Raw genomic sequence first — 121,896 nt, 5'->3', positions numbered from 1 at the left:
AATAAACAAGCACATCCTTCTCATTAGTATAAAAGTTTGCTTTTGTCTTTAATAAATGGTAAAATTATATGTATACTGAAGAATTGTTTTAAAATAAACTTATTATCTAATATGTTAACTATTATGTTACATAGTTACATGTTAGTTATGTTATTTATAATTTATATAATATAGTTATATTAGTTATATAATATAGTTACATATTAGTTAACATATAACTTATGTTAATATCTAACTAATAATAACTAAATATGACTTATCGGAAATGTTTGATTTCTATACCTCTCTGATATAGCCTGGATCTTGTAAAAATTTCTTGGGTTTAAAGAGACGGAGTAGAAAAAGTCTAAGAAGCCCTACTCTAGACCACAGTTAGTGCTCCAAAGAGACTTGTAGAGTGAATGAATGAAAAAGCTGATTCTGGTCTAGAGAAATCCAGGTCTTTATTATCCCCTCCCCTCCCCCCCTTGTCACCTAACACCTTTGCAAGGATCCTAGGAGGTGGTAGTCTAATTGGATGGTTATCCCCCGAAGCTAGACTGTGTTCAGTCAAATGGTCTCTTTCCGCTTGGCTTTGAAGTACAGGGGAACCTTGCAAGGGAAAGGCATAATTCTTTCTCAGCCTGAGAAATATCCTCAGGTTCCCCTCGCTGCCTTCCACTGAGCAATGGGAAATCTTGTGAAAGGACTTCCTCCTCGGCTTCTGATCTGCCCATCCCCCTCCCTCTCCTCTCCCCCGCCCCATCCCCCAACACAGGAAAATACCCTTTAGACACCGGGGCAATGCTGGAGTTGCTCAAATGGGCCACGTGTGTCTTAATCATTAACTTCAAGGTTGCATTAAATCCTTCCACCAGCCTGGTGCAGGGAGTGTGATAAGTAGGAGTCTTCGATTTATGTGTTTAAAATAAACAGGGCCCCTCAGCTTCTAAGGCCTTTTCAGAGGAGGCTTTTCTTCTTTCTTTCCTTTCAATTTCTAACTAGAGTCCTGTGTCTCATGCCCAGAATATCTCCCTACTGATACCTGGCCGCCTGCTCTCTGTGAAGGACTCACTCTTCTCCCACCAGCCTTTTTTTTTTTTTTTTTTTTTTTTTTTAAATGCTGCTTGTTTCCTCCCAGAAAAGAGAGACAGGCAATTGGGAGAGGGGGAGGGGAAGGCAGAAAGGGAAGGGAAGGGATAGACTAAAAAAGGAGAAAATCAGTCAGCTCACTAGCACACACACAGCAACGAGTCAGGTTGCTGAGCATTGAGTACCTGTATTTTTTTTTCTATTTAAATACCTGTATTTCCAAATATTGCCAGAGCCTTCCTGTACCTCTTTAATAATTAGCATATTTACTGAAGCAGGGGCTCTTAAGTTGGAGTCCATGAACTTTTTTTTTTTGACAACTATATTTCAACATACATTCCATTTGTGATCCTCTGTTTAAAAATGTGATTTCACCACAACTTTCACCAGACTGACAAAGGGTCCCTGGCACCAAAAAATGCTAAGATTTTTCGACTTCAAGCATCTTTAACTGAGATACTAGAGGACCTATGGTTCTAGTTCCTATACTTACCCATTTGATCTCTGCAGGTCTGTTTCTCTGAAAAAAAAATGAACAGAATATGAATGTATGCGTATAAGTGTGTGTGTGAATATACACACACACATACATATATAGATATGTGTGTGTGTGTACATGTATATATATAGGATAACAATTTATGCTCCTCTTCAGTAGAGTTGAAATGTTTTCATGATGAAGGCTTAATGAAGGCTTAGTTCCAGATAGGTCCTATTTCCCAGGAATCACAGTATCATAGATTCAGAGCCAGAAGAAGGGACTTTTTGGTCATCTAAAACAACCCTTTCATTTTACAGACAGGCAGAAAACTGGCTAACTTGCCTTAAAAGCAAGTCCATGGAGGAACTCTGCTTAAACCCAGATCTCCCAATTCTATTCTGTACTTTTTCAGATCATCTCATTTTCATGTAATGGTTTTTTGTTGTTGTTGTTGTTTTGGAGTGAGGCAATTGGGGTTAAGTGACTTGCCTGGAGTCATACAGCTAGGTAGTGTTAAGTGTCTGAGGTCACATTTGAACTCAGGTCTTTCTGACTTCAGGGCTGGTGCTCTGTCCACTGTGGCACCTAGCTGGCCCATTTTCATGTAATAGAAAGATGCTTAAATCACTTAATATTGTCTACTTGTTGTTTGGTTATTTTTCAGACATTCCTGACTTTTTATGACTCCATTTGGTGTTTTCTTGCCAAAGATATTGGCATGGTTTGCCATTTCTTAACCAGTCCATTTTACAGATAAGGAAACAGAGTTAAATAAGGTTAAGTGATTTGCCCAGGGTCACACAGCTAGAAGCTTTTGAGGTCAGATTTGAACTTTGATAGATGAGTCTTTCTGACTCCAGGCCCAGCTATGCTGGGCATATCCACTATGCTACCTAGCTCCAAAGTGTCCTTCCTTATACATGATTCCCTTCCCCGCATCCTACAGTTCAGCCAGACTGGCCTTTTTATTATTCCTCGCCCAATGTTTCATCTCTGCACATCCAATGGTATGGGCTCTCCTTAAATCTCTCTCTCACCATCTTTGGTTTCCTTCAAAACTCAGCTCAAATGCATGGTACAAGAATGCATTTGACCTGATTTAAAAAAAAAAAAAAGTCCACATTAGTCATGTTGTGAAAGAAGAAACAGAACAAAATGAAAAAAAAAAAAAAAACAAAAATACAAAAACAAAAACACAACAAATCCCCAAAGAAATTGAAAACAGTTTGCTTGACCTGCATTCCTACTCCATCAGTTCTTTCTCTGGATGTGGATAACATTTTCCATTATGAGTCTTTGGGAATTGTGTTGGATCATTGTACTGCTAAATCTCTCATAGTTGATCAGTGCCCAATGTTGCTATTGCTGTGGACGATGCTCTCCTGAAATTATCTTATTTTGTACACATTTTTGAGTGTATGTGCATATACATGGGTGAAGTGGATAGAGCTTGGAGTAAGGAAGCCTTCATCTTCCCCATCTTCAAATCCAGTGTCAGAGACTCACTGGCTGTGTGATCCTGGGCAAGTCACGTAACCCTGTTTGTTTCAGCTTCTTCATCTGTAAAAGGAGCTGGAGAAGGAAATAGCAAATCACTTCAGTATTTCTGCCAAGAAAATCCTGTGGACAGTAATGGCATACTGTGGTCCACCGGGTCATTAAGAGTCCTACAACGCTGAACACAGAAGCGTTTATTAAGCACCTACTAAGCTCCAGGGAGCATGTTTGAGGACAGATTTACAATAACAGTACCTGCCCTCAGGGACTTTAGATTCTATTGGGAGGAAACAAAACACATTCTCCTCCTTATGGACTCTGAGCTTCCTGAAGACAAGTACCAAGTCTTATCTAAGTATTATATCTCTTCCTAGCATACTGAATTTTTTTGATTTTTCAACCCCAACGAACCTTGCTTTAAAAAAAAATTAAGCTAATATATAAAAATCCAGGCCTTAAAAATCAGGGAAATTGTTACTTGAATTACAAGAGACTTCTTTTGAATAGTGAAATCCACTAGCATGCTGGAAATATGATTCCGTTTCTAAAAATTCCAGTGATATGCGACTTCTTATAAACATGATTACATAAGATGAGTTTCCCTATAAAAGGGCCGGGACTGATACCTGCAGGGCCCAAGTCCAGTCTTGCTCTCCACAGAGGCTTTGATTAATCTTGGGGACCGGGCTAGAAATTCTAGCCCGTTCATTCATTTCCAAGGGTCAGCTTTTGCCCCTTCTGCATCCCCTCAAGCCTCTCCCTCCCTCCCCCAGAGCAGCTGGCTGAGTTGTCTGATAATGTGGAAGAGATCCGGGGGGGAAGCAGTCTTCTCAAAAGCGGGAGGTGTGGCTAGCTAAAAATATCAAAGCATGAGGCTGGAAACTGTCACTCAGCAGGCAGGCTGGGGGATTCGGGGAGGAATCTTCTTTCTCTCGGATTTAATTCTCTCCTCCGATTAGTCCCCCCTCAGAGAATTCTGGGTCAGTTTGTTCATTCCAGACACGTTTTCCTTCTCATCACCAGGCAGCCGTCCTCCAGTTGGGGATGGGGAGAAAATATCCTTAGGATAAGGAGATCTGAGGAAAAAAGCACGAGACTGGGGCTCCCGAGGCTTAGGCTTTTGTCAGCTTGTACCTGCGGTGAGACCCAAGGAAGATCAGGGACCCCCTCTATGCTTGGATTTCCTGCAAGAGATGAACTAAAAATCCCTGCCCCATTCACTTTCCTAAAGAGCTGCTCCCCCACCATGACAAAGTGCTCTGCATGCTGCAGAGCTTCAACTACGGGCACTGACTTTCATGTCGGAAACCTGGGTTCAAATCCTGCCCAAGAGACTTGCTATACATGATCTTTGACCTTCAATTTCTTCATCTGTAAAATGAGCAGAATGGGGCAGGGTGCTGTTCTAGGTGATCTCTGAGGTCTCTGGAGTTTAGCTCTATTATCAGTGATAGATTGTAGTCAGAGTCCAGGGAGTGAACCAGTTAAGTTTGGAGAGGCTCACCATCAGAAATGACTACTTCTAAATCACTACTAGTGAATTTTTTCACGCCCTACAATTCAAAAAAGCGAGGAAAGCAGGATGAATTTGGAAGCTGAAGTCCTGGGTTCAAATGTAATTTTGACAAGCCAAATGATTTTTCTGTGCTTCCAGCTCCTCATCTATAAAGTGAGGATATTGAACTAGATGATTCCTAAATTCTCCTTCATATTTATGATCCAATAAAAAGACAGAATATTCTAAAGAAGTGATACAAGAATGTATGTACCTCTCCTTTGAAGAGGTGAGGGTATTATTCTTATTGTTTAGTTGTTTTTCAGTTGTGTCCAATTCTCTATGACCTCATTTGGGGTCTTCTTGGCAAAGATACTGAAGTAGTTTATAATTTTCTTCTCCTGTATATTTTACAGATGAGTAAACTGAGGCAAACAAGGCTAAATGACTTTCCCAGGATCACACAGCTAATGTCTGAGCTCAGATTTGAACTCAGGAAGATGAGTTTTTCTCCAGAACAAATGATCTGTCCACTGTGCTAAAGAGCTTCTACATAACACATGTAGAAATGGTTCAGTATATCCAAGTATGGAAAATTGCTTATGAATAACTGGTTAGTTTTGTGTAACTGATTTTTTCCCCTTTCTTTTTCTTTTTTTAGTTTTTGCAATAAGGGATGGACTAGAGGCAATAACTGAGAAATGAACTTCATATTTTAAAAAAAAGACAATTTTAAAAAATCAGACTAAAAGAAGAACTAGAGAACATTATGAAATACAAAGTGGATACTTTTGGTTATATTAAATTTAAAAGGGGTTGTACAAACAAAAACAGTATAGCCAAGATCAAAAGGGAAGCAGAAAACTGGGGGGGGGGATTTACATCCAATGTTTCTGATAAAAGTCTTATTTCTAAAATATATAGAGAATTGACTCAAATTTCTAAGAATACAAATCATTTCTCAATTGATAAATGGTCAAAGGACACCGATAGATAATTTTTAGATCAAGAAATTAAAGCCATTTCTAATTAGATTTTTTAAAATGTTCTAAATCTCTACTGATCAGAGAAATGCAAATTAAGACAACTTTGAGGTACCACCATATACCTCTCAGATTGGCTAAGAAGACATGAAAAGATAATAATAAATGTTGGAGGGGATGTGGGAAAACTGGGACACTGATACATTGTTGGTGGAGTTGTGAAGGCTCCAACCATTCTGGAACTTTGCCCAAAAGACTATCAAACTGTGCATACCCTTTGACTCAAAGAGGCCATAAAAAAGGGAAAGAGACCCACAAACTTTTTTTTTTTTTTTTTTTTTTTTGTGGCAGCCCATTTTGTAATGGCAAAGAATTGGAAACTGAGTGGATGTCCATCAATGGGAATGGCTCAATAATGGTATATGAATATAATTGTTCTAGAAGAAATGATGAGCAAACTGATTTCAGAAAAAGGCTGGAAAACTTATATGAACTGATGCTAAATGAAGTGAGCAGAACCAAGAAAACATTGTACACAGCAACAAGATTATGTGATGATCGATTCTGATGGATTTGGTTCTTTTCAACAATGAGGTGATTCAAGGCAATTCCAATAGACTTGTGATGGAAAAAGACATCTGAATGTAGATCACAACATAGTATTTTCACCTTTGTTGTTGTTGTTGCTTGTTTACTTGTTTTTTTTTTCTTTTTAATTTTTCCCCTTTTGATATGATTGTTCTTACACAGCATAATATATGTGAAATATTTTTAGAAAAATTGCACATGTGCAACCTATATTGGATTACTTGACTAGGGGAGGGTGGAAGTGCAGAGGGAGGGAGAAAAATTTGGAACACATGGTTTTGCAAGGATGGATGTTGAAAACTATTTTTGCACATATTTCAAAAAATAAAGATCTATTATTATTTTTTAAAAAGGAAACAGAATACAAATTAAATAAATAAATCAAGCTATCAATAAATGATAAAAAAAAGAACTATAAAACTATACATATTCTTTGACTTAATACTACTGATACTAGGTATGTATTCCAAATGAGATTGGAAAAAAAATACATTTATATTATATAATTGTATAATTTATATTGTACAAAAACATTTATAGCAGCTCTTTTCTCAGAGCAAATAATTGGAAATTGAGAGGATTCCCATTACTTGGGAAATTGCTGAATAAATTGTGGTAGAGAATAAAGATGAAATACTATTAATCTATAAGAAATGATGAGCAGGATGCTCTCAGAAAAACCTGGAAAGTCTTTCATGAGCTCATGCACAGTGAAATGTACTATGTACAAAGTAATAGCAATATTGTGGGGTGATCAGCTATGAATGACTTTATAATTCTCAACAATACAGTGATCCAAGACTGCTCTGAAGGACTTATGATGAAAAATGCTATCCATACCCAGAGAAAGAACTTATTATATCTGAATACAGATTGAAGCATTTTTTTTCTTGAGTGTTTTTTTTTGGGGGGGGGAAGGAAGGAGGCACATCTCTGTTTTCTTTCACAATATGATTTTTATAGAAATGTATTGCATAACTTCATATGTATCTTCTCAATATGGGACATAAGGAAGAAGGGAAGTTTTAAAAACAAATGTAAACATATTGTTTTACATTTAACTGAGAAAAATAAAATATTTTAAAAATCAGGTTAAGGTAAAGGAAAGGTTTGCAATTCATGTTATTAAGGAAGCAGCTCTACTTAAGTATCCCTGAAATATTGAAATCAGTCTTTATGTTACACTTTAATTAAGAAAATTATAACAATTCACATTCTATAGTGATCTAAGGTTTGCAAAACACTTTCCTCAGTTTGTTAGTACAAGTATTAGTTTCTTCTTTATAAAGAAAGGTAACATTAACATGTTCAAGTTTATTCAGCTAGTAAACTGGAGCTGATTAGTTACATAAATATGTATAGATACATATTTATACACATACATGTATTATATACATATATGTAACACATACATATGTATCATAGGAATAACATCTATTCCACTCACACGAGGCTATTTTTTCCTTAAATAGTATTTAAACTCCTGGTCCACAGGTGTAAAGTTCTAACAATAATAATAATTACCTTTCAGGTATCCCAGGCACAGCCTGAGAGAAGTTAAGAGCTTTTCTTTTAGACTTGCCTCACAGTGCTGACCCAATAGCATTGGTAAACACAAAGAATGGAAAGCTGTCCCCAGCTGAATCAATGCTGTATTCTTATTGGATAATCTTTCTAAGCTGTGATTAAGTAAAACATTTTTTTAAACTGTCAGATGGTCTTTGAGTATCTCTTTTAATTTCAGTCCCAATCCTAAACCACCAGACTAGCCCACAAAAGACAACATCCTCTAGTTCAAGGCTTCTTAACCAAGTGCTCATAACCACCGAAGGGGTCCCGGGATAGATTCCAAGGGGTCTATGAATTTGGATGGGAAAAATACAATTACATTTTTATTTTCACTAGACTCTAACCAAAATATGTTATTTCCTTTAATTATTATAAGAAAGAGTCCACAGTCTTTACCAGATTGCCTAAAGGATCCATGACAAAAAAGAGTCAAGAATCCTGGTTCTAGACAAACAAGGTTTCATTATAAGTATAGAAGTATTTGGCCCAGGACCAATAACTCCAAGATGGCAAAAGCTCTGAGTGAAAGAGAGGTTTTGAAGGGAAGAAAGAATAAGGAAGAGATTAATAAAATAGAAAAAAAGCAGGGGGAGAAGGAGAGCATAGTCCGGGAATTGGAGATATTGGAATAGTCTGTGATTGGAGATGTTAGTTAATCTATTTGGATTAAAACTACTGAGAGTTGTCTCCTTCAAAGGGATTGTGGGGAAAAGAATAAGAAATAAGCTGGAGTTGAATCTTTCCCCAAAGCCCAAGTAGATTGGGATACCTCAAATGGTAACTTTGAAAATGTATTTCCTGAATGTGAACTATTTGCATTTTTGATTTTCTTCCCGAGTTATTTTTACCTTCTGAATCCAATTCTCACTGTGCAGCGGGAGAACTGTTCGGTTCTGCAAATATGTATTGTATCTAGGATATACTGCAACATATTTAACATATATAGGACTGCTTGCCATCTTGGGGGGGGGGAGGGAGGGAGGGGAAAAAAAAGAAACATAAGCGAGTGCAAGGGATAATGTTGTAAAAAAATTATCCTGGCATGGATTCTGTCAATACAAAGTTATTATTAAATAAAATTAAATTAAAAAAAAAAAGAAAGAAACTTCCAAAAAAAAAAAAAAAAAAAGAAAGAAAATGCATTTCCATAAAATGTTACCTGAGTTTTATAATTTCAAAGAATTCTGTGACTGGTACAAAAATTGCAGCAGCCCATTCAGGAAAAGTGGGACAAAGCCCCTTTTAGTTTTTAGATCATAATTCTATGATTCAGTTTCTGCCACTGACTAGTTCAGCAAGTAGCCACCTCCCCTCCTAAAACAACCCTAATGCTGGGTTCTCTCTTCTTGACTCTGGCTTGGGCAATGTATTGATGGTTAGAATTACCTTAGGGTTATTTCAAGCTCTGCTCCGTTCCAACTTCTCACTGCCTCCTTGAAGTTAATATTTTACCCATAAAATGAATAAAATTTTAAAATACTTACTAATTCATTGAAAAAGAAAAATGAATTTGTTACATGTTAACATAAATAACATTTTTATAAAACATAACTATATTTTCCAAAGTAAAAATGTTTTGAGAGAATGGCATTGTTTTACATCTTTTTGCAAATCTCTCCAATGTCTGACTTGATGGAAGACACCTGGATTCTCATATCTGCTCTGCCTTCAATCTGTTGTTTGGTTTGAAGCAGATGAAGAAAATCCAGGTTTACAAAGATAAGTAATTGGAAAAGGGAGTAGTTTAATAGGCAAATAACATCTTGCTTTTATCATGAAAATAGTTTTGACCTCACAGATTCAATGAAAGGATTCAGGGATTCCCTGGGGTCTTTGGACTTTGAAAACTATTGAGGTCTAAGAGCCATCTCCCTCCTGATATGGACCCCAAGGGATATAAAAGTTAAAATGGGTCTTAAAAATGAACTCATAGGCCACTGTACCAGTAGAATTATCCCATGAAAAGAGAAAGGGAAGGAGGAAAGAGGGAAAGAAGGAAAGAAGAGAGGGAGGGAAGGAGGGAGGAAGGAAGGAAGGAAAAGAGGGAGAGAGGGAGGAAGAAAGAAAGGGAGGAAGGGAGGGAGGAAGAAAAGAAGAAAAGGAGAAAGGAAGGAAGGAAGGAAGGAAGGAAGGAAGGAAGGAAGGAAGGAAGGAAGGAAGGAAGGAAGGAAGAAGGAAGGAAGGAAGGAAGGAAGGAAGGAAGGAAGGAAGAAAAGAAGGAAGAAGGGAGGAAGGGAAAAAGGGAAGGAGGAAGAAAAGGAAGGAAGGGAGGGAGGAAGGAAGGGAAAATAAGCATTTAAGTACCTATTTCGCACCAGGCACTAAGTACTTTATAAATATTATCTCATTTGATTCTCACAGCAACCTGGAACATAAGTGTTATTATCTTTTTTTTTTTTTTTAAATAAACACATGATGCAGCTAAAGCAGTCAGAGGTTAATATAATTGGGTTATATAACTGGTAATTTCTGAGGCTGGATTTGAACTGACTCCAAATCCAGCACTCTATCCCTTATACCTTCTAGCTGCCAGATAAAGAAACTAAGGGCCAGAAATAGGAAGTAATTTGCCCAGGGTCATACAGATTGTAAAGTAGTAGAACTAGTATTCAAACCTAGATTTCCTGTCTCTTACCAAGCTTTTTTTAAACTGGCCTTAAGCGCCACTGTTTCTCTGTTTTACAAGACAATTTAGCTTACAACCTTCCATCATTCTATCACATAAGGCTTTACAAATGAGTTTATTTTAAATCAGTGTTAATCCTGGCTGCCATTCCTCTTTGACTGACATGTAAGTCAAGTATTTGCTGATTAAAGTTTTTCTAAGGTCTCTGTTATAGCAATTGATTCACATATAAATTAAGTCCATATTCACATTTGAACTTCTGTACAAAATTATTGTAATTGGTGCCTCTGTCATTTTATCTATCCCATTTCCATCATCAATGTAAGTAAAATTGATATTATTTGAATTTTAATTTTTGTTTTAACAAGTCAATGATCTGTCAGTGCACAAGCATCTGAGTGATTACAAAAGGACTCCCACATCAGTAGTAAGTTGTTTTTTGTTCAAATATAATCAATTTCATTTTTTGTGATGTTATTCAGTGATTCTCAAGTCCACTGTTTTCTGATTTTTTTTTCACAAAGAAAGTATTCATTACTTCATGCACCATGAAGTTTCTATGTAATCTACAAGTTTCTGGTCTTTCTCTTGCTTTATTCCTGATGGATATTTTCTGACAATTTTCATGAATGATAATGAACCCCAGATAATAAGATCATAGATTTAGACTTAAAAGGAATCACAGAACCATCTAGTCCAATCATCTCATTTTGAAGATGTGAAAACTGAGGCCCTCAGCCCCTGGACTTGCTCAGGATCACCCAAGAATTGGCTTATTTAAGATCAACTAATGAGCAGTATAGCTAAGCCAGAATTTTTTTATTCCAAATCCAATATTCTATTCCCTGCCTCATGAAACCTTTTTTTGTTCATCCTAATACCTAAAATCAGTACTGGTGATCCAGAAACTTCATGAAATGAGATGAATACCACCATCATGGGAATCTGAGGATAATGCTTTGAAAATGAATTACTAAGGATAAATCAGTTAAATGTGATTATTTGAAATCTGCTTTACTGTAGATAAAAATTATACCTTTTTATATTCCGTCAGATTTTATTGCTTTTGACTAAAGGCCTTTAGAAGATTTATTCAGTATAGAACTAGCATCATATTATGAGCTGCAGAGTAAGTGATGGTTTTAGAGTTTGTAAGAGTGAATAGGAACATTATTAGAATTTGAGGGAAAAATTTTTAAATGGGGTCATCAAACCAATATATCACTATAGAATTCCAAATAACTAGAACTCTGATTTTTCAAATAGCCAGTGTAATAAAAGGGAGTAAGACAAAATTTTACATAAATGTATGCATCAGAAATTTGCCAGCATTAATGGTAAAGGAATACTAATTAGAATTACCCCCTCAAAGAAGATGGCATTTCTAGACCTCAAATTACACTGTCAACCAATAATCAGAAAAACTCTTGATACTGATTAAAAACATAGAAAAATAGATCAATAGGCCAGATTAGATAAAGAAGAATCCAAAACAACTGAACAAAATAACCCAATGTTCTACAAAGCTGAGAACATAATCTACTTGGGTAAGAACATTCTATTTGACAAGAATTTCTGGGAAAACTGGAAAACTATCTGGCAGAAATTCAATTTGGACATCACACAGCACAATAAGCTTAAAATGCTTTCACACTGTGAATGTTAAAGGTCACAGCATAAAATTTTTAAAAAAAGAAAAGAAAAGAGGACCAAATAAATACTTTTCATAGTTATAGCAGTGGGGAGAGTTCTTAACCAAAGAACAGAGATGATCATAAAAGACAAAATGTATTTTGATTACATGAAATTTAAAAGTATTTACATTAACAAAATCAATATAACTAGCATAAGAAGGGAAACTATGGATTATGGGGGTGAGGGGGAGAATCGATATCAAATGTCTCTGATAAGGAAATGTTATCCAAGATGTTTTAGAGGAAAACTAACAAAAATATAAGAACCATTCACCAATGCAGAAATGATTGTCCCAAATGACTAATGGTAGAGGAAAAGCAAATCAAAAGGACTCTGAAATTTCATCTTACAATTAGAAAATTGGCAAAGGTAACAAAAGATGGCAATAGTTATAACTTTAGGATTTATGGAAAGACAGGCCAACTACCTAATACAGTATTACTATTAGAACTCCTAAGTATGTACTCCAAACAAGTTAAGAACAGAAAAAGACATAGGAAATCAAAACTTTGTAGCATAAAAAAAAGATGAATGTAATGAACATGGCACATGAAGAATATGTTGGAATAATATGTTGACATAAGTATTAGTAGCTATAAAGAACACAGAAAAGTAGGGAAAGATTTAACATGAAATGACAAAATGAAATAAATAGAACCAGGAAAATAATATATAAGTGACTATAGCAATATAGTTAAAGAATAAACAAAACCTGAATTGTGCACAATCATTATAATAAGTTTGGCCTTAGAAGGAGACATGAAAAGATGCATTTCTTCGTTTTTTTGTTTTTTTTTTTTTCCTTTTTTGCAGAGGAGAGGGACTATGGGTATGGAACACTTAATATATTGTGAGACTTGTTTAATGTGTTATCTAGTTAAAAAATTTTTTTTATAATACAAGATAGGTTTGGGGATAAGGCAGGAGGAAATTGGAAATAAAAATGATGTTAAAAAAAAAACCCAAAAGACAGCAATATTTTTTTTTTGAAGAATTACTCCCAAGAAATCTCTATTGGAGGGAGAGGGAGATTTATAGTCATTGAGCAGAAAAAAAGTAAGAAAAAAAAAAAGGAAAATTTTAGAGCACATGGATTCAGATAAAGCTTTGCAGAGCTAGAAGAGTCCAGCAGTATCTGCCTTTGATCATTTCATAAGCACAGTGGGGAAGAGGACAGCCATAAAGGTATCTCTCAGTTTGGGAAAATCAACCAGATAGTGATCAACTACAATAATGTTTAATTATCCTATGCCATCTGTAGAAATGTGAGCCTAAAATAGGCTATCTTTCTTATTAGTGTTCTGTCCGAGGAGAAATTAACATTTATGAATTCACCACAGTACTTTCTGCCAGTTCTTTTGATTTGTCAAGACCTGCCTTATCGCTCCTAGTTGACCTCAATTCTCTATCAGGCCCTTTCCCACTCCCAAGCCCTCCCACCTTATATATTTGGTCTCCCAAATAACTATTTTAAGCCTGTGTTGGATCCCCTAGGGTTAGCCCTCTAGACTTTAATAAGTGACCTGCCAAAATGACTCAGTCCTGGGATGGGGGTAAGGGGCTGGGATTGAAATGAATGGAGATCTCTAAACATAAACAAAAAGCTGGCGTTGCTCTCTGCAGGATCATTTTCCAGCTCATCATTTTCTATTTTAACTGGGTCACTGACTGGTCTCTTTGAACTCTTTATTCATTGTTCTCAACTACCCAACAATCAGCATCTATGGAAATTTGTTGTCCTTAATGGGGCTCCTTATAATGTTACTGATGTAGGATGGAAGGAATAGGATGCTCTTGTTGGCTGATAAAAACCCTTTCTCAGATTATACCGAAAGAGAAAGCCTTCCCTATAGTAAGAGTCTCCAAAAATAACTAAACTATATTCTCTCAGGCTAGAGACTCAGAAGTACTTTGGCTCAAAACCTGTCTTTGTCACACAGTAACTGAGGGACCTTGAGCACATTATAATCTCTCTCAAGAGCCCTCATAACTCTCCAAGAGTTCCTGACTCAGTGTTTTAGTTACCCAGTTGCAGCTACCACAATCATCAGTGGGATTGAGTTGAATTTTTGCCCAGGTTTGGGCCAGATTTTACCACTGTGATTTGGCCCATAGAGTTTTACCCATTTTCATACCATCTCCAACTTACACCCTTCCCCACAAAAAAACTGATGTCATTAAATGTGCTATGTATAATTTCTATGTCATGTGCAATTTCTTTTTTTTTTAATCGTGCCTTTGATTTTATAGGCATAATAAACTCATTGGTGAGGAAACACTCTCTACCAATGTAGATTGGCACCTGTTCTACAATTTATAGTTTTAATGAGTTACCTAGAGCACTGAGAGTTTGTATAACTTGCTTAAGGTCCAACAGCCACTGTGTCAGGAATGAGACTTAAACTGACTCTAATGCTATTCCTCACCATAATGCCTCTAGTAATATGTAAAATAAAATTAAAATGAGGAATGCAAACTTTTTGTTCCAATTCCAGCTCTTTACCTAACTTGTTCAGTGGCTTTGGACCTTAGTTAGCTATGTTCATTCATTTGTACAACAAACACGTATTGCTCATGATTCATCTCCAAAGTGATTCACCTCTAAGGGTGACGATGATTGAGAATAATGAGTCTTAAAATTTGCTTCATACAGGAGATGCTTTTAAACCTCTTTTCTTATTCCAGATTTTTTTTTCCACAGCATCTCAGTGTAGATTGGTGAACAGTTAGCATGAAATCTGTTAGCTTGATTCTTTTCCATGTCTATAGATTTCCCTCCCTAAAATTAAAGCAGCCATTTTGTCAATGGGGACTGGTAAATACAAGAAAACCCCGATGAAAGCATGTAAATAGTGTGGGACAGCCCTTTTCCCAACTCAAGGGAAAAACATCTCAGAATACTTGTCCTACTTTTTTTCTTTTTTTTTTAACTAGGAGCCTGAGGAAATGACAATTATAGTCCAAATGTTTCTAAGTATAGCTTTTAGTGGACTAAACATTCAATGTTTAGTTTCAATAGTATGACATGGAAAAAAAATAAACAAAATGCCTTATTCAAAGGCTGGTGCTATCCTTCCTACCTTCCCCCGACTAAAAATTTGGATTCTGCCCCTGAATTTTGATTTTGGGTGCCATTACTATGTTGTTTGGGTGGCAGTAAGGTGGCAGAATGATCAGAGTGCCAGGCTTGGAGTAAGGAAGACTCATCTTCCTAAGTTCAAATTTGGTCTCAGACACTTACTAGCTGTGGGAGATTGGGCAGGTCCCTTAACCCTCTTTGCCTCAGTTTCCTTATCTGTAAAATAAGCTAAAGAAAGAAATGGCAAATCACACCAATATCTGGGCAAAGAAAACCTCATTAAGAGTCTTGATTCAATGTCTTTGGTTTGGAACTAGTAAATCTTCTGGCTGGTTTATAAAGTAAATACTCTGGTGTAGCCTTTTGGTTTTTGAGTAAATGCTGAACTGGAATGCCTTGAACCTAGAATGTTTTTTCTATGTTCACATATGAAGGGTACCCTAAAAATTATGCTAATTAATCTATCAGTTTATTTTCTTATAGAATATTCAGCCCTGGGAACCTCTACCAAATTCACCCTTTGTTCCTCATCTCAACAAGGATCCTTTTTCCAGAAATGTTGAAGCTTTTTCACAAGCTGGTGAGAACTGCCCTGACCATTTTTATGTTAATTTTTAGAGACTGTATTCTAAACATTCATATTAACCAAGATTTTGACTCACCCTCCAACCAAGAACCTAATGAACACAATTTAGTGTTACTTTCTATACTCATTCCTCAATTGCATTAATACATGATATATCATTCACATTTTCAGCATGAACTCATACTCTTTGCACTTTCCCTGGGCAGCTAGCCACCCTCTTTACAACTCTACCAAAATCACTCAGGGAATCAGCTCACCAAAACCTCCTCACAATTCAGAGATGTGGTGCAGCTAACTCAAATAGCTTCTCAGCATTTCCGCCAGAAAATCAGGGTAGAAGATTTATTGTTTTGTTGGTTGCCTAGGTTTGAGGAAGTGATAGATAAAATGTTAATAAAACAGATTAAAAGCATGTAGTTCATACAATGCCCTCAAGCCCTACTCCCCAGGACTTGTAGTTAAATGTTTACCAGCACACAGCTGCAATAAATCTACCTTACTGCTTTATAACTCGAGGGAAATTAAAGATAGCAAACATCCGGTCTTCAGGGGCCTTTTGTATTTCCCTCATTTTAATATACCTGTAGGATTCCCTTAATAAGGTATAAACTCCTTCAAGATAGGGATTATTTCATTAATCTACCAAGTGGCTTGCTTAAATAAAGTAGTAGGACAGTGTCGCTCTCTCCCCTTCACTCAATCTTGAGTTTCTCCCAATCACCTCCTTGTGCTTCATTTCATGTGACTTTGGACATTTTTATTAGCTGTCCACCACGCCTGGAAGTCTCTTTTAATCTTCATCTCCTACAAGGTTTACACCTTCCTTCAAGGCTCAGCTAAAGTCTTTCCTGCCAAAGAAAGCCCTTTCAGACTTGCCTTAATTCCACTGCCTTCTCTCTGAAATGCTCCTCAACTTGACCTGGATATCTTGTTTGTAGAGTTGTTGTCTGCCATGGGATGGGAGCTCCTTGAGATCTGGGGCTTTATGTGTGGTTTTCCTTTTCTTTTCCCTTCCTTGATGTCCCCTGCACTTGGTTGGTTGGTTTTTGTCCTTTGTTTTCGAAGAATACCAAAATGACAACACTATATTAGAGTCCAATGGTGACCGATTAGACCAATATGAGCTAGGAACACAATAGGCACTTAATAAATGCTTTTTTTTTTTTTTAACCTAACTGCCTCCTCTAAGAAAAGGGATACAAAGACAGCTGAACAAGCCATACTCTTAAGGAGCTTACATTATGCGAACAGAGACTGACTCTCTCTCTTTCCTCTATCTCACTGTCTCTATGTACATTTGAGCCAAGATTCCATGAGAAAAGTGTGGGGAGCTTTCTAGGCCTGGAGAGGGACATCCATTACAAAGAGAGAGGTATGAGAGATACAGCAAGAAGGCTGGTGTAGCTGGATTATAGTGATCACAAAAAATGAGTAAGATATAAAAAGAATGGCAAACAAAAGAGAGGCTTTCAATGCCAAACACAAGAGTTTATGCTTGATCCCATAGGTAATGGGGGCCACTGGATTTTACAGAGGGGTTTTTATTTACTTGGTGATGCAGTCAGATATATTCATTTAAGAAAATCATTCTGGTAGCTGTGTGGAGTTTGCATCGGAGTGGGGAGGGAGACTCAAAGTCGGGAGGCTAAACATTACAAGGTCCAGGAGAGTTTCCACCAGGTGACTGTACTAGTGGGGAAAGGGAGACTGATGCAAGAGACATCAGGAAGAATAAATCCATCAGATTTAGCAATTAATTAAATATGTGGCAGGATGATATCTAGGATGATACCGAGGTTGTAAACCTGGGTGACTAGAAAGACAATCATATATTCAACAGCAATTGTTGTTTAGTCATTTCAGTCAAGTCTGACTCTTTGTGAACCCATTTGGGGTTTTCTTGGCAAAGTATCGGTAGTGTTTGTCATTTCCTTCTCCAGGTCATTCTACAGATGAGGAAATTCAGGCAAATGAGATTAAGTGATTGGCCCAGTAATCTATTAAATATCTTAAGGCTATTTGAATTAAGATGAGTCTTAATTCTGAAGGATTTATGATGAAAAATGCTATCTACCCCCAGAGAAAGAACTGATAAAGTCTGAATACAGATCAAAGCATGCTTGCCCCCCCCTTATTTATGTGTTTTCTTTCACAACATGACTAATATAATATTTTGCATGACTCACATGTAAAACCTATATCAAATTGCCTGCTTTCTCAGTGTGGGGAGCAGGGAAAGAGGAAGAGAATTTGGAACTCAAGTTTTTTTAATGGGTATTAATTGTTGTTATATATAATTGGGAAAAAAACCCAAAATATTAATTAAAAAAAAGTTAAGTCTTCTTGACTCGAAGCCTGGTGCTCTATCCACTGTATCACATAGCTTTTAGTCTTCTAGTTCAATGGTAATGAAAACATTCAAAAGAGAGGTGGGGAATAATAGTTCTGATTTGGACTTGTGCTGAGTTCGAAATACCCACAGGACATTTAGTTCGAAATGTCCAGTAGGCAGTTGGTGATGCATGATTAAAGCTCAGGAAAAATACCAGGACTGGGTATGGGACCAGAGAAGAATCAGCAACACAGAACTATAATTGAACCCATAGGAGCTGATGAGATTCCCACAAAGGGAATTTTACTGAGAAAAGAGGGCACAGGACAGAGTCATGGCATGTGCCCAGTTATAGAAGATGATCCAGCAAAGGAAACTGAGAAAGTGACAGGTAGGAGAAAAGCCAAGAGAGATCAGTGCCATAAAAACTCTGGAGAAGAAGGTATATAAAGGAGAAAAAAGTGGTCATCCGCATCATATGTGTCAGTGAATTCAGGAAAAATGAGGATTTAAGAGGAGTTATTAAGCTTGGAAATTAAGAGATCATTGTCCTGCCTGCCTATGAGATTTCTGAGAGGAAAAAACAAGGAAATAAATATGAAAACTCTTTCGTCCACCAGGCAAAGAATTGGAAGCTAAAAGAAAGCCCGTTAACTAGGAAATGACTGAACAAGTTGTGGTATATTAATGCAATACAATTATTACTGTGCCATAAGAAATGACAAAAAGGATCATTCCAGAGAAACTTGGGAAGACTTATGATGCAGAGTGAAATGAGCAAATAATTTATACAACAACAAAAGCATTGTAAAGACAATCAATTTTAAAAGACATCTCTCTTCTCAATACAGTGACCAGTCCTAATTCTAGAGGGACTGATGATGGACCATGCTCCACTACATGACAGAGAGGTGATGGATTCAAGATGTAGAATGACCCATACATGCTTGGACGTGGACAATGTAGGGACTTGTTTTTATTTGATTATGCATGTTATGAGTTGTTTTTCTTTTTTCTAGGTGTGTGTGTGTTTGTGTGTAATAAGTGAGAGGGGCCCTAAGAGTAGGGTTGGAAAAAAAAAAAAGATAAGAGGATCATACACATATTTTTTGAAATGCACAAAAGGCAGGCCAAAAAAAATCACAGCCAAGATATATTTGAAAGTAACATGTTGGATTTATTATATACGTAAAACTAAAAGCAAGCTGTACATAATAAAGATTTACAATTTCATTTGAAAGCCTCCTCTTTCTGTCCTACTCTGTGCACAGAAGTGTTCATTTTAGCTGGTTACATTCAGAATAAAAAAATGGAAGGGGGAACCCACAAATGTCACAGGTCACACTCTATTAAACAGCAAATTCTGTGGTTTTGGAATTTTTGGTGATCCAAAAATACACTCACCACAAGATTTGACCCAAGTCCAAATGCAAAGGCTCTCTCTCACCTCTTCTGGCTTCCTGCTACTGATTGTGACCCTATCAGATGTTCTCAGTCTTGGCACACGCAAGGAACAGGGTGTGTTGTGCAGAAGAGCAACAAAAGATGGGCTCCCTTCCCTAGAATTCTGAATTGGAACACTTGCTCTGGTGCGAACACACCTGATCACTTTAGGCAAATCACTGAACTTGCTTTGGTTTCTGTATAGTTCCTTGGAATGATTCTGATTAATGATGTAGGAAGTCACTGGTAGATAGGCTGGCTTAGCAGAAGTCCTTCTGAGGACACGGTCATTTATAAGGACAGTGCCAAAGGGCAAGGGGAAAGAGAAAGACTACAGGAGGAGCTGAGAATCCAGCCATTTTGCTGGTTTCACTCCAGCGGACCCAAGGAAATCAGGGCTTCACATGTGGCCAAGAAGAAATGAGCCGTGTCCCGGAGGCGTGGAACGCAAGCAGCAGCAGGAGAGAGCTGGACGAGGGTCGGAGCTTTGGAAAGCTAAGTGTACATCAGAACCATGGATTCTAGCAGACATGGAACTGGGCCAAGATCCAGGTGACTCATTAGCCAGAAGCATCCTCTTAAACTGCATTATGGGATTGGGCTCACTATCAATAGGAATACAGCAAGCAAGAGCTTATGCCCAAGGATGAGGGAAATGGATCTCTCTTTGGGGCACTGTTGGTGGGGTTAGAAGAAAAGGATGATGGGGCTTATCCATTGGTGCAACAATCATTTATCCAATGCTTTGAGTTTTGTAAAGCATCGATCTTCACAGAAGCCCTATGGGATAGATCCTGTAGATAGTATTATATCAGTTTTGCAGATGAAAAAACTAAAGTCCAGAAAGGTTTAGTGATTTGTTCATGACTATACAGTTAGGTTATTTAGATCTGGATCTTCCTGACTCCCAGATCAGTGATTTTTCCATTTTACTAAGAATAAGGAGGGGACACACAAAATGGGTCAGGAAAGGTCAGTTCAAGGAAGACAGCACACTAAGAATCTAGGACTGATCTTCCTGGCGAGGTAGATGGGTCAATCTGTTCCCTCATTTCCCTCCAAGCTTCAGTGTTTCCCTTGTTTCTCAGACTCACCCAGGGTGCACTTCAGGGAAGAGCAAAAAGCCTTTCGCGAAGTGCTCTCAAGGGACCCGTTCCAGGCCTGAGTCAGAGCAAACAGTCCTGCCTCCTGCCTCCTCAGCTTCCCTTTGCCACATCCCAGCAGCCACAGTGTCAGCAGAATGGCTGGACTGAGATGCTGTGGTGAGTAAGCCGTGGAGAGACCTGACTCACCCTGCCCTCAGTCACTGACATCACTGCTGGAGCTGACTGAAGGAATGATGAGTCACTGGGAGCTGGGGATTCTATTCCTAGCTCTGCCAAGGGCACGGGTGTTCTGGCAGACCCCTTGGCACCCTCCCCAGTCCTCCTTTCCCAGTCTGGCTGCCAGGATACAAGTGCTCACATGTACAGGGTGCCTTGAGTGAGCCTTCCAGCTCCTGCCGCCCTGTCTGCTTCTCTCCGTGATGCTTAGCAATCACTGATCAGATGCTGGAATTAAAATCATCTTTCCTTCACCCTGCAGATGGGCCAGTAATAATAACAGCTAACACTCACATTCACTCCAGTATCTTTGCCAAGAAAATCTGAAATGGGGTCACAACCGAAGGATAACAAAACCAAACATTGATGTAGCATGTGCTCTGTGCCAGGGACATCATGGTCTCCTTAGATCCTCCCTACAACCCCATGCTGCTATTATGTAACAGGTAGGTGCCATCATTATTCCCATTCTATAGATGAGGAAACTATGGCCAACAGATGAACGCAGAGCTGCCAAGGGTCTGGGGCCAAATTTCAAGTCGGGCCTTCCCGACCTCGGGCCAGCACTCACTGTCCATTGTTGGGCCCTGCTGCGGTGGAGAGCTATTCCAGGAAAAGGAAGGGTTTGTGGAATTACCCAAATGACTCACCTGATGATTTACTTTAGCCCCAAAGACCCAAGTAGTATCTGAGTTTGAATTCTGGACCCCACAAGCAAGACTCCGATAAATACCTACAGGCCCACATAATTACACAGGACAGAATTTATGACCCACTTACTTAACTCCCACACATGTTGTGACAACTTGATTGCTCTCAGGGTCTAAAACACCCGTCACATAAAACATGCAAACACCCCTAGACATAGCGGTAGCCGACAGAAATCTTAAGAGGAAAGCAGTTGTGGCTTCTCCCAAGCGGCAGGCGTCAGGCCATCAGGAAATAGCCACGGGGTCGGTCCAGAATGCCCCATAGTCCCTCTGACTCTATGTGCTTTGTATGCGTACAGGGAGGTGGAGGTTTATCACTGGGTAAATGACAGCAAACTTTGCGGCTATTGGGTATCAAAACAGGAAGGTGAGCTAGGGAGCCGGAGGACCCTGACCGCGCCTCCTTGGGTTACCTTTTGTTCGGGCTCAAACGAATCGTAACCGTAGAGGCTCGTGGGTGCCCGTAAAAGTGGTTAACCCTAAGTTATCTATGACAGAGTTTTTCGTCTCCAGTCCAGACTTAGGACTAACAGAGAATACCTGATCGTAGCTTGTGGCCCCTCTGACTTTTGCTGGCTGGGGATGGAGGCTATGACACAAGAGCCTGCCCTCATAAAGGCACCATAGAGGCCCTCAGCTCACTGCAGAGAGCTGGCCTGCCGGGGAGATCCCTTAATCTGGCAAGGAGAGGTCCTAGTTAAGAGCGGTGTGATCACCACCAGACTGGGTTTGAGTCGCCCCTCCCCTCCCGTATGACCTCCCCCCTGACGACGGGCACATCTGTTGGAGAGTGAGCCCAGCACGCTTGTCGGGAAGAGCGTGTCATGCTAACGTTCTAGTGTACACCTTCCTCAAACGCCTCTCCTCTTGAACTAACCGTGTCCTCTGGCTGATTGGAGAACAAACAGACATCTTGGGGAAAGCATGTAAGTTATTTGGGTGATAGGTTGCAGACCCGCAGACTACTTGCACCCAGGTCCTGGGATTGCGCGGGATTTGGCGCTGGTAACACATATGGGCTTGTTATTCCATTAGAATATTAGCTTCTTGAGGCAGATAGTAAGTATTTAATAAACATTTGTCGATGGCTACCCTGTGGAAATTTTACGTTTTTTGGAAACAAGGCTGGTATAAAATGAAGCAGGGACAGACGCAACTGAGATAATATGATTGTATATCAAGAAAAGAGGAGCTAGAGCTTGGAATCAGAAGACTCTTCATGAGTTCAAATCTGACCTCAGACACTTAATCTGAGTTTAGATAAGTCACTTCTTCCTGTTTGCCTCAGTTCCCTCATCTGTAAAATGAGCTGGAGAAGAAAATGGCAAACTCCAATATCTTTGCCAAAAAACCTTATTGGCAAATGGGGTCACAGAATGTCAGACACAACTGTATAATAACATCTAATAAGTTTTATAGACTCAATAAGAAATTTGAGCTTTCTTAATAACTGAGTTTTCTCTAATTTAGCAAGGCATTTGGAGTAGAAAACAAAACTATAAAAATAATTTTTAAAATGTAATACTAAAAACTAAGAAAAATACTGTCTATAATACTAACAAAATGGATCAAAAACTTGGCCATTTAGCAACTAATGCTCACCAAAGACAACTTTTAAAAAATTTAAAAAGAAACAGAAGAACTGGATAATAAGTACAGTACCCAAGAATATATAAATTGAACTCATATGATAAAAATGTCAAAAATTTCAAATTGATTTATAGACTCAATGTAATACCAATACCAATAGGTTACTTTTTAGAATTGAACACATTATCAAAATGTATATGGAAAAACAAAGGGGCAATATATCTAAACCAGATTTCAAAATACAACAAGACTATAGAAATAAGAAAAAAAAATTATAAAAGTAAGTGTCGACAAGGGCTTCAAAAACTAGTCCAAGGCTTTATTTTACAGATGAGGAAACTGAGACCCAAAGAAATTTAGTGATCTGCCCAAGATTATACGGATAATCATGAAAAGCAGATCTCTACTCAAATCCAGGTCTTGTCTCCAAATCCAGTGTTCTTTCCACTATGCTACTATGTCTCAATAACTCACACTATATACAGATTCCAATTGAACAAGTGACTTAAATATTAAACTAGAAAAAAAATTTCTTATGATTTTTATCTCAACTGTGGATTAAAACTCTCAAATTATTAGATACAAATTAAACAAATTAGGTTTCATAAAAGGATTTTGAACAAAAATTATTTTTAAAGTTTTGAAATTTAAAACAATATAAGCAAAATAGGAAACAAAGGAAAATGTGGCAAAAATAGATCTGGAAAAAGTGCAAAATTCAGAATTGATACAAATTTATAAGGGCAATATCCATTCTCCAGTGGATATGGTCAAAAGACATAATGAGGCATTTTGAAAAAGCAGCACAAACTATTACTCATCACTTGAAAAAATGCTCAAATTAATTATCAGAGAAAAGTAAATTAAAACAATTTTAGGGTACCACCTTACACCCTGAAAATTGGCAAAGTTTTTAAAATGACAGAAACATTGGTAATATTCATGGGATAACTGGCAATTTATTACATTTTTGATAAAATTATAATTCACGTAGTCTTTTTGATTTGCAATCTGGCAATATATAATTAATTCATTATAATTATCCATATAAATGTAAATGCCCAGCAAATCTATTATTATTCTGAGATTGTTATTAGTAGAGGAAAAAAAGATATTTGTAACCACTTTTTGCTACAACAATAAAAAAAAAAATCTCTAAAAACTCCCTAAGTGTTCAGTGATTGGGAAATAAATGATTTGTATAGAAGACCAATTATTGTGCTGTTAAAAAAATGACAAATACAAAAATTGAAATATAGATTGGATTTTAAAGATTTATTGACGATTTTCCCCCATTCATTTTATTTAAATGTTCATATTTGTGGAGAAAATATGCAAGCTTGTAATAAGAGATTATTTAAAATACAGATAAATGAAAGATACATTTACAGGTTGCAAATCAGTGACAAGAAGCTGATCTAGTCTCTAAAGAATTGTAGAAAAGAATCAGTGTCTCAGACTTGTCTTTGGAAGAAATCTAGATGGAGGCCATGAAGCAACCCTTAAAGAGAGAAGACCCTGCTATGACAGAAGCCAAAGATGTAAAAAAAAATTCAAAATTAAGTATAGCAGGGAAGGAGAACTGTATTCACTGGATTCTGCAAAGAAGTAGTCACTGGTGACTTTAGGACAGTTCACAGTGGAGTTAAGAGAATAGACAACATGCTGTTTTCAAAGGTTTGAGGAGCCATAATATAGAAGAGAATTAGGTACCCTCTGTGACCCCAGGGAGAATGAAAACTACTAAGTAGACATTATAAGCAGCCAATTTTGGCCCAGCATAATGAAAAACTAACAAGTTGAACTATCACACAACATACTTATTTGATGTTAATGTCCCACACAGTAAACTCCCCACTCACTGGCTGTATTCATCAAAAAACGATGGATTGTTGAAGAAATTCCTAAGTTGGGTGAAAGCCTGGGTTAATGATTTCTAAGGCTCCTTCTAACCCTCAATTCTATGATTTTGAGCCAGACTCCCAGGATCAAAGAGGGAGTAGTTGATGAGGAAATGGAGGTAAGTAGGTACAGGCTGCCCATATGAAAGCCATTTGTCCTTGAAAAGTAAAGGATAAATGAAATGTTAGTATTGGATTCTGGGAGCAAATGAAGGCTTTTTGAGGAACTGAAGAAATGTTGCTTAAAGGTTAAAATGATAGAATATCAATCAATTTATTAAACACTAAGCAGAAGAGAGAGGTTTTCCCCTTTCCCCTCTTTAGAGACTAGGGGAAAGGATAAGATAATACAAAAACAGCAGTTTTGAGGGAGAAGGGAAGATAGCTAAGGGAGCTGGCCCCAGATGATCTCAGTGAAGTAGGCTGGAAGACATCAATTGTAATTAAGGGTAGAGAGAAAAAGAGGGAAAGAGTAAGAGCAAATAGACAAAAGAAGGTTTCTATAAAGCCAAAATGAACAGGGTAATAATAAAAACAATGTGGCACCACTTCTGCCAAAAAAAATTAATGTATGACAAGGTCTTTGAAACTTTGTCTCCCTCTGCTGAGCAAGAGGGCAAAATACAGTGACTAGCCTCCAGAGCTGTGTGCTGATTAGAAGTTAAATTTTAAAATTTTTGTATACACTCCAATTTTCAGGGATTTATTTAGGATTGAAGTATCTTAATATACATTATATGTATTGTTTCAGACACTTGATTCCTTGATAGATATATCAGAAATAGCATTGTTCTGAGTAATGAAACAAGGTATAAAACAGGGAAATATTCCAGAAAGGTGCTAGCCAGGTCATGAAGGGTATCCTACAAGGCATACAATGCCAGTTTACAGTTAGTATGTTGAGTGTCCCAATCTCCAGACTACTAAAGTACATTTTTAATGAGATCCAAGACTCCTCCAAAGAGATCAGCAAGAGCTATTCCCTAATAAATGAATACTCAAAGAAAAAACACAAAATTTTCAAGAATTTCAAACTATAAATAACTACATGAAAATATGCTCCAAATCACTAGTGTTAAAGGGAGTAAATGTAAATAAAAACAACTCAGGTTTCACATCATACTATGCAAACATATGTTGGAGTAAGAATGGTCCTGTGGAAAGACTCACTAATGTAAAGTTAATGGATCTGGGAAGTGGCCTAATCCTTCTGCTTTGTTTGGAATTATGCAAGAAAAGTGACTAAACCAAACTCTCAATCTGGTATGTTCTCCAAGGAAGACAGACAAAAGCCAGGATTCAACATATACTAACCTATTTTTACAGCAGCCATCATCTTGTGATACTTAAGAACTAACAAGTTGAACTATCACACAACATACTTATTTGATGTTAATGTCCCACACAGTAAACTCCCCACTCACTGGCTGTATTCATCAAAAAACGATGGATTGTTGAAGAAATTCCTAAGTTGGGTGAAAGCCTGGGTTAATGATTTCTAAGGCTCCTTCTAACCCTCAATTCTATGATTTTGAGCCAGACTCCCAGGATCAAAGAGGGAGTAGTTGATGAGGAAATGGAGGTAAGTAGGTACAGGCTGCCCATATGAAAGCCATTTGTCCTTGAAAAGTAAAGGATAAATGAAATGTTAGTATTGGATTCTGGGAGCAAATGAAGGCTTTTTGAGGAACTGAAGAAATGTTGCTTAAAGGTTAAAATGATAGAATATCAATCAATTTATTAAACACTAAGCAGAAGAGAGAGGTTTTCCCCTTTCCCCTCTTTAGAGACTAGGGGAAAGGATAAGATAATACAAAAACAGCAGTTTTGAGGGAGAAGGGAAGATAGCTAAGGGAGCTGGCCCCAGATGATCTCAGTGAAGTAGGCTGGAAGACATCAATTGTAATTAAGGGTAGAGAGAAAAAGAGGGAAAGAGTAAGAGCAAATAGACAAAAGAAGGTTTCTATAAAGCCAAAATGAACAGGGTAATAATAAAAACAATGTGGCACCACTTCTGCCAAAAAAAATTAATGTATGACAAGGTCTTTGAAACTTTGTCTCCCTCTGCTGAGCAAGAGGGCAAAATACAGTGACTAGCCTCCAGAGCTGTGTGCTGATTAGAAGTTAAATTTTAAAATTTTTGTATACACTCCAATTTTCAGGGATTTATTTAGGATTGAAGTATCTTAATATACATTATATGTATTGTTTCAGACACTTGATTCCTTGATAGATATATCAGAAATAGCATTGTTCTGAGTAATGAAACAAGGTATAAAACAGGGAAATATTCCAGAAAGGTGCTAGCCAGGTCATGAAGGGTATCCTACAAGGCATACAATGCCAGTTTACAGTTAGTATGTTGAGTGTCCCAATCTCCAGACTACTAAAGTACATTTTTAATGAGATCCAAGACTCCTCCAAAGAGATCAGCAAGAGCTATTCCCTAATAAATGAATACTCAAAGAAAAAACACAAAATTTTCAAGAATTTCAAACTATAAATAACTACATGAAAATATGCTCCAAATCACTAGTGTTAAAGGGAGTAAATGTAAATAAAAACAACTCAGGTTTCACATCATACTATGCAAACATATGTTGGAGTAAGAATGGTCCTGTGGAAAGACTCACTAATGTAAAGTTAATGGATCTGGGAAGTGGCCTAATCCTTCTGCTTTGTTTGGAATTATGCAAGAAAAGTGACTAAACCAAACTCTCAATCTGGTATGTTCTCCAAGGAAGACAGACAAAAGCCAGGATTCAACATATACTAACCTATTTTTACAGCAGCCATCATCTTGTGATACTTAAGAACTAGAAACAAAGTGAATGCCCATTGATTGATAAATGGCCACTTCCCCTCTCCCTACAAGAAAAATCACTATGGAATGTGAATGAAATGGGATATTCTGTTCAATTAAGAAATGATATGAAGAATTCAGAGAAATTGGCAAGATTTGGGTGAAATGATGCAAAAATAGGAAGAACTAAGAAAAGACATATTATAGCAGTGCAAATGAAAAGATCACTAAAAAAAAAAAAAAAGGTGACTTTTGAGTAAAAGAAAAATCAATGACAGTCTTGGAAATGGAACAAGTCCTTACATGGCAGGGAGGTGGGAATTAAAACAGAATTATGTGATAGTCAGACATGGTCTAACTTTAGCACTGAGTATGCGTTTTTTTTCTTTTTTGGTCATAAGAAACCTTTGTTCAACAGGGAGCAGTGGGAAATGAGAAAAAATTGAATTAAAGGCAAAGAACATCAATAAAACCTTTTAAAATTAGCCTATCAATCTATACAAAAAAAAAAAAAAAACACCACAAAGATTGCCTATGACCCAAGCTGTTGTGTACATGCAGTTGGATAGGCAGTCTCAGTCTACCAGCACAAATATCTCAAAGAGCCTAAGTTCAAAATTCAAAAAGATGAAGAGTGGAAAAGATTGCATTTGGAAAATAATGGTGGATTTTCAATGATCCCAAAGTACTCCTCTCCATATGTACAAAAATTTATATACCACTATTCTTCCCAAGATATTAATGACTAAATCATGAAACAATCTCAGAAAAAATAAACATTGTAGGTAATGCAAAGGGCAATGCAGATGCATAGCAAGAACAAGCTGTAACATATGCATGATTTTAAACAAGTGTTCTAGACACTATCAACCAAGAAATGTATGAAGTTAAGTCAATTCTACAGCAAAAGGGAAGAAGAACCTCATGTCTACTTCATTTAAGTCTAAATAATGATCTAGACAGTCTTTAAAACTACTTTATTATTTTTTAAAATGCAATTTGCAGAAGGAAAAAGGTAATTCCCTTAAGAAATAAGTAGACTATAAAATTCCCAAATCAAAAAACATTTACTTAACCTCTAGAACCCAATTTAGTGCAATCAAGAGAGAGGAATAAGGACAAAGGTTAAAATAAAAGGGAGTAAGATTTCTTGAGTCCCCCAAGGTGAGCATATCTTGATCAGAATTTTAAGTAAAATTCAGCTGGAGGAAAAACTTAGTTCTCCCAATTATATCAGTTATCAAAGTTATCCCTTGCTGTCCTGAGCCACCTCCCAGACAGGATCAAAAAGATGTTAAAAGGTCAAAATAAAAATTAAAGGAAACTCCAATGAGAAACCAAGTGACTTCAAGCACTGATTAAGGTTAAGTATCTTGGGCAAACCAAGATAACTTAGCTCTTCTAGCAACTAAAAGAGGAATCTCCTAAAAAAGGCAGGTCAGGCACTAGTCCTAAAGAACTTGCTACATCTAGCAGCCAGGAGACTTCCTCTTCCCTCACCCCCCCAAAAGTTAAGAGTATATTGAAAAATGTAAGCTTTGCATTAATCTGGAAAATCTGGATCCAAAGGAGGTATGGAAACACAGGGTTAGAAAGCAAGAGAAAAGACACGGCCTTCCTCTAAAACTATGGGGGGAAAGAAAGAAGGGTGTGCAGGGAGGAAAAGCAGAGGAACTCACAGATCATTTTACTTTTCTCAGGGAAGAAATACAAATGCCAATTTCATTTCATTAAAAAAAAATTTATTTATGTGACCTCTTTTTTTAATAACATTTCAAAATGCTCCCCCCACCTGATTCTTCATGCAACTAAAATTGTTTCAGATTTTTAAAAACAAAAAGATTAGGAATTTTGTTTCAATATAACAGGTATCTGAGAACCTTTTGCATAGCAAAGGATGAAAGCATTTTATAGTTGGTCTTTATTAAGATACATATTTCCTTAAGGGAGATAAAACAATAGGAAGTAAAAGGTACATACATGCTATGTGTCCATCTATGCACACACAAACACATTTATGTCTGTATGTAAATGAACACACATATGTATATTCCTAAGTTGATATGCATACCTATATGTGTACACACACATCTATGCATGTATACACACACACACACATATATGTTCTTTAAAAGTGTATCCCTCATTTCAGACTATGTAAGACCAAATATCATGATGAAAAACTCTTAATGATACATTTAAGTAAAAAGTACACAGAACTATATATCTTTAATTACTCCACGTGGGTTAAGATTTGATAAAACAAATAAGGACTAATATGGGTCTTGAAATAACACAGATTATTCAGGAAAAAAACCTCTTATCATCAAATGCCAGAAAGTAAAGATTAGACTGAAGTTGATCTACTACGTGTAATTAAATCCAAAGTATGCAATTTATCTAAACTTAGCTGAAAATAGGTCCAATATTAAACAAAGGGGAGGGAAGGCCCTTAAACAACATAACAGAAATGAGGCCATTGCTTATCTGAACCAAGCAGAGAAGCCATGAATCCTCCCAATAATAAAGTACTAGAGATTCATCCCTGGGAAATATTCAATATCTGGAAAATCTTAAGGCACTAACAAAATTCTAATTCTTACAGCTCACACGATGAAATGCTTACATACATAAATTTTGGGGGAAAAAGTCATCACCCATATAATTGGGTAGAGTATTGCTTGCCTTCTCAGTGTGTAAGAAAGGGGGTGGATGGAGAAAGAGAATTTGAACCTGAAAAAATTTAAAAATATATATAAAAGTCAGTATATATTTTTTTCTTCCCATGACTTCTGGCCCTTGTTAGTGAAAGTTTCCCTTTTTGTCAGCAAGAAGCAACAAAGTGATTCTTCAAGTCCATAAATACAGCATATTACAGAAAACAGGGAGGCTGAACATTGTTCCCTAACCAATTCAATGATTAAAAATACCTGAAAAATTGCACATTTCCCCTCAGCTAGCAGGTTTACATAATTTAATCATCCCCCCTCCCCCCACCTATGGACACAATGATGGTAAAGCTGGTGACTAGTCAAAAATGCTTGTCCTTGAAGATGGTTTTCATTTTTCTATAACTCAGTTGCCTCCCAGACTTTAGCACTTTTCTAATATTGATTCTCAACTGTTGCATGCTACCTTCCACACAAAGTCTCTGCTTTCTTTCTAATTCTGATTCTTTACTGAGATGACTTGGGGAGCTCACCTGGAACAGAGATCAATCTTCTAATAATAGGGTTTAAGATTATAACTCATTTACATTAGTTATTAAAGTCCCCTGGCAGCAAATTTGAGCCACTAAATACTTCAGTTGCTAGTTATACTTTGGAATGTCCAAGATAATTAATCTACCTTATAAATCCTTGGAAAGGAAGGCTAATTGGTACTTCTAGGAGTTAAAAGTAATTCTTAATGAAGCCAAGTGAATTGAAAGAGTGGCTATCAGAATGATTTAAAGCTAGAGAGCTAGTGATTAAGTATGTTGTATCATTTCCCCCCAACAACTGAAATGCCAGAGGAATTTTTCAAACAAGGAAGACTTAAAACATTTCCCAAGTCCTACTCATGGACATGATGAGAACAGAATGCTTCCAGAATCACTTACTCCTTTGCACTGCAACCACGGACAAAAGCCAGAGTAAACCACAGCGCTGAAGCAGTTCACTAACCACGATTCCTCATCTTCACTTAACTTTCTGAACTTGAAAGCTCAAGGTTTAGTGTTGTTTTCTGGAGAACAGATGCAACAATCAAGACAGCAGGTATAAACTGACCAAAGTCCAGATGAGCAGGAGAGTTAAAACAGAACTTCCTGTGGCCATTCTTGTAGTGTAGCCAGTTGTTTTACTTTGTGGCCACTCAAAGTCTGTTTCTCCTGTGACTGATAGTGCTAAATGTTGGATCAGGCTTAACTCAAGTTTTATGCCAAGTCATTTTGGAGGATTTCCCCTTCCTCCAATGATAATGATAATGATAATAATGATAGCTACCATTTACACAGTGCTTTTAAGATTTAAAAAGCACCTTATATAATGCTATCTCATTTAATGCTCACAACAATTCTAGGAGGTAGAGTCAGGCAGACAAGGATTAAGTGACATGCCTGGAAGTCACAGAACTCGTGTCTGAGGCAGGAATAGAACTTAGGTCTTCTTGATTCCAAGTCCAGCAGTTTATCCCACCAATCACCTAATTTCCTCCAAATATGGTGACTTAAAAGAAATTTAAATTAAATAACAGTCCAGTTTGTGTCCTTTGTTTTATCTACAACAGCCTCTCTCCGAAGAACAATGGTCATTCATTCAACATATCTTATCTTCTTAGCACAAGAGATCTTATTTCCCTCACTATTAATGGTGAGATGAACAGAACTGTACAACTTGTCTGTGAAAAAAAAAAAACAGGATAAGAAATACACAAACACTAATAATTAACTTTGCTAAGAATATTATTTAAAAAAACTCATCTGGATGGATGCAGTCATTTCTTAATTGGTACTACTTCCATTCTATGCGTGAAAAAACTGAGACAGAAAAATAAAATCACTTGCATAATTGATGGAATTGGGATTAAAACAGAGGATTTGTAAATTACTGGTTCTGTTTTCTTTCCAATATGAACACTAGAAGGATAACATAATAGACATTTTCAGTGCTGTGGATGTTGAAGCTTATATGGCCTTGCTACAAATACAACATTAAAGTGTGCCAATTTTGAGACACTGGAAGATATTATGGAAGTAAAATGTCTTCTGTGACACAACATGTAAATGTAAAGTGGCGTTTCTCTACTCACTATTATTGTCCACCATCCATCCTTATCTTAATGTTGTAACTCTGGAATTAGTTTCCAGTGTTGACCTCAAGCACAGACTGAGGCATCCAAGTGATCTTTCTGCTGAGGTTGTCAGAAAAGTGGATTGTTATGGAACATGATAATTTAGGGATAGATGATTGATTTTCTCCAGGGAATAATCCTGAATAAATAATCAATGATGTTAATTTGCTCTCTCTTGTTGATTTTCCTTAAATTGGAGATCCAATACTGAATGGACTAAAAAATGCAGGTTAATTTTGGCCCATTTTTCCCCTGAAAAGAGAGAGATCTTATGAACTGATAAACAAGGTTTTTTTTTTTTTTAAATAAATGAGTCTTTTAGAAAAAGTTCTCTTTTCTTGCTTGAATGTTTTTAAATACAGTCTTAATTTAAGACAAAATGGAATGTTTTAAAAATTGGTAAAGAACATATACACTTACCATTAAAATGAAGAAATAGAAAACCCACATCCAGCCTAGGTTGTCCTGAATCAAAGACACTAAAAACTGAACATAAAAGAACAGATTACAATATGATTGTGTATCCATTATTAAACTGAATGGCTAAAATCAAAGATCAAACACAACTATTTGAAAGGATTAAAGTGAAGTTTTCTTTTAATGCCCAGTTTTGAGAGCCTGATAATTCATTCCATACATAAAAGCCTTTTCCAACCCCAACTGTCTCTTATCAGGTATGACAGGTAACAATTATTAGTTCAAAAGCCTTAATTTTGCTCTGCTTCACCATTTAGAAGAACAAGATGAAGATTTTCAGACAATTTTTTCCTCATTTAAAATGCATTAAGCTATATAAACCTTTTCTAGGCTCGTAAGTTGGTCTCATTTTTAAAAAAAATTTATATTTAATTTTAAGACGTAAATTTTCTCTCTTCATTCATTCCTCCCCTTAACCACTGAGAAGTTAAGAAATATTACACAAAAGTTATATAAATCATAATTCTGCATTAGTTCTATGCCAGGGAGAAAAAAAGAACAAGACAAAATAAAGAAAAAAAATATATTTCAATTTACACTGAATCCATCAGTTCTCTATCTGGAAGTGAAAAATATTTGTTATCATAAATACTTTAGAGTTGTGCTCAATCATTACATTGATCAGTTACTAAGTCTTTCACAAGTGATCATTTTTACAATATTGTTATTGTGTAGATTTTTCTTCTGCTTCTGTTCAATTCAATTTGCAATAATTCATATGTCTTTCCAGATTTTTCTGAAACTTCATAATTTCTTATAGCACCAAATTTACTTATTACACTAATTTCAAGTAACATAACTTGTTCAGCTATTCCCCAATTGATGGACATCTTTTCAATTTCTATTTCTTTGTCACTACAGAAAGAGCTGCTATAAATATTTTTATGCACATGGATCTTTTTCTTTGTTCTTTATTCTCCATAGGGCAGACTTAATAATGGTATGCAAAGGATATGTAAAGACCTCTCACTTTTTAAATACACTACATAAACTAAGGATTTCACTACTATTTTATAGAGTACCTTAAAAGTCTTGATAGATTCTTAAGCTTTAATAACTTCAGAATTTCTGAGAAATTCTATCTTTCAAGATTACTGTGACCAAAAGACATATATGGCTTATTTAGCAAAAATATGCAGGGTATATAAATATTATCTGAAAAAGAGAAGGTGCATATCCAAAGCCCAGTTAGCCATGGCTGAGATTTGAAAAGGTCAGTGCCTTATTTCATGATACATGCCTCCTCTATCATCACTACAAAAAGCTTTGAAGGACAAGTTCATCAGCCCCTACTGAAGTTTGAAAAGGCTTATGGTTTCACATAAAGATTTCATTTGAATTGTCAGCTTCTGGGCCAACTGTGCATATATGTAGTTCTGTGAATATGTATATTTGTGTGTCCTGTTCATCCCTCTGCCCTTACTTTTCTTTTCCCTCACTGAAACTGGTTCATCACTTTCTGACTCATCCATCCTACATAGATTGTTGCCATCATTTTACTTCTCTTTTTCTTTTACTTCTGGCATTTGTCTCCTTTCTATTTCCCACCCAAAGCTTCCATTATCCCTATAATTCAAACCATTGCTCAAAGCTTCTCTTCTATGCTACCTCCACCTGATTCTCCTCACCCCTTTCTCTCATCAAATGCCACTTGGTATCATCTTTTACTTAGCTCTCTGTATTTGCAGAAGAATCTCCCTTTATCCTAAACTTCTTTCTCTCATTTTTCTCCCTCTTGCCCTTATATTCATGATTTGGTCCTAAAGGAAACATAGACCTTTCTTCAAAGGCAATAAAAACCTCAAAATCCTCTCTCTTTCATGGACGTCTTATTTCTCCCCATTCCTCAGAATTCAATGGGAAATATTTTCCAGTGTCATGTCAACCTTAAACTACCACCATCTCTCAGTTTCTCATCATTTAAATGCCATCATCTGTTCCTTATTAGGTAGAAACCATCTATCTATAAAAATTCTCTTCAAATAATTGATATTGCAATCTACCTCTCCTTTGGTCCCAATTCCATTTTCTTTGAAGACTTCAGCACTTGACTTGAGTTTAGGGTACTAACAGGACATTCAGGTATAAATGTCCAACAAAAGTTAAAGATATGGGACTGAAGCTCAAGAGAGAGATATATACATAGATCTGGGAATCATCTGCATAAAGATAATAATTGAGTCCATGGGAATGAATGTGATTAGCAAGGGAAAAAGCACAGGGAGGAAAGAGGACCAAATGTCACTCATAATTAGGGGATCAACAAGAAGAATGGTTACACAGATAAAAGGAGTATCAGGAAAGAAACAAGACTTTTGAAGTCTTTTAAAGAATTTGTCGGTGAAAGGGAAGAAAAATAGCATGTGAGCTCAAAAGGATGGCTAAGAACATCTGTGTGGGTAGTAGAGAAGAGGCTGGCAGGCAGAGAAAGAAAGGGAATGACTGATGCATGGGGATCAAGATCCTGAAGGAGATGGAAGTTCAAATGCATAAAGGTATTTAGCTTTACAAAGTAGGGAGATCCTCATTCTCAGAGATCAGAGAGAAAAAGGAGGAGGATAAAGGAAAAGAGAAGAGAACGAGGGACTTATCTAAATGGCACTGTTACTGTAAGGAGCAGGATTTCCTCACAAGTCACAAGGTTCTGACACCAAGGAAGATTAGGAAATTGAACTCCATCTTTGCAGATGATATGATGGTATACCTAGAGAACCCCAGAGATTCTACCAAAAAGCTATTGGAAATAATTCATAATTTTAGCAAAGTAGCTGGCTACAAAATAAATCCCCATAAATCCTCAGCATTTTTATACATCACCAACAAAACCCAACAGCAAGAGATACAAAGAGAAATTCCATTCAGAATAACTGTTGATACCATAAAATATTTGGGAATCTATCTACCAAAGGAAAGTCAGGAATTATATGAGCAAAATTATAAAAAAGTCTCCACACAAATAAAGTCAGACTTAAATAATTGGAAAAATATTAAGTGCTCTTGGATCGGCCGAGCAAACATAATAAAGATGACAATACTCCCTAAACTAATCTATTTATTTAGTGCTATACCAATCAGACTTCCAAGAAAATATTTTATTGATCTAGAAAAAATAACAACAAAATTCATATGGAACAATAAAAAGTCGAGAATCTCAAGAGAATTAATGAAAAAAAAATCAAATGAAGGTGGCCTAGCTGTACCTGATCTAAAATTATATTATAAAGCAGCAGTCACCAAAACCATTTGGTATTGGCTAAGAAATAGATTAGTGGATCAGTGGAAAAGGCTAGGCTCACAAGACAGAATAGTCAATTATAGCAATCTAGTGTTTGACAAACCCAAAGCCCCTAACTTCTGGGAAAAGAATTCATTATTTGATAAAAACTGCTGGGATAATTGGAAATTAGTATGGCAGAAATTAGGCATGGACCCACACTTAACACCATATACCAAGATAAGATCAAAATGGGTCTATGACCTAGGCATAAAGAACGAGACTATAAATAAATTAGAGGAACATAGAATAGTTTATCTCTCAGACTTGTGGAGGAGAAAGAAATTTGTGACCAAAGATGAACTAGAAACCATTACTGATCACAGAATAGAAAATTTCGATTACATCAAATTAAAAAGCCTTTGTACAAATAAAACTAATGCAAACAAGATTAGAAGGGAAGCAACAAACTGGGAAAACATTTTCACAGTTAAAGGTTCTGATAAAGGCCTCATTTCCAAAATATATAGAGAACTGACTCAAATTTATAAGAAATCAAGCCATTCTCCAATTGATAAATGGTCAAAGGATATGAACAGACAATTTTCAGAGGATGAGATTGAAACTATTACCACTCATATGAAAGAGTGTTCCAAATCATTATTGATCAGAGAAATGCAAATTAAGACAACTCTGAGATACCACTACACACCTGTCAGATTGGCTAAGATGACAGGAAAAATAATGATGAATGTTGGAGGGGATGCGGGAAAACTGGGACACTAATGCATTGTTGGTGGAGTTGTGAACGAATCCAACCATTCTGGAGAGCAATCTGGAATTATGCCCAAAAAATTATCAAAATGTGCATATCCTTTGATCCAGCAGTGTTTCTATTGGGCTTATATCCCAAAGAAATACTAAAGAAGGGAAAGGGACCTGTATGTGCCAAAATGTTTGTAGCAGCCCTGTTTGTAGTGGCTAGAAACTGGAAAATGAATGGATGCCCATCAATTGGAGAATGGCTGGGTAAATTGTGGTATATGAATGTTATGGAATATTATTGTTCTGTAAGAAATGACCAGCAGGATGAATACAGAGAGGCTTGGAGAGACCTACATGAACTGATGCTAAGTGAAATGAGCAGAACCAGGAGATCATTATACACTTCGACAACGATATTGTATGAGGACATATTTTGATGGAAGTGGATTTCTTTGACAAAGAGACCTGAGTTTCAATTGATAAATGACGGACAAAAGCAGCTACACCCAAAGAAAGAACACTGGGAAACGAATGTGAACTATCTGCATTTTTGTTTTTCTTCCCGGATTATTTATACCTTCTGAATCCAATTCTCCCTACGCAACAAGAGAACTGTTCGGTTCTGCAAACATATATTGTATCTAGGATATACTGCAACATATCCAACATATAAAGGACTGCTTGCCATCTAGGGGAGGGGGTGGAGGGAGGGAGGGGAAAAAAAAATCGGAACAGAAATGAGTGTCAATATAATGTAATTATTAAATAAAAAATTAAAAAAAAAAAAAAAAAAAAAAAAGGAAATTGAACTCCAGGATACTGAAGTATTACATAGCGTAAAGATGAATTTCTCCATCTTCAGAGATGTGCTTAATATGCTTGAACATTAATTTTTCTTTGATAATCTCACCTGTCCCATTGCTGCTCCAATACTCCCGGTTCCATCAACAATTCCTGTAACTGTGGCCAAGGCTTCACTGCTTCCTTGTACTAATTCCTGGTGACCCAAATCCGCAGAAATAGCAGCACTAATCATATTAGAGGGTCCTCCAATGAAAAACCCTGAAAATATAACAGGATAATTTCTGATAAGTCACAGAGTAAAAAAGCAAATAGAAAAGGGAATAAGCATTCATATAGCACCTCTTATGTGCTAGGTACTGTGCTAAGTGTTTTATAAATATTATCTTATTTGATTTTCAGAACTCTAAAAGCTAAGCACTGTTCAGGGTAATCCCTAAAATCTCAAAATATAATCCTCATCTTCTGACAGAAAAACAATCTAAAATAGAAGCAAAAAATAACAAGAAAGCAAAAATATCAGTGCCTTCATCTCCAGCTTCTAATTTTCCAAGGTTTTTATTTTCCTCAAACTGTTCTATCCAGTTGAACAAACACTAATTGAGGCCCTATGTACATGTCACTCTGCTACAAACTAAGGGAGATACAACATGAATGAAAAAAATATTGATTAAACATTGACTATACAAAAAGCATTGTGACAAGCACTGGAAATATAAATAGGAAAGTGGAAATGTTCATATCTGAACAAGGGAAACAACACACATCTGGGGCTTTTAGTTGCATGTCAGGTGGGAAAGGTCCCATAGTCCTCAGAGTACAGTGGCAAAGCAGAGGGTAAAACATCTTCAAAGTCCATTTCCAAAACCATATCCAATTCTCCCATTGAACTATTTGGCAATGCCAGGACTTTGGTGATAAGAACTTTCTTTTCTAGAATGTCAGCATCCATGACTAGGAGGCAAGAGCCATAACCCTGCCTATCAAGAACAACTCATCAGCAATTGGCATTCTTGGTAGCAAAGATGGTAGGGGCTGTGGATTGGAAATGCGAGGTCACTATTGTTCCAAGAGCTTTAGGGTTCAGAGTCCCGTGATATCTCCATCAGGAATCGAGTGTGAATAGAAGTAGGGTCTTCTGTCTCTCCTCAAAAGTATCTTGCTTTTTCAACTTAGCTGTCTGATTTGCTTGCCCCAGAAGTAGCAGTTAAATATAAGAAAGATATGGTCTTTGGACTCAAGGGGTGCATATGTAGTAGGAGAGTGTTGAAAAGAGTAGGATACAAATACACAAATACAAAGAAAGCAGTAACATAAATTGGAATATGAATGTGAAAAAGACGAATCATGAGAATCAGAGAAGACTTCATTAAATCAGTAGCATTTGAGTTGTGCCTTGAAGAACAGATATTGGGGAAGGACATTGTAGGCAATGGAAATGGCATAAGCAAAAGCATAGATTAGATGGCTTCTAAGGTCCCTTCCAGCACTAGATCCTATTATCCTGTGAGCATATAGGGATAAGAAAATAGGGGATAAAAATAAAATGACTAGGCTAAGATAATGCTGGAAAAAGTTTGGAGGCCCATTGTGAAAGGTCTTGAAAAGCAAAGTAAGAAGCATCCAAATTCTGAACTCCCTTCTTTTAAATCATATGAAATCCAAATATTTAAAGAACTCCCACAGTATGGTTTCCATAAACTATAATATTTACTAAGTAAACCACTGTATAGTCATAAGTAGACAAGGTGACTGGAGTAGTGATATAAGGACCCAAACTAAATACCTGTCAAAATTCAGAGGCCAATGGGAAGCACCCTTCAGCAACACAGGAAAAAAAAAAAAAAGCACTAAATTAAGAAGAATTAGTCAGAACAGGAAATTCTGAGATTATCCTGGGCTTCATCTCTCAGTCTGCTAAACCCTTGGGTAGCAAAGTACCCTCACTGTTGACTAATTAGCCTAAGATTTCTTTCTATATTCCCAAATTAATTTGCCTTTAAAAAGTTGATTTCAGGGTACTTTTCACTCTCCTATCACTTCTGAGTATTCATTAGAGAACAAGAAATTCTGCTGGTTTGTCCAATATAGGTCACATCCTCACATCCTATTTTCAAATCACAAACCTACACTCATAAAAAATTCTAATTTACAAAGCCTTTCGTAACTAAAATGCTTCCAAGCCTACCAACAACAGTTGACCCATTTTGAGCAACAGTCAATATGAGAAAATTCCAATAAAATGAAATAATTTGGATAGCTCCTCGGAGTGTGCTTCAGTAGGATCTCATCTATACCATCAGGATATGCAACAGCTCCTGAAATAAGTTTACCAGCAACAACTTATGACCACTTCACTGACAAGCCTCTCTCTTTTGTATCATAAGGCTTCAACAGAAGGGGGCATTTAAAGAGGGAAGCATGCATTCAATAGAGAAAAGTAATTAAGCAAACACAGAGAAATGCTATTCCTCTAAGAATCAGTAGCATTCACTCAACAGCTCTTGGACAAAGACCACCTTAGATGTATCTGGAAATCTGTGTCTGTGGCAGGGGTAAAGCAAGTGTCAAGGTTGGGGGAATTGGGCACATGCTTGTCATGTTGTCATTTATCTTTAGAAACATCTTTATGCAGCTTGTACATTGGACTAAGTTAGTTGAGCATGTTACCTTGCTGATAGGTATGTCCTACAAGTTCTACAAGCCCAGAGTTCCCATTTCTACACATAGTTTCCACTGTTAATCTGCTTATTCTGTTTTATTCCAAAATAAGAAGAGATTGAGCACAACTGCATAAGAGATGCCTAAACTGTAACAGATTTGCTTTTAGATATCAATTATAAACAGCTTCTATTATACCCATAATTTTCTTCCTTCACAATAAATTAGGACTTTTGAGCTAAAAAACAAAATAAAACAAAATAAAACTCCATTTTATAGACAAAGACACTGAGAATCAGATTTTGTTCAAGAACACAGTGCTAAATAATAGATTATTAAAGGTTAAGCTGTACCAGAACTTTATAAGAATTTCACATCTGCAAGTGAATGAATCAAGACAGATAAGTAGTATATCTACTAACATGAATATTCAAATGAGAGAGGGAATATATATGGTTTGGGGCCACAGACCTCACTGATATGGATAATATCAGTGTGGTAATGATTACCCTTGGGCCACTACATGGCCATACCCAGAGAGAATTTACTATGTCCATTCCACAGACAGGAACTCTAGGGTGCAAAAGAAAGGTGCCTAGCCTAACCTGAATCCAAGCCTGGGAGCCCCGTGTCAGCTACTTGTTTCTTGGGTTCAATTTATCTAAGAATCAAAGGGCAATTAGAGAAAAAACAATAAATCTGGAGTCACAGAACTCGAGTTCATATTCTGGTTCAGCCACTCATGTCTGTTAATGGGGAAGTTAATTCCCCTGTCTGGGTCTCAGTTTCTCCAGCTCTAAGACGCATTTTTCAGCTTTAACTCTTAAGAGTACCTTTGAATTAAGCCTCCCTAGAAAATTCAGTTGCCTCCTCTGAAAATGAGAGGGTTTGACTACTTGGCTCTTCCACCTCTACTGATCCAATATTTTAATATGAAAGATCTGGTTGCTGGGGCTGAAAAGATGAGAACTTTTGTGAGGAAATCACTACTCTGTTTTGTGGCAAGAGAGGAAAAATTTGCCATGTGTCCCAAACTTGAAGGTAACAGAGTTCAAATGTTCACAAGAAAGATAAATATTATCCTATAATCTAAAATTTTGTAAGGAAGGTCATTCCACGAGAGCTGGAAAACTGAGAAAGAAACCTAGGGATGCTAAGGAAATGAGCAAGAAATAAATAGGAAGGCTACTCTGCACAGAGATTTTGATATGGATGCCCAGAGAATTTATTCATTTAGATTTTTAAAACACAAATGTAAGACTGAAGACAGCAGGAAAAAAAAAAAACCTGTTATTTAAAAATAAAAAAAGAGAAAATTACCAAGTCACAGAATAATCTGAGTCTTCCATGTAAAGCTATTTCCTCATAGTGTTTGAATGCACCCGGTCATGTGTGACAAGCTCTGTTCTTCAGTCATCCAAGCTCATTATCTGCCAGCTATACCTTCCATATACTCCCCCCACCCTTCCCTCCACTTTTCATTCTCTAGAATAAAATTTTCTTTCATAATCACTTCTCTACCTACTTAGGGTTTTCTCACTTTAGAATGTAAGCTACTTGAAGGCAAGCAATGTCTCTTAAAAAAAAAAATCTGTATTTCTAACCTAAGTGCCTGAAGTATAATATACAATTAAATGTTTTTTCATTAAGGAAAGGGACCTGTATGTGCCAAAATGTTTGTGGCAGCCCTGTTTGTAGTGGCTAGAGGCTGGAAAATGAAAGGATGTCCATCAATTGGAGAATGGTTGAGTAAATTGTGGTATATGAATGTTATGGAATATTATTGTTCTGTAAGGAATGACCAGCAGGATGAATACAGAGAGGACTGGTGAGACTTACATGAACTGATGCTGAGTGAAATGAGCAGAACCAGGAGATCATTATACAACTCAACAACGATACTGTTTAAGGATGTATTCTGATGGAAGTGGATCTCTTTGATAAAGAGAGCCTTAATTGATCAAAGATGGACAGAAGCAGCTACACTCAGAGAAAGAACACTGGGAAATGAATATAAACTGCTTGCATTTTTGTTTTTCTTCCCGGGTTATTTATACCTTCTGAATTCAATTCTCCCTGTACAACAAGAAAACTGTCCGGTTCTGCACAAATATATTGTATCCAGGATATACTGTAACCTATTCAACATGTAAAGGACTGCTTGCCATCTGGGGGAAGGGGTGGAGGGAGGGAGGGGAAAAATTGGAACAGAAATGAATGCAAGGGATAATGCTGTAAAAAATTACCCTGGCATGCGTTCTATCAATAAAAAGATATTAAAATTTTAAAAAAAAATGTTTTTTCATTAAACCATGTGAGATAGAGGGCTGCTTTAAATTATTTCTAAAGGAAACTCTGAAATTCTCTAGTACTGTCTCCATAAAGGTGGAACTGCTTAGAAAGTATTTGTGTTTTTTTTTTTTTTAAAGTAGTTTCTATCCCCCTCTTCCTACCTCCTGTTTAAAGAGCAATCATTCCCTTCCAAATCCCTAGCAAATTACTTCCTTTCATTTCACTCACAGCATCATTTATTTAACACAACATCAACATCTGATGCAATAACTAATCTGGGAAAAAATTTCAAATCAATAAATTACTAACTCTGACATTAGTCCTTTATCAAAAGGAATCTTATTTTTTATATGAACAAATCACCATATACCATTTGCAGAAACATAATTTGGATGAGTGCACGACTTTCTTTTCATTTAAATCAAAAGTTACTATTAAATAAACTTGTGACATAATCCAAATTACTAAATGAGAAGATACGCCTCTCTAATATTGATATCACAATGACTTTGATCAAGCACACCATACCTGTAATAGTCATTAGAAGTGCATTAATAGTCTTATTGTTTGGAGAACCTGCAAGAAATAATGTTTCATTAATGCATTGGCTTTTAAGAATTCCATATGTCATAATTCAACAGCATTAAGACCTAGTATTCCCTGAAGTTTGCTCACCACACCCCCACAAAGTTTGTAAATTGTTAAGATCCTGCCTCTTTTTTTCTTCTCCTTTCCCACTTTCTGATTGGGAGACTTCTACCTCTTGTTGGAAGTTATAAGTAACCAAGTATAAGTAACCAAGAAGGAACTTCTCACACCTCAACATTATCTTCAAACATATATACCACACCTACTAATTACATCTCTTTTCTTTGGAAACTTCTGGCCCTTTTATTGTTTTATTGGCTGCAATGCTGACTCTCTGGGGCCTAGCCTTAAACAAAGCATGTATGCTAAAAAGAATGCTCTTTTTAAAAAAATCCACAAAGCCATGAGATGCTAGTTTCCTCCAAGACAAAAAACAAAACTACACGATGATGGTTTTTCCAGTCATTTACAATCAGTTGCAAAGGCACTATATTATCCCTAGGTAGCCTGCTTCAAGTCAAATTCCCCCAAACTGGCCTCAGATTAAAGGCTAGTACTACTTCTTCAAAGTCCAGAAAAGCACTTTTTGTGCAAGGTATACTCACGGCTATATCCAACCAGGGACCCAATTGCCAGAAGCAGACTTCCAGCAAGCACTGGCGCTCTCTTCTGTAGCATGTCAGAGATGAAGCCTTGTAAAGTTCCACCTTCAAGTACAGAAAATAGATACATTTTAGAAACATTCTCAACTTTATTCTATTGACTATTGAGTCTTCTCAAGCTAGTATGTATCTTATTCTTTTCCATCTCATCATTTAGGATCATTCACAATCTGTCCATCTAAAAATATGTTTTATGTTCTTGGAAAACTTTTCTTATAAATGACTTCTTTCACGAAAATTTCCCAGAATGTTATTTCCATGAAAACTGTGATAATGGACACTAACATCAACCCAAAAAACAAGGCCCTTTTGCTGTACTTTTAAAGCAAATACATATGCTTCTCGATTTTTATTTTTCACTCTATTTAATAAAAATCTACCAAGCAAGGAATATAAATGCAGCAATTATGACAGGGCTGTTCATAGCCCAGGGATGCATGGGAAACCAGCTGAAGTGATCCACACCCATCAAATTCAACTTTTACAAACAGCTTCAAGTTCTAGAAGCTATAAACTCATCCAATTATTTCCTCATCAGCAGGTAAGGCTGAAACACTGCTTTAAATCACAGGGAAGCAACAAAACTAATCCTTCAGCTTATGGCCTAAGAATGAGTTGGAAATAGTTGAAATGGAACAGGATACCACTCGAGGCAATGTCTTTTATGTGCTCAAAACACTTTCTGACTTTATCAATTCTAGATTTAAATTTTTTGTAAGGGGCACTCATGATCTCTTTAGTTGTATCAGTAATCACCTATTTAAAATGTTTTAATTATTATGAAGAGACCTATGCCTGTTGATTATGGACTGTTTTTAGTTGTAACTGAGTCCAGCACCTCCAGCCCATTAAAACAAGGTGCTTAAAATGAAGGCCCCGTGGAACATTCAGGAAGGTTCCCCACTGTTACTATTTTATTGTTGTTTCTCTAATCTGTAACTAGGTCATTATTTTGCCTTTTTCTGGGAAGGCTAGAAAAAAATGGCCATAATCATTCTACCTTTAATCTAAAGAAACAAAAAAATTAACTATAGTGCTCTGAAATAGCATTAGATAGGAAGGAGGAGGTTATTACACTCAAAAGAGCAATATGATTTAAAAATAATACTAACAAGCTAAGTCAAAGGAATAGTTTAATAAATAAGAGACCAAGGAACTATAAAACAAAACAAAAAACAAAACAAAAAAAAAAACCCATTGGTTGTTTTTAATTCTCCTGTTCCTTCCTAGGAGAATTTTTCTTCCTCTGAAGGATTTGACTATTTTCTGGAGGTAGAAAGATCAAGAAAACAGGGCATGCAATTAAAAAAAAAATTACATTTCATATTATTTAAATTTTTTTTCTAAAAATAGTACAAGAAATTAAAGACATTTTCTAAGCATACCTATAATTCCTCCAACATCATACCAAATGGAGAGTTTGTCAGCTTCAGCCTCTTTCCATCTAAAGTTGTTGCTCAAATAAAAGGGCAGCCAGAAGAAGAAGGAATAATTCACTAACTTCAAGCAGGCATAGGCCAGGGAATACTAGAAAAAAATATTCAACAACCAATAAAGAATAAAACACAAAAAGGCAACTTAGTAGTTTTTAACATGATGATGTTAAGGCCCAAAGTATTAGAAATTAAACACTTTTGCAAATTCTTGCTTGCCTATCTTTATCCCATTCTTCCCCGACACTCCTTATTTGCCCCAGCTTCTAGAGAAGCATGGGAATGTGATGCATCATTAGTAAAGGATATATATACAACACCTTTATTTCACATTGGCCTCCCCCACTATTTCTTTCAGCCTTCTAGAACGAATACATAGCAGTGGCTGGAGTCTTCAAGAAATGGCACATATTATCTATACTATGATTCAGAAAGATTACAACCTGCCCCTACCCCCCCCACACACAAATAGTATATACTCATATACACATAGCAAGCATGTGCAAGATAAATCTATTTATTATGGTTCTATTGTAAGAAGCAGAGTATTTTGATTTTCCTAAAAAGGTTATATAATACATATACTTGGATACTATAATTAAACAAGTCAATCATTAAAAACATTAGTTATTAAAAATACTTCTATATTAATAATTTCTTTTTTTTTTCTTTTGGCAAAGCAATTGGAGTTAAGTGACTTGCCTAGTGTCATATAACTAGTAAATGTCAAAATTTGAGACCACATTTGAACTCAGGTTTTCCTGACTCCAGCACTGGTATTCTATCCATTGTGTTATCTACATGTCCCCAGGACAGATAATTTAAGAATTACTGAACAACCTGAAAACCATGATCAAAAAGAGCCTAAATATAATATTTATGAAAATTGTTAAGAAAAACTACCCTGATATACTAGAACCAGAAGGTAAAATAGAAATGGGAAGAATCTATCAATCACCTTCAGAAAGAGATCCAAAAACAAAAACTTTCAGGAATATTACAAATTCCAGAGCTCCCAGGTTAATGAGAAAATAATCTAAGCAGGCAGAAAGAAACAATTGAAATATTGTATTCAGACTAACACAAGATTTAGCAGCTTCTACATGAATATTATTGTTCTATAAGAATTGATGTGTAGGACTGAGTTCAAAAAAGCTAGGAAAGATTTACATGTACTGATGCTGAGTGAACAGAGTAGAACCAAGAGAACATTGTACACAATAACAAGATTATATATATGATGATCAATTGTGATGAACTTGGCTCTTCCCAATAATTTTGTGATTCAAGCAATTTCAATAAACCTGGGATGGAAAATGCCATCCACAATCAGAGAGAGAACTATGGAGACTGAATATGGATCAAAGCACTACATTTTCACTTTTTGTTTGTTTATTTTTCTCATGGTTTTCTCCTTTTTGGTCAGATTTTTATTGTACAACATGACAACTATGAAAATATATTTAAAAGTACTACACATATCTGACCTATATCAGATTACTTGATGTCTTGGGGAAGGGAGAGGTAAAAGAAAGAGAAAGAAAAATTAGGACCACAAAGTCTTACAAAAACGAAATGTTGAAAACTATTTTTACATACATTTAGAAAATAAAATATTATTAAAGACAAAAAATATTTTGCATGATTGCATATGTATAATTTTTTTTTTTTAAATCAAATTGCTTGTCTTCTCAATGATAGGGAAGAGGAGGGAGGGTGTGAAAGAATTTAGAATTCAAAATTGTAAAAACAAAGATTAAAATTGCTTTTACATGTAATTGGGGAAAAACATAACAATTTCTTTAAAAAAGTCTTAGCATATTAGTTAAATAACTCTGGCTAAACAATACCTAAACACCATATATATGTATATATGGTCTGAGATTTTTATCTTCTTTCTATTTTATATCCATTATTATAGTCATATAACAATAACAGCTAATTATTATATAGCACCTTAGAGTTTGGGGAAATAATACATATTATCACATTTAATTGCCAACAATTATGCAAATTTGTGTTTAGGCACTAATTCACATTTAACCTTCTCTATGAAAATATTTGTAGCCATTGTCTGGTGAAAATAATAATAATGGAATTAATAAGTGTGGTTGAGGCCACTGCAATCTGGTCATTTGAAAATATTGCACCTATTTGGAAAGCTGCAATAACACTTTATGTTTATATTCTTATTCTAATAAGCTCAAGAACTTTATAATCTTATACTAAAATTCAAAACAAAATAACCTAGTGTGATATATAAGAAAAACATGGTATTACATTTATTCCACAGAGCCGGAAGGAACTAAAAAATAAGACAGACTAAGTGGCCTATACTAGGTCATATTGAAAAATTATTAGGCCAAGTTGGAAACATAACTAGATCTCTTATTTCCACTGCAGTATTTGAATGCATCAAGACTGAAAAACTGGCAGAAAGGATTTATTTAGTTAAGGCACTAGGAAAAGTTTTCCTAACCTACTTCTAGTACCAAAGAATGTGGGAACACTGGACTGTATCACTACCACCACCAACAAACCCCCCCTGCAATTTCTCATTTAGGTTTTAAGCAGAAAAGGCAAAAAAAACTTCCAATCTTTTTGCAATATTTGGGGTAACTAAAAAGAGAAGCACTCAAGGTGGTTTCAATGGCAAGCAGTGCTGATCTTCAGAGTAAACACAGAAGGACAGACATGAAATAGTGCTTACCAGCATAACTCCAGGAAGGCAACAAGCCTGATAAAAGCTGATTGCTTTGGGCTGATGGAGTGTACTTATTTCTTGGATTGAATAATTGTGTTCATGCTCTTCACTGTCAGTATTGTGAATTAGTGGTCTACAAGGGTCATCTTCAGAACTTTCTTCTTCCTCAATCCCTGGAAGACCTAAATGTATAAAGATAAGGCCCCAAAATACCAAGTTAAATATTGACTATATGATCTTTCTCCTTAACACACACAAATTCCATTAAACTAATTTACCATCATTTTTTTTTAAATGGAAAGTCTTAACTAAAGTAGTTAGAATGAAAAAAAGCATAACTAAGGGAATGATGTATATTAACTATACCTGTTAAAGACAACAGTAGTAGTGATAAATCCACATTATATATGTATATATAATGTATTATATAAAGAAGCCTAAAATGACAATGCAAGTTATGTTAAATATACACATTTTAAAGGATAGGATAAGTAATTGGCAAACAGATAGTCTACTAACACATGTATAATCATTTACAATCTTGGGTTTGGGGTCTTTTCATCTTGCCTGTTCATTGTTCTTATTTTCTGTTCTTGTTCCCTTGATAATATAATTCGAAAACCTTTGCTTGTCAGAATAAGATTAAATTTAGTTTCTAAAAAGACAAAACAGTTACAGGATAAGTAATGTATGCCTCACTCTGATTTCTTTGAGACTCTTGTGATTGAATAAATATTAAAACAGTCTGACATAGATGAACTATCCCTATTTCCTTAAGCTAATCCGATAATTTGTATAGTTCTTAATGTTATGATCCTAATAAAACATTCAGTTTTTTAAAGAGACCTAAATAGACAATTTATATAATGGAATATCGAGAAATCTACACCAAAGGAGTGCTTTGCTATTCCTAGGGAGCAATGAAGTAATATGATAATCTAGTTTAATTAGACTATTTTGAGGTAAACTTCATTTTCTAGTTTAGGATTTTCCTTCAGTTGACTGCTGTGGACCTGAAAAAGGGGAATGATTCAAAAGTTGGGTAAGGACACAACATGTATAAGCACAAAACTCAAACAAAAGAGGTAGCACGCCCCCTATTCCAACAATTCTAGTGGCTCCTAATTACTTCTAGGATTACATATAACAATCCTGTTTAGTGTTAGACCTTCCTAATTTGGCTCTCACTCCTCTCAATCCTTTAACACAGTACCCTTCCCTCCATATCCTCTATATTCCCACGACAATGGCCCCCTTATTGCCCTTTGCAGGACATGCCATCTCCTGACCCTGGGCCTTTTCACAGGCTATCCCTGATGTCTTGAATGCCCTCTTTGCTCATCTCCAGCTCCTGGCTTCAGTCTCAGCTAAAATCCCACCTTCTACAGGAAGCTTTCCTTTCTCCCTTATTACAATGACCTTCCTTTAGAGATTCTTTCCAATTTACCCTATTTGTAGGTATATCTCATATAGATAGCTGTCTGTATGCTACCTCCTTCATTAAACTCATTAAAGACAAGAACTTCTGTCTTTCTTTGTACCTTGAATGCCTAGCAAAATGACTGGCACAAAGCAAGTGATTAATAAATGCTTGTTGACTACCTAACTAAACCCAGTGCAATGGAAAGAGCATTGGCTTCAGTAAGGAAAAATCATTTACTTTCCTATTCCTATCTTAAGAATTTGAAAAACACAAACCAGGATCACCTTTCAATCTTTCTGTGGACCAATGTGGTCTTTGGGTTATTTCATAACCAGCAGAAGAGGTGGTGTCACAATTTTTACAGCAAAAGTGGGCCCCCCCCAAGCAGTAGACCAGATTTCACAATTTTCCCTTTCTAGGAGACTAAATACTTAAAAACTCTGCCCTGAATTTTTCCTAACAGTGAGGAGCTTTGAACAAATCAGACTACTTCTCCTTACCAATTTCTTCTGGAGATATCAAAAGCCCAAAGAAGATAACAATTCCACCAGCAAACTGTATTGATGCTGTTAACAAGAAGGCATACTAGGGAAAAGAAAAAAAGAAAAAGGCTTTTTATATATCCACTACTTATTAAGCAAATATACTTTATTCAAAAATATGCTCTAGCAAACTCAAAAAACATAAATTCCTGCCCTCAACCTTACATTATAACTGCATGAAAAAGAAACTTACATCAAAGAGAATTAATAAAAGATAGTAACACTAGATTTCAATCCAATGTCCACAAACTTGTTTTTAGAAACATTTGGTTAACTGTAGTTTCCTTTGTAATCATATATATGTGCATTTAAAAATATTATTTTGAGAAGGAGTCCAGGCTGCCTAAAGGACCCATGACACACAAAAAAAGATTAAGAATTATATACAGTGATTCTACAGAAATTTAAAAGATTGAAATATGATTGCTGGTCAAAATTAACAAGAATAGGTTTTACAAAAGATTTAGGACCCAAAGCAGAGCTCAGCTCTATAGCCCACACCTAAAATAGATAAATCAATACAAAGGCACAGAGGTAGAAATGAACACAATGAATAGGAGAATGAGACAGTGGGGAAGATAAAGCTGGATAGAAGAGTAAGTTTATATTGGGGAAAACTAGGGTATAAAGCAGACTTAAGAAAGATGGACGCTTATGACAGAATGCTAAGTAGCCCAAGAAGAAGAATCCTGGATTTAAGATTAGAGATTAAAAAGCCATTATCTGAATTTTATTTTTTTAAGGGAGAAAAGTACTGTGATGAAATTGTTTCAAAAAGTAGAATGGCAATGTAAAAGGTCTTACTTTGAATCAGATCTACAAATCCCATCATAGATAGTCAGCTCCATGAGCATGACAAAGCCACAGTTTGTTAGAATATCAAATTTTTCATCTGAAAAAAAGACTATTTGCACTAGCTACTTCAGGACTACTGTAAAGGAATCTGCAAACCTTTAAAATCTATGCAAATTATTATTATTAATTTGCAATTCTATAGGGGGAGAAAAGGTGGCTTGGGGAAAGAAAAGGCTAGAAGCCAAAACACTTATTAGGAAACCATTACAGTAACTCTGAAATAAGGTGATAAAACAAGAAATGGTGGCGCCATTCAAGATATGAATAGGTAGTTGTTTTCTAAGGAAGGAATCTAAGGTACTAATACCCATATTAAAAAATGATCCAAATCACTACTAGAGAATTGCAAAGTAAAGCAACTCTGAGATTCTATCTCACGTGCATAAGTTTGACAAAGATGACCACAAAGAAAAATGACAATTGGAGAAAGCCTGCAAAAAAACAGACACTCTAGTTGTCTGTTGATAGAGCTGGGAGGTAGACTAATAATTATGGAAAGTAAAAAATATCTAAACATTTCCAGATATTTGTTCTGCTGCAGAGTCCCATTATTCAAAAGAAATAGTATCTACTTTCATACATGTGAATAGGGTCCAACTGAGTTCAATAATCCTTTATGATGTAGCTTATCACCTCTCAGAATAAAAACCTATCTATATATTTTAAAGATCATCTTATAGGGGAGAAGAATCTGGGAAGATGGTGGAAGAGGTTAGAAAATTCCAAGCTCTCCAGATTTCCTGACAAAAACAAGACAAAAATAGAGCTTCAGGGTGAACACAGAACAGGTCTTATTTGTATCTCTAGCATTTAGAGACTGCTTAGTACATAGTAGGTGCTTAATAAATAATAAATGCTAACTGACTGATTTTCACGACCCAGAGATAACACTACTAGACCTATACCTCAAGAGATCAAGGAAAGAGAAGGGCCTGTATGTATGAAAACGTTTATTACAACTCTGAGCAATGCAGTAACAAGATCAAAAATGAAACATGCCACTCACCACAGGCCAGAGAAATCATGAAACTGAAATGCAGAATGATACACCCATTTTTTGGACATGATCAATTAGAATTTGCTTTTCCTTACTGTGTATAATAGCTAGAAGGGTTTTCATTTTCTTTCTTTTTTTGTTTATTGGAGGAGATGAAAAAGAAAGAAAATACGTGTCAAATTTTTTAAATTAGTAAATTTAATTTTTTTTAAAAAGTGCTGACATTGTGAAGAAAGAATTGGTAGATCTTTGTTATTATGTGAAAATCATGGAAAAGGAGAGGAAATCATTAAATTTGGTTCTAAAATATGGGACAAGTGATTGAAATAAGTGGCCAGGTTAAGGAGGAAGATCAATTTTTAGATATCTTGAGCTGGCAATAACAGTAGAACACCCAAGTAGAGATTTCTTAAATAAGTAATACAAGTTTAAAATGTAGATCAAGGAAGTAGATACAAAAGAGCAAAAGATCAAGGATCAGTGCTTGGAGGATATGAATTCTTAAATATAGAAAAAAGATAGTGAAAAAGAAAAATAAATTTCTCTTCCAGAGAAATTGGCATTCAGTAGTCAAGATGTTTGTTTTCTTAAACACTTAAGAGTAACCTAGTATGATGGAAAAATAATAGTCCAACAAAAAAGCTTAACATGAAGGCAGACTTGAAGACAGATTTTTCACTCCTCCTGAGAGCAGAAAGAATCATTCAATGGCAGAAATTGTGACAAGTTGATCAATTTCTAATATAAGACCTAGCTAAGTTTTAGATAGATGTCCAAATATTGCTAAATCAAATATAATCTAACTTCTCCCTGAAAGCTTCTTTGATATAAAAGCAGGAAATACCCACCTCATACCCATATTGCAAAACTGAAGACGCAAGGCATGCTCCCAAAATATTGCCTACTGAGGCACAAGCACTCCAGAGACCAAAAATGACTCCACGTCTAGGAAAGAGAGATTAGAATTAAAAGGGGGATCTTATATGATTATTAAATGTACATTAGCAAATAACAATGGCTTTCCTTACCACAAATTATAATACATTCAAATATATTCCTATAAAATTATTAATTTTACTATCTTCAAAAACAAATATAATAAAGTAGACTTCTAAAATTAATATAACTACGTAACACTTATGGATGTTAAATAACTTAAGTATTTGTTTATGGGATATTTATTAAATAAACTAAGTAGTAAAATAGCTCCTTAATGGACCAATAAATTTAGAATGTCTGTGTCAGTCTTCCCCCCTTTCCACTCAGGTGAAATACAAAGGAAATTAATAAAGTGTTTCACTTTTGTTTGAGCAATTTTTTGTGAATAGCATATCTCTAATATTTCATCCACTGGTTGGGGGTATATACTAAGTACCTTGAAGATGTTTTAGTTAGCCATAAGATATGTGATTCCTGATAGCATCTCCTAGCAGTGAAACTAAAGTGTGTCAGTATTCCTAACTTGGCTTATAAAATAAATTACACTTATTCACACTTAAAAAAAAAAAAAACCCACTAAATTTTTCCAAGAAAAAGACTACTGACAATTTTTTAAACTACCTGTAGGAAGCTGATTTGAATCACAACCAGTTAAGTACTTCATTCTATCATCACCAAAGTTATTATTCAACTAAAAGTCAATAAGATAAAGTAAGGTTTGTTCTTTTCTCAACCATAATGATAATTACAAAGCAGATATTATTTTTACCTCAGATTTCAGGTTCTAAAAATGAGTTTTCAAGATGGGAAAAATAATTAACACATTTGCTGAAAGTACACTTGGCACGTTAAACTACTATGTTCAAAAAAGCTAAAAATACAGTCTATATCAGAAAGTTATAAGAAATGTGAAAACAGTTTACATATGACAAAATCAGATGCAGAAATGTTACATTTTTTAAAAATTCCAAAATCTGAATGACTTTTACCACCTCTGGATGAAGCAAGCAATGAGAAAAATTAAATCAAGTTCCAATTTGGGTTGATCAAACTCTAGCGTACTTAGAAGATCCATAAGATAATTTAGTATGTTTACCCTAGACTAATAGGTATTAGCTTTTTATTAGGTTTAAAGAATTTTCTACTCTATTCAGATTCCAAAAATGGGCAATGTATGAAGGTGTACACATTCAACAATCTAAGTGTAAGTATCTTGTCTCTGAATATACTTCCTACCAGCAAATTAAGGTATATGATTCTACATGTACCTAAAGGTGAAAGATAAGGAAAACATGGTAGGTGAATTTTTACAAGTCTGAATAATCTATTTTATAAAATACTTTAGTAGGTAATTAAAAGGGAAGAGTGACACACCCACCCAGCTTTCCCAAACCAGTTGCCCATTACTGCAACAACACATGGCCAACCAGTGGACTGGAGCAGGCCATTCAAAATCCACAGGGAGCAGTAGAACCACTTGTTATAGAAATGAAGCCATTCTGTGAGGGTGCCAAAGCAAAATACCTTAGGAGAGAAAACAAAGACGACAGCATAATTATGACATTACCAACTATAATTTAAATGCAGCCAAAATTAAATTTCACATTTTCTATTTGGTACATCCCATATGGCTAAGCAAGACGACCATCTGTGTATCAGTACCTAATGAGGTAGCACCTGAAGGAAATGTAACCAACTCTCAAATGTTACTATATGAAGCCAGCTTCATATACACAACACAAAACACAATTTCTGAATGTAGAGAGATTCAAGTCAAAAAATGTAAAACTCAAAAATCATTTTATACTTTCATAACATTTAGATAGATTTTAGAAAAAATCATTATATTTCTTCTCTCTGCTCTTCTCTTCACGCTCTACATGAAGAAATCATATCTATATCAGTCTCCTTATGGGTTCTTTCCATCTTCCTAACTTAATCCAACCTGTTTCACATCATCCAAATGTAGTTATACACCCCCTGATTCTAATACTCATGTTCAGGAAACTGCTCAGGAAGTTCAAAGTCATCAACTAAAAAAAACCATCCTGAACAACCAACAGTCAACCTCATAAAACACCAGGGAAATATAGTATCCCCACTTAAACTTTTAATTAAAAACCCCAATTTCTTATGAAACAAATGAAAATTTAATAATAATACACATTCCATGTATGATTGAAAAACAAGCTGGGGCAGTCACATAACAAAAATGAGAAAACCAGTGAAAAACTTCAAGACTCTACTAGCATATTCCTCATTTCAAAAGAAATTGTCAACAATCATCATTCTAGATGAATCTACTGTAAAAGACATGAAAGGAAAAGACAAAAAAAGCACAGGATAGGCAAGCATTGGTGGGTTTCAATTGTAATCACTAGAGAAAAAAATTCACATACATAAAAGCACAGTTCCATCTGAATATAATCACACAATTTAATGCTGATTCACTTACAAAATAACAGAATACATCCCAAAGACTAATTTGCATACTTTACTCTTGAGTAATTTGAGGGGGAAAGAAACCCCTTAGTTTTCTTTAGATAAATTACCAAATATTCAAACAAATTCAACCTACTTGTCTATCTTTTACTCGTCAAACATTAAAACAGAGGTCCATTGTGACAATTCCCTAATAGGAAACAAGTACTAAAAAGAATAAAGTTTTTTAAGAACTGAATTTTCAAAATAAAAGAAATAAACTAAACATAAGGGCTACATTTGGAGCTTACTACATTTGCTTTAAAGATGTCTGACAATGCAGAATGATGGAGGGGATGTGGGAAAACAGGGACACTGATACATTGTTGGTGGAATTGTGAACACATCCAGCCATTCTGGAGAGCAATTTGGAACTATGCTCAAAAAGTTATCAAACTATGCATACCCTTTGATCCAGCAGTGTCTCTACTGGGCTTATATCCAAAAGAAATACTAAAGAAGAGAAAGGGACTTGCATGTGCCAAAATGTTGGTAGCAGCCCTGTTTGTAGTGGCTAGAAACTGGAAAATAAATGGATGCCCATCAATTGGAGAATGGTTGAGTAAATTGTGGTATATGAACATTATGGAATATTATTGTTCTGTAAGGAATGACCAACAGGATGAATACAGAGAGGACTAGTGAGATTTACATGAACTGATGCTAAGTGAAATGAGCAGAACCAGGAGATCATTATAGACCTCAACAACGATACTGTTTGAGGATGTATTCTGATGGAAGTGGACCTCTTCGATAGAGATCTAATTCAGTTTCAATTGATCAAGGATGGACAGAAGCAGCTACACCCAAAGAAAGAACACGGGGAAATGAATATAAACTGCTTGCATTTTTGTTTTTCTTCCTGGGTTATTTATATCTTCTGAATCCAATTCTCCCTGTGCAACAAGAAAACTGTTCGGTTCTGCACACATATACTGTATCTAGGATATACTGTAACCTATTTAACATGTAAAGGACTGCTTGCCATCTGGGGGAAGGGGTGGAGGGAGGGAGGGGAAAAATCGGAACAGATGTGAGTGCAAGGGATAATGCTGTAAAAAATTACCCTGGCATGAGTTCTGTCAATAAAAAGTTTAAAAAAAAAAAAGATGTCTGAAATTTTATTTTTTTTAGACATCCTCAATTTAAATGACAGAATAAATTTTAATCACATGAATATGCAAAGTAAAATATACTTCAAAAGGATGAGTGAATTACAAATAAACCTAGATAAGGAATATTTCTGGAAAGCCATATAATTACACTGAAACTATTTTTTTTTTTTTTTTTTTTTTTGCTGAGGCGATTGGGATTAAGTGACTTGCCCAGGGTCACAGTCACACAGCTAGGACGTGTTAAGTATCTGAGATTACATTTGAACACTTGTCTTCTGGACTTCAGGGCTGGTGCTCTATCCACTGCCCCACCTATAATTGTCATATAATTACATAAATTAGCTCAAAAGGAATTGAAAAGGATATGGCTACAGTCAAAAAAAAAAAAAAAAACCCTAAATCACACAGTCATTTGGAATGGGAGAGAAATATAGGAAGAGTGATTAAGATGCTATCTCTCTTCTATTTCCTACTTCCCAAAGGCCAGATAGAATGCTGTTCTCCCTTTTCAGAAAATGTAGCTCCTTAAAAGGAACACGCCCAAAATATTATTTATGGATTCACAGATTATGATTAATGATGACGTGCCTATTCGTTTCCTCTAAACTATAGAATAACTAATCTATTTCAACTTCCAAAACTACAATGTGGATTAAAGATAACTTTATTTAGTATTTTTAATTAGGAATGACCATAAGGAATCTTTAACCCACAATGACTAGGTTTGTCATTTAATTGTTTCAATTATGTTTAACTCTTTATGATCCCATTGGAATTTTCTTGGCAAAGATGCTTGGAGTAGTTTATTATTTCCTTCTCTATCTCTTTTACAGATGGAAAAACTGAGATAAACAGGGTTAAGTGACTTGAATAGCATAACACAACTAATAAATGTCAAATTTCAAATGTGGCCTCAAGTCATCAGGCTCTATCTACTACATCACTTAGATGACCATGAGAAAGGAAGACCTAGTTTCAAAACAAGTGTCTGCATGTGCATGCAAACACACGTGTATATATGTGTTTGTGTGTGTATAAATAACTAGAGAAGCTTATGGATCCTTTAATGTTTAAGAATTATTTGTAATTGGCTAATGAATTGTTTGCGTATAATCATCAAGTCCTTGAAAACAAAGTTCTTAAGTACTTTTAATAAGCCTTCTGGAATCCTGTTACACAATTAATTTACCTTTATAATTAGTGTGCATCAATTTGTTTTGCTAAGCAAACTTTGTATTGTCTTATCTATATGAACTATGTAGAGTAAAAACTCATTTATTCATGAGCTCAAATAAGGAACAGGAGGAAAGCAAAGACCTCTCAATCACCAAAGGAGATGGCATAAAATGTGCAGATTTCATTCACTGGAAAAAAGCAATGTCCTTACCCTGTACAAAGCCTCTTTATTCTTCCTTTATACACAATTCTGGCCAGCTAAACTAACTGGAAATCCTTCATTACAAATCTGAACCAGCAAACAACTGCCGGGAAAAGGGTGCAGAAAGGGGATAATAGGAAAGATCACTGTCAACAGACAGAATCTACAAAATCAAGAAGGAACAACTGACACCATCCATAGCAAGACTGTACCAGGGTCTGTTTCAATAAAATAGCCTCTAGGGAAAATATCTGGGACCAAGATACGTTCTTATAAAAGGATGCAGAGGGCAGAGACTGAAGACAATTTTGGTGATGATCCATCTCTCTGGAAAAGTATTTATTCAAACACCAGATTTTTCAGACTTACCACCACTGCAGAGGAGCACATGCCAAAGGACAGAACCCATCGCATATTGAACCGATCCCCAATTATACCACTGATGAAAAGGCCCTAAAAAAGGGAAATATTTATTTAGAAGCTTTGAATAAGAGCAAAACCAGGTAATAACGAGCTGCTAAGTGCTCCAGATGTAAACAGATACAGCAAATGATGCACTAAAATAACTTTAAATTCCAACTCAAGGCTAGACTGTCCAAGTCAGCTTCACAAAATTTTGGTGAACTCCAAGTTATAAGAAGGGCAATTCAGATGAATGTAAAGAACTCTAGATCACAACTAAAGCTCCTCATAAATAGAATAAGTATGTATGTCAAAGGAGAGACTGGATGACAATCTATTAGTTGTCTTGTAGAAAGGATTCCTGATCTCCCTAAGAATTTGTCTTGAACAACCTTTGAGATCTCTTTCAATTCTAAATCAACATTTTGTTCTTCCAAGAAAAGACATAGAAACTGCCCATATTAACAAAAACATTTAGAGATTACTCTACAACCTTCACCCAACATTTCCCATGACTTGACCATTTAAAGTAAAATGATGATCTCTCCTTGACATGTTAGGAGATCACATATAGGTAAAAGCAAGCCCCCCAAAAATGAAGGGAGTCATTACCCTCTATTCACATAGTGAATGGCAACACTAAATAAATGTTCAAAACAGGTTCAACAAGTACCTCTGAAAAATTTTAGGGTCCACTGAGGATTCCAACTGGCCAAGACAAGAAAAACTGCCTCGGTATACAAAAAAATTTTAGTCAAATGCTAAGAAAGAAAATGGGAAGGATAGCAACTATCATTGACAAATGGAAAACTATTCAAATCGAAAACACCAAACTTTAATGGAAGAATCATTCCCCTCTACTTCTTCCCTCAAGTTCCCCATGCTAAGAATTCTAAAACTTACCACAGCATAAGAGAAGAGAAAAATAGTGTCCAGCGTTCCTAGGAAAAGAGTTGCTTCCTCTGCATTTGGAAATAAATGGTTGCTGTTCCAAAGCTATAAGAATAATCATAAAGAACAAGAATAATCATCTAGTATACATAATACTTTAACATATTTAACATGTATTGGTCTACCTGCCATCTAAGGGAGGAGGTGTGGAGGAGGAGAAAAGTTGCAACAAAAGGTTTTGCAATTGTCAATGCTGAAAAATTACCCATGCATATATCTTGTAAATAAAAAGCTATAATAATTTTTAAAAAAATGAATAATCATCTATATAGTACTTTATATTTTACAAAGTGTTTTCACAAATGTTATCTCATTTTGTTATCACCAACCATTTTCAAAAAGATATGGAAAGAATTGTTCATATTTTACAGGTTAAAAAAAAAAAAAAGCAAAAATTAAGTGACCTGGTCAATAACAAACATTTAAGTGGACCCATTGTTTCTAATACTTGCCCATGTCATTGTCACTTACCATCATCATCATCACTATTAGCTAGCATTTACAAAGCTCTTTAAGGTTTTACCCACACAACAATCCAGGGAGATAGGTGCTATTATTACCCCATGTCCTAACCTGTTGAGATCTTTCTGCAGCCCTTTCTATTGTCCAATGTATTTGTTATCCCTCCAAGCTTGGTATCATTTACCAATCTAATAGATATGGCATCTAGCTTCTTAAGATCAGGACTTAATTTATTCTTTATATATGTACTCCTAGCTTCTTGCACAGTGCCTCAGACAAAGCAGACTTACTAAATGATGACTGATGTGAATCAATATAAAAATGTTCCACACGACAAGCCAATGAGAAAAATCAAGGCACTCCACCTGCCATTTGAAACCTCTTCTCCAACAAGGTTACAAATTGACTGTATTTAAAAATTCATTTAAAACTCATATAAGCTGGATGCTTAAGAAATTTTTCATTTACCATTTAAAAAAAATTTTCCTTTCACCTGACACTCATCCATCTCCCTAGTCTTCTGAAATAGGATTTATTTTTTTTATTTTTTTAAATTTTTATTTAATAATTACTTTATATTGACAGATGAAATAGGATTTATAAGACCTCAGTTCTTGTTCTGGTTTTGAACTTAAGGTAGTGACATGACCACAGATAACATCTCAATCTTTATATTTATGAACCTCAGTTTTCTCATTTTTAAACTGAGATGTTTGGACTAGATAATTCCTGAGATTCTTCCTAGATCTAAATTCTGTGATACTTCTGAATATTCCAGCTATAGCTATAAGTATATAAGTATAAGTAATAATCAGTATATTATTTAAAAGCTTATTTTTCATAAGTCACACTATTTTCTCCCCAATTCCATTAAGATTTCAAAAATGTTTTCTTTCAGGGGGAAAAATTAGGTCTTAGGATTTAAAAAAAGTTCTGCAAGAATTCAGTAAACCTTTTACAATCATATATATTTAACAGAATTTATTCTTAAAGTTAACAAGATTCACTAAATTAAATATCATACCAAAAGCAGACATAATTAGAAAACAGTGATTTATAGTTATGGCTTATTATTTTACAGTCCAAACTCCTACAACACTTTACTAGAAAACCTAGTTTCTGCTAAAGACAGGAAGGGGCCTATGAGCTACAGAGAAATAGACAGTTTGGCTTCAAATGCCAACTCTGCCAATGTGAAATTGACCTTAGTCAAGTCACTTCTCTGGGGCTTCAGCTGCTCTCTGTAAAAGGAGGAGCTGCCTCTTGAGTCCCGTCCAGTTCCAACTCTATAAATTTGATGAAAGGGAGAAAGAAGCCATGTCTTGCTAGGTGTAAATGAAGGCTCTTTAACCTTCAAAGATAACTGTTGGGCAACACATCACTTCCCTTTAATTACATCTTTCATTGTGATATCCCAAATGCTATGCATTCAACGTGACTATGAAATTCTTTTGAAAGAATGAAGTGCAAATGGAGAGAGTTAGAGCAAAGGCCTTATATAAAATTTCTGTAAGGCTGTGGCTTTTTTCTTTTATTTTCTATTTCTCAGAGAATGACAGATTCCTTGCAAAAGCTGCTTTCACAACAACTAGCAGCTTCTGACAAGGAGAAAGGGAGACTTGAACAGCTGGCTTTTTTGTTTGGTTTGATTTTTGGATGAAGTATTAAAACTATGCCTCAGGGAAAATGACATTTTGGGATGTTTGCCTACCAAATGAGTTAAAAAAAGAAAAAAAGACCAAAGCAAAACCATAAGAGAAGATAATAAAAGTAAGCTACAATAAGATTTACTTTAGCAAGACAACACAAGGAAGGAAGAATCCTCAATGAAGCAGAAATTGGTCTGATTGTATATGATGAATTGTTTAATGTGCAAGTCCCAGATACAATGACTAAAACATTGCTAAGTACAAGAAACATGTAAAATGTAGGTTTTGCATCTTGGTAGTATATACATATCAATACTAGGAACCTAGATTTGCAACAGAAAATATGCAGAAAAGCATAATTTTAGAAAACAATTTTACATATAAAGTGTTGGTGTGTATTCTGGAGTCCCTTTAGATAAAAATGTAGGTGTATATGTGTGTGGGTGTGTGTACTTTCCAGTTTTTTTAGACTTTACTCCCTTCTACACACTTAAAGATCCAGCTACACTGGCCTAATTGGAGCTCCTCAAACACCATCCTCCACTGCAAACTTGTATGCCATTGCAATGGCTATCCCTTATCCGTGGAATGCTGTCTCTTCACTTCCACCTTAGATTTCCCTGGATTCCTTCAAGATTCAGCTCAAAGCTCACCTTCTACATATATGTATTTGTGTATACATATATATATAAATACTCCAAGCTAGATCGAAGTGTGGACAGGCACACAAAAACAAGTATATCTCTATATACATGTAAGAGTATTTGTGACACATTTGAAAAGCCAGTTGTCTACGTAACTGTTTATTAGACTGTAAGAGCCCAATCTAGTTAAATCTGAAGATTGGGCTAGACTACAGGGTGATGCATTTTAAGGCCACAGCTCTCCTGAAGATTGGAGGTTTGTGTTTTAGAAAGGTTGAAATCTGCATTGGTGGAAGAAATGTAGCAGCAAAAACACAAATGCTTAAAGTAATTCAGTAGTAGAAAGTATTTATTTTATGTTTATTATCTGTATTTATCCTCTACTGATTCTTATTTTTCTTTAATGTTTGGCCACGTCAAAGGGAATGGAGCTTCATGGCTATAAGCTGGTAAGGATAAGCTTATACTGTGTCTGTATTTCTTATTACCATACAGAACCTGGAGATAGTGCCATAGACAAATAGCAAAGATACTTGATGATGTTTTTGGTGATTTTCTAGATATTTAATATGATGTGCAGACAGAAATTGGGGTTCAGTCATACTTTTAGATCTAAGAACATCTCTCAATTTGTATAACTAATTTCCTCTCTCTTCCAAAATTTGAATGGAGCAGATTAAGAGGCTAAACTTGTAGACATCTAAGAAAGCAAAAGCACAAGTGAGAGATAACTTTATATATCTATATTTGACCCATTTAGGTATCTCTTTTCTGACAAACCTTGGAGAAAGAAAAATAAAGTAGAGGAAGTACCATCAGTTCTATCTTAGGGCAAGTAAATGAATGGTTACCAATTCCTTCATGGAGCTACAAGTATTTAATTTATTCACAATTTGTTAAGATGAGAGAGTTACTGACCTGGAATCACGATAGATTTCAAGAAAGGAATTTGTGAACTTAAAAGGAACAAAAACTCACAATATTTAATCATAACCAAGTTTCTTTTGTAATTCCATATAATTTAAAAACATCCTCTTTTGAGGAGTTCAACAGTTGCCAAGGATATGTCCATGACACAAACAAGTTAAGAACTCTGATTCAAACTTCTGGAATTAGTCTCTCTCTAAAAAATATGATTTTCTGTCTTAATAGTATTCAAAGGAAAAATGTCTGGAGTATAATCTGACTAAATGTTCAACAGGAGTTAACTGTGATATCATTTCTTTAAAAAAAAAAAAAAAACCCTACCCATTAAATGGAGTATAATCCTTCATGGGAAAAGGTGGACATTCAATCAAATAGAAGATTTCCAAGCATTCATGATGAAAAGACCAGAGCTGAATAGAAAATCAGGAGTGAGGAGAAGTATAAGGAGGTAATCAGGAAAGGGAAATCATAAGGGACTTAATAAGGTTTATCTGTTTATATTCTCACATGGGAAGATAACTCATAAGAACTTTCTCATTACTATGGCAGTTAGAAGGAAAAAAAATCTTCATATATGTGTGTGTGTGTGTGTGTATATATATATAGAGAGAGAGAGAGAGCGAGCGAGCAAACACGCACAAACACACAGAGGGCACAAGTATGAGTTGAATAGGAAGGGATAATGTAGAAGGCCAGGAGTTAAGTCCTTAAAACAGTCAGAGTCTGGTCCAGGTTTTACTTGAGATCAACTCTCTGTTAGGGATATTTCAAACTCTGGCTCACCACTGTTTCCAATAAATTTTATTTCCAATAAAATAAATTGTAGAGACAGACCTGTTAAAAACTTGATAGAGGGGGCAGCTAGGTGGTGCATATTTGCATGCTATATCTCCCATTAGATGGTTAGCTTTTTGAGAACAGGGATTTCTTTTGTTTTTTTGTATGCTGGTGTTAATCAGGATAATCACTGTGCCTGGCCCTTAGTGGGTGCGTAATATGTTTCTTGAATTGAAAATAATAAAATTGGAGCAGCTAGTTTAGAGCACCAGCCAGGAGGACTTGAGTTCAAATCTGGCCTCAGACACTTAACAATTTCTAGCTGTGTGACCCTGCAAGTCACTTAACCCCAATTGCCTCAGCAAAAGAAAAAAACAACAATAACAACTGCAACTGGAACAAAAGCATTCTCTACTACACAATAAATCAAAGATATTCTTGGTAAATTTAGGATGGAATGAATCAAAGACATACTTGAGGTAAATATATTAGTACAATAATTTCTGCTATGTAGCGACAAATGTCACAACTGTTTATAATTCTGTTGATGTTGCTGAACACCACAACCGTGCTATTTGCAATTCTGTGGATAGGCTTTCTTAGTTAAGGCGGACACAGGAATGTCAAAGTTTGGATTGTGTACTGACTTTGAAAAGCAAAGGATGCCAGTGACAATCAAACTGGAAAGTATAAAATATTGACACTCAGATTAATAAAATGATGACTGCACAGCATATCTTCTGCCTGGTCCTCAGTTATTCATTCATATTCTTAGTTTTTCACTAGAATTGGACTCAGCAGGATAATAACCAAAAAATAAATAAAATCAAGGAGTAATAGAGGAAAGGGAGAGTTGGAATGGTATAGATTATCTGCCATAAAAGTAACAAGAAAAAAGTTTTTACAATGGAAAAGGGAGGGAAGGATCATCATAATTGGTTCAAAGAGGAAATAACATACACACAATATGGGCATAAAAATACATCTTACTCTACAGAAAAGTAGAAAAAGAAGGCATTATAAGAAGCACGGGGAAGGTAAGTATGAATATTTTGGGGGAGGGGCTGGTCAGGAGCAAAACACTTTTGAGGAGGGACAGGTGAAAGGGAAGAAAAAATAGAATAAACAAGGGGAAAATACAGTTAGCAATAATAATTATGAAAAGAATCAAGTTTCTTTCCTAAAGACCTCATTTTTCAAATGTACAGAGCATTGAGTTAAATTTATTAAAAAAAAATACATATATATGCATGTATGTATATAAAAGAACCATTCCTCAATTGATAAATGATCAAAAGGCATGATCTATGCCCAGTTATAAAATTTGTGCATATCCTTTGATCTAACAATACCACTACTAGGCATGAATCCCAAAAGAGATTTCTTTAAAAAAAAAAAAAAACCTACATGATAAAAATATTTTTAGCAGCTTTTTGCCCATCAACAGGGAATTGGCTAAATAAATTATGATATGGGATTATAAAGGAAAAATATGGTTTTGTAAGAAATAATGAACAGGATACTATCAGAAATACCTGGAAAATGCTCCATGAACTCAAGCAAATTGAAATGTACAGAGTAATTTATACAGAAATAGCAAAGTTATGGGATTATCAGCTATAAATTTACTTTGCTATTCTCAGTAATATAAGATTACTCTGAGAGAATGATGATGAAAAATACTATCCATACACAGAGAAAGAACTGATTGTGTCTGAATACAAATTAAAACATACTTTTTTTTTGATGAGGGTTTTTTTTTTTTGGGGGGGGGGAGAGATCTATGTTTTCTTTTGCATCTTTTATGGAAAAGTTTTACACAACTTCACAAGGGCCTTCGGGGGAGGGGGGGAGGCATGGGGAGAAGGGGGAGAATTTAGAACTCAAAATTTAAAAAAAAAAAGTGTAAAAAAATTGTTTCACATGTAACTGGGAAAAATTAAAAATATTTAAAATTAATGCTTTTGTGGTAATGGAACTAGCAATGTCCAGGAAGGAAGCAGTCTCACTTTTACTTTGCACTAACTGGACCACACCTGAAATAGCATATTCAGTTCTGGATATTATGAAGAAAGACCCTGACCAAAGGAGCATGTGATGAATCCCATGAATCAGAATCCCAGAAGTTTAGACTTAGAGGGGACCTAACCAACCATCTAGTCTACTGAGGGTGCCTAACTTAGGAAAGAAAAAGATAAAAGATAAGAAAAAATAAAAATAACTATCAAAAGAGAGCAAGCTATAGGATCAAAGCTGTCATCAAAATATTTAAAGATATGAAACACAAAATTAGAAGAAGACATTCTGTGCATGGAAAAAAACTTCATGAAAGAGGCAGAAGTTGCTTTTTACTCCTTGATGGATGAGCAGGAACTGAACAGATAAAGAAGAGACAATTTCCAAGAGAGGAAACCATTAGGGGCATGTGCTCAAAGGAATAAATAAGCATTACATAGACAGAATAGTCTGGTTCAAGTCATTTTTTTAGAGCACTGAAATTAATCTGTTCTTTAAGGTGGGACCAGATTAAAAGTCTTAAAAGAAAAAGTTTATGATAGGTAAAAAAGAGCCAAACAAGGATTCTGAACAGGAAAATTATGGTATAAACAACATCAAAGGAAATGGAGACACAGAGATATAGTTCACTGAGATACATCATTCTCCTTACCTCAACAGGCTCCAGTTTCACAGCAGTTTTGTTTAAGTATGTTGGAGTCCATTGGCTAGAAATGCTGACCTTCACATTACTAAAGGTTTTTCTTGAAGCATGAAGAAGTGAATAACTACAGAATAAAGAAAATAGAGGTAAATAACAGGGAGAAAAGAAACAGCAAACAATAAAATCATGTAGTTATGCCCATCTAGTTCTGTTTTACTCTAAAGTTTTCATGTAAGGTTTTCTCTCTATGGAGAGAAATAGCTTTACCTTAGAACAAGTTTGGCTAAGCAACATGGCAAATAAATAGTCTACTGTGTATTTTCTACTATTAGCCAATATTGACACACATACTTCCAGACTGGTTCCAGTTTTAAACTAATGCCTTCCCATAATTATATTCTTATTTTGCATTTAGTCAAATGGAATTAGTTAATGAAATTTAATTTCACACAAATGAAATTATGACTTCTATGCTTTAGAAATGGGTACCAAAATGGCTGAATTTCTGACATTCAGGCAACATAACTTTGACACTATTAGTTCAATTAATCAACAATTATTTGTTAAATGACTACCACATCCCAGGTTCATAAGAAATAAATATAAAAAATGTAACACCCTACTTGCAAAGAAAAAAAATACATGTAAAATGTAAAGCAAGAGACATACATATATACAGCATAAAAAAAATCAATAAACAGTAATTAAATAAAAGGTAGTTTAAGAAGGGTACTAGCAGTTGGAGGAGACAGGGAGAAGTGGTCAGAAAAAGCTTCAGGGACAAGACGGTTCTTGAATTGCATCTTTAAAGGAAAAGGAGGTAGGACATTTTAGGTATAGACTCAGTCAGTACAAAGACAAGGGAATAGGGTATTTTATGTGAGGCAGAACAGAAATAAGGGACAAGTGATCTGTTGGTATAAATCCCCTTAAAGCTACACAACACTAATAGGAGTCTTTCAGTTACAGTCACTGGCCCTCTTACAGACTTCTCACTGGCAATCTCTAGAACATTACCTTAAGAGGAATCCTTGAAAAGATTCGCTCAGTAGCAGCTACCAAAACACTAGAAACAACAAGAATTAAATAAATGAACTCTTCCAGTTTCCACTATTTGAAAACCCTATTCCTAAATACCTGATTCTTATAAGCAAATAGAAGCAGCTCTCAGATGCAAGACTTGGGGACCAATGCACTGGGCAGATCCAATTTGATTCAATTTAAATTTTTTTGTATACCTACTTTGTACAAAGTACTATGCTGGCAGATACAAAGTTTAAATATAATCAGATCTCTACCTTCATGAAATTTATAAATTCAGGACTAAGAAAGACTACAAACAATTATGATACAAAATAACATAATAATACTTAACAGAAATACTGTATATAGGGAGAAAATTCACTGGTGAGGTGAGGATTTACATACCAAGGAAAAGAAACAGCATGAACAAAGGAACAGAAATAGAAAAACAAAGGGTATATGCAGTAGTAGTACCAACTCCCTGCTGCATCATATTAACTTAGAAAACCACATGTTAACATTATGTTGAGTAGCATTTTTTTATTTATTTTGTTAAACACTTCTCAGTTACATTTTAATTTGCTTCAGGAACTCAGGAAAAGGGGAGAGAAAGGCTTGTTTTGTAGCTATTGCAATAATATAAGCAGGTCATAATAAAAATTTATACATGTTTAATGAAAACTAGTGAGTGAGAATGGATACAAGAGACACTGAAGAGAAGAACAGTATTTGATAATTACATTAGAGGTGAGAAAGAGGAAAGCAGTAAAGATTACATTAAGGTTTGGAATGTGGGAGAACAGAGAGAACAATGAAAGCAGCAGTTATGGTAGAAATAAGAGGTCTATTAGGAAAATAAGCAGCTTAAAATGTTAAATCTGACATAGCAATAGGATATCTGGATGTGTATATATAAATGTGTGTGTGTGTGTGTGTGTGTGTGTGTGTGTGTGTGTGTGTGTGTGTGTACACGTCCAGTAGCTGTGACTTGGAATTTTGAAAAAGAAATCAGGGCTCTATCTCTATTAGAGATATAGATTTGAGCATTACCTAACATAGAAACAATAATTCAAAGACTGGGAGTGAACCAACAGTGAATAAGAACGAATTTCAATAAAAACCTACCTGAAGAAAGTGAGCAGGAATACAACAACATGATGATGAGTAAATCTGGATATCCAAGTCCTACTTTGCAAAGTAGTGGGTCCAGCCATACTTTCTTCCTGTCCTTTCTACCTCAGCCTTGATCTTAATGCTGAATGATTTTAGATCATCTTTCCTGTCTGGCAAGATAAAAAAAAATTATTAGAATGCAATTCATAAAGGTTATTTTAATAGATCAACCAAAACCGTATGCAGAGATATAAATTTACTTAGGCTTATAACAAGATTATCTAATGACCTTTAGCTAGTCCTGATGAAGTACAGCCTCTAGGGGAAATAGAGCAGTGATCCTGAGGTCCCCTGACCTTAGAATGCTATTGTTCTAACAATCTGACTGTCAATCATTCTAAAAGTCTTCTAACCTTAGAACAGTCTTATAAGCATTGCTGACTGTTAGATGATCTGCTGGTCAGTGATAAAGTTTCTCAGTCAATAGTGAATAGATTACCCCTCAAACCTACCTGTAAGCCACAAAATTAGCAAATAATTAACAAAGCTTTGGTCTCTCTAATTTTGTTCTATAAATTTTTCTTCTTTCCTCTTGGTTCTTTGCTAAATCCTTTTAAACCTTAGCCCACTTCAATTGGCATTACAATTATGAGCTCTTGACTTGAAGGTGGGTTCAAGCCTGCAAATTCTTTTGAGATACCTCAGGACACTGGTCTGCAACCCCAACCTTTTGAAGTCTCCTTCAGAACCTCAACAATCCTAACAAAATCATATTCATTTCCTTAAATAATGAAAAAACTGGCAAACTACTGATATTATCAGATATATTATAAAAGGTACAAGAGAATTTCCAGACCAAAGAATAGCATCTTCCAAGTTTGCATTCACAACTTTTCTCTTATTTTTACCTGTATATAGATGAAGTAAATATATAAAAGCCTTAAAAGCTATAAACTCATTTAAGCCTCATTTAAAAAAATATTTTGATGGGAAGACTATAAATTTGAGAGCATGGGAGAGATGCTAAAGGACTAGAACTGGATGACTATTGTTCTGATATCCCAGAAAAAAAAAAAAAACATGGATTCTTAAAACTATTATCCAATAAGCATAATTTTGATACCTGGCAAAATTCTGAAACATTAATAGATGCTGAACATAGATGCTAAAGTGATTTACATATATTGTTATAAATGGGCACACAAAAGGCTGCAAGTGACTGAAAATAGAAGTGAAAAAATCTGGGTTTGAATTTTGTCTCAAGCACTATTTCTATTACGTTACTTAACATCTCTGAAGTTTATTCATTTCTATAACGGAAAAGTTAATATATACAGTAAATATCTTATAGTGTAATGAGGATCAAAAGATACAAAATAACACCATATATGTCTAGTATTATTTCTACAAAGTAAAAAAAAAAATGGGTCAAATCTAAAAAGATTATATTTAATAGAAGAAATGTAAAATTCTATACGTGGAAACAAAAATCAACTATGAATATCAAATCAGGAAGACAAGGATAGGCAATAGATTTGGTTTAAAAAGAAGGGAGTGATCTACAAACTCAAAGTCACAAGGAATCAGATGCCACACCAAAGACTCCAAAGCAAATATAATCAATCAGGCAACAAAGATAAAAGCATCCATTCCAAAAGGAGAGAGTCCAATACATTCTGTCCTCCTCAGATTACATCTGATGTGCCTGAGATCTGCTTCAGGAACACATTTTTAGGAAGAGTATTGATATAGTTGTTCATCATGTCATACTCATAGTTTCCCTGAAGTACTTTGCAATTTTCTTTTCTAGTGGTCTAGGATCACAAGTCCTTGGTGTCTAATGCTGGATTTGAACTCAGGTTTTCATGACGCCAAGTCCATTGTCCTATCTACTAAGTCACTGAGCTGCCTCATAGGAAGAATAACAACAACTCTTCCAGAGAAGTGCAGAGGCATAAGATATCCAACAATGTTGGGTCCCCAGGTTGATATCACAAGAATAGTGAAAGAATTCACAAACTCATTTTGTCTCCAAGTTGTGGGCAAAGATTTATTTGGGCTAAGTTCCAAGAGAAATTAGCAAAGAACTAGGAGCAAGATAAATGTATAGGAAAGAGAGAGATCAGGTTCTTCATGTCACTGATATGCTAATTTTATGACTTTGAGGAGTGGTCTCATATATACCATTAGTTTCTGAGACTAATTACAGACCAACAGTGTTATCTGACAGGCAGCAATTTTTATGGAACTACAGCATTCCTAAAATCAGTTGGCCTTAGGGTTAAGGCCAGGTAGCCTTAAGGTTATTGCTATATCCTCCATAAGAGCTATACTATATCAGAAGAGCACTCAGAATGGTTAAGAAGATAGACGTCGTACATACCAAGCCATATCATATAAAAGGTACACTGATGATGCAAAGGGTTGTGTATGTAGCCTTACAAACAGAAAAGGGTCTGAGGAGATGAGAAGGAGTGAGTATGAGTAGAGGATGGAGAGAAAGAAAGGGATATGAGAGCTGTCTTCAAGTATCTGAAAAACTCTCATGTGGAAAAGGGATTAGCCCCAAAGAAAGAACTAAGTGATTTTTTTTTTCCCAAAGAGACAACATTGGCTCCATATAAGAAAACAATAAGAACTATCTAAAGGTGAAATGGTTTATCCAGGAGGGATGTGGGTTTCCCCTTTACTGAAGGCCTTCAACCCAAAAATAGATAACTACTTCAAAGGCTGCTGAAGAATGAATTTTTACCATGGGCTGAACTAGTGGATTTCTGAGTTCCTTTCTAAAACTATATGATTTGGGGAGTTGAGTGAATGTATGATAGTACAGCTCATTTATTTTTAATATTTTACATGCAAATCAATATGATAATCCAAACTATTTCCTTGGGATGCCAATTACTTTTATCTCACTCAATCCAATAGACATTTAAGTCCTTATAAGTGTCCATACATAAGTGGTGGGCCCTGAATACAGAAAGGCAAAAAACCCAAAATCTCTGCCCTCAGGAGTTTGCATACATTGAAAAGTAGCTTAGGAATAATTTCTAGAAGGAAGGAGAATTTGGACTAATTTTCTCTAGAATATGGCAAACAAAATGAGGTTTGAAGAAAGTTAGGGATCCTGTAACAACTAACATTTTTATTGCACCTATAATGTGACAGGCACTGTGCTAAGCACTTTATAAATATTACCTCATTTGATCCTTACAAGGCAAATCGATTGTATTATTATTCTCTCTCTTTTTTCTTTCTTTCTTTCTTTTTTTGCTGAGGCAATTGGGGTTAAGCGACTTGGCCAGGGTCACACAGCTGGGAAGCGTTAAGTGTCTGAGGCCCAATTTGAACTCAGATTTTCCTGACTTCAGGACTGGTACTCTATCCACTACACTAACTAGCTGCCCCAATATTATTATTCTCAATTCAATTCAAGAAATACATTAAGCACCCACTAAGGGAGCAGTGATTAACACCAGCATACAAAGAAGCAAAAGACAATCCCTGTTCTCAAAAAGCTAACCATCTAATGGAGATACAGCATGCAAATATCTACAAAGCAATTTATATATAATACAAGAAATAAAAGAGAAATATAGTAACCTAGTAATCGAGAAGTTAAGAATGGCTTCCTGTAGAAGGTGGGATTTTAAAGGAAGCCAGGGAAACTAGTAGATGGAGTTGAGAAAGAAGAACATTCGAGGGATGAAACTAGGCAGAGAAATTGCCAGGATGAAGTGTCCTGTTTATCAGGAGGCCAATGTTACTAGACTGTCAGAAAATTAGAAGACTGCGGGGAGGGGAGGGCGCGCAGAGGTAGGAATAGGTAGTAAAAGGCTCTGAATGCCCAATAAAGCAATTTGTATTTGGTCTTGGTGGTAACAGGAAACTACTGTAGTTTGTTAAGTAGAGGTGAGTGACATGATCAGACTTTCAATTAAGGAAAATCACTTTAGGTGGTTGAATAGAAAATGAAGGAGGGAGAGACGTGAAGTAGGCAAACCCCTCAAAAGGCCATTGCAGCAATTCAAACATGCATAATGAAGGTCTGCCTTAGAAGTGTGGCAGTGTCAGAGAGAAGAGGGTATGTTGCCATTTTACACATGACTGGAAACTGAGGCACAGAGACTAAGGTCACCACAGCTAATATCCTGAGGCTGAATTTGAATTCCAATCTTCCAGAGCCCAGGTTCAGCCTTTAAGGGGTAGCAGTGAGAAGGGGCTGCTTTCCAGGGATGAGAGATGGCCTGAGCCAAGGCACAGAACAGAATGTTCAAATTGGAAAGAACAAGTAGGTCAGTCTGACTGGAATGTAAAGTACACACACACACACAAAAGTACTCCTCAAAAGGAACCTGGAAAGGTGGATTGTAAGCCAGATTGAAAAGGGTTTTAAACATCTGATGGAATCTTGTATTTTATCCTGAAGGCAAGAGCAAGTCCCCGAAGTTTCCTGAGCAAAGGGGTAGAATGGTCAGATCTGTTTTTTGGAAAGGATAAATTTGAAAGGGGTAGAGTCAGAGAGTTCAATAAGGAGGCTACAAAAGATCTAATTTATGGTGATGGGAAAAAAGACTGATGGTAGAGACATAAGAGAATTTGGAAAAAGTAGATGTCTAAATTACCCTTTTTCTCAAATTGATAACTTCTATCTGAATCAAGACTCTTATCAGTTAGGATTTCTCCCAATCAACCTGAAGTTCTAGAAACCAAATTGTTCTTCCCAATTGGTTTAAATGTATGCTAAATTCTTAAGATGGACATTTTCTAAATTCTAAGTGACAAAGAGTGTGTAAGTACATGTGTATATAACTGTGTGCACATATATGTATGCACCCAGGTAAAAACTAGAACCTTTATAAATAAGAAACAAAAATACATCCTGACAGATGCAGAATTATGTAAACCTTCGGTCTATAGTGAAATTAATGTTTAAATTGTTAATTTTCTGTATCATCTTTTCTCTTAAAAAACATAAAAGGGATATTGAAAAGAGTTAAACTCTAAAAGAATCCTTAAAATCATTTAAATGTGTGTGGATATTGGTATGGTAGAACAGCAGTTCTACTAAAAGGCAAGGCTCCAGTTTGAGATCCTATGATTTTAGAGCTCAAAGAAATCTTTAAAATATAGATCTAAGTCATCTAAATCTAATCTAAACTCAGATCTTCGATTCTAGCTGCAGACCCTGTTCTCAATTCAGAATAATAGTACCTGGAGTCAAAACACCTTATTATTCTAAGATCACATGGAAGGATCAAAATCTCTTCCAAGTTACCAAATATCCTAAATAGCAAAACTGGTATAAGATTCCAAAAGCAGGGCACTACTTGCTTTGTAAGAACCTCACTGGGTAGCGAAGGAAATCCTTTTTAACTTAACATGTATACAACGTTTTAAAATTTGTGAAGGGCTGATCCTGTCATATCATTTTTATCCCCATATCAGTGCTGAGAGGTGGTTATGTCCATTTTACAGATCAGGAAATTAAAACTGGCACAGGTTAACTTACTGGATCAGGGTCCCATAACCAGTACAGTATCTAAGGTAGCTTGAACAGCACCAGCTTAGCTATCTCATCAGAATACACCTTTATCCTTCTCATAGTAATTTTATCTTATTACTAAAAAGTAGCCCACCACTCTAGAAACCTACACATCTCCCAGAAAGAGCATAATCACCTTCTAAATGTTTCCCCTTTTGTTAAATGAGGGACCCAGGAAGCCTGTTTCTCTCCCCCTTTGTTCTAGCTCAACACTTAGGTGGGGACACGGAAAGTATGTCCCTGGGGCAGATGCTGGGGTGCAACCCTACCTACTCGCTGGGTCACCCCTCTATCCAGAGGTTCCCGCCCACCCTTTGAACCCTCGAGTTTCTCTACCTTGCCCGCCGTCCTCTAAGCTACCTTGTCTTTTTCCTTACATCCTGCCAGCCCCACCCCCCAAGCCCCCAACCCTGCCCCCACTGCTTCTTTCTCGACCCCACCCTGCCAGCCCTCAGCCCCACCCCCATTCTACCAGTCTCCCACTCTGCCACCCCCCTCCCGCAACCCCTCTCTCCCCCCCCCACCCTGATCCCTCCGTCTTCGAGGCCTCCTAGTCTTTCTCGACCCTACCCAGCCAGCCCTCAGCCCCACGCCCATTCCACCAGCGCCCCCCCCCCCCCCCCGACACCCTACTCCCCCTACACAGCCCCTCCTCCCTCTCCTCCCCCTTTCCCCCCTTCTTCGCTGCCACAGCGTCCTTCTGGTCTGCACCCCGCCAGCCTTAGGGCCCACCCCCATCCAATCAAACCTCCCCCCCCCATGCTGACCAGCCCCCGCGCCTTGGCTCGGCCCGGCCACCTATCCCCGCGGACAAGCTCGAAGACGCCCGTGAGCGCGGGGCTGGAGAAGGGGGTGCGAGGTCACCGCAGGGGGGGCTGCCAGCCCCACCGCCCTTTTCAGGGCATCCCCTTGTTTCCGAGACGCAGCCGGGCTGCATCCTTCCTTCCCTTTCCTCCCTCCCCCCACCCCTGCCGCCGAGCCGCGCCCAACCACAGGCAACCCTCGAACCCTCTTACCCAACACCCATCGTCCCCAGCTGGTGACACCGCTGCCGCCGCCTCTGCCTCCGCATCGCCCAGCCGCGCCTCCCCGCGCCTCGCTCAGCCACCTCACCTCAGCCTCCAGCCCAGCGGTTCCGGACGGTCACGTGACGGACGGGCCTGGCCGAGCCCGAGCGAGGCGCTGCACAGGCTCTGGGCTTGGTTTCCGTGGAGCATTCTGGGAGTTGTAGTCCCGCCCTCATCTTTCTCACCTGTTTCTTCTCAAGGACTTATGGGGTTTTTTGGTTTTTTTCCTTAAAAAAGTTTTCAACGTACAAGTATTTTTCTTCTCACGACCATATCAATTAAAAAAAAAAACAAAACAAATTATGCTTAGGCAAAACAGGACAAATCTGCACATTACTCATGGCCAGAGATGGTGTGTTTCATTTTTTAAACCTAGTATGTACAATCTTAATGTTCACCAAGTTCTCTGAAAACATAATCTCACCCGATCTTCCCCAGAAACCTGGAAAGTAGATAGTAGGATTAACCCTATTTTACAGATGAGAAAACTGAGGCAAACTTAGCCAGGATCATACAGCTAATAAATATCTGAAACTAAAATTAAACTTAGATTTTTTTTTAATCCAGGCAACATAATGCCACTTAGCAAAACAAATTCTCACATTATCCATATTAAAAAATATATTTGTCATTCTGAATCTGGAGTGTCTCAACTCTCCTTCAGGAGGTACGACATATTTCATCATCAATAGTAATTGGTGATTGAGTTAATTTTGTGTTCTTAATTCTCTCAAAATTGTTTTTATTTTTCTGTTGTATGTATAAATTTTTCTGATTCCTTCACTTCACTCTGCAAAAGTTCTACAAGTCTTCATTATATTCATATACCATAATTAATGTTTAGCTTTTCCCCAGCTGTTTTTTCCCCCGGGTTGTTGGGAACTCCTTTAGTTTTCAATTCTTTGCCACTACAAAAAAAGGGAGGGGATGAAGATGCTACAACCATTTTTATACAGTTAGGCTTTTCCCCTTTCTTTGGGCTATAAACCTAATAAAGATATTGATGGTCCAAAGGTTATGCACAATTTAATAACTTTGGGGGTATGGCTTGCAGGATTTTAAGAACTGGAAGCTATTTTATAGATATGGAAAACTGGTACTATGTAATGACTTGCCCAGAGATATATTGGTGGAGGACTTAATTGTGTGTCTTCCAAGTCATTCCACATTTCTAAAATTAGGGGATTGGAATTTCTTAAAATCTCTTTCAGCTATAAACCCTTTAATTCTATTTCAGGTAGTAAAGGTGTGATTGGTGAAAACAAAGCCACAAACCAAGGGAATGCTTTTAGAATGGATTTCCCAAAGTATGGGTAGTGGGGGAGGGAGAGAATTGTCACATACTAGAATATTTAAGACCTTAATAGAACAAACTATTATTTGCCTGTAAATTGGAAAAGAAAAACCAACTGGAGAAATGCTGTAGTGTTGAAAAACTGTTTGCTATTCACAGTTTAGAAGATAGTTGTATCCCTATGGTAACAAGGCTTTGTTGATCTTGTCTAAAGGGAATTGTTGTTCATGAATAATTAAATAGAAAACAAAGTTTTCCCTTTCCTCCCTTCCCCCAGTCCCTGTCCTTGTTTTTAAAAATTAATGTACAAATTGATTATAAAAGAGTTTGTCTCATGTGCAATCTTTTCTGTTCATGCTTGCCAAATTCATCGTTTTAAAAAATTAATATGCTGTCCTTTCATTATTTAGTGTCCCACCCTCTCATAGAGCAAGTGGCTTTGTTATCTCCTACCACCATTTCATTTAAGTATTAGGATCTCCTGTTTAGGTCCTATGATCTACATCTCTCATTATTTTTTTTTCTCTAAATTAAGTCTTAAACAATGGCAGAAAAATTTGTCTTCCAAAGCACTACATTAAAAAGTAAATAACTCTCATGGGAGAGAAACTCCCCTCCTTTCCTGAGTCATAGTTATAATAATAACCCACTTTTATACAGCAGTAAAGTGGGTGGTATGATCCTTATTAAACCCATTTTATAGGTAAGGGAACTGAGGATCAGGCACTTAAGAGAATTGCCTAAATGCTGGGGCAAGCAATCCAACTTCTGACTCCAAGACCAAGATGTTCCATTAATAAACAGAACCATCTCAGTACATGGCAGGGCAAAAGCACAATGAAAAAAGAGTGAGATCAGATCACCTCCAAGATCCTGTTCAGGTCTAACAACCTATGATACTGGGCTTCTCATGAGACAGTGGCCAATTTAAATCAGTTTGATAGAATAACATTTTCACTTTTCCCTCTCCTACATTGATTTCCTATAACTCTTCCAACTTGGAGATTCATGAAATCATTTTTAAAAACATTAGTTTTCACAGTTCAAAAGAATGTATAATGAAGCATACTATCCACCTCCAAATGGAAAGCTGATGATTTAGAATGCGGTTTGAAGCATATTTTCTTTGTCTTTCTTTTATATGGCTAAATCCATGAAATTGTTAAATATATCACTATTTTTTTAATCTAGAGAAAAAAAAATAATGTAATAAACAAAAAATAAAATAAAAACATAGGTTTTGACCTCTACATATTTATCCTTTATCTTACAGTAGTATAAACTCCCCTGAAATATCCCTGACAATGACTCCTAAATGCTTTTCACAATTTCATCAGACCTACGGACCTGAGAAGAAGAGAATGTGGGATATAGATCAACGCAGTGTAAAATTTAAGAGAATTTTTATCTTCCAAGGGAAGATGAACATAATTATCAAGAGGCAATCTATAGTGGAAAGAGTATTTTCTTAAAAGTTCAAAGATCTGAATTCTAATCCTAGCTCAGCAATTTGCTAATGTCAAGATATTAGAAGAGATCTTAGCTTTCAAAAAGCTAAGGCCCAGCAAGGAAGCTGTGCCCTGAGCTTGACATAACAACAGTTCTTTGCACTCACCTTCTAGAGCTGATGGTCCCAAGCAAGCCCAGATAGGAAATTCTGCTATGAACTTGCTTTACCATTGTTATTGTATCTCACTGCTGCTGCTACACTGTATTGTTTGTCTCTTTGTCTAGCCACAAGTATATATATCAAGTTTTCAGTGGGTCCCCCAACTAGGCTCCAGTACTTGTATCTAATCTGTCCCCTTGCTTACAAGCTGTTTCCTTTACTTTGAAATTAAACTTCTGTTTGATTCCTGACTCGCCTTTCTCTAGCCTACTCTGTTCAATTCAGGACACCCACAGGTTAGAGCCCCATTTTGTCCTGTTGACATTATTCAAAAATATTCAAAAAACTAGAAAATTCAGGGAAGTCAATGAACCTCAATTTACTCACCTGCAAAATGGAGGCAATAATTCCTGCCCTTCCTACCTTACATTTGGGAAGAAGTAAGATGATATAGGAAAAAGCTTGATAAATGGTAATGAAAATCCAGCACAATGAAAAATTTTAAGATCTTTTCCTTACCCCAGATCCCCTCTTTAAAAAGTCAAACATTTAAACTACAGTTTATTCAAAGAATAGATCAAAGGCCCCAGTTCTACATTGTATTTAGCATGATCATAAAATGAGACCTCCTCATTCTTTCCTACACAACTACATAAACGCATAAAATATCAATTCAGTAATACCAATGAACAAACTATAAGTAGGAGTCCCCCATCCTTCTGGGGAGTCCTCGGGGACAGGGTTAATGAGCTGATTCCCCCAAAGCTGAGGATCCCATCTCACCGAAACACTGGTAGTTTCTCGTTTGAGAAAAGGAAGCATGGATTCATGGTTAGAAAACCACCCTTCCTACCAGGAATATCTCCATTCAAGTCCTATGTGACACACACTGCTAATCTGATTCTGAACAAGATACCTTTTACCACCAGTTGTGAAGATGCTGATCTGCATTGTCAGGAGTTTCTCACTTGGGAGTTTCTTGTACTTCAACTCCCAAGTCTGGTTCCTATCCATATTCTTGTTTTATTATTAAGTAGTGATCTTGGATAAGTCATTTAACCTCTAGGTACCCCAGGCATTTTCCTAAAACTATCAATTATAGGATAGGTATTGATCTACCTTGGTAGAGGAAGTTTCCTCACCTGGGAGTTAACTATTCCAAATGAAATCCAGGTTCTTTCTTTGTTCCTAATAAGGAGATACTGAAAAAATTGCAAGTGCTTTTTAGCAGAATTTGGCTGAATTTGATACCCAGGTCAAAGGCTTTATACGAGATCTTTATAAAAGACATGCATCCTTGTAAAATTATATGTAAATTATTTTTTAAAAGGCAAATCCTAGTTACATAATCAGTGGTGTTTGCTATTTAAAGGAATCCCAGTGAATACTTGTATAAAATAAGTAATCACTCCCAGAATAGATCTACTTTTTGGTCTGGATTTTCATTTTAAAATCTTTTTCCTTCCTGCCCTTCTTCCTCTTTCCTTTCTTCCCTTCTTTCCTCCCTTCCTTCTTTCCTTTCCCACAAGCCTAAAATTTCATCAGAACCTTCATCAGCACCATCAGAGAACTCTATGGTGGGATACAATACAATCAGCAACTCCAATCTAATAGAACGTGGGGATGCTGTGATGTGGTGATTTGTCTTTGGTAATGGGGCTAGTAATGTAGTAGATAGAGGCAGACCTTAAAACCAAGAATTGTTCCCTCAAAACCAATCTTTCATTTACCACACCACAGGATCTCTCTTTCATATAGTCAGCTTGTTTAGTGGGCATAGTCATATTATTGTTTGGATTCCTACAAGTTACCCCACTACAGCAAAGGTGATTTTAGCTCTTGAGTGAAAATGAAGCAGAATTCAATCCAGATTATAGATGAACTTTTTTTTTTAAACCAACCTCCCCCTGAAGTCAGCAGCCACCATGACAAACTGATAAATTCTGAGTTCCGAATAGCCCCTAATTAGCCTTGTCTCCTTATTGTTATTTAGAAGTGAGACAAGAATTGTTCAATTCTCCCCTTCCCAGCTTTATCTGCAAGGGTAGGAATGGGAGAACCACCTTCTCCTCCAAACAAATAAAGTCTTTGCCAGTTCAGCTCAGGTGTTTGTTTGTTTTTTTGTCTGACATCCCCTCCTCTTCTTCAATTAATTTTCCAAAATAGTTTTGTCTCCACAGATCAAACCCAATCTCTTAAACCTTCCTACAGAAATCTCAATCTCTACCGTCTATGTTGATTCTTTCCCACTCTCCCTAAAACAGTACAGGAGGGAAATATGAGTGGAAAAAAGAAAAGAAACAAGAGGTAGTTTTGTAGGTACTGGGGTAAATTGACTTTTTTTTTTTTACTCTAGTTTTTGCACAGTGGACAAAAAAAAAATTTGGTGGGAAAGCTGCTGTCATTCAGCATTGTGAAAATAGTTTAGAGCCTTTTACTTCATAGGTACAGAGAAGGATTTGACTGCAAGCTAGAAGGGGGCTGGGTGGATGGGGATTGAGTTTTCCTTTCACTTTCTGTAGCTGCCACCTGGGGGATAGAACTACAGTTCCCACCAAGCAATGAAACAGGAGGTGGAAGGGGGAGGTTAAGGGCAAGGAAAGAAAACAAAAGAAAAATCATTTACCTGCTGGCACAGGTGAGAAAAAACAGGTAAGCAGCAGGTGACCTAGAAAATGAAGGAGGCAGAAGATAGAATGGAGGAGGAAGTAGTGGTAGAATAGACAATTACATTGCTTGCTGGGTTAGAGTTGATGGGTTTGGGGGGAGGTTGGGGTTGGATTTAGGGGAGGGGAATTTTTTTCTTGAAAGAGAAGATGAGAGTTGTTTTTTGGAAATCCTAGAAAAGACCTGGGAAGGGGAGGGATAAGCCAAATGAGGTTTCAGTTCATGGTCCTGTGGTAAGAAGTCAGAAGTGGTAGGGTTTTCTTTGACTTTTAAATGGAGAAAAAGGAAAGCTGGATGTTTGTTTTATATATCTTTTAGAAGAATGGGTTAGCTGTAGCTAAAAGAGAGTAATAGGTTGATTTCTGACCTTCCTGAAAAGAGGCATGAAGTGCTCCTTCATTTAATGGCACAAATATTTATCAAGTACTAGATGTTGGGCTGATAAAAATTTTAGATTAGATATAGTCCTTTTCCTCATGTAACTCACTCTAGTAGGAAGTTAAGATTCCAACAAAGAAAGATCTAACAGACAATAGAAAGGAATTATAAACTATGATTTCTCTGGTTTAAGCCACTTGGGTAAGGAAATGCCAAATTGTCTGCTCTGCTATTTACATTTAGTGTATTACTTGAGAGACTAAGAGAGTTGCCCGAGGAAAACTGGTCAGAAATAGAACTTGAACCCAGGTCTTCCTGGTTCTTTCATGCTATAAAATATTTACATCCATTAAATGATCATTGAAAAAAAAAAAGGGAAAAAAAGCATTATATGCAGTGGGGTGTGTGTGTGTGTGTGTTTGTGTGTGTGTGTGTGTGTGTGTGTGTGCGCGCGTGCACTTTATTAGCAAGCAAGGGAATTAGAGAAGTCTTGAAAGAAAAGGTTACATTTGAGTTGGACCTTTAACGGGCAGAAATTCAGAGAATTCAACTCTGCAATTTGAAAGATAGAATGTCCATCAGAGTAGTGACTGTTTGACTGTTTTTGGTATTTGTGATCCAGGCAACTAGTGTATAGTTGGTGAAATTCCTGGATATCCTGATACTAATGACTCATTTAACTTACTGTTCATTCAAATTTTCATATCTTTTTCAGGGAATTACATATTGCCTATTCATATTTCTTATCTCTTAGATTTGTAGCCCTTAAATATCACCAAGAACTATCATTCATCTCTTCTTCCTATGACCTTTACTGGATGACCTTGCACTTTATTTTGCCCAACCTGAGTTGTCTAATTCTAAAGTCAGTTCTTTTTTTCAAGATTGGAAGAAATCAAGATATATGAGTTATTGAAAGATTGGACATGGATTCCAGTTTCCAAGAAATAACCAATCATTTGGTTAAGTGCTTTAAAAAAAAATACTGAACAAATAATAGACACAGAGAGATCTTGTATTCACAATACTTTTTGATCAGTTTTATTACTGTTAAAATGTGGCCTAAAATTGTATATATTTCTAAAAGTTTACCTATTCTCTTTCTTATACCTTCAACAAGCTTTAATATATAATCTATGAATATATTTTTGCTGAGACAACTGGAATTAAGTGACTTGCCCAGAGTCACACAGCTAGAAAGTGTTAAATGTCTGAGACCAGATTTGAATTCAGTTCCTCCTGACTTCAGGGTTGGTGCTCTATCCACTGTGCCATCTAGCTGCTCCCATAGATTATTATTTTAAGAATTTTTTTAAAAATGAAAAATGACTACAAGTCAGTAGTAGTGGCTATTATATTCTCTGTTTCCTTGGAGAATAATAATAATAATAATAATAAGGAACAATTGTTTTTGTTTTTACCAAATTTCATGACCTTCCCTCTTTCAAATACTTTGAAAATCTATCCCTCAATGAGCTCATTATTGTATATCTTCCAACTGGGACTTCTTCTGTGTATACTTGGTCTGGTTCAGCTGCTTTTCCCATCTTTGTTTTCTTTCAGGTTTTCTACTTCCTCCTACAGCACAATGGGAACTGTGATGATAGAGTCCAAATATTGTACCTCCAATGTCATTGATGGATAAAAGTTAATGATAGAAATCTTTACAAGGCTTTTTCTTTTTTAATCTATTCATTGTCTTTTCAGTTTTATCCTTAAATGCCCTAGGGATGACTTTTATCTTGTTGGATGTCACTCAGCTTCCTATAAAATTGTTTTTTCCTCCACTACTTTTCATTGTTTTAAGAGGCAGTACTGATCATAACCTCCCATCATCCTCTTCTGGGAGATTTTACAAATTATTTTATTTTCTAAACTGGGGCTACTCTTAGCTGCTAGATATCCCCTACTTCCAAGTATGTTTTCTAAGGTTTTTTGGTATCTAAATTATGGCAATTTATTTATATTAGTATGTGGGAATTTATTTATATTGATTTTACTATAATTAGGGTTTCAGTCAGTAGTATTAACTATAGAGGGTACAGAATTATGAAGGGACCCTAAACTAAAGACAAATGAGAGATGTGAGAATGTCTTTGTCTTAGAGGAATCTGTGAAATTATTTCATATCTATAATAGCCTATTATATAGTAGTACATTTAAATAAGGATTCAATTTTTCCTAGATCCTATTTCAATATCCAATTGTATCCTATAATCTAAATTTTTCCTTTTTGTCTCCCTTGACCCAACTGAGCCCTAAGAACCATGCAGTTTTCCAGTTTCATCAGGACACCAGATGAGACTTTTGACTATTTGTTCAAGATCATCCTCATTGGGGACTCAAATGTGGGAAAGACATGTGTGGTGCAACACTTTAAATCTGGACTTTATACAGACTCACAGCAAAACACAATTGGTGTGGACTTCACTGTGCGCACTCTTGAGGTGGATGGGAAAAAAGTGAAGGTAAGAGAATAAAATAAAAGGAGAGACCCACAAGATTAAGATTGGCTCTGTTACCAACAAGAGGTTCTTGGAGTTCTAAATTGCCATTCCTTTTATCCCCAGATAAAAAAGGCACTGGGTAGATTCTCATTAATTCTCCTCTAAATTTTTTAATTGTGTTGAAATTATCACTATTCTTCCCAATGCCCCAGGATTTCAACTGTAGATTCCACTTCAACTCTTCTTTCTGCCTACCATGTCTCAAGTACAACTGATTGTCAAGTCTTACAGTTGTACTTCAGCATCTCTCATTCCATCCCTTTTTCTTTGATCACAGTTAACTACTTAGTTCATGCTTTCCTCAACATTCACCTGGAGTCCTATAATAGCCTCCTAATTGGTTTCCCTGTTCCACTCTCTCTTATCTCTAATCAGTCCTCTACACAACTACCAAATTAATATTCCCAAAATAAAAGTAAGACTGTGTCACTTCATTGTTCAAGAATCTTCAGTGGTTCCCTATTGCTTTTAATTTTTAAAAAATTCAGAACCTAACAAACACCAAATACCATGGATATTTCTAAATATATAGTAGAATAAGAAAGAAGATTGTAATAGGAAAATGCAAATCTCTATTATGTACAGCTTGTTTTTCTTTTTGACTATAATAAATTTGATATGTAACTTTCAAAACTGTCCTGCTTGTAATGTGATTCTTACTGATTTTCTCTGTGTACTTCTTTGTACATTTTTTTATATTAAATGTTTCAATGACTTTCTTTTCTTTCTTTCCTCCTTTTCTTTTTTTGGCTTCTCTCTCCCTACTCTCTTCCTCCTTTACTCAATCCCAACTGGGGGAAAAGAAATCATTTTAAAGAAATATATTTAATACTTTATGAGGATGTATTCTGGTAGAAGTGGATTTCTTTGACAAAGAGACCTAACTCAATTTCAATTGATAAATGATGGACAGAAGCAGCTACACCCAAAGAAAGAACACTGGGAAATGAATGTAAACTATTTGCATTTTTGTTTTTCTTCCCGGGTTATTTTTACCTTCTGAATCCAATTCTCCCGGTGCAACAAGAGAACTGTTCAGTTCTGCAGACATATATTGTATCTGGGATATACTGCAACATATTTAACATATATAGGACTGCTTGCCATCTAGGGGAGGGGGTGGAGGGAGGGAGGGGAAAAATCGGAACAGAACCGAGTGCAAGGGATAATGTTGTAGAAAAATTACCCTGGCATGGGTTCTGTCAATAAAAAGTTATTATAAAATAAAATTAAATTAAAAAAAAAAAGAAAAGAAAAGAGCCAAGTCCATCTCAGTTGATCATCATATATATATATTTAATTAATCAAAATAAATTTTCCCATTGGTCACATCTAAAAATATATGTCTTATTCTGCATCTTGGAAGTAACATACTTTCCCACTCATCTACTAGACCAGTGGTCCTCAAACTTTTGTTTTCAATATCTTTATCCTATTAAAAATGATTGAGGATCTGTCCAAAGAGTTTTTATTTATGTAGGTTATAGTTATAGATATTGATCACATTAAAAATAAAAACCAATTATGAATTTGTAGATTCTCTGAAAGGATTTCAGAGATTCCGAGGATGCCCTCGACCAGACTTTGAGAACCATTATATTAGACTTTTAGTTAGTCATTGCATTCAAAAGAGTTCTTAAGTCTTTCAAACTTGTTTTTGTAGAAATTGTTCTCTGGTTCTGCTCACTTCACTTAGTATTCATTCATACAAATCTCCCCAGATTCCTCTCAAACCATTCTTTCCATAATTTCTTATGATGCAGTAATATTCCAGGATATTCACATATCATAATTTATTGAATCACTCCCCATTTGATGGGTACCAACTTCATCTCTAGTTCTTTGCTACTGCCAAAAAAAAAAAAAAAAGCTGTCATTAATATTTTTGTGTTTATGATTCTTTGACTATTTCTTTAATCTCTTTGAGGTAGATGGACATAATAACTATATTGCTGGGTCAAGAGTGTACAAATTTTTAGTAACTTTTTGGACATAGTTCCAAATCATTTGCTGAATGGCTTGTCCAATTTACAGCACTGCTTTTAAGTGAAACCACAAAATCCTCAGCCTAGAATGTCCACAATGTTGGACTTGGAGTCAGGAAAACCTAAGTTTGAATCTGTTGTCTTAGATTCATTTGTGTGACTGATTAAATCACTTAAGCCTCAATTTCGACATCTGAAAAATGGGGATCATGATAACACCTACCTAAACTGATTGTTTTAAAGACCCAGTAAGATAAGAACTTTGCAAACCTGTAAGTTCTGTGTGAATTCTTTGTCTTGGGTTCTCACTCACTTCCTGACATTTCTTTTTACTTCCCTTAACTGTTGCTATTACAACCAGATTGTCCTATAACCTGTTGCCCCAAATTGCCATTCCATTTCCAGCTTTGTGCCTTTGTCCTTGCTGTCGCTCGATTCAGGATCTGTGATCTTTCCTCATCTTTGAAGACTCAACTCATGAAATTTTTCCTAACCCCCTAGTTCAATCAATTAATCAATCCATTGGCAACCATTTATTGATTGATTATTCTATGCCGGGCACTAAAGATATAAAAGAATGAAACAGTACATTTTCTCAAGAAGCTTAGAATTTATAGGGGAAACAATGGATACATGTGTATATGTGTGTGTGAAGTTTTGGAGGTGGAAATGGGGAGATGATAAGCTCAGCAAAGGATTTTGTGGATTCTGAGAAGGTGAGTGAAGAAAGAAGGATGTGAATATCATATACAAAATTATAGAGTCAGGAGATAGGGAGTCATGCATAAGATACAGCAAGATCAGTTTGTCTAAACTGTAGGGTTCATAAGAGAAGTATAATAAGGCTGGGAAGGTGGTTGGTATGAGGTTTTAGAGAGCTTAAAATGGTAAATAGAACACTCTACATTCAATTCTAGGGGAAGCCACTGGAATTTATTCAGCAGAGTGATGTGGTAACCCCTGTACTTTAGAAATTTCACTTTGGCATCTTTATGGAAGATAAATTAGATAAAGAAGAAAGTTGGGTCTAGTGAGAAAGCTGCTGAAACAGTACTAGTTAAGTGGTAATTAGGTCCCACACAAGGTCAAGGGCTGCATAAATTGAGCTAAGAGAATATTGGGGAAACAGATTGACAAGAGATGTTGGGGAAACAGATTGACAAGATTTGGAAAGTAATTTGATATGGAAATTGAAGGATAGTAAGGAATCCTGGACAGCTCCAAGGTTGTAAACCCAGGAACCTGGCAGAAAGCTATTGACAAAAATAGGCAAGTCCAGAAAAAGGTAGTGAAATATAATGAGTTTTCTTTTGAACATGTCAACTTAAAAAAAAAAAAAAACATGCTGAGCTTGAGATACCTATGGGTCAGCCAGTTTGAAATCATCAGGAGGCATTTAGTGATGTGTTACTGCTCTGAAGAAACAAGAATGACCTTTATAAATATATAAGAGATGATAATTAAATCCATAGGAACTGATGAGATCACCAAGTAAAATAGTACAGAGGGAAAAGAGGGCCCAGCACCGAGCCATCATCACCATCATTGACTTGGAGGAAGAGTCATCCATAGAAACTGGAGAAGAATTGATCAGATAGCAAGATCAAAGAAACCTAACAATAAAAGAAGAAAATCTAGAGAGAAAAAGAGATCAAGAAGGATGGGGATTGAGAAAAGACCTTTAGATTTGGCAAGTAACATCACACTAGTAACTTTCTCTACTTCCAAAACCAAGTCAAAATGACCAGACACTGAGCTCAGAGTGATTCAGAAAACTAGAGAGCAGACACAAGAGGGAGAATCTCAGGAAACAGAGGATTAGATTTTTTTTTTTTTTGGAAGCCCAAGAGGTACATGACTAATTCTGAGTCAAGGACCTAAATTCAAATGCTGGTTCTTATGCTTATTACAGAAATTATTTTGGGGCGTTAGTTTTCTTATTTGTAAAATGAAGGGATGTCATACAATGTCTTCTAAAGGCTCTGCAAGTTTTAAATGAATGCTTCTATTGTTTAATGCTTTACATAGAGTAGTATGTTTCATGAAGCAGTTCTTCCTTATATGGAGCCACAATTTTCCTGCTTTCAGTTAAGCTCATTTTCTGTGGTTCAGTAGGAAATAGACTATAAGAATAACTGCTCAAATCCACCCCCACCCATTCCCAACAAAAAGCCTTTATTAGCAAAATCCTAATTAAGTTGCTCTTTAGCTTTCTCTTTCTAGGTTTCTATTCTTGGAGGTTGGGCAAATCAATATTTATGAGTTCCCAAAGGCTTCTACCTATAGATTGAAGCACCAGTAAAACAATTGAAATTCGTTTTTAAAAGTATTTAATAAATAATGATAACAAATTTAGATAGCTCCTTAAGATTTGTAACATAATATCAATAATAAAAAATTATAAGGACCCTTTGAGGTAATTTAGTCCAAAGCTTCTTAAACTGTTGATCATGGCATAATGAAATATGGGAATTGTGAAAAATTTGGTAACAGTAAAAGATAGATTCAATTCCCTATGAAAAAATAAACAAATATAAGCATTTCACTGTTATGCAAATTTGCTTTCCTCTTTAATAAATGGTAAAATTATATGTCTATCAAAGAATTATTTCAAAATAAATTTTGATTACCAGAAAATGTTTAATTTATATACCTATTTTATACACTTATATGCCGGGGGTTACCTAAAATTTCTCAGGCAAAAAGGAGTCATGAGTTTAAGAAATCTTGATTTAGTCCAATTTTCTTCTTTTTTTCTTTGGCCTAGGAAGAAAAAAACTTGGCCCAGAGCTATTGAGTGATTTGATTTAGGACCGGGTAGTATATTTTTAAGGCAGGAACCTCTTATTTCAAAGTCACTTTGCTTAGTAGCTAATTGTTGTATTTCTTTACAATTCAGAGAGGTAGCCAATGTAAATATTACTATTTTCTTTTTAGAAATGGGGCAGTTGGGATTCTAAGAGGTTAAATGACTTCCCTTAAGTCAAATTGGTGGTAAGTAGCTGGCTGAGGTTACATGAAACCCAGTTCTCCTGATTATTAGTCTAGAAGAATTGCACTTTGCATAGATAAAAACTCACTGGAAGGAAACCTTAGTCATATATAATCAAGTTCTAAATTATATGGTATAACCCATAACACTAGAAAAGTTTAGCAAAGGTGAACATTAGTCTGGTTTGGAAAGCTTTTTAGATTTGGATTGGGAGCTAAAAGGTAGAATCTGAAATTGGGAAAAGTAAATGGAAGAAGGCCAGCCATTTAAAAGGGGAATAGTCAAGACCCAGATGGGAATAATGAAACTGTTTTTCTGGGAAATAAAGCCAAAGGTATGTGTTGGAGAAGAAAATGGGATATATAAGACTGGATAAGTGAAGATGTTGTGGAAGAAGTTGAAAGTCAGGTGGGAAAGGAGGAGAAGGGATTAGATATGTCTTTAAAGGTTTTTGATAAGTAGTGTGAATGTCTTGATTGATGAAAGAAGCCTTTAAGGATGTCTAATCTGGTAACCATATGCAGATTGGGCTAGAATGGGGAGAGATAAAAATCAGGGAAACTATTTAGAGTATCCAGGCAAGGAAATCCAATATAAAATGTGAATACCTGGACTTGAAAATGGAATAGGTATAATCAGGAATTAGTAAAATAATAGTTACAATTAATAAGAATAATATTTAATTACAGGCTAAATATGCTACATATTTTAAGTTTAAACTGCATTATTAATATGTCCTCCATTATATTCGTATTTGGACAATGAACAAAACAATAAAGCAAGCCTTGATTTGTAGCAGTGATTGATTTCTGAGGTATAAATACTCACATTGAAATTTCAGAAATTGTGGTATAGTTGTGAATTGATTCAACCTTTCTGGAAAGCAACTTGGAACTATACCCAAGAGCAATCAAACTGCATACCCTGTAATTCAGCAATACTACTACCAGGTCTATATCCCAAAATGACCATAAAAAAGGAGAAAGGACCTACATGTACAAAAATATTTATAGCAGATATTTTTATGGTGGCAAAGAATTAGAAATTAAGGGAATGCCCATCAATTGTGGAATGGCTAAACAAATTGTGGAATATGAATGTTATGAAGTACTATTGTGCAATAAGAAATAATGAGCAGACAGATTTCAGAAATACCTGGAAAGACTTACACGAACTGAAGCTGAGTAAAGTGAACAGAACCAGGAGTTCTGTTATGTGTATAACATATTATACACATAATAGCAACATTGTACGATGATCAACTATGATTGATTTAGCTCTTCTCAGCAATAAGATGATTCAAGGCAATTCTAAAAGACTCATGATCGAAAATGCTATCCACATCCAGAGAAAGAACTTTGGAGTCTGAATGAAGATCAAAGCATACAATTTTGACCTTTTTTGTTTTTTGTGACTTTTCCCTTTTGTTCTTTTTCATCTTTTATAACATGACAAATTTGGAAATACATTGACATCATTGCACATGTATAACCCAAATCAGTTTGTTTGCCGTCTTTGGGAAGGCGGATGTGAGGGAGTGAAAAAAAAATTGAAACTCAAAAAATTATTTTAAAAATCCACCTAGTGCCACCTTGCTGCTTCAGAACTGTGAATTAGTTTTTAGTCTTATTAATCATTTAAATGTAGTCAGGCGATCTACATTTTTTAGAGCTTATGAGAGCTCAGACTATTAGTTACCGAAGACTTGAAAACCTGTCCTTAGGATCAAAATATGTTTAGTTTAGGTGGAAAGTTCTTAATTTTTTATTTTTCTTTTTATTCTTTTCTTTCTTTCTTTCTTTTTTCTTTTTTTTTTTTTTGTGTGTGAGGAAAATGGGGTTAAGTAACTTGCCCTGGGGTGACACAGGTAGTATTAAGTGTCTGAAATAATATCTGAGTTCAAATACTTACTAGCTGTGTGACCCCAGGCAAGTCATTTAACCCCAAATGCCTCACCAAATATACATACATATATATATATATATGTATATATATATATATATATACATATATATATATATATATATTTTCTCCCAGTTATATGTAAAACAATTTTTTAACATTTGTTTTTAAAGCTTTGAGTTTCAGATTATCTCCCTTCCTTCCTCTCCACTCCCTTCCAGGTACTTTGAGAAGGCACATGTGAACTTAATCTCCCCCCCCCCCCCCCCCCCAATGTGTTAGGGATTCTTTCGGCAATCTGGTAAAACCTTCACAACATAAAGAACACTTATTAATTTCTATGTGCTAGTGCTAAGGACTGGGGATGCAAAGAAAGGCAAACTGAGATCCAGAAAGGAGAAGCAATTTAACTGCTAGGAATAGATGTCAGGCTAGATAGAGCTCCATAGTTCCTAATTCTCAGTCTCCATTCCTTCCACTGTTATCACAAGGCTTCTCATTCAATTATTCAAGCTTAAATCCCGGTCCAACTTGCTGTTTTCATAAGGCAATACAAAAATCCTTTCAAACCACAAAATCCAGTTTCCTAGATAAGTGTTGGTTAAATTTGCTATATTATTTTCATGCTCAAATAGTGAAATAACCTAGTGTGATTGACTATAGAACACATTATTAGGGTAGAACATTTTCTTTCATAGTAGAAAATCCAAGTTTATTTATTTAGATTTTTTTTCAGGATCATTAAAATTTTTTTAAATTATATTCCTCTCCCCAATTATATGTTGAAACAATTTATACACACACACATACATGTACATATTTACATATGTATATGTGTATTTGTTTATTTAAAATTTTTGCTTTTAAATTCTATCACTCCTTCCCTCTCTTCTCCATTCCCTGAGATGGTAAGCAATCTGATACAGTACAGCTTATCACAAGTGCAATCATTTAAAATATTTCCATATTAATCATTTTGTATCAGGAGATACAAACAAAAATGTTTTAAAAAGCAAGAGAGAAAGAAAGGAAGTGAAAAATAGTATGCTTCAGGCTCTATTCAAATAACATTAGTTCTTTCTCTGATCATTGTATTTCTGATAATAGTTAAGTCATTTACAATTCATCTTATAATACTGCTGTTACTATGTACAACATTCTCCTGTTCTACTTACTTCATTTTGCATCAGTTCATGTAAGGTCTTTCTAAATTTTGCTGAAATCATCCTGAAAAGTCAATAGGGTTTTTTTTAATTAATAATAATTTAATATGGGTAGTTTTTTTAATATATCCTCACATTTTTGCACTGTCTATACCTATACATATTATCAGACCTTTAAAATAAGTTAGTTTCCTTGAACTGCTTTTTAATTCTTTGTTATAAGACAAAGTTCTCTAGAGTGAGCGAAAGAGATAAGAATAATAGCATAGTAGAATATGATTATTATTTTTTTTAAGCCAAAAATTTTTTTGTAAGTGAGCCAGTTCACTTAGAGATTTGGGATTTTAGGAGGATTTCTTATAACTTTGTTCTTATGACTTTGTTCTGTGGTAAGGCTGGGTTGATTTAGCTACTCTCTTTTTCTTACCTGAACAGATGCAGATATGGGACACTGCTGGCCAAGAGCGATTTCGGACAATTACTCAGAGCTACTATAGAAGTGCAAATGCTGCCATCATTGCCTATGACCTGACAAGACGGTCTACATTTGAATCTGTTCCTCACTGGATCCATGAAATAGAAAAATATGGGGCAGCGAATTTGGTCATAATGCTTATTGGTACAGTACTTAAAAGTTTTAACATCATCCGCCCTGTTAGACTTAAAAAAAAAAAAAAAAAGGTTAAATTTCATGAAGCATCAGGATAAGGACATTCCATTAAACTAGTTACTCACCAGTGTATTACAACTTTTTTTTGGTGTAACAGGAAGAGCTCATTGACAGGAAATAGTGAATGTATGTAAAGGTAACTCAAAAGTAATTAAGCTTAAGGCCCAGTAACACAAAGTTTTAAAAAGGGGATGGAGACACTTTTTTTTCATTTTGTTTTGAATTCAACTTATTTTTCCAATTACATGGAAAAATAGTTTTCAACATTAATTTTTAAAAGATTTTGAGTTCCCAAATTTTTTCTCCTTCCCTCCCTTACTTCCCCATTCCTCAGGACAGCAAGCAACCTGAATTCAGTTATACATATATAATCCTTTTAAACATATTTCCATATTAGTTATTTTCTGAATGAAAAAATCAGAAAAAGCAAGAAAAGAAAAAGTGAAAAAAAAAGTGGAAATAGTATGCCTCAATCCTCTCTCAGTGTCCGTAGTTCTTTTTCTGGATACAGATAGTATTTTCCATTCCAAGTGTATTGGAATTGTATTGCTGAGAAGAGCTAAGTCTATCATAGCTGATCATTACATAATCTTGCTGTTACTATGTACAGTGTTCTCCTAGTTCTGCTCATTTCACTCAATATAAGTTCATATAAGGCTTTTCTGAAATCAGCCAATTCATCATTTATTATAGAACAATAATATTCGATTACATTCATATACCATAACTTATTCAGCTATTCCCCAATTTATGGGCATCTGCTCAACTTCTAGTTCCTTGCCACCACAAAAAGAGCTGCTACATTTTTGTACATGTGGATTCTTCCTCCGCTTTTATGGTCTCTTTGGGATACAGAAGGACCCTTTCTTTATACAAAGGGTCACTGACCAAAAAGGAAAAAAAAAATAGGAAGCAACTGGACTTGCTTTTTTTTTTCCTTACTGAAATGCAAAATGTTCATAAGTAGGATACTCTCTTTTTTTCAGATTAACAGGGAATATAGATAAAAATGTCAAACATATATTTTAACTCCATATTATGCATAACCAGATGAAAAAGAGAGGCAGAGATCCTAGGAATGAAGGAATAAGGGACAAAAAAAAGGGAAGTAGAAGAGAAAGAAAAAACAAGAAAAGAAGAAAGAAAAAAAAAGAAGAAAGGGACAGAAAAAGGAAATGAGACAGACACAGGAAGCAAAGGAAACAGATTTCAAAGATCATGATGCAAATATATTGCAGTAGTAGCTGCTATTGATGCACGGTGCTAGAACCTTCAGAATAAGTTACTGCTACTTATAAATAAATAATTAGTTGATCAGTCATTGTTAATAGAGCTTAAATTATTCTAATCCTTAAGCCTTATAACTCTGTTCTAGATGAGATAACCATAGCTATTCACCAGAGAGAAATTATCCTCTGGACTAAAATAGAAACACCAGAGCAATTTTGCCACAATTTCCCCTATTGAGTCAAACCTAGGCTCCCCAAATCTTCAAGCAATTTACAACTCATTATTTAGCTCTCTCTTCCAGTCATATTTTCCCCATGAATCATTCCCTGATAACTGGATCCTGTAGATCTTTCTCTTGCCTCAATTATGTGCTCATTGCCCACATGGAACATTTTGACATTCTCGACTCTCCCTAAAGTGTACTTTCTATTGTATCACACCTCAAACTCTTGTTTCTCCTTCCTGTGCCATAAATTTCTTGAGAGGGCTCTTCAGTTTTTGTGGCCCCATATGATCTAGAGCAGCACTAAATATGTTCATTTGGAAGGCTGGGAGATTCTCCCATGAGGTCAGACTTTTGGAGTTGGAATCTCCTTTCTTTAGTATATCCAGACTTTGTTTAATGAAACTAGGTTGCTCTCTGTATAGGAGAGAACAAGTTAACTTATAAGTGTCTAAATATAATTAAAGAGGAAAATAAATTTGGAGAATAGAATTGATTTAATACCCTCTCAATTTAATATTTTTTATTATGAACTAGAAAATTATCAGCAAGCACTTAGTAATTATCTATCATTGCACTGCATCGTGGGTAGCTCTAGCAGGTAGTCACACATAGCAAGAAAGAAGTCTGTAGCCTGCAAGTGAAATATGCCTTCCCTTGAAGCTATTTTAGAAAATGCTAATTTGACTTAACATTGGAGGTAATAAGGGTTTCATTCATTCAGTAAAAAAGATTAATGGAGCATTTGGTGTGTGCAAAGTATTGTGGTGGATACAAGAATGTAAAACATAATACTTGTCTTCAAGAAGCTTAACATTTACTCTTGGAGTTGAGACAGAAAAAGAAAATAGAGTCTGCACCAGCCCTGAAATGAGGAGGACTTGAGTTCAAATCTGGTCTGAGATACTTAACACTTCTTAGCTATGTGACTCTGGGCAAGTCACTTAACCCCAATTGCCTCAGCAAAAAAAAAAAAAGAAAAGAAAAGAAAAGAAAAAAAAAGAAAAAAGAAAAGAATTTTATGGGATTATTCAATATGTAAAATGAAAAATATGTAAAAATACAGAGTAATTTCAGGGATAGGTGTGGGAATAGAGAATAGGATAATACATGTAAAAGTGAGAGATGCTACGTCACGTACCAGGAAAAGCTAATAGTCTGTGAGATTAGAACATGGAATATTATGAAATCATTCTGGAAAGATAAGCTAGAGCCATACTGTAAAAGGCTTTAATTGTGAAAAAGAGGAATTTGTATTTTATTTTGGAGAAAACAAAAAACAACCAAACTTTCTGAGTGGTGCTATGCTTTAGAAAAAAATCTAAGTAGAAAGACAGATTGGAGAGCAGAAATCTAGAAGCAGGGAGATAATCTGTCCTCAAATGATAAATTAAACATCTTAAAACATATCTATCAACCTAATAACTAACAATAAGTAAGCACTTATTAAATAACTATTGTCATCCAAATGAAACAATCTTTGACCTCAAAGAATCTATTTTCTTGCTGTAAATACATAATATATTTTTTAATATTTTAGTTTTTAAATTTAATTTAAAATAAGAATTAAAAACAAAATTCAACTACACAGAATAAACTAATATGTTTGAAATGCAAGTTCTCCTACTTCTCACTGAAACAAATATGACATTACTATGATCACTTTATAGTTATAGGAATGAGAGCTTATTATCCAAGATATGTTTTTCCACTCTGAGGCACTTTGCCTTCAATTCATGTTTACTCTAGTCAGTACTATATACCTTAAGCTGACTTGGTTATGGCCCCATGATCCAAATAGCCAAATTTTAGCCATAGGACTAATAAAATGAAAAAGAAATAACATTCTGGGTATAATCTGGTTACTTTTGTCCTTAAGCATTAGCTGTATCATTTCTTGTTTCATTCTAATCTTACACACATTCTTAAGATCTTTTTCAGTTCTAATCTCATGTAAAGACTTGATTAGAATGTTATTTTGCAATTCATCTCACTTCCCTTACAGAGGAAACCCTTTTCCTGAGACCATATATAGGGACTCAGGACAGCTTGCTCTGAAAAGCCCATACTTGTGATTTCTTACAAATGTGGTTATTATTAGCACATTAAAAAATCATTACTGTGGTCACCATCTTTCACAACATACTGTTAAAGCAATTTCCTACAAATGTAAGCTTCTATCTCTATCAGAACTCTATCAGAAATCAGGAGAGAAAATAAGCCTTCATTAAGTACCGGCTATGTGCCAGGGACTATGCCATGCTTAGGGGATACAAATAAAGGCAAAAGATAGGTCTTGCTCTCACAGAGCTCATAGTCCACTAAAAAGAGATGATATAAAAACAAATATGTCCATATTTTATACACACACACACACACACACACACACACACATATGTACAGGGTAAATTGGAGATAAACAATTGAGTTAAGGTAATTGCATTAAGAAGGATCAAGAAAGAGTTATTGTAAAAGATGGGATTTTAGTGGAGGTCTGAAAGAAATCAAGGAAATAGGAGGTTGAATTGAATATGAAGAATATTATGGCTCTGGGGAGCAGAAACTCATCCACAACTCCCAACCATTAGTCTAGAGGAAAGAAAAAGAAGAATCAAAAGGGAAAATCAGGGATTATTTGGATTTGCTGAGGAATGGGAATTTGAATCTGATTATTCCAATTCTACTAAGTGCTGTCTATAGGTGGTTTGAGAGGATGATTAAGTTTCCTCATCTGTATAATGAAGGGGTTGAACTTGGGGACCTTTAAGGTCTCTTCCAGCTTTAAATCTATCATTTTATAATCACATTGATGGTCCAGGACACATCTGGAATGCCAGAATCAGTTCTGGGATCAGACCATATTTTAAGAATACAAATGATTGCATGGATCTGCCACACTCTAGGATGAACATTATCATTGACCCAAAGGAGAAAGACCAATGATAAATCTCACCTAAGTGAGCTACAGATAAAGAATCTGAGTCAGGAAAATTTGCTTTTTAGTCCTGCCACTGAGTATTTGATTCTTGCCAAGTTACTTAAGTGTCCCAGGCTAGTATTTAAGGTTGAAAAAATTTTTTTCATCAGAAAATACCAAATTGTGTCACAGTGAGTCAGAAATGACTGAACAACAAAAAGGGAGTGGATTCCTCTTTGATAGAAATCTTCAAGGGAAGACTGGATGACTTCTCAGAGCTATAGGAGGATAAGATGCCTCCAATCGTAACTTGAACTTAATAGCTTCTGAAATCCCTTCAAATCCTGAGATTATCTGGTGGGAATGGAAAATGCAAAAAATAATTAGATATTCTACTTTTCCACTCCTTCAGCCTAGATATACAAAACTACACTGACCTTTTAAGATTCTCTTTTATAATACTGTTATATTAATGACCATGATCTAGCTTCATTTTTCAATCTTTATCACTTCCTATAAAATTTCCATATTTCTTTATATTCTTCATATCCAATTTCTTATGGAGCAATAACATTGCATTGTATTGTTATACTAGGATTGATTTGGCAAATCCCCAATTATTTAATGTTTATGATATTTATTTTTAATAGATTTTTTCCTAACCTATAGAACATTTTGTTGAACTAAAGTGTTATTCTTAAAAATAGAGCTATTTTACTCAGTATTCTATTTCTTTATCTTTGATTTCAGGAAACAAGGCTGACCTGTGGGATAAGCGTCATGTTCTTTTTGAAGATGCTTGCACTCTTGCAGAGAAACATGGCCTTCTTGCAGTTTTGGAGACTTCTGCTAAAGAGTCCAAGAATATCGATGAAGTGTTCATGCTAATGGCGAAGGAATTAATTGCCAGGAATGACCTGAACTTTTATGGGGAGGGTCCACGGAACAATCTCCTCTTAGATTCTAGTCCTATTCTCATAGCTTCAAGTCCAAGTTCAAAAAACCATTGCCATTGTTAAAAGGGGATGGAACAAAGGGAGAGGTTGAGTGTGCTGTTGGAGAGGCAATCTCTGAAACCCAAATTAGTCAGAAATCTCGTTATCCAGTGTAGTAGGCTTTTAGATATTGGAGTGGATATTCTGTGATCTCTTTCAATTGCCCAGGCTTCTTTCCAGTGTGTATGGCACTACTTTTGTCCTCCTGTATCAACAAAAAGAAAGAAACTTTTTGAGGTCATATCCAGTAACTGAAGGAAATTCAATTTAATACAAGTATTTATTACATATTTACTATGCTCCAAGCACAGGGGTAGGGGTTGAGAATATGAAGACAAAAATGAAATAGGTTCTGCCTTCAAGATGCCTTACATTCTATCAAGAAAGGCTTCTTTTTAAAGGCAGTATTGAAGAGGAGTTTTGAAGGTAATTAAGGATTCTAAGGGCCAAAAGTAAAAAGGCAAGTCACCTCTTTCCAAGAGACAAGTCACCTTTTTTCCTTAGTCTTTCTATTAAAATGAGGTTTAGAGTTGGGAAACAAGAAAGATGGAGAGGGATTCCATTTCATTAGCCTTGGCCAAATCCTGTATATGGCTTTTGGCCACAATGTTTTCCTTAAGTGTTAAAGAAAAGGAAGGACCTATAGATTGGAGGAAAGTAGAACAGAATATCAAGAAAAAGGAAGGGATGGAAAGCATACTTTAGACTGGTTTGTATCCACTTGCAAGTTGGGTTTACAATAGCTGTTTTGTTTGTTTGTTTGTTTTATTTTAGAGGAGAGTGGGGAGTTTGTGTATATGAAATTAAAAACATTAAATAGCACAAACTTGTTTCACATTTGTTCTCCCCACACCTACCTAACTCAAGAAATGACAAGATTATGAGTACCTGCCTTTGGAATTAAAAGTCTTCTGAGTATATTTTATTAGTTTCATTTTATTGGACATTTTCCTGTTTATATCAATGTAGTCATTGTTTCCCTGATCTCCTTCTTTTTATAGGTTTTTTCATAGTCTTCTTATGGGCCAGTAATATTCCACTATACTGATATTGTGATACATGACTCGCCATGCTCCAATTAATATGCATCTACCATATTTCCAGGTTTTTTTGCTCCTATAAAAAGTGCTACTTTGAATATTTTTGTTTCTTTGTGCCTTTGAGCTCTTTGGGGCTGGTATATTCCCAGCAATGGAATCTTTGGTCCGAGTATAAACATTAAAAACAAACAAACAAAACAATTTGTAGCATATCTTTTTTTCCCTTACATTTAATTTTAATTTTACTTTTCTCAATTACATGTAAACAAAATTTTTACTTTTATTTATTTATTTTTGCTGAGGCAATTTGGGGATAAGTGCCAGGGTCACACAGCTAGGAAGTGTTAAGTGTCTGAGGTTATTCCTGATTTCAGGGCTGGTGCTCTATCTACTGCACCACCTAGCTGCTCCAACAAAATTTTTTAATGTTTAAAAAATTAGTTCTGTATTCTCTTTCTTTCCTTCCCTTACTCTTTTGGAAAAGACAAGCAATTTGATATAGATTATATGTGTGTAATTATTTCTGGCACAACTTAAAATATTTTAGTTCAGGGATGCTCATTGTTTTTTCTCATTCTCAGGTGATATATTTTGGTTTGATATCTTCTAGAAAACACACACACACACACACACACACACACACACACCATAATAGAAAACAAGAGAATGTTGTTTTTTTCTCTAAATTTTCAATGGTTTTTCTATAACTACCAGATTCCAGTTAGTCTGAAATGATAAAACACTGACTAGAGTTGTTTCCAAACCCATGACTTAGAAGCCAGTACTGGTGAAGGTCTAATATTTACACATACCTAAAAGAAGAGCAGAGTTTCAGATTATTTCCTTTTACAGATATACAAATGGAACAAGATTGAAATTAGCAAACACTGGTCCTTTCAGCACATTCACTTCCTAACCCAGGGGCATTCCCAGGCATAGTACCAGGCAAGGAGGTATGAAATAAATATGCCATGAATCTACCAATTATCTGTCCATCTGTCTCTATTTCTCATTGCCTTCCTACTGAGGACTTCCCAAGAAAACCATTTAGAAAAGAACCCCAAAACTTAAACCTCTCACTTGATAATTCCAGACCCAATTTCAAGGGTCTGTTAATCATTAAGACTCTGGAAAGGAGAACAAAGACTTGCTCCTCTAGTAGAAATATTTGATCTCCTGGATCTCTACTTAACTTCTTAGTTCTAAGGTATCTGTAAAATGGATAATCTCTATTTGTTGAAGAAGTCTGAGGTAAACCAAGCCTCCTTGGTTTTCCTAGTTTAATGGATTACTTACCTCTAAACAAATCTCTTTGTGAGGGGATTATATGGTTTCTTATAAAATCATTAACTAAGATAGATTGAAATTTATCTGGGAAATGAAATAGGGTAAACAGTTGTAAAACTGACCATCATAAAATTCAAGTCAAAATTTAACATGTTCATGTTACTTCCAAGCATTATTCTTGTGGTCACTACTATATAACTCATTTCAATCTCTGTGGAAATTAACCTCTCTAGACTGGTCTGGAATCCAGTCTGAAATGGTCACTTCTTGCAAGTTGCTAAGAACAAATATTTCTATTCTTCATTTGAGATATCTCCGAGCATTTGTAAATTGGATTTGCCGTACCACACATAGTGATGTTGAGCAAGTCAACCACATGGAGTCTCAGTTTACTAATTTATAAAATGAGGAAGTTGGATTACTTTACTATCAAGATCCCTTTTAGCTATCAGAAGCAATTGGACTTGAAATCATGAAGACTAGAGTTCAAATATGAATGTATAAATGAAGTAAATAAATATTTATTAAGGGCTGACTGCATTCCAGCAAGTGCTATGCTATGCTATGGTAGGCACCAATGATACAAAAACAAAAGCAAGCCAAAACTTGCCCTCAAGGAGATTCTATTTCAATAGACAAAAAACAAATATAAGTCACTGGGATGAAGAATAGAGTCTTAAAGTAATTGATAAACACATCCTTTCCAGGAATGGTAATATTTGTTTATTTGTTCCTAGAGCAAGAGGTAGAAACGTGGATATGATGAACTCTTGCCAATCAGTAGTGCAGGACCCAAGGATGAGAATTAGAATACCACATCATGGCAGGAAGATGGTCTGAGTATAAATTCTAGCTCTGACATTTCATAGCAATATGTTCACAAGGAAATCACTTAACTTCTCTGAACCTCAATTTCCTGAAAGTGGTGATAATAGCTGTAGCCAGCTGCCTCCCAGGATTGTGACACCCATATGAGATACTGTATTAACTTTAAATTGCTACATAAATGCCAGTCATTATGATTATAAGTGTTAATGTTAGGCTCTGGGCTGTGCTTTAAGAAGGTAGAGACTGAAAGTGTGTTGAATTGTTTGAATTTCTCAGAGACATAAAAAAACCAGGACAGACTAATTTGAAATAACTAAGGAGGAGTCTTGTATTGGGGTAGGATAATAATAAGCAAGATTAAGTAGAAAGCTTCTCAAACTAGGATTAGAAATAGATCTACAAGAATTATATTGAGTAAGAGACATTCCATGGTGATGCACATTTATTTCAAGTACTTTGATGCTGATAAGATCTAATTTGCTCCCCCGGGAAGGACAGGAGAGGGGGAATCATAACTTCTCAAACGTGATCAATATGGATTTTTTTTTTTTAAAGTCCAGACTAGTTGGTTTAGAAGGCAACCAAACAACAAAATTATTTTGCCTTGTAGATTTTTCCAGATATGGAGGAAACTTTCTTTTAAGCTGAAGTTTTTTTTTTTTTTTTTTTTTTTTTTTTTCTGTTTGTTTGTTTTATAAATTAACATTCTCCAGAGGCTCTTCCACACTTTCATTCAATCATAGAATTTTAGAGTTGAAATAGACCTCAGGAATCATATAGTATAAACCATACAGATAAAAGAATCTATCTCTATAGGTGGTGCAGTGGAAGAAGGGGTAGTTCCTATGTCAAAGTAACTAGGTTTGAATCCCATCTCTGGTTCTTACTTACTGTGTCACGTTGGGTAAGTAATCTGTGAGTCTCAATTTCATCATCTATAAAATGAGAAGATGGATTGGAAATCTTCCATTTACTCTGTATAAAATTAGAGTTAGGAGAAAGTCTATTGAGTAAATCAATCAAATTGCCAAGCCCCTTTTAAAGTAAGTGTTAAGGTTCTAAAACCCTGACATTTTATTTAAGTGAGACTACCTGTAGTCTATTAAATCGACCAGTCAGTATAATCAAGTGTAAAACAGCCTCTGATCAATTGCAATGCTTATATAGGAAATGTGTTAGGATCATCTATGAAAAAATTGATTACTCCTTATGAGTTGTTTATAAAATATTGATTCAGCAAAGAATTGGAAAATGAATAAATGCCCATCAATTGGGGAATGGCTGAACAAATTGTGGTATATAAAGGTAATAGAATATTATTATTTTATAAAAAATGATGAACAACTGATTTTAGAAAGGCCTGGAAAGATGTACATGAACTGATGCTAGTGAAACAAGGAGAACCAGGAATACATTGAATAAAATAACAACAAGAATTTGCAGTGACACTTAGTTCTTCTCAGTGATTCAGTGATTTAGGCAGAAAATGCCATCTGTATCCAAAAAAGACCTAAGGAGACTGAATGTAAATCAACACATGCTATGTTCATTTCTTCTTCTTTTTTTTTAATCTCTCCCATGGTTTTTCCCTTTTGTTCTGATTTTTCTCTCCCAACATGATTCATAAAGCAATGTGTTAAAAATAAAAAAATAAAAAATAAAAGGAAAAAAAGAATATAAGCTGCTTGAGAGGTACAGTATTTTTACTTTTCTTTTCTTTCTCCAGTGCTTAGCAGTTTTGAATACATAATAAGTATTAATATATGCTTGTTCATCGACCACTTAATTAAATGGCATCTGAGGTATCGTTAGCTCTAGATCTATATTCCTATATTCAACAAGTCATCATCTGGCTTTCAGAAAAACTCTCCCTATTCCTAGAATGTACTCTTTCTTCACTTCCAGCTTTTAAAACCTCTAGCATCCTTAAAGATGCTACTTCCTATTCAAAGTCTGTCCTAATCTCACTACTTGTCCTTTTTTAAGTTACCTTTTAAAAAAATGTTTTGTAGATGTTTATTCTATTTACAATAACAAAAATCTGTGACGTTCCATGTTTTAATGTACAGTGATCAAATTATCTTATTTTTTGTTATCTATACACATATGTCATAAACTCTGCATTCCTCTTGCAGGAGAATGTGACCTCCTTAAAAAAGCAAGAATTGTTGCTTTGTTCTTTGCATTTTCTATTGCTCATTAGTAGCAGATTCTTTGTTTAAAAATTTTAATAGTATTTTATTTTTCCAATTATATGTAAAGATAGTTTTAAACATTCATTTTTATAAGATTTTGAGTTCTGAATTTTCTTCTTCCCTCTCTTGCCTCTTCCCTGCCCAAGATAGCAAACTGATGTTATACATATACAATCATTTAAAAAAATTTCCATATTAGTCATATTCAGAAAGAAAAATCAGAACAAAAGGGAAAAACTATGAGAAAGAAAAAACAAAACAAAAAGTTAAAAATAGTATGCTTCAATCTACATTTAGTCACCATAGTTCTTTCTCTGGATGTGGATGACATTTTCCATCCCAAGTCTATTGTAATTGTCTTGGATATATATATTTATATTTATACCTCAGATTCATTTTTCTCATGCCTAGGTTTCAACCTCTTGCTCTGGGAAGAAATAATCAAATAAATATCACCATTCCTGGAAAGAATATGTTGATCAATTACCATAAGTCTCTATTCACCATCAAATCCCACCATGATCTGTGTATTGTTTTTTGTCTGTTAGACAAAAAGTGTGGAGCTTCCCTGACCTATGCCCTGGATCTTAGTGATACAGCACATTAATTACTTCAGACTCCCAGGGACTGACATCTCCAGACATCCTGTCTGGGCCTGCTGTTTGACTTCAAGACACCGAAAACATATGGGAGACATAAGTAGCTAAAGGACAGCAAAAGAAATGATGAGGTAGGAAATTTGACTGTAAGAGGATTACCTCAACAAAGCAGAGAAGGAAAATTTTTTATTACCAAACCACTAAGGCAGAAAGAATCATTAGATATGGTAAATGAGCAGACAGGTTGATGGAAGGCAGAAATGGTGAGAGAAAGTGAATGGGAGTAGTGATGGGGAGAAAGAGAGTGGGTGAATAATAGACATGATGAATGGTTATTGAAATAACCACAAGGTGGGCAAATAATTATACATTTTGATTGGTCTTAAGTTATGACACATTATCCTGCCTTGGGCCCATTTGTTTCATCATTTATGGAGCTCCACCGCATACCTCAAAGCCTATCCCGAGGTTGAGTGAAACATTTGCTTAAACGGGTAATTCCCATGAGAAGCAAAGTGGGCTCTATTCAACAGAAATTAGTAATTACTTAGGAACTTAATAGAGCCTGTGATCCCATAGGAATGATAGATCCATAACAGAATCCAGGCTTTTATAGTATCCATTAAACAAATATTTTAGTCAACTACATGATTAAAAATTTTTTAAAAGCCTTCTCTGGGAATGGCCATTCATATGGGTAAATTGAGCTCTTGACTACCAGAAAACAAGTAGAATTCTTCTAAATGATTTGGCTTCATACTGAAGTATCAGCCCAGGAAAGACAAGTCTTGTTTTCACAAACTAGATATTGGGATAATGCTGAGCTAAGAGGGAGAAAGGTACTCTTGTATTCTCCTTTATACAGTGTTTGCTTTCCCACCTCTTGCTGAGTAGCTGAAAAAAGGAGCAATTGATCACAATCCTACAGGGACTTTTCAGGAGCAGCAGGAAGTAAATAGAAAGTTTGCCATACATGGTGTAACCTGTGTCCCAGAATCACAAGCTCTGGTCTTACAAAGTACCAGGTTCAATGTTCAGGGTTTCCCACAAATCACTTTTGTGTGTCTCGTCCCTCCATCCTCCCCACCCCAACCCACAATTTCTCTTTGGAAATTCTGGATGAAATTATCCATATCTAGGTCTTTACAGATGTAGTAACATTCTCAGCTCAGATGCAGGCAATCCTGCTGATGATCTATATAATGGCTTCAGGATAGCCTTAGAAAATAAAAACACTATAAATGATAAAATAGACATAAATAAAATAAAATAGACAATGAAACAAAGGATTCCCAGGAGCTCAGGAACAATCAAGATAAATTTTCCATCTCTCTAGCTCTTAACATTTTTGTGTTATGGATCTCTTTGACAATTTGTGAAACCTATGAACCCTTTCTCAGGATAATGTGTTGAAATACATAAAATAAGATGCACAAGATTGCAAAGAAAACCAAAGATTAGTAATAAAGATGTCACTTTTTTTTCCATCCAAATTCATCAGCACCATTTTTACCTATCTCCCCCCGCTCCCCCCCCCCCCCCCCCCCCCCCAAAAAAAAAAAAAAAAAAAACCCTATCCATGGACCTTTAAGAATCCCTGATCTACTTTTTAGGGCAGTTGGGTGGCACAGGGGATAAAGACTCCAGACTGGGCCTGGAGTCAAAATGATAAAAGTTCAGATCAGGATTCAGATACTTAAGAGCTGTGTGATCCTAGCCCAGCCACTTTTAACCCCTTCCTAACTGGAGAAGGAAATGGCAAACCTCTCGTGTATTTACCAATAAAACCCCATGGATAGTTAATCCACGGGATCAGTCACAATTGAACAATAATCTACCTTTGTGTTAGCAAAAGAACAGAAAATAAAGTTAATGGTCATTAAATGCGGGATGGCAAAATTGTGATGCATGAGCATGGACTATTATTTTGTTGTAAAAAACAATGATTATGATAAATATAGAGAAACATGGAAAGACTCACAGGAACTAATGCAGAGTGAAGGAAGCAAAGCAACAGCTACAAAGTGTAAATGGAAAGAACACAATTGCTAAATGATTAAAAGTGAATCTTGCAAAGTTACAAAAAATAAACATGTTGCCAAAGAAGAGCTATGAGAAAACATCTCCCTTTTGGTTCAGAGGTCAAAGATCCACAAGTGTGGAATATTGCACATATTTTTAGATGCTTTAAAAATATACTATTTTTTCACTTTTCTTTGTCTTTTTCTTCCTTTAATTTTTTTTTTTTTTTTTTGTCATATAGGATGAATTTCTGGAAGAAGGTCCAGGGAAAGATATAGGGAAAAATTTAGGAAATATAAAAACAAAAGATACCAATAAAATTTTTTTTATTTAAAAATTGTTTTAGAAAGTGTTAAAAGTATTTTATTTTTTCCAGTCACAAGTAAAAATAGTTTTCAACATCCATTTTGTAAGATTTTGAGTTCCTAATATTTTTCTCCCTCCTTCCCTCTTCCCTAAGACAGAAAGCAATCTGATATAGGTTATAGATGTACAATCATTTAAAAAATATTTCCGTATTAGTCCCATTGTGAAAAAAAAAATCAGAATAAAAGGGAAAAAAATCACCAGAAAGAAAAAAAACTTTTTTTAAAAAGTGAAAAATACTATGTCTTGATATGCATTCAATCTCCATAGTTTATTCTCTAGATGCGAATGGCATTTTCCATCCCACCTCTATAGAAATTGTCACCCATAAAAATAAATTAAAAAAAAATTCCTGCTCTAGCAACTCCACTCTCTTATTCTGTGGCATATTTTAGGTTCCTAGAGAATGAACCACTTACCTTCCTGTGAATTCTTTTATCTCCCTAAAGACATATACAGTCTTCCAGAGTTTTATATATACATACATATAAATATGTATATATATATTTTTTTCCTATGAATTTGGGACGCTCATAAAAGGGAACTTTGAATTTATAGTTGCTTAAAAGCCAACACCCTTTCTGCAGGATCTGTCTCATCCATTATCTCACAATAGTGAAAGGCAAAGTTCAGATTTCTCCTCTGCATCATGGCTCTGTCCTTCAGTATTCTTAGAAATTTGGGGCCATTTAATTAATTAGGTTACCAATAAAGTATTTATTAAATATCTATTTTGTGCCAAGCATTGTGATAAGCAATGGATATGCTAATTAAAAGAATGAAATAACTGCTATTCAAAAGAGGGAGAAAAACTATTACTCCCTAGGGGGAGAAAATAAAGACAGATAGATAAAGTTTGATAGATAGATAGATGGATAGATAGATGATAGATACATAAACATATATAATACACATGAGGAAAGACACAGATACATAAAATATATTGATGTATGTATATAGCTATGTAAGCAGACATGTATTATATATTAGTATTTGTAAAAAAATAAAGATCTCCACATGTGTACACATGCACATACATATACACAGTATAGTTATCATGTAAGTATGTATACATGTATATGTTTTGATGCACATGCAACATTTTATAAGGTTGCATCTTTGTGTGTGCACATATACACATATGTATAAATGGATATATACATGAATACATATATATTATATAATTATTCTTGCTATTGAACTTCTTATATAAGAATTTGGGGATTTCACAGATGTTGTAATATGTGTTAACATTTAATGAAATTTAAAACCAAATTTGTTTTTTCCAGAGAACTTTGTATCATAATGTACATTAAAAAGCAATATTACAGCAAGCAGTCTTACCGTCTTAAATAAATATCTTTCCTCACTGGGCATAATTCCTTTCATATGCTCCACTGTTTTACGTCTCTAAATCTGTAATCAATTGCATAAAATTTCATATTCAGTCCATCTGTGAGGCTTAGCTGTTGGCAGAAGAACTGAACTATCAGACCACATACAAACACATGCACATCCATACATACATGTCTCTGTGTGTACTCATGCATATACATACACATCCATTACAGATAGATGGTAGACAGATACCAGATAAAGATTTTCTTTTTTCTTTACTTACTTATTTTTAAATGTTTATGTATTTCAAACTTTGATAAAATTCATTTCAATTCAAAAATGCCAAAAAACAAAACAAAACCCATATACACTGAACAACATAAAAAAGGATTCAATATAAAATCATGAATTTACTTTTTGGAAAACTATGTAATAAATGCTATGCATCATTTTCTTTTTTTAAATTATTTTATTTTGAACTTAAGAAATAAAACAAGCATTTTCATAAGATAGAAGAGAAAAATAAATGATTGCACAGGGAACTCCAAATCTATTATATACAATTTGCTATTCTTCTTAAATATATAATTAACATGTAACTTTTCTTTCTTCTCTTCCTTCTTTCTCATTAGACATGAATCTATATCTATCTATCTATCTATATATATGTGTGTGTGTGTGTGTGTGTGTGTGTGTATCGATCAATTACAGTAAGTGGAGAAGTTTTGAATAGTATGGATAAATTTACTTTTCTTGGTAGATTATACACCATTTTCATAACCACCATGCATTTTTGAGCTTCTTTCTAAGTTTTCTTTTGTTCTCTGCAGTGTACTTTTAATTTTTTTTCCCCTCTCTACCCACCTTGCCCTAGAGGAGGCTTCTATTAAACACAAATATGTATGTGTGTATGTGTATGTGTCTATATATGGACATACATACATACAGATATAGATAAATAACCATTCTACACATACTTCTATTTATCATTCCTTCAATGGATGTAGATAGCACTTTGCTTCCTAGGTTTAGAGAGAAATTTCCAACAGAATGATGAAATTTATAAATACCATATAGTTTGTAATCACTTCTCTTTTCTCTAGGTTACTGGATCCAGGAACTCTCTCTATTCCCAGGAGCTTTTGCTCTCTTCAATCCTATCCTGGTGCTATGTCTTGGGATATGTGGTTTCCCCTTCTACTAATGACAAATAGTTCCTTATTTAGGAATATTTAAGGGCTGTCAAAACCATTTTGGAAGTCAACAAATGTTCCCTGAAGGGTCTGGGAGGGAAATGTGTGTAAGCCCAAAAAACCTAAGTCTGCTCCATTTCTTCAGTTCTCCCTCATATTCTTTTGTTTCTTTAACTGGATCATTGATAAACTTGTCTGAGTTCTTTTTTTGGTTCAGATTCCATGATATAGCTCAGACTTTGTATAATAGCCATACACAACACACACACACACACACACACACACACACACACACAAATATGTGTATTTTATTTCCTAACTAGACTGGATATGAGAGCAGAAACACCACTTTGCTCTTTCACCTAAAGCACCTAGTATAGCCATAGGAGGCACTTAATGTTTACTAGATAAACAAATGAAGGGTTGTTGAAACCAGCATAAATTACTATTTGAAATATTATTCCTCATTCAAATCAAGCCATATTTAGAAAAGAAACTGTTGGATAGGATAGTTAGATGGCCACTGTTTTATAAAAGCATTCCTGTCAAGTCTTTGGGGGCCAAAAGCCAAAGGTACCCATAAATCACCTTAACTAAACTAGAACAAAAGCAGCTAGCAGCCTTCTTACCTGAAGAACATTCTAAAACCTTTTAGGTTTTACAGGTGATACAGGAGAGATTACTGAGGAGCCATATGATAGTGCGGTTCTCCATGATACTCACATTAATGAGACCTTCTGTTATTGTTAGTCCTTCATTCTGTGACATCAGGGAAGTGACGCCATGACATTCAACTGAACTGGATTTAAATGAGGGAGGGATGGGCAAGATCAGCAGCCTTACTTTCCTTTCCAGAGTCCTCTGGGTCCAGTGGCAAGATACAGATCTGGATGACTGGAGATGGTCCTGGATGCAGTGGGAAATCTTGGCCTTTTTAAGGTAATGTCTTTTTATTTTTTATTTTTTTGACTAAAGCTTTTTATTTTCAAAACATATGCATGGATAATTTTTCAACATTGACCCACTGCAAAATCTTGTGTTCCAAATTTTTCCTCCTTCCCTCCACCCCAATCCAATATTTGTTAAATATGTTAAATATATATTAAATCCAATATATACATACATATTTATACAATTATCTTGTTGCACAAGAAAAATCAGATTAAAAAGGAAAACAAAATTAGAAAGAAAATAAAATTCAAGCAAACAACACAAGAAGTGAGAATATTATGTTGTGATCCATACTCAGTCTCCACAGTCTCTCTCTGGGTGAAGATGGCTCTCTTCATCACAAGATCATTGGAACTGGCCTGAATCATCTCCTTGTTGGAAAGAGCCACAGTAAAGTAATGTCTTTAATGGAGGAAATACCCATTCAGTAATTAAGGCTAGGTAAGAAATGAGACAAAGAAAGGCCTCTTTTAACTAGTCAAAATTGTATGTGTGTGTGTGTGTGTGTATACATATATATATATATGTACACACTATACATACATACACATATATACATACTACATAACTCTATCTCAGTCTATCAGCCTTTTTATATATCTACCTACCTACTTACCTATAAAATCTGGGAAGGGAAATCTCTTAGGGTTTCTGGACAAAATTTAAAAAAAAATGCTATTTACATTCACTCTTAGCCATTCAGAGCCCAACAATGACTAGTGGGGCTTCACCTGGGACCTAACTTTGATCAGTCAATGAGATCCAGAGCGATTTAAGTTTAAAGCACAGACCTTAAGGAAGAAATCTAGCCCGTAAGCTCCAAGATGTCTTGCCAGGTTTCAGATATCAAAATTTGCATTCTTTTAGGCAGCATCCACATGCGTAATATCCCATGTCTAAGAGAGGCCCTCACTGAAATCCAATCCGCTTGCACACCATGGCATTACCTCCTTAATGTCATGGTCCTCTCTGAGAACGAAGAACAAACAATAGAAGTAGGAGCTACCCCACTGGGGACCTACTGTATCTGGCCAGTTAGGTCCACAATGAGATCCTCTAAACTTTTAAGGAATACTCACCCATTGAATATCCACTTAGGATAGCCAGGTGGTGAGTGAATAGAGCAATGGGCTTGGAATCACAAAGAGTCATCTCCTTGAGTTCAAATTCCACCTCAGAGTCACAACAAGTATTTTTGCTGTGGATGCCAGGCAAGTTATTTAATCCTATTGGTCTCATCCCTCAAGTATAAAATGGGCCGGAGAAGGAAATAGCAAATCCTTCCTATATGTTTCCCAAGAACATTCAATCAAGAAGATTCAGGCACAATTGAAATAATTCACCAACAACAAAGAATATCTGCTACTTGCCTGGCTGAGGATTAATCCCACATGTTACTCTTGCTTGTCTGGGGAAAATGGGTAAAGAATAGAAAGAAAATTAGAGTCAATTTTAAAAAGCATTGGTACCAAAGAAGGAAAAAGCCCTATCTCTTAAAAAGATATCAGACGACCTCAGTTCAAATCTCCATTCTGCCCTTAATTATCCATTTTACTTATGGGATGATATTTATTTTTTTTAATTAAAGCTTTTTAATTTTCAAAGCATATACATAAATTTTCAACATTGACCCTTATAAAACTTTGTGTTCCAATTTTCCCCCCTTCCTTCACCCCTCTCCTAGATGCCAAGTAATTTAACATATGTTAAACATGGCAAAAATAGATGTTAAATCCAATATATACATACATATTTATACAATTATCTTGCTGCACAAGAAAAATCAAATTAAAAAGAAAAAATGAGAAAGTAAATAAAATGCAAACAACAACAAAAAAGGTGAAAATATTATGTGTGTTCCACATTCAGTTCCCACAGTTCTCTCTGAGCACAGAGGGCTCTCTTCATCACAAGATCATTGGAAATTGGTCTGAATCATCTCACTATTGACAAGAGCCACGATCTGGATCAGAATTGATCATTACATAATCTTGCTGTTGCCGTGCACAATGATCTCCTAGTTCTGCTCACTTCACTCAGCATCAGTTTATGTAAGTCTCTCCGGCTCTCTGAAAATGGGATGATATTTATAAGTGAGAAAATGTCTGTCAAGCTCTTCACACAGAGCCTGGCACACAGCAGGTTCCTTAACAAATGCTTGTCTCCTTCTCTATGGCAAGGTCCAACCTCCCTGGGCTTCTGCTCACCTATAAAATGAGTTGGGATTAGCCTAGATCCAAAGTCCCTTCCAGCTCCAAAAATCTATGATCCCAGAAAAAAGATTCTTTTAGAAACTTGTCTTTTCTCTTCAGAGGCACAGATTGCTCAGTGGCTTTGCCTTGCAGGGAGCTAAAGATTCATTCATTCTGTGCTAGGGCAAAATTAGAGGGCACTTTCTGAAATGGTGAAGAGGAAAAGCAAGCAAAAAAATTCTTGTGGGGCAGCTAGGTGGCCCAGTGGATAGAGTAGTGGACCTGAAGTGAGGAGGACCTGAGTTCAAATTCAGACTCAGACACTTAACTCTAATTGCCTCACCAAAAAAATAATTTTTTTCATGCTTTCATTGATGATCATCTCATTCCAACAGCTTCATGGTACCCTTTTCATCATTTCCCAAAATAACTTGATGTCCTTCTCTAAGGGCCTTTTATCTTCTGGGGAAGTGGCCAAGATGATTTCTGAAGAGTGGGTAAAGAGGCAACAGCAAATTCATGAACTGTGCTCTTTTCATATCTTTTCTCAAACTGTAGTTTGCTGGGCCCAACTCCCTGGAGTGAAAGGTGTGCCTTGTGAAATTTAAGCCTGTTTATTCTGTGCAAACATTCTTCCCTTAATGGATAGGCCCACAATAGTGCTGAAGTTTAACCTTAAGCCACAAAAGCCCATTACAAAGTAAGCTCCACTTCGATGATTCCAAAGGTCAAATCACATCCACCCAAAGTAAATACCTAGAAAAGCTTCTGGTCAAGTCCATAGATACAGTCTCATTCTTGTCACCTATAACCAGGGTCATAACCCGAAATACACTGCCTAAATTTTCTGATTCTTTTTTATCTCTTTTATACGCATTGGCTAACTTAGTAAGCTCTTGAAATCTAAAAGACAGATATGAAATTTGATTGTGGGAGGCTGTTTTTTATTTAGTACTTAGTAGATTTTTATTAATAAATTTATAAATAAAAATTGCTTTTTTTATTAATCTATATGTTCTCTCTATTCAAACTAGCTATAGATTATATTTATAATTGATGTACTTGTGTAAGGGGTTGAGATGGGGTATGAGGTGGGAGAAAGCTGTGGCTAAAAGGGATGTGACTCTGTACTCTTTTCTTTAGATATTTCCCTTGCATTCTACAACAACTATAAGTCAGAATTTGGGATTTTCAATTCTTCAAATCCCTTAGACCACATTCATGCAATAGATGAAAAGTAAAATTTAGTTGTATTAGGAAGATAAATAAAATAATGAAAGTGAAAAATGTCCAGTTTTTGGATGGAGCTAAGAAATAAATAACTGAAAAAAAAAAAAAAGGGTAAGATCTATTTCAAAGTACTCAAATTTATCCTCCATTAATGATACTGAAGCAATGAGACCAGAAGCCCTTACTGGTTCTGCACACTTCACTTTGCATTGGTTTGCACCCAATCTATCTAGCCTCTTGAAACATTACCTTTTCTCCCATACTTTGAGTTCCAACCTAATTAATTGACTTTCTCTATGTCCTTCACATACCTTACTTCCTCTCTTGTCTCTTTATTTTTGTAGTGGCTATTCCCTATTCTCAGAATACATTCTCACTCCACGTCATAGAATCTTTTTCTTTTAAAATAAAGCTCAAACATTATCTTCTTCATAGGCCTTCCAGATTTCTTTAACTAAGAATTCCCTCCTGTTCAAATTATCTTGTTTTTTTTTTTTTTTAACTATTTTGTATTTAGTTATATTTGTTCTCTTTACTTTTATTCTGCTCCTACTTATACAGGCCCTTGTTTCCACCATTAAAGTGTAAACTCCTAGTGAATAGGGACAATTTCATTCACTATATTTACATTCCCAGAATTTTAGTACCAACTAATAGGAGCTTAATAAATACTTCTTAATTGATCTATTAATTAATCTGAGGATTTGAGTAGCTCAGTTGCATAAGAAAAGGCTAGTAGAAACAATGAACTTGCCACCAAGGCAAGATTCCCCTCTACCTCACTCATTTTCATGAGGAAAATTTGTACTTGGTGGTCACCATAAATCAGAGTGAAACCCCTTAAAAATGAAGGAACCTAGCTTCAAACCAGAAAAAGTTTTAAAAATAGAGAATATACAATCTCCTGCCTCCTGCCTAGAGGATAAAAATTTCATAGCTAAAGCGCCCAAAGAACAGAATTGTCAAAGTTTCTGCCAATCTTGGGCCCCCTTTCTAAAAGAGCACAATACACCCAGATGAACATGAAACTGGAACTACCACACACTATAGCTATCTCAAAGAGAGAATACTGTCCAGTGGATTAGCCTATCCATGGCAACTTTGTGCTTTTCAAGAAGCAAGTCCAACCTACTAGAGAATAAATCCATCTTCCTGATGCCATTTGGGGTTTTCTTGGCAAAAACACAGGAGTGGTTTGCCATTTCCTTCTTTAGCTCATTGTACAAGGGAGGGAACTGAGGCAAACAGGGTTAAGTGATTTGCCCAGGGTCACACAGCTAACAAATGTGTGACACTGAATTTAAACTCAGGAAGATGTCTACCTAATTCCAACTCCACTGCTTTATCTATGGTGTCACCTAGCTGTCCCACATATAGTTCTATGTGCCACATTTTAGGAAGGATTTCAAAAAATTAGAATGTGTCCAGAGAATGAGGATGGTGAGAATCCTGGAAACCATATTACAAAGTTCAGTTAAAGGAACTGAGCATTTTTAGCCTGAGAAAAAGAGTATTTAAGGAGATAGGTAACAATTTTCTTTTTTTTTTTTAAATGTTTCATTATTCATTCTTTTCTTGTATATGTGCAATTAAATAACACAGTTCCATATCAGTCATTTTATACAAGGAGACTTGAATCAAAGAAAAAATGAAAGAAAGTGAAAAATGGTATGCTTCAGTCTGTATTCAAACAATATCAGTTTTTTCTTGGAGGTAGATAGTATGCTTCATCATTAATCCTTTGGGATTGGATTGTCTTGGGAATAGTTAAGTCATTCATAGTTCTTCATTGAACAGTATTGTTGTTACAGCGTTCTAGTTTATTTATTTCATTATGTATTAAATGTTCATGTAAGTCTTTCCAAGATTTTTCTGAGATAATACTGGTGTCTGGATGGACATCTTTTGATGTTGGAATCTTTACAAATTGTTAAGTCATTAGAATTGATAGAGACAATAATTATCTAATTAACATGGCTCAGTATGATTGAGTTGATCCTACAAGGAGATGTTATGGGCCAGAAGAAATAAGGTACTGAGTGGAATTGAGAAACAATGCTTGTGTTCACACCTTTACTCATTGGAGTTCACATGTTTGGGAGATTTTAGGGTTTAGTATGAGATATTCGAATTCACATCTTCCCTGAAGCTCTTAGGACCAGAGAGCATGCTGGGAGAAACCCATAATCCCACTCTCTCAGAGGAGATCATATATAAGAAACAGACAGAGGCTCTCTCGGGGATTTCAGCTGAATTAGATTGAGAGGAGAGTGGCAAGTGAGTTCAGCCAGAAGCCCTCTCTGGGAGGCAAGAAAGATTCATTACAACTTTCACCTTGGTACTGGCTGGAGGCTGAAGACAGCAGAGGCAGAAGCAAAGGACAAAGCTGCAAGAGCTCTTAGAACCAAGAAGAAAGATAGGTCTCTAACTAAATAGGCTATATTGGAGACAATAAAAGATCTGAACTTTTAACACCTGGTTGCATTTGGGTGATTATTACTTTTAACTGAAACTAAGGCTGCTTCCAGAAAACCTCTCCGAGAAATCTACCTTCTCCCAGAGAACCATTATTTTAAAGAAGAAGAACACTACACTTTGATTTCCAATTCTTGGCTACCCCAGAAAGAGCTGCTATAAATATTTTTGTACATATAGGTCTTTCCCCCCTTTTTAATGTCTTTGGGATACGGACTCAGAAGTGTTATTGCTAGATCAAAGGGTATGCACAGTTTCACAGACTTTTCAGTGTAATTCCAAATTACTTTCCAGAATGGTTGGATCAGTTCACAATTTCACCAACAGTACATTAGTGTTACAGTTTTCCCATAACTATTTTCATACATTTAAAAGTATTTTATATGAAAGAATTAGACTTATTCTGTTTGGTCCCAAGGGTAGAAATTTGAGCAATGAGTAGAAATGGCAGAAAGGCAGATTTCTGGCTAGATAAAAGAAAATATTTTCTATTAGTTAAAATTATGTAAAGGAGGAAAAAGCTGAATCAGGAAGTACTTTATTTGAGTCTTGTTTTTTTCACATACTGATTTTTTTCAGATTTTTCAGGATTGAATGACCTATGGTCAAATATGTTAGAGAGGGAATTTCTGTTCCTGTGCATTTTGGATTAGAGGGCCCCTAAGGGGCCTTCCAGTCTTGTGATTCATGATTAGATCTTGACAGGTGAGAACACTGGTCTAGCTTTAATGGCATGTAGTAAAGATAAGTATAAAATGTTATACTTAGACTAAAAAAAAGAAGAGTTTTTACAAATACAAAATAGAGGAGGCTTGGTTCAACAGCAATATCTGAAAAATATTTGCAGATATTTATGAAGAGGCAGCTTGGAGTAATGGAGAATTCTTTTTGTGAAGAGTTAGGAAGTCTTGCCTCAGGCACTTAGCTGTATGACTCCAGGCAAATTGCTTAGCCACTCTAAGTTTTAGTTCTAGATCTTTAAAATAGCGATAAAAATAGCACCTGTGGCAGGTAGGTGTGGCAGTGGATATAGCCTGGGGACCTGAAGACATGAGTTTAAATCTAGCCTCAGACACTTGCTATATGACTCTGGGCAAATTATTTAAATATGATTTGCCTCAGTTATCTTATCTGTAAAATGAGCTGGAGAAGGAAATGGCAACCATTGATTTAACAAAAATACCTACCTCGAAGGGCTGTTGCAAGAATTAAAAGGCATAATATGCTTAAAGTACTTTGCCAACCTTAAAGTACTATATGTTATCAAATATGAGCCAACAATATGGTACAGAAGCTAAAAAAAAGTAAATGTAATTTGAGATTACATAAAGAGAAGTTACACTTTCCAGAAATAAGAGGTGGTAAGCTAGCTATATTATGTCCTGGTTTGGCCAAATTTGAAGTACAATCTTTAGTTCTGGATTTTAGGAAGGAATTTAATAAGCTGGAAAATATCCAGAATCATGAAAGGCCTAGAGTTCATAGTATAAAAAGTTAATGGAATTTTGGGTGCTTCACTTAGAGGAGAGAAGACTAGGAAAAAGGGGAAATACGGGATATCTATCTATGACCAAGTATTTAAGAAAGGCAGTCAACCAGAAGAAGAAATTCAATTTATTCTGTTTCACCCCAGAGGGCTGAACTTGGAGCAATGGATAGAGCAATGGAACACTTAAGCGTGGTGTCAGTAAAAAGCTTCCAAACAGTTAGGGCTGTTTGAAAGTGAAATGGGCTGCCTTGGGAGGCAACTGTTTCCCCTCCCTGAAAACTTTAAACAAAAGCTGGATGAGATGTCTGTTGAAATCCTTCTGCCTCGGAAGATTATTCAGGTGCCATCTATGACAGGTCCAGTAAATGATAATTTTTAGAGAAATCTCTGGGTATGGGAGTAGAAAATGGAAACACAGGCTAATTTCTCTGATGAGTAGAGGGGGAAAGGAATAGAGACAGAATGAGAGCTGTGTCTTTAGTGAGTGTTCAAGAGATTGTGGGACTGACTTTCAAAAAAAAAAAAAAGAGAGATGAAAGGAAGGGAAAAAACCTTTATTAAGCTCCCATACTATGTGTCGGGCACTGAGCTAAGTGCTTGACCAATATTATCTCATTCAGTGCTCACAACAACTCTGAGAAGTTACTGTCCCCATTTAACAGTTGAGGAAATGGAGTCAGGAAGAAGTTAAGTAATTGGCTGAGGGTCACACAACTCCTGAGTGTCCAAGGCTTGATTTGAACTCACTTTCCTGGCTCCACCTGCAGGGCTCTACTGCACCACCCAGCTGCAGCAAAAGTAAGTTTGTAGAGAGACAAAGCTGATGGAATCTGTCAAAGATCAGGAAACAGAAATGTACGGTATGCTGAAGAGTTCATATTCTGTCAGAACTTAAGCTGAGACCCAAAATCACAGGTCCTTTTAATCTGGATGTTTGTTTACCAACAATCTCTATGGGAAATAGAAATTTTCAGCTGAGCTCAAGCTGCATAGTTCAGATATACTAATCTGTTAAGTTAAATCACCACTGATTGGGCCATTTTGGTATCTTCTGATGGGAGTTCCTAGTTACTGTGGCAGGTGCTCTACCCCTACCACCATACTCACCATGGGGAGGAGTTCCAACCTTATCCCCAAGGCAGTCTCAGATCTTATTTACACATCAGGATCTCACTTCTCCTTCTCAGCTTCTGACTGTCTGTGTGTCTTTCTCGATTGAACTTGGTCAATTGGATGTTAGACCATTTCAGTTTCTTTACGGTTGACTTTATTTGATGTTGTTGTCCTTAACATTGACAATGAAAAACAACATGTTGACACATTTTCAGTCTTCAACAAAGTAAACTCAGTGGCCAAGGGAAACTTGAAGAAGGTGCAGTGATGGGGCTTGATCCTCCCAGGGACAATTTTCCAAGGTCACACACATAGTCTTTGAAGATGAAGCATCTGAGTCACTTAGGGTTCGAGGAGAATCCAATTTTTGTCACGACTGGCACACAAAGAAGGGTACATGGTACAACACTATGTTCTTGACCTTCAAAGTTTTTAAAGGCAAAAACAATTCCTGCCTTCCAGGAGCTCACAGTTAATGGAGATATCATACAAACAATCCTGCACAAATAAGATCTATGCAGGGCAAATTGAGAAATAATAGAGAAAAGGCACTATGCACTTAGGAAATGGGAAAGGTTTCCTGCAAAAGGTGGGGCTTAAGCTTTCTTGTAGTTTTTCCCTTTTGTTTTGACCCCTCTTTTACAGTATGACTAATGTGGAAATATGTTTAATATAATTGTATGTGTATAACCTATATCAGATTGTTTGCCATTTTGGGGAGGAGAGAGGGAAAAAAGGGAAGGAGAAAAAATTGAAATCAAAACCTTATAAAACTAAATATTGAAAGCTAAATAAATAAATTTTAAAAAAGAAAAAGATAGGGAAGCCAGGAGGCAGAGGTAAAGAGAGAGAGAATTCCCAATATGGGATTGTTGTTTGTTTTCTGTTTTTGAAAAGACCAATGATATCACTGGGCTGATGTCTTGACTTGCCTATAAATTGGATTTAAGTGACACAGAATTGCATACAGTCATCAGACTCTCTCTCTTCCAGAGTAATCAAAGTCCAGTGACAAGACAAAAGTCATGACGGCATTTGATGGCCGGGATGCAGTGGATGACCTTGACATCTTCTATGCTATGGTATTGCCAGTGAAAATACATGAAGTTGGGAAGTAGGATATCTTGTGTGGGAATTAGCTAGAAAACCAATGTCATTAGCAGGGAAGGGGGAAGAGAATACCACTATGTGTTAGGCACAATACAAATAACTTTTTTTTAATAATATTTTTTATTTTTTTTAAATACATGCAAAGATAGTTTTCAACATTCAATCTTGCAAAACCTTGTGTTTCAAATTTTTCTCCCTCCTTCTCCCCTTTTCCCCTTCCCCAGACAGTAAGCAAACATGTATGATTCTTCTAAACATATTTTTCACATTTATCATGCTGTATGAGAAAAATCAGATCTAAAAGGAAATAAAATAAGGGGAAAAAAGTGAGCAAACAACAACAAAAAGGTGAAAGTGCTATGCTGTGATCCACATTCAGTCCCCATAGTCCTCTCTGGATGCATATGGCTCTTTCCATCACAAGTCTATTGGAATTAATGCTAATAACTTTTTACGAATATTATCTTATTTGGTAATTTTTAAAAGGGTAGAATAGACAATAGGGAAGCAACCAGAAGCTAGAGAGAGACTGAAGAGTAAAGAGTGAGTGAGGATGAGAGACAGGGAAATCTATTAGAGGAGATTGGATGGAATGGGATTAAGGGAGCATGTAGAGGGCTTCATCTTGGCAAGGTGAATAGTTAGCTCTGTGTGAGACATTTGAAGGAAGTGACAATGTGGGACAACATCTGGATAGTGGAAAGAAGAGGCATCTCTTGAAAATAGCTTCATTTTTAAAAATTGAAATATAGGGAGAGTTCCTAGCTGAGAAAGGGTGGCTGGGAGGCTTGAGGAGGGATGAAGAGGTCTGGAATAACCCATGTGGTAAGTGAATTGTCCAAGAAAATTGTATAGGATTGCTGAGGTGGGGGCTCAACTGCTATTCTGTAACATAAATATGTAGCGGACACAGTCAGGAGAGAAGGTATTAGCTGGTGGAAGTAATGCAAGGTTAGGAATTGACAAGGCATATTTGAAGGTAGGAAAAAGAAACAAGGAAACTGAGTGTAGAATTGAACTGGTTCATCAAGGGGTTGAGATAGGGAAGAGAGGAGAGTGTATCTAGTGAAGGCGCTGAGAGGTAAAGAGATATTGAGCATTAATGAATGATCATTTATTCAGTACCTGCTATGTACGAGATATTAAGCTAAGTGCTTTACAAATATTATCTCATTTGATCCTTACAACAACTCTGGAGGTAAGTTATTATCCCTATTTTACAGTTGGGGAAACTGAGGCAGATTTGCCCAGGGTCACACTGATAGTAAGTAACTGAGGCTGGGTTCGAGCTCAGCTTGACTTCAGGCCCAGTGTTCACTCCATTTAGTTGTTTCTATTGGAGGTCACAGAACAGGGTTAATAGTAATAAGGCAGAAGACAAAATAATAAAGATTTTTATCAGATAAAGAAATTTACTGTGCCCATGGGACAGAACAGACATGTAGTACTTTTATCTGCTCTGATTCACTTGTAACTCAGGTGACTCTGAGCTTCCTGGAATTTCTGTGAAGAATTCTAGACCAAATATTACAGTTTTGGTCAATAGTAACCAACAGAAACAGGAACTGACTGGAGAGGAGGGAACTAGAAGGCCCCATGAAATGAGGATGGCAAGAGGCTAAATTCTGAAGGAATTGGCAAGACTAGGACAGATAACTCAGCTCCATCAGGCAAAATATTCAAAAGTCAACCATGGCAAAAAGGTTGGATTGGTACCACAGAGATCAGAGAAAGAGATACACTGAGATGACATCTATTCCTAGAGTAGATGATGTGTTCTGTTTCATAATCCCATCCATAATGGGATTGAATAACCCCATTAAATCCTGACATGAAAATTGAGATAGTTTTTGATTTGAAAATTGGCAGTCTCCTGAAAATTAAACAAGGCCATAGTAGAGAGATGTGGAAGAGGTCCCAAATAAATCAGACCGGGATGCTAATAAAACAGGTTAATAAAACCTCAGAGAAACTTACCAGTCTTGATCGAGCCTGGAACCTGTTTCTTCACAAATGCCTGAAGGGAAGTCTTGTTTTTTGCACTGATGCAGCCTAGGAATGACTTGCCACTGTGTCTCTCTAGGCTCTCTTTCTGAGCTGGATTGCTCACCTAAGCCCATTTTAGCAGGATGGCGAGGGCTGCCAGGATCCTAGGGAGAACCCTAAGAAAGGGAGCTATAGCATATGACTCACAACTGAAGTTCCCGAGCTGTGTACTTCCTATTTAAATAAATCAGATGAGATGAGATGAGACCTGTAACTCTCAACATGAAACACTTATTGAACAGAATGAAAAGAAAAGATAATATAATGTCTACCCATATATCTGGGTCACACTCTACCACCAAAGCACAGAGCACCCATGGGGAAGCAAGGATGCAAACTTCCAGATCAAAAAGAAAAAAAAATCTTGACTGGATGGTAAGGAAATATTGTAATTTTTTTCCAGTAGCAATTTCTCTAAACCTATTGGGGGAAGCAAGGAAGTGGTGCTACATGGTGCAGTGGAAAGCACTGGACTTGAGAATCAGAAAGACTCATGCTATTGAATTGAAATCCAGCCTCAGACACTTACTGGGTGACCCTGGGCGAGTTACTTAATCCTGTTTGCCTCAGTTTCCTCATATGTCAAATGAGCTAGAGAAGGAAATGGCAAACCACTCTAGTATCTTTGTCAAGAAAATCCCAAATGGGGTTATGAAGAGTCAGGCACGATTGAAAAATGACTCAACAAAAAACCTGGTTTGTAAAAATATGCAGATTTGATCTCTTAGCTAAACTTTGGG

The 121,896-nt window shown here is 35.7% G+C and overlaps 2 protein-coding genes across 3 annotated transcripts; one reads left to right on the top strand and one right to left on the bottom strand.

Moving 5' to 3' along the window:
- Nucleotides 1-475: 475 nt before the first annotated feature.
- SLC37A3 (solute carrier family 37 member 3) lies at nt 476-75,250 on the bottom strand. Of its 2 annotated transcripts, none has more exons than XM_051963540.1 (15): nt 75,100-75,250; nt 68,551-68,708; nt 66,412-66,526; nt 59,237-59,329; nt 58,301-58,384; nt 54,336-54,481; nt 52,867-52,963; nt 50,125-50,209; nt 48,208-48,383; nt 45,450-45,591; nt 44,008-44,109; nt 43,343-43,390; nt 37,971-38,122; nt 1,565-1,591; nt 476-591 (listed from the first exon to the last, which is right to left on the bottom strand). In XM_051963540.1, exons 2-15 carry the CDS (start codon nt 68,637-68,639, stop codon nt 550-552), a joined length of 1,398 nt encoding a protein of 465 aa, XP_051819500.1. In that variant the 5' UTR covers nt 68,640-68,708; nt 75,100-75,250; the 3' UTR covers nt 476-549. The 2 variants fall into 2 exon arrangements, with proteins under 2 accessions (XP_051819500.1, XP_051819499.1); XM_051963539.1 differs by lacking the exons at nt 476-591; nt 1,565-1,591 and adding exons at nt 29,492-32,151; nt 33,025-33,090 and having other exon boundaries at nt 75,100-75,247.
- Nucleotides 75,251-81,535: 6,285 nt separating this feature from the next.
- RAB19 (RAB19, member RAS oncogene family) lies at nt 81,536-98,923 on the top strand. Its single transcript, XM_051963546.1, has 3 exons — nt 81,536-83,566; nt 92,083-92,266; nt 97,438-98,923. Exons 1-3 carry the CDS (start codon nt 83,366-83,368, stop codon nt 97,704-97,706), a joined length of 654 nt encoding a protein of 217 aa, XP_051819506.1. The 5' UTR covers nt 81,536-83,365; the 3' UTR covers nt 97,707-98,923.
- Nucleotides 98,924-121,896: the final 22,973 nt, after the last annotated feature.

The sequence above is a fragment of the Antechinus flavipes genome, chromosome 5, assembly GCF_016432865.1.
Source record: "Antechinus flavipes isolate AdamAnt ecotype Samford, QLD, Australia chromosome 5, AdamAnt_v2, whole genome shotgun sequence".
In the NCBI taxonomy this organism is placed as follows: Eukaryota; Metazoa; Chordata; class Mammalia; order Dasyuromorphia; family Dasyuridae; genus Antechinus; species Antechinus flavipes.
This window is presented reverse-complemented; position numbering and strand designations above follow the sequence as displayed.

What these genes read in the sequence shown, in the direction of transcription:
- SLC37A3 (XM_051963539.1), bottom strand. Translation starts at nt 68,639, where the DNA reads ATGGCTGGACCCACTACTTTGCAAAGTAGGACTTGGATATCCAGATTT. An exon ending in TTTTGCAATATGGGTATGAG is followed by an intron (nt 50,210 to 52,866) that starts GTGGGTATTTCC and finishes TCTTTTCCCTAG; the next exon opens with TATGCCTTCTTGTTAACAGC. An exon ending in TTGGAGCAGCAATGGGACAG is followed by an intron (nt 33,091 to 37,970) that starts GTGAGATTATCA and finishes TTTTATGTTCAG; the next exon opens with TTTTTAGTGTCTTTGATTCA.
- RAB19 (XM_051963546.1), top strand. Translation starts at nt 83,366, where the DNA reads ATGCAGTTTTCCAGTTTCATCAGGACACCAGATGAGACTTTTGACTAT. An exon ending in TGGATGGGAAAAAAGTGAAG is followed by an intron (nt 83,567 to 92,082) that starts GTAAGAGAATAA and finishes TTACCTGAACAG; the next exon opens with ATGCAGATATGGGACACTGC. An exon ending in TTTGGTCATAATGCTTATTG is followed by an intron (nt 92,267 to 97,437) that starts GTACAGTACTTA and finishes CTTTGATTTCAG; the next exon opens with GAAACAAGGCTGACCTGTGG.